General features: G+C 37.9%; 13 protein-coding genes across 21 annotated transcripts; 5 read left to right on the forward strand and 8 right to left on the reverse strand.

Moving 5' to 3' along the window:
* Positions 1 to 7963: 7963 nt before the first annotated feature.
* Positions 7964 to 12631, reverse strand: LOC126587523 (phenylalanine--tRNA ligase, chloroplastic/mitochondrial-like). Its single transcript, XM_050252599.1, has 10 exons — positions 12342 to 12631; positions 11625 to 11815; positions 11160 to 11366; positions 10948 to 11065; positions 10619 to 10695; positions 9711 to 9890; positions 9510 to 9554; positions 8918 to 9022; positions 8336 to 8449; positions 7964 to 8249 (listed from the first exon to the last, which is right to left on the reverse strand). The coding sequence occupies exons 1-10, from the start codon at positions 12547 to 12549 to the stop codon at positions 8199 to 8201; spliced, it is 1296 nt and encodes a 431-aa protein (XP_050108556.1). The 5' UTR covers positions 12550 to 12631; the 3' UTR covers positions 7964 to 8198.
* Positions 12632 to 13570: 939 nt separating this feature from the next.
* Positions 13571 to 15008, reverse strand: LOC126587857 (serpin-ZX-like). Its single transcript, XM_050252939.1, has one exon. The coding sequence runs from the start codon at positions 14910 to 14912 to the stop codon at positions 13731 to 13733; it is 1182 nt and encodes a 393-aa protein (XP_050108896.1). The 5' UTR covers positions 14913 to 15008; the 3' UTR covers positions 13571 to 13730.
* A 14930-nt stretch (positions 15009 to 29938) lies between these two features.
* Positions 29939 to 31979, reverse strand: LOC126587856 (serpin-ZX-like). Its single transcript, XM_050252938.1, has one exon. It carries the CDS (start codon positions 31933 to 31935, stop codon positions 30727 to 30729), a length of 1209 nt encoding a protein of 402 aa, XP_050108895.1. The 5' UTR covers positions 31936 to 31979; the 3' UTR covers positions 29939 to 30726.
* A 786-nt stretch (positions 31980 to 32765) lies between these two features.
* On the forward strand, positions 32766 to 33261 carry LOC126584505 (uncharacterized). Its single transcript, XM_050248862.1, has 2 exons — positions 32766 to 33037; positions 33127 to 33261. The coding sequence occupies exons 1-2, from the start codon at positions 32864 to 32866 to the stop codon at positions 33259 to 33261; spliced, it is 309 nt and encodes a 102-aa protein (XP_050104819.1). The 5' UTR covers positions 32766 to 32863.
* Positions 33262 to 43808: 10547 nt separating this feature from the next.
* LOC126585896 (UDP-N-acetylglucosamine diphosphorylase 1-like) lies at positions 43809 to 48885 on the forward strand. Its single transcript, XM_050250474.1, has 15 exons — positions 43809 to 44091; positions 44325 to 44379; positions 44461 to 44612; positions 45696 to 45735; positions 45871 to 45963; positions 46038 to 46150; positions 46270 to 46344; positions 46606 to 46645; positions 46744 to 46826; positions 47045 to 47122; positions 47627 to 47770; positions 47939 to 48006; positions 48137 to 48251; positions 48345 to 48501; positions 48613 to 48885. The coding sequence occupies exons 1-15, from the start codon at positions 43942 to 43944 to the stop codon at positions 48708 to 48710; spliced, it is 1461 nt and encodes a 486-aa protein (XP_050106431.1). The 5' UTR covers positions 43809 to 43941; the 3' UTR covers positions 48711 to 48885.
* A 608-nt stretch (positions 48886 to 49493) lies between these two features.
* On the reverse strand, positions 49494 to 52271 carry LOC126585897 (urease accessory protein D). Of its 4 annotated transcripts, XM_050250475.1 has the most exons (9): positions 52139 to 52271; positions 51955 to 52020; positions 51766 to 51840; positions 51594 to 51665; positions 51468 to 51512; positions 51069 to 51302; positions 50560 to 50642; positions 50241 to 50409; positions 49494 to 49965 (listed from the first exon to the last, which is right to left on the reverse strand). In XM_050250475.1, exons 1-9 carry the CDS (start codon positions 52238 to 52240, stop codon positions 49852 to 49854), a joined length of 960 nt encoding a protein of 319 aa, XP_050106432.1. In that variant the 5' UTR covers positions 52241 to 52271; the 3' UTR covers positions 49494 to 49851. The 4 variants fall into 4 exon arrangements, with proteins under 4 accessions (XP_050106432.1, XP_050106433.1, XP_050106434.1 ...); XM_050250476.1 differs by lacking the exon at positions 51955 to 52020; XM_050250477.1 differs by lacking the exon at positions 51594 to 51665.
* A 95-nt stretch (positions 52272 to 52366) lies between these two features.
* LOC126585899 (uncharacterized) lies at positions 52367 to 54056 on the forward strand. Of its 2 annotated transcripts, none has more exons than XM_050250479.1 (2): positions 52367 to 52504; positions 53063 to 54056. In XM_050250479.1, exon 2 carries the CDS (start codon positions 53162 to 53164, stop codon positions 53804 to 53806), a length of 645 nt encoding a protein of 214 aa, XP_050106436.1. In that variant the 5' UTR covers positions 52367 to 52504; positions 53063 to 53161; the 3' UTR covers positions 53807 to 54056. The 2 variants fall into 2 exon arrangements, with proteins under 2 accessions (XP_050106436.1, XP_050106437.1); XM_050250480.1 differs by having other exon boundaries at positions 52422 to 52499.
* A 14291-nt stretch (positions 54057 to 68347) lies between these two features.
* LOC126585683 (protein CHROMATIN REMODELING 4-like) lies at positions 68348 to 85101 on the reverse strand. Of its 3 annotated transcripts, none has more exons than XM_050250160.1 (12): positions 84846 to 85101; positions 84148 to 84260; positions 83758 to 83985; positions 77412 to 77513; positions 76484 to 77293; positions 76134 to 76241; positions 73134 to 76004; positions 72425 to 72573; positions 72118 to 72232; positions 71669 to 71748; positions 70670 to 71288; positions 68348 to 70517 (listed from the first exon to the last, which is right to left on the reverse strand). In XM_050250160.1, exons 3-12 carry the CDS (start codon positions 83974 to 83976, stop codon positions 68520 to 68522), a joined length of 7071 nt encoding a protein of 2356 aa, XP_050106117.1. In that variant the 5' UTR covers positions 83977 to 83985; positions 84148 to 84260; positions 84846 to 85101; the 3' UTR covers positions 68348 to 68519. The 3 variants fall into 3 exon arrangements, with proteins under 3 accessions (XP_050106117.1, XP_050106115.1, XP_050106116.1); XM_050250158.1 differs by having other exon boundaries at positions 83758 to 83991; XM_050250159.1 differs by having other exon boundaries at positions 83758 to 84060.
* A 5633-nt stretch (positions 85102 to 90734) lies between these two features.
* LOC126585655 (uncharacterized) lies at positions 90735 to 98236 on the forward strand. The gene is made up of 9 exons (XM_050250120.1): positions 90735 to 90925; positions 92002 to 95139; positions 95234 to 95314; positions 96123 to 96275; positions 96631 to 96794; positions 96884 to 97031; positions 97197 to 97319; positions 97451 to 97538; positions 97728 to 98236. Exons 2-9 carry the CDS (start codon positions 92077 to 92079, stop codon positions 97916 to 97918), a joined length of 4011 nt encoding a protein of 1336 aa, XP_050106077.1. The 5' UTR covers positions 90735 to 90925; positions 92002 to 92076; the 3' UTR covers positions 97919 to 98236.
* Positions 98237 to 99295: 1059 nt separating this feature from the next.
* Positions 99296 to 102567, forward strand: LOC126587565 (APO protein 1, chloroplastic-like). 2 transcript variants are annotated; one of them, XM_050252650.1, is made up of 6 exons: positions 99296 to 99459; positions 99614 to 99788; positions 99885 to 99970; positions 100065 to 100138; positions 101118 to 101482; positions 101633 to 102567. In XM_050252650.1, exons 3-6 carry the CDS (start codon positions 99916 to 99918, stop codon positions 102468 to 102470), a joined length of 1332 nt encoding a protein of 443 aa, XP_050108607.1. In that variant the 5' UTR covers positions 99296 to 99459; positions 99614 to 99788; positions 99885 to 99915; the 3' UTR covers positions 102471 to 102567. The 2 variants fall into 2 exon arrangements, with proteins under 2 accessions (XP_050108607.1, XP_050108606.1); XM_050252649.1 differs by lacking the exon at positions 99614 to 99788 and having other exon boundaries at positions 99297 to 99459.
* A 12394-nt stretch (positions 102568 to 114961) lies between these two features.
* On the reverse strand, positions 114962 to 119366 carry LOC126584506 (potassium transporter 10-like). The gene is made up of 9 exons (XM_050248863.1): positions 119241 to 119366; positions 118689 to 118907; positions 118198 to 118423; positions 117699 to 117944; positions 117272 to 117322; positions 116902 to 117162; positions 116643 to 116810; positions 116066 to 116320; positions 114962 to 115776 (listed from the first exon to the last, which is right to left on the reverse strand). The coding sequence occupies exons 2-9, from the start codon at positions 118800 to 118802 to the stop codon at positions 114962 to 114964; spliced, it is 2136 nt and encodes a 711-aa protein (XP_050104820.1). The 5' UTR covers positions 118803 to 118907; positions 119241 to 119366.
* Positions 119367 to 124237: 4871 nt separating this feature from the next.
* On the reverse strand, positions 124238 to 131223 carry LOC126586269 (potassium transporter 11-like). The gene is made up of 8 exons (XM_050251077.1): positions 130868 to 131223; positions 130228 to 130456; positions 127144 to 127389; positions 126555 to 126605; positions 126189 to 126449; positions 125934 to 126101; positions 125539 to 125790; positions 124238 to 125312 (listed from the first exon to the last, which is right to left on the reverse strand). Exons 1-8 carry the CDS (start codon positions 130979 to 130981, stop codon positions 124279 to 124281), a joined length of 2355 nt encoding a protein of 784 aa, XP_050107034.1. The 5' UTR covers positions 130982 to 131223; the 3' UTR covers positions 124238 to 124278.
* Positions 131224 to 131535: 312 nt separating this feature from the next.
* Positions 131536 to 138901, reverse strand: LOC126586268 (potassium transporter 11-like). Of its 2 annotated transcripts, XM_050251075.1 has the most exons (8): positions 137814 to 138901; positions 137217 to 137442; positions 136393 to 136638; positions 135293 to 135343; positions 134902 to 135162; positions 134621 to 134794; positions 133092 to 133346; positions 131536 to 132756 (listed from the first exon to the last, which is right to left on the reverse strand). In XM_050251075.1, exons 1-8 carry the CDS (start codon positions 137973 to 137975, stop codon positions 131714 to 131716), a joined length of 2418 nt encoding a protein of 805 aa, XP_050107032.1. In that variant the 5' UTR covers positions 137976 to 138901; the 3' UTR covers positions 131536 to 131713. The 2 variants fall into 2 exon arrangements, with proteins under 2 accessions (XP_050107032.1, XP_050107033.1); XM_050251076.1 differs by lacking the exons at positions 137217 to 137442; positions 137814 to 138901 and having other exon boundaries at positions 136485 to 136631.
* Between the last annotated feature and the right edge of the window lie 3231 nt (positions 138902 to 142132).

Consider the following 142132-nt stretch of genomic DNA (forward strand, 5'->3'; position numbering starts at 1 on the left):
AACACACATTTGTTTATTTTTGTCCATTGATTTTCTTCAATTCATTCGGTCTGACCGTTAGAAATTAAAAAATGTGTGTAAGAAGTAAAAATGATTGTGTGGATAGCACCACCCACTCATATTAGAGATTCAACACTTCGATATGACCAGTGCATTATGATAATATACACCCCACATTATTGGATTACAATGAAACATAACTACATGTGCTGTAAATTTGTTATAGTCAATGAAACAATAGCATAGGTAAAATGACAAATGCTTGAAACCCTAAGTGTCTTTTCAACACACATGACATTTGATATGCATCTCGTCCTTAAACTGAAAACACAATCATATTGTAAACCTAATTAACGTGATAATCGTGTAGGTTGAGAAAAAAAACTAAGAAATTAAAAAAGTTGGGATGTGCAGATTACGATAGTGAAATGAAATCTGGCAAATAGACTATGAGGCTCGTGAGTCGTGCTGCAGGTTACCGTACCCATTCACAGTGGGGGACCTGAAATCACTTTCGATTTCACTTTTGGAGCGTTCGGGTCAATTTTAGTTAATGAATTTCACTTTTAATTTCTACAATCTGCTGAGAATCAGTTTGCAGAGTGTGACATTCAATTGAAAAGAGTTTCAATTGGGCACGGTTAATTGCCCAATGGAATATAGTAGGAGCTACTTCATCATGCTGTTTGAAACTTTATTGAAAATTGAGGTTACATCGTAAAATTGATTGGTTATATGAGAGTAACTCAATATACTCATAAGCTCATGCAAGGTTCTTCTTTTTCTCAATGTGGATCATACGCTTATAACACATCTCGTCACGTGTGGCCGTTAGGCTTCACACGTGGAAAACTTTCATTGATACCATAAAGAAAGTTGAGGTTTCATCATAAATCCAACTGGCAATATGGGGAATAACCCAACTTACTTAGTTAGAAGCCCATTCAACGTTTCTCATTTCTCTGATGTGAGGTTCATACTCTCAACACTTACAAATTGGTAAAAACTTTGATGCACATGAGATTTTCTAATGTGTTTCAAAGTATTTGATATTTTGGACTTTGTAACCATTAGATCTTTAGTTAAAATTATAAAAATTAAAATCCAAGTTTACAATACTTTAAATATCTTATAGTCCGGAGCATCATAGAACTTTTTATTGTACACACACATTGATAACTATTCATGTAGACAAAAAAATTTCCTTTCAAAATATAGACTTTTTTTAGTATCTATATACAATCACCGTCGACACCTATTTAAGTAAAATTGGCCCTTAATTTAACCGTGTTGACACTTAATGTGAATGCAAATTTCCGTCTTCTTCTTCTTGGACAAAATTGCACCTACAAAACAATTAACACCTTAGGTCAAGGCCGAGAGCCCTCACACGCCCACGATGAATGAGAGGGCTTTGACCAAAGAACCTCTGATGCCAAAGTTAGAATTTAGAAAGAAAAGTATTTTGAGAGTTTTTGGGAGTTTTGCAAGAGTGTGGAACTCCTTTTTTAGAAAAAATAGGGTCATATATATAGGGATTGGAGGTGGCCGGACCTTAGAGGTTTTTGTGTGAAAATGGGTGATTTAATTGATGATTAATGGATTAATTAGGAATTAATCTCCATTTATATGGAATAATTTGTAGGTTATGAAGTAATTACCTAAGATGAGGATGGATGAGATAATTTGGAATTGGTTACTTTTTTTGGACACTCTTGGCTTGATTAAAGAATGATTGTCCATTGTTCGCGCGTAGGATAACCGGTGTGTCTCAGGGGTAACTTTGTCATTTTTACCAAAAATTCACGTGTCATCTTGTGATTATTTTTGGCTTCACACTTAATGCTTGTGATATTTTCAAGTTGATTTATAAAATTTGAGCATGAAAATTATCAAGAGAATGTAACTACTAAAATTTGAGTTAGGGCATGTTATTGGCACCCAAATCTTGAGTTCCTCAAACTACAACCCTTGTTACTAGTTACAGTTAATTACTTATTAACAGTAGAGAGTTAAATAAAATGCATGGCAATAATTGAGTTGCGGGGAAAACTACAGGCTCAATAGCATGGACGATTTCAAGTTTCCAATGATAGGTTTACAAAGAGATGAGGTCGTATGACGGTCCCTATTGATCTCTGCAGAATCTGAGAAGTAGTTGGGACTTATGTAGGATTTTGGGAGACAGATGCATGCATGATCCATTACAACATTTCTATTAACACATCCCTATCATAATTCCACACACTTGTCAGCCTTTACAACGTGCATCTCGCTCTCTCTCTCAGGTTTTTCTTTTGTACTACGTAGCATCAGATGCTAGTAGTTCTTTTCTGGCAAAGCTTTCCCCTTGATGGTCGAGCACAATTTCATTGCTCACGGACGGAAAAATGGCAAAAAATAAAGTATTCATTTCCCTTCTATATATACTATATTGGAACTCCAAGTCTTGACGGTAGGCGAGGCGGTGGTAGTTGTTGGGAGATGCAGATGTTTGTGAAAGGTGGAGAAGAAGAGGAGGAAGAAGAAAGTGAGAGTACAGAGACAAAAGTGGGCCATCTTGCTTCTCTTTTTTCTCAAATGTTGAACCAAATGGGACCGATGTTTACCAGATATTAACAGGTTCACCGGTTTTTCCTCCTCCAATTACCAACTCAATCCAGCCACCCATTTGATGTAGCATGCAATGATTGATACGTATGGGTATGAGTCGTATGGCTAAAGATTTTTCGCTCTCTCTTTATCTTTCTCTGCGCGGCTTATTATGTCCCTTCCATCTGACCTGGGTGAGTTTGTAAAAGGATTTGGATCCTCTCGTGAGCTAATGGAGAGCATCCTCCTGATCAACCATTGTAGACCGTTAGATTTTTATCCAACGACTACAAACATGGAGTTCCTTTAAAGTTATAATAATTATAACCGTTTGATGAAAATTCAATGGCTCACAATGATTGATCAGAAGGATCCTCTCAATTGCCTCATGAAATGATCCAAATCCTTTGTAAAAAGCTAAATCCACTACGCTCTTTCTGAATTCTGATGTGAAAATTCATATTCGATTTAACACGCTCCACAGGAGGTCATGTGGCAGCTCACTCACATGCAGGACAGCAGGAGGCAGGATTGAGATAATACTTTCACACAAATTGCAGGAATATTGCACTTTTCAGGTTGAGATATCTAGTACTTATCTAAGAGCAAGTCTACTCTTAAAAACATAAGCTGGCTCAAAATCTATTTAATTCACCAAACTGAATAGTAATTGACTTGATTCAACAGTAATTAGTCAAGTGCATCTCTATTCTTAAAAAAATGAGCTGGTCCAAAATCTAGTCAATTTTTATTAAAATATTTTTTTTTATAAAATAATAAAAAAATATTTTTACTTTTAATTTCAGGTAGAATTTTTAACCAATCTTGTCACTCATGTGTCATTTTCCGAAAGTACAATTTTTGTAGAAGATTGTTAGGTATTTATATATATATCATTTAATTTTTTTTTTTTTAAACATTTTTTATTACGTTAATTAATATGGACCGTTGGATTTCAAAAATGTTGAAATCCAACAGCCCATAAGTGGATCCGTGGCCCACGGTGAGATTTTGACATTTTTTTATTTAAGTTTGGAACGCGCGCCCACGCTTGCGTGTTTCCCACGCGCTAGCCGCAAAAAAAGAATCAGCCGTGACTGAAGTCAGATAGGTCAATTCTTCACTCAACTCATTTTGGACCAGCCTAAAGACTCTGGTGGACTTTGGGCCGGTTTATTTTGTGGGGTGGAGTGGGTTTTTGGGGTGCCAGCCTATTTTTTTAGACTTTGGACCAGCCTTCAAAGGAGGGGTGGACTTGCTCTAAATTGATGATTAATCGTTCATTTTTTAAATACACACAAGAAGAACTAAATAATTTTCAAATTGAATGAACGCAATGAATTAGATTATTTGTACAGCAAAATGATATCACATCATCATTAAAAGAGAAATTATTTGTTATGGTTATGCAGAAATGTAAAGCATGCATGAGATATTATTTTGGTCATGCATATTCGCGCTCTACAAAGAAAAAAGGGAGGGTTGTGATGATTTTAAATTTTTTTTATACTAAATCTAGTATCATTATGCATGGAGATCCATTCGGTTGTTGTGATCGAACTCTATTATAGATTTCTAACCACATACTCTATACGACCCTCTTATCTCTTCCTTCTTCAAGTTTGGGTTATGAAAGAAAGATAAGAAGGAACCAAGAAGAATGTATCAGCAACAACCGATTTTAATCCGAGACAACTTATGATGTTCATATCAACCTATTATGTATCTATGCATCTAGCATTTGGTAGACCTCATATTATATCTGTCCCCAGGTTGCATGCATTATTGGGGTATCAATGTTGTCGGATTTGTACAAACACAGAGCTTTACCTCCCCTCAATACTACACCAACGGTTCCACCGAGACAATTATCATTTGATGTTACTATTAACACTGTGAAAGAAAATGATTGCTCCACTCTTCTACTGATCTAGATAAGAAAACCTTGTGCATGGCTCCGACCATGTCGCTCATAACGTATAGCTTATAAAAGTATAACTTTATACTTTGTTCGTATTTAACACCATGGTTATTTAACTCGTGTGAGATGAGAGAATTTGGCTTGTAAGCGATTGTATATCTTTCTGTTTTTAATTTCTTCATCATCACACTCAAACTCAACGGAAAAAAAAAATTATTTTTTTAACTGATTATACATCTCTTTGTATTTATATCTTTCATAACAAAATTTTATATTTCAATGTGTCTATTCGTTTCATTATGTAACAGAAACGATGAACCCAAAACGATTGTAAAACAAATTCTTTCTAGCTAGTTGTATCCACCACAACACAGTTGAAGTCTTGAAGATAAACTATAAAACACAGCTATGGAAAATGGATACTCAGATAGAGAGGACCAGGTAGGGGTGGGTTCAAAAAACCGAAAACCGAAAACCAAATCGAACCGAAACCGAAAAAACCGAACCGAACAAAAAAACCGAACTGAATTAAAAAAACCGAATCGAACCGAACCGAACCGAATTCTTTTGGTTCGGTTCGGTTTTAGTGATCTAGAAACCGAACCAAACCAAACCGAACCGAATTAATTAAATTAATTTTTTTATTTAATTATTTGTTTTGGGTATTATTTTCTAAACCCAATTTGTAAGTTAAAATGTGCTAAACCCAATGTGTTGCCAAACTTTAAGCTCAAAATATTAAAAAAAGGCCTATAAAAATTCTAAACCCTAACCTATTATTTATCCCCCATATAAGGTTCCGAAACCAAACATTCTCCTGAAATACCTACATCCATCTCCATAGCACTGTCTACTTCTGCCCCATCTTTCTTTTCCAAATCTACTCTCATATAACATGTAACAGAATCCATAAACATTTATTTCGGGTAGATTACTTGGGTAATTTGTGATGGAAAAGAATCCAACACACACTAAATAAATCCACTCACGCATTACTTTTACTAATCAAGTTGTCAACATGCAGTTACAAGCAAACAACCCTGATCTTTGAACAACATCATACAATTTAACTTTTCTAAGTCATTTGTACGATTTTTGTGTTGTGAGGTTGTTAGTTTGGACTTTGGAAGACTTGATTGATGATTTTAGTTCAACTTTAAATGTTTATTTTCATTGTCTTGATTCTAGTTAGAATGCTTATGTTATGATTGTATTGGATATGTTAAAATTTAAAATTTCAATGTTTTTCATTTTTTGAAAAAAACAAAAAACAAAAAACAAAAAACCGAAACGAAAAAATCGAAAAAAAAATGAACTGAACCGAACCAAACCGAAAACCGAATCCATAAACATTTATTTCGGGTAGATTACTTGGGTAATTTGTGATGGAAAAGAATCCAACACACACTAAATAAATCCACTCACGCATTACTTTTACTAATCAAGTTGTCAACATGCAGTTACAAGCAAACAACCCTGATCTTTGAACAACATCATACAATTTAACTTTTCTAAGTCATTTGTACTATTTTTGTGTTGTGAGGTTGTTAGTTTGGACTTTGGAAGACTTGATTGATGATTTTAGTTCAACTTTAAATGTTTATTTTCATTGTCTTTGATTCTAGTTAGAATGCTTATGTTATGATTGTATTGGATATATTAAAATTTAAAATTTCAATGTTTTTCATTTTTTGAAAAAAACAAAAAACAAAAAACCGAAACCGAACCGAAACTGAACCGGAAAAAACCGAACCGAAAAAAACCGAAAAAAAATGAATCGAACCGAAATTTCGGTTTGGTTTTGGTTTTGGTAAAAAACCGAACCGATTTAAACCGAACTCACCCCAAGGACCAGGAGCATCTCAGTTCTCTTCGGCATCTCTTGTTTTGTGCTTAATCCGCTAAATGTGGTTATATTACTTAAAACAAAATTTGGGGGAAAATGTTGGATGAGCTGGTATTTTACTGAGTCCTTGTCTCCTTGAGAAGAGAGTAGACAATGGTGGAGGTGGAAAGGGACCCAACGTCAGGATATTCGAGAGGCCATCATTGTCCCAGTTGTTTGACTCATGGCACTCTACTTCTGTCTTCCCTTTTGACCCTATACTCCCCTACTCTTTATAGACCTGATGCCATCCTGAAAGATTACCTTCTGGCTCATGGCTACACAATATACTGTCGGCAAAAATGGCACATATTTTACAATTTGTTAAACGTTTTATAGAGAAAAGCAGTATTTCACTACTAATCGCATTCATATTGTCTTAATTTTATTATTCGTGTATTTAATAAGTGTTGAGTATTTACGCAAAAATCTTCAATGTAATTAAAAATGTAACCAATTAACATAAGTAGTATATAAGTTGTAATTATTTTGTAAGATGAACGATGTAGAACTTTTACTTTGTTCAATAAGATTACATTCTTCTCTTATTGTGCAACTTTTGTTTAAGTATAACATTTGGATAGAATAAAGGAAAAAGATTAAAGGGGTTAAAAAATAGAGATGTGAAAAACAGAGTATGCAGAAATCATTAATGTTTTACTTTCCTGCATTAAGAATGTTAGCATTGGTTCTTCAACTAATGTTTGTATTTCTCTTCATATAGCTTCTTTTGCGATTTTCCGAAAATGTTATTTTCCTGTCAAGGAATTTATTGGTTGAATGATTAAGAGCGTTTATCTTTATATATAAGATGTTGTGTTCGATTTCTTGTGAGTTTTCTCTTTCATTGGCAGGAGGATGCGAACAAACCAGTTTACAGGCCGCACAAATCGGTAACGAACTAGATGTGAGCTCCAGAAGCTTGCTAAGTAAGGATTCGTGCAATTTCCAAATAAATTGTGGAGGCCATGCTTCTGCATTGAAGAAACAGGTCTGGGGATATCCTGGGTTGAAACTAGGGTTCCTATTTGGATATAATCAAAGCCCATTTGCATAGAGTTCTTCCCTCTTCAAGCAAAATACCAAAAGGGCATATTTTGTGTGCTGGCTAGGGATTTAGATGTGATATTCATATCCATAAAGGTGCGTTTGTTTGCCATCACCAGATTGGACTACTTATTAGTGTAGTTTCGTGTGTGTTACGCATATGCACCAAGTTTTATGAGATTAAAAGGGACTTGCATCGGTTGATACCACGCTAAAAGGGACTTGCAGCCGAATCGAAATTGGGTTCTTTTGACCTCTATAGAGTAGGGAGGTTGTCTTTGTAAGTTCCCATTATCCTGCTTCTTAGCCCGATAATGCACCAAACGCTTCATTAAATCAGTCCAGCTTAATTCTTGAAGCTAGTCCAGTGCAACAAATGCACCCTAAATGCTTTTAGCCGTGTAACCTTTGATTTACTCAACCAAAAGGTCAAAAGTAAACAAGGGTAAGGGTGTGCATGAAGAGAAAACAGGCGTGCATCTCTCTGAAGCAAATTATCACTGCTGAAATAATAGAGATTGCTTGCCAAAACCACTTTCAATTCTACCACCTTTCTTTTTTCTCAGTAAAAAAATATATTTTCAGTGTCTACCCCTTGAATTCTTGGAGAGTTTGATCTCTTTATCTCTTGCCAAGGCGGGCTTAAAACTCTGTATTCACAGCCACAATGTAGGTAAAAATTCAACCACCTATAAATCAGGTGAAAAGTTTTACAGTTTGAACTGCCACAATAGGCTACTGCACCGAGACCTCTCATCTTAGAACGACGTTCAACTTGCTCTGCACCAACTCTCTTACATTCCACTGCATACACATTTGAAACAGTTATGGAGGTGTGAATGCTCCTATGAAGGAAAGATATGATTACATCTTCTCGCTGTAATACTTACCTGCAACTTATTAATTTCATCATCTGTGAGCGAGCGTTCCATGGATCGATATGCAATTCTGTAGCAGTGACTGGTCATCCCTTTCTTGTTTGTGAAATTGTCTATCAATTGCACCTGGCAATGAGGGAGCAGGTATTTCAGTAAACGCATAACAACACTTCCAATATAGTACTGTCAGGTAATAGCGATCACTTCACCAGACTTGACAGAGTAAGTTGGGGCAGAATACTTGATGAACAAATATCACACAGTGGTGGTAATCATAGATGAGATTTTCCATGAATGCGTACAAAAACTTCCAGACTTGGATTACAAATAACTTTCCAGGTGTAGGAATTATTCCACAGAACCATTTTAGTAAAGGTTGATATAGTTAATAAATATAGCAGTTCAGGTGTGGAGACGTTAAAAACTTTCAAATCTTTCAATTTTAAGCCACTTCAGTAGAAAATCATTTCAGAAAACTAGCTGCACTGAATAAGTCAAGTTAGAGCTGCTCTTTATTTCCAATAAACATCAAGGTTCAACCACAATGTTCAAAATCTACACCTCCAGTAAATTTATCAGTGAAAACAGCCATACCTCCTCTGCAAGATCTCCAGCAACTTCTCTAACAACTTCACATAAATTGTTTTCGGTGAAAGACTCGTTTATCCAAAAACTGACATCTTTGTAACAAGGAGGATACTGAAACGAAAAGAAAGTTTATAAGAATTGTTAGCAAGCAGTAATTTACCCGCAGTAATTTACCCTAAAACCAATAGTTAGATCCACAAGCAACAAAATCTTAAGAAGCCATTTGTTTTTCAAGGCAATAAAAAAAATCCAGTCATACATCATCATTTCTTTGTTCTTTCTTTTACTGAAGAAAGTTGGGGTTCCACCATAAAACCAATTGGCAATATGGGGAGTAGCCCAACCTCTTATAAGCCCATGCAAGGTCCCTCCTCCCATCAATGTGGGACTCATTCTCAACAGCATCATGGTTCAATTTTTGCTTTCTATCTTTTGATACAAGATATAACAAAAGGGCAGCACAAGCTCTAAGCATACGAGGACAGAGGGAGGGAGATCAAATATCTCACAAAACTATATCTTAATTTTACACAATAATACGTGACCAGAAAACTCAGTAACCAGAAAGTAAACATGCTAATTTCCTATGCAACAATACCTTGGAAAATGGCTTGAATTTGATTCCCAGCTGGCCACTTGAAAACTATATCCAAAATTGGATAATTAGATATAATGGATTAGAAAAATGCCAAGGACTTTAATACTTGCTTATTTCACTTGTCAAGACTTAAAATTGAGCAAATGGAACATATCCAAAAAAAGAGAGGGGAAAATCATATTTAACGGATTGAGGAACCACCTGAGAGGTGAATCTCTCATCAGTTGACCAGAAAAGCCGAATATCAGGGATGTCAAATAAAACCATTGCCAGCCGTTCCAGTCCAAGTCCAAAAGCCCAAGCAACGTTGTCTGTTTTGCCACTTCTCCTCAATATTTCTTGTTCTGTCACCCCACAACCCAAAACCTCCAACCATTTTTCCTGGTATTGTATTCAACATTTATAAAATCGATTTAATGCTAAAAATATTCATGCCTCCAAGCATCAATTGAAAGTATGAAAAGGGGTTTCAAAGCATGAATTGTAACAACATAAAACTTTCCTAAACGTAAGAACCACGACTTATAACAGTGGCCACTAATTCAATGTGAGATTTGATTATCAGCAGGTGTCCCAGTTCAAAGCATGTCAAAAGCACTAGTTGGATATGAACAGAAATAATCAACAATGGAAACAGTCAGAATAGAAAGTATCTCCAAGAAATTGCATAGATATATTTTTGATAAATTTTACTTTTATTACTTTTTCATCTACAGAATAGAAAGGGGCTCAAGGGTCACTACATGTAATCTAGGATAGGCATCAAGTTTAATCTAGCGTAAACACCTACTTGCACAACTCCCAGATCTCACAGGCAGCAGATAAAGACAAAATCATACTGGCAACTAATATACTACAAAGAAACACTAAATTTAATCCAACAGTTGGTTCGGATTTGGGTGATTTTGGGTAGACATGATCTTTGAGAGAAGACCTAAAAGATAGAAAGTTAGAATCGTTGAGATACATTACGGAGTGGGCCAAACAAAAATGTGTGTCCCAGGATCCTAACTCATATGTATCAGAAATAGCATGAAGTAGATTCACAATCCACAAAGAAACACGGAATTTTGTTTTGTGTCCCAAAATGATCAGTGTCAGTAGTATACCTGAAAAAATATCTCAAGTTCAAATGATGGGTTGGTAAATGGGAAATATGTATCAACCCAGCGCATTTCCACAGAACCTGAAAATTTCAATCTGATAAACTTAGATGTTCCAAAACAACTGTATCAATCCACCAAAAAAAATAAATTGTATCATATAACAAATAAACAAACAAATTAAATAAAATTAAGAAAACACTTGAGAATTTTTTAAGCAAATAAAACTCCATATGCTTAATAGCTATTTGTTGAATGCTAAAGCACTCAAATGGCACACCAAATTACAGCTTGCCTAGGAGATACGAAACACAGTGGTTCAAGATAGATTTTACCAAATAAGTGGCGTGCCAATCCCTCTAGACATTTCTTTAAATCTCCAGCAGCATAAGATGTGCCATCTGTCCCAGAAGCCTCCCAATCTTGTGGAGAAAAAACACGAACACCTTCCATCTATATGGGCAGGAAATAAATTCATTCGTTCGGGCAGAATTCCAATAAGCTAAGCAGCATTGAAGTCTTATTCTAAGCATTAGAGATAAGAAACCTGATGGAACACAGGGTAATGTGTTGAGTCAATGGAATCCCTACGGTACACATCTCCTGTTACAAGGAAATGAGTATGTCCTCTTCTCAATATTTCTGCCTGATGAGCACTTGTATGACACCTCAAAACGGTTTGAGAGTCAATATAGTACGTATCATTATAACTTCGACTTACATGATCAGCAGGAACCAAAACATCGTCAAAATTCTGAAAGAATTGAAATTTGATTCACTGTCAAGAAGTAAGTCACAGGGTTCTTACAATCTTGGAAGGATAAAAGAGCACTGCAATAACACATATTTACTATTCTTCTTTTATGAAAAATGCATGACTTAATTAATGAGGTTAACAATCCAGAAACGAACCTAGGAGATATGAATGATAAATGCTATAAACTAAAGATTCTTGTCCCCTTCATTTGGTGTATTTCATGGCCCAATTTTTAAAATAAAATCAAGTTCGTACCTCTTTCACAGAGACAATTGGGCAAAGATTATCAAACTTATCGAACTGATTTGAGTAATTGGTGTTGAAATACTCGTATATTGCATTCTTCAAAATCCCAAGTGGGTGCTGATCTCTTCTGTGGAGTTGCAGTCCAAGCTTTGCAAAAATTGTATCCGGTACATTGTTTGTGGGGTCATCCCTCAGCACATCTACAAACCCATAATCCAAAACTATCAAGCCACTAACAAATCCTTCAGAAAACCAAGTCTGAAACTTTCCAATTGCACATATCCGACAGAGCATCAAAAGCAACAGATGATGAGAATTCTAACATGCTTTGAAATGTTTGTTAGACTTAGGCCATCAAACAGACACCCGGAAACAAGTATTCCAGAGTGCAATGGATTTATGTGAGATACAATTCTCTAACAAGTATACAAAACAAAATGCAAAACTTTTCAACCAACCAAATTGCATTACGAACAAAATATACTGCAGAAGGTAATGGATAATAGAATAAATGGACTAACCAAAGTTGTAAAAACTTAAAACCAATTCAAATATTACAATTTCACAAAAAACTACTACTTATGGAACGAAGAAATTCCACAGTTTCAGGTTGTAGAAATGCAAACCAAGTGCAAAAATTTCACCACCACTGCAAACCCAATACAGAAAAACAACAAAAATATCAAAAACGAGAGCAACCCAGATGAGGGAAATGGTCAAAGTTACCATCTTTAGCAATCTTGACGCCGCCCAGCTCGAGCACGGAAGCCACCGGCTGCCTCCATTTCTTGTTGTGAAGCTTATCGGAGGAAAGAGCTGTAGAGGAAGAAGAGAAGGGCAGGCAGAAAGTGAAGCTTCTGAGGCAAGCTGTGCGGAGAGAAGGTGAGGTTTTGGAGAAGAGAGTGGTCTGCGCAAATGAGAAGGCCGTTGCCATTCTCGTCGGGACTGGAGAGAGCCGTGCGTGGCAGAGTCTCCGTACTCTTATCGATGATTTGGGGCTTTGCCTTTGTTTTTGTTTTGGTTTCTTTCTTGAATTTATTTGTCTCGGGTCGGAATTTGGGTTTGAAAAGCCCAACCTCGCAGCTAGGCCCAAATCCACTGATGTAATTTCAAACCTCGATGCTTGTTTTGAATGTTTCTTAGCTAAGTTTATTATGCTGTTGTAAAGTTTGAATTTCAAACTAGCGTGTAAATAGGGTATTTCAAACCCACTGATGTAATCTCTATGATTTTATAAATACAAGCAACCCTTGATTGAAGGGGTGTGCAAAAACTAACTGAAAACCTAGCCGGCTAAAGTTTTACATACTGTTCCACTAATAGTATGTTCACAAAACGATAACTTTTCTCGTTTATTGATAGATATATTTTACATGACTGATTGGTACGATTGTAACTGTGATTTGATACGAACGCAATTGGGATAAATATTTTCTCTTCATCGGCAAAATAATATAGTTCGTAATAATTAGACTCAAGACCTATTTACACACAAGTAGAGATTAAAACGCTAGTAAACCAATTCGTCATTGGCATGGAGTATGCTTTAAATTTGATTAATTCATGAGAATCGTACCTAATATTAATCAAACCAAAATTAATACCGATAGTATTAGTGGCTTCGTTGCCCTCAGCTGGTCTCAGTTGGTATAGATGTTGATTGCATAAAATGTTTTGGTCCAGTTAATAGTAGACTCTCTAGATTTGTACTTTCTGAATAGACTTAGAGAAGAAAGACCACTTTGCTTGATTACGTTTCCAACTAATTGTATAATTATATTGTGTATCATGTCGTGTTTCTGACACACTGAAAAATGCATATGACATTTTCATCATCGTATGCTCATTCATTGGATGTCAAAACAAATACTTCTTTATTTTATTTTAAGTTGGAAATAAACAATCAGTGAACCTCAACACCAAAAAGAACAAACAGTGCAGAAATTAGAGGAGGATTCAACTGCGAAAAACAAAACGATCACTGAACCTCAACTGTTACATTGCAAAGAAAAACAAGAAATTAAAAACCATTCCCGCAGGCAGTCATCCACAATGCAATAGTTAAAAAAACAAAAATAAAGAGTAGATCTTACTTGCATTGTCACGTGCTAAAGCTCATTCTTCTAACGGATTGAGAACATGACCAATGAACAGAACCGTTCCAGTCACTTCCTCTCTGACTATAAACATAAACGGGTGATCAGCCACAAAGTTTATCGTTTTCGGTATAAATGGTTCATCATCACTATCCGCTTCATCGTCAAAGTCGCAAAGAGAAACAGCTGCAGCTTCTGTGCCTTTTTCATCAACTTCAATGAAGGATTTGTGAATTATTTTGGCCTTATCTAGACTTGACTCCACCATCCCTGTCAAATCACCTTCACCATTGAAAGGCAACACCAATCCTACATCCATGAGAACTTTAGAAGCTTCAAAGCCGGAGCTAATCTTAAACCTTGGGATTACAAAGGCACCAACCGCGACTCTAGTTTCAGGGCGATGACGATCTAAGAAATCAGGCTCGGAACAAACTCTCTCAACAAAAGCTGGGAGCCCATCTTTCGCATCAGGAAGTAACAAGTACATACAAAATTGCCTCTCATTGTCTTCGCCTTGTTCGTAAGGAAGCTTCGAGACCTTGAAGCCGTCAAAGGCTTTTACAAACTGGTAATCGTAGCTTCTCATGAAGCGCGCCTCAACAGAAGTACCGTCAAGAAGGTGGAAGTAGTCCTCTTCTAGTGTCTCCGATGTATCAAACGGGTCACTCCAATCTGCTTTAAAGTGTAAAGCATTTGAAAATATAAGCCTGGTATTGGTTTGGACTGTCCCAGGAGCAAGAACCTCAGTGATAAGGCCCTTCGTCGCCTTTTCAGCCCATGAGTTCACTTCGGCTCTCGCTTCCTCAGGGTTGGTTTTAAAGTTAACTTGTTTTATAGCCGCCTTGTGAACTGTGTCCACAACCTCTTTGAAAGAAGGTTTGATGGGGAGAGATTCCTGAACCCAAAGGCCATTGGCAAAGTTCAGGCAAGGACCACCTCCAGCGGATCCGTCTGCGAAGATTAGAGGGACAAGATGGGAGGCGAGGGAGTTGAGTTGGTCGGTGGAGTTGGACTTGAGGAAAGAGAGCAACTGCTCCTTCGTGGGACCTTTCGACCCTGCCGTCAAAAGCCACAACACAACCTGAATGGACAGCGGCGAGTACACCATGTTTTTGTCTTTGCCTTCAGTGGTGAGCAGTTGCTTGGTAATTCTTAGTGCAACATCGGTTAGGTCGCTGATAGAATTTTTGAGATCCATTCTTTGGGCAGGGAGGGAGGTGAAAGTGCTTGATCGATCGTTATTTGGGAGAGGAGAGACACCAGGCAAGTGGGAGAGGAGAGATAAATATTCAACCCTAAAACACTCACGGCTGTGTTGTAAAGTAACCTATTAGGCTTCTTATATAGGAAGAAAATCATGGACCTTGGGAGGTGGAAGTCCATATATCAAGAATATTTAGAGCAATTCCACCGGGGACCAAATGTCCCAGCCTCCAGTCCAAAAACCAAGCCAGGCCTCTGTCAATCAAGTCCACCCCAACAAACTGACTGGTACCCAGCCCGAGCTGGGCAAGAGCCCAGCCCAAAAGAGACTGAGACAGAAGCCGGGGAAGAAGCCTGCGCGTGCACTTCACGCAGCCGTTTGGCGAGTGCCCGACAAGCTTTCAGACGCCGGGGCCCGCGTGCAGGCGCTGTCAGTCCCCCCCCCCCGAGTTGCGACGTGGCTACCTCTCTGCCGTTGGATTTCCAACGGCTAGTTTTCTAGACCGTTGGATTTCCAACGGTAAAAAAATTTTAAATTTTACTTTTAAACTAGACCGTCGGATCAAAGATCAACGGTCCACGTTTTTTTCACAAAAAGTAAATTAAAAAAAAAAAAAAAAGGGCCCAACGGTCAGAAATATGACCGTTGGCCACGTGGCAACTCCCTAGCTCTTGGATTTGAATATTTTTCAAATCCAACGGTCCAGATTAATTAACTATATTAAAATTCATTAAAAATTATTAAAAAATACAGAAAAATTATTAAAAAATACAGAAAATTTTAAAAAAATTACAGAAAATTTTGAAAAATGTTAATTTTTTTTCCTATAAATACCTAACCCTCATCTTCTACCTTTACACCACATTCCAATATTTTCTACACTTTCTATACTATCTACATTTCAATATTTTCTACACTTTAAGAGAAAAAAATGTCTTCGTGGAAGCTCATTGAAGATGTTACGTTGTGTGAATGTTGGGTTCACACTACTCATGATCCGATTACGGGTAATGAGATGGATAAGCGAGAGATGTGGAGTAAAATTACGAAAGCGTTTTGTGATGTACATGGAGAAAACGCCAGAACTAGTCAAGGTCTTCAAGGTCGTTGGAAAAAACTCAACGCATCATTTACTTGTTGGAAAAACGCCATCTCTCATGCTTCCGGTAACCTCCGTAGTGGGACAAGTTTAGCGGATCAGGTGACAATATTTTTATTTATTTATATGCATTCCACTCACATTAATATTTTGATTTATTTAATTTCGTATGTAATTTTTATCTTATTTCTTATGTAATTTTTATTTAATTTCTTATGTAATTTTTATTTAATTTCTTATGTCATTTTTATTTAATTTCTTATGTCATTTTTATGTAATTTATATGCATTCCACCCGTATTAATATTTTGAATTTATTTATTTGTGTTACACCCGCATTTTTTAACACTATGTTATCCCACTTTTTTATGGACACTACAAGCTCAAGCATTCTACAATTCAAAGAACGGGAACAAATCATTCAATAGATTGGAATGTTGGCAAATTGTCAAAGATTGCCCTAAATACAAAATTGTGGCAACTGGTCCAGAAGTTGTCATGCACGGTATGGGTTTACATAGTTCTCCAGAACCAGACATGGCCGAACAAGAAGCCGACACATTTCAAGACACGGAAGGGACGGCTGAACAAGTGCCCGAGACCCAACCGACTCGTCAGTCCCTAAGGCCTCTAGGTAAAAAGGCGTCAAAGAAAAAAGGTAGTTCTTCCAAAAATGACTACACTAAATATATGGAGGAACTTGCTCGCCAAGGTGAACTAAACTTGGCACGAGAAAAGGCTAGAGATGAGGAAAAAGTTGCTGCTATGGCAGCAATATTAGCAGCTACTGAGGCCCGTGATGCGGCGGCTGAAAGACAAAGAGAAGTAGTTAATCGAGAGAACGAGCTGGTTAGAGAAGCACTTCATCGAGAAAATGAATTGCTTCGAGAAGAAAGGATGGCTCAAGCAGATCGTGACACTATGAGCAAGTCTCTAGTAGGACTGTCTCCGAATTCTAAATATTTTTGGACATCGGAAAAAAGAGATGCCATGCGTAGGAGGCGTGCAAGAGATGCGGAAACAAGTCAAGGGGGTTCTAGCTACACAAATCATGGCAACCAAGATCCTAGCACCACATATCCTAACTCGAGAGACTTTATTTAATTTCTTATGTATTTTTATGTATTTTCTTTCTTTTTTCTAGTAGAACTTTATTTAATTTCTTATGTTTTTTCTTTTTTTAGGTTTGAACTTTATTTAATTTCTTATGCAATTTTAATGTAATTATTTATTTAATTTCTTTTGTACTTTATTTAAACACATGAAATAAGATTACATAAACTCACCAAATAAATTTAAAAACAAAACACATTACATAGAATTACATAAACTCACCAAATAAACTTAAAAACAAAACACACTACATAGAATTACATAAACTCACCAAATAAACTTAAAAACAAAACACACTACATAGAATTACTTAAACTTAAAAAAAATACAATTTATTCTTCAACCACAAGCCTCATTCTAATTATCTTCGCCTCCATGCAATCCCCACTGGTGCTCAATCAAGTCATTCTGGCGGGTTACGTGCCAGTATGGCTCTTGCACATTAGTGTACCGCTGAACGATCAATTCATTGTAACGTCCATCACGTTCCAACGGCTCGTGTTGCACTGGATCTTCGGTCCTATCATGAGCACAATAAATACGTGTTCTTGAGTTGTTCATCGGATCTGGCTCATATTCATCGACGGCATCATAATCATACTCATCTTCAACAATCATGTTATGGAGAATAATACACGTCATCATGATGGATCGAAGAGCCTCGACATCAAACATTCTAGCTGCAGCCCTGACAATCGCCCAACGAGCTTGCAGGATACCAAAACAACGCTCGACATCCTTCCTACACCCTTCTTGACATTTTGCAAAGTGTTTTTCCTTTTCAGTCTGTGGATGTGGCACTGTTTTGACAAATGTTGACCACCTTGGGTAAATGCCATCTGCAAGGTAGTATGATCCCTCGTATTGGGTACCATTAACCCAATATGTGCATCTCGGCGAGTTTCCTTGCAGCAGTTCGTCGAACACTGGGGATTGGGCAAGGACATTTAGGTCATTTTGAGCTCCTGGAACACCAAAAAAAGCATGCCAAATCCATGTATCAAATGAAGCCACCGCTTCCAAAATGATGTTTTTGGCTCCTTTTCTGTCGCCATATGCTGCTTGCCACGCACTTGGACAGTTTTTCCAAGTCCAGTGCATGCAGTCGATGCTTCCAATCATGCCAGGGAAGCCTCGCATCTCACCCTTCCTCAGAAGCCTTCGCATGTCCCTTGACGTGGGTGTCCGGAGGTACTCTTTGGTGTAGAGGGCTTCAATTGCAGAGCAAAACCGCATCAGGGACTCCAGAACAGTTGTTTTTCCCATCCTCGCGATCTCATCCACTTGATCTGCAGATGCTCCATATGCAAGCATTCGCAAGGATGCCGTAACTTTTTTGCTCGGGAATAAGACCTAGAACATGAAAAGCATCCTCTTTTTGCACAAAGTATGAATCATGGTTGCAAATATCACTCATGATTTTGTTGAACAAATGTCGTTGCATTCTAAAACGCCGTCTAAAAACATGATCAGGGAATATGCTATTGGGAATAAAATAATCTTCCAATAGATTTTTACCTCGTTTTTCCCTTTTTCTATCGAGGTTTGCAACACGTCTTGGTTTGGCTATCTGACCCACGGCTTCCATGACACGGCAGGAATGTGAGGCCTTCTGCCTTCTATGGTGATCATCCTCATCCTCCTCCATGAAGAAAGCCTCATCTCCACCTCCACCTTCCTCGAGATTGGCCAATTCTGCCTGTTGTGCCAACAACCTTTGTTGTTGCTCTTGCAACTGCTTATACACCCTTCTTGAAGAAGACATTGTAATAAGAACTCAAGATTTGAAAATGATGAACAAGGATTCTGAGCTAAAAAGAAGGATTGAGCTTGGTGTGAGGATGGATGTAGGGATGTAGGGTTTATATGGACAAAAAAAGAAAGGATGAGGTTCTGGACAATGCCACGTGGCACTACGTGATTGGTTGAAAATCTTATTGAAATCTTGGCTAAATTATTGTAAACCGGAAGTGACACGTGGCGTGTCAGGATTGGTCGAGAATATTATCGAAAATCTATCCACAAAATAGTACGTTCGGATAATGACACGTGGCATGACGTGATTGGTTGAAAATCTTATCGAAATCTTGGCTAAATTATTGTACCATGGAAGTGACACGTGGCGTGTCGAGATTGGTTGAAAATAATATCGGAAATCTATTCACAAAATAGTACGTTCAGATAATGACACGTGGCGTGACGAGATTGGTTAAAAATCCTATCCGAAATTAAAACTATTTTATTTTTTTATTCTTTATTTTAAATGGGTTAAAAATCTTATCCGAAATAAACTTAAAAAAAAAACACACCAAATAAATGCGCTGGGTGCCAGCGCATTTTTTTAGGGGTGGAGATGCCTTGGCCTATTACTGTTCACTCCAGTCTATTACTGTTCATTTGAGTGGATAAATGCGCTGGGTGCTGGCGCAAAGTCCACAGGGGTGGAATTGCTCTTAGGACTTAGGAGTTTGTATTCGATTGGAATTCTGAGACATTTTAATTTTTTTTAATAAATTTAGGGGTATTCAATTAGGATTTTAAGTGATTTTTTGAAATTCAATCAGAATTTTATAATAGCTTTTTTTATTTGAACAAATGATATTATCTATACTAATGGGAATGAGAATGGGCTTAGGGGTGGTTTGGGAATGAGGTGCTTAAAAAAAAAGGAAAACTAATGAAAAAAGCTTGAAAACTTTGAGTTTTAATGATAAGGACAAAATAAAGGGTAAAGTGAATAGTACCATGATTGACTTTTTAGTGTAAAAATGTGGTTTTTCGTTAAAGTGAACAGTACTAGGTGCTTTTCGTTAAAGTTCCCTAAAAAAAAAACACCCATGAAAAAAAGCTGTGAGGGTTTTAGGTGTTTGGTAAACTGAAAAAAAAAGGGTTTATTTTGGAAGCTGCTGTGAGAATAAGCTGAAATAAAAGGAAAAAGTTGAAGCTGCTATTTGCAGCTTCGGAAAACTGGCTTTTTTTCAAAGCACACGGAGCTACAGTGCGCCTTTAATGAAAAGACCCACTATCAGACTGCTTTTTTTTTCTTCCAAAAGCACTTTTATAAAAAAAGTTTACCAAACACTTTGCTGATTTATTTCACAGCCGCTTATTCTCACAGCACAACCGCTTATTCTCACAGCAGCTTTTTTTCAAAGCACAGTAATACCAAACCAGCCTTTAGTCTCACAATGGGCTAGCAATAATGTGGTTCAAATTCGCGCGAAAATCGAACATAAGACATCTCACTTACAAGTGAGGAGGAATATCACTAAACCGTTGTACTAAGTGGCTTAAAATAGTTTATTAAAATCCAAGTGTATTCAATTAAGATTTTAAACAAAGTATATAACTGTAGACATCGAAATTGCGGTGAAATAAATGTTCACCAACGCATTAAAATTTTGACGTGTCAGGGCATACATGGCATATGCCACGTGTCATACAAATTGTACACATGGTGTGTGACTCAACAAAATAAGAAGAAATACCCTTGGAGGATTACACAAGTTTTTCTTCTCATTTTGGGCAATGACAAGGCAAACACATTTCAATCCATTGAAGATCAAAACAAGGTTTTCTTCTCATTTTGGGCAATGACAAAGCATGCACATATCAAGTTTAAAATGATATTAAGTGGAAAATTAGGCCATAAAATTACCACTTCAAGTTTAAAATTGTATTAAGTGGGAAATTAGGCAATGGTGCTTGGAAAAGAAAAAAATATTTTGTGGTGGTGATTCATTCTCAAAGCCTATAAATAGGCTTCTACATCAAGGTATCAAAAACCAATTCACAAATACATTTCTCTACTCCCAAAATGGAAGAGAATACTCCCCACACATCCAAAATCCTTGAAGCTTTGAAACTCTAAAGCTTTCAAGCATCCAACCTCCCAAATTCAAGCAAATCCCGAAGGATCAAGAAAGTCATCTTCGTTCTTCGTCAAATCCTCCTTCAAGATCAAGCCCTAACGGCCCTTGAAGAAATTTCTCCTTCAAGATCAAGCCCCAACGGCCCTTGAAGAACTTCCACCAATTCAAGATCAAGCGTCGACGGCCCTTGAAGAAAGTGTTCAACAAATCCACACAACTGTTCATCCTAAGATCAAGCCCCGACGGCCCTTTTGGATCAACAACATCACCAAATCCACATAACTGTTCATCCTAAGATTAAGCCCCAACGGCCCTTTGGATCAACAACATCAACAAATCCACACAATTGTTCATCCTAAGATCAAGCCCCAACGACCATTCGGATCAATAACATCAACAAATCCACACAACTGTTCATCCTAAGATCAAGCTCCGACCGCCCTTTTGGATCAACAACATCACCAAATCCACATAATTGTTCATCCTAAGATCAAGCCTCAACGGCCCTTTGGATTAACAACATCAACAAATCCACACAACTGTTCATCCTAAGATCAAGCCCCAACGGCCCTTTGGATCAACAACATAAATAAATCCACACAACTGTTCATCCCAAGATCAAGCCCTGACGACCCTTGGATCAACAATCATCCATCTTCAAGATCAAGCCCAAAAGCTCTTGAAGATCCGTTCATCATTATTCTTCAAGATCAAGCCCCGACGACCCTCGAAGAAAGTGTTCTTCGTTCTTCGTTCATCGTTCTTCCAAGATCAAGCCCCGACGGCCCTTGGATCAACAATCCACCAATTCAAGATCAAGCCCCAAAGGCCCTTGAAGAACTTCCACCAATTCAAGATCAAGCCCCGACGGCCTTTGAAGAAAGCATCATCGTTCATCATCCGTTCATCCTAAGATCAAGCCCCAACGGCCTTTTGGATCAACAAACGTCGACAAATCCATACATCCAACTGTTCTTCAAGATCAAGCCCAAAAGCCCTTGAAGATCCGTTCATCACTGTTCTTCAAGATCAAGCCCAAAAGCCTTTGAAGATCCGTTCATCACCGTTATTCAAGATTAAGCCTCAACGGCCCTTGAAGAAACACTCATCCTCAAGATCAAGCCCTAACGGCTCCTTGAAGATCCGCTCAAATCCACCTTCAAAGATCAAGCCCACGACCCCTTGAAGAAACTTCCAACAGTTCATCCAAGATCAAGCCTCGACGGCCCTTGGATCAACGAAACATCCACAAATCAACACCTTACGGAGATCGAATCAGATGATCAAATTTGAGAGAGATTGTAACCCAAAATCATCAAACACAAATATTATTTTGTGCACGTTGTTCTTGTCTCTTTCGTTTCAGGAATTTTCCGTGTTCACAATAACATTTTAGGTGTATTCACTTAGGAATTTATTTTAAGGAATTTTAAAACTTTGAGGAATTTATTTAACAAGTGAAGATGAATACTACTAAACCATAGTACTAATTGGTTTATTAAATAGTTTATTAAAATCTTTAGAAATCCGGGTGTATACAATTAGGCTTGTAAACAAGTTTATAATATTCAAGGTGTATTCACTTAGTAATTTATTTAAAAAAATAAAAGTTGAGGAATTTAAGACAATTGGAGAGATTCGAGCAAATTGAATCAAAATTTTACATGCAATATCTACAAATCAATTGAATTATGTTAAATTTTATTTTGTTTGGAAGATTTATTTATTTAAATATATTTTTATTTATTTTTCAAAATCTAGTACTTTGTTGTATATTAATTCATGTTATTACTTTTCCTACAAAAAAAAGCCTTATTTTTCTTTTTAATATCAAAAAGAGTTTTAAGAGCATCTCCAAGGTATGGGAGATATAGGACTCTCCAAGGTAAGGGAGATTTAGGACTCATATCTTTTTTTTTTTGGGGGGGGGCTACGATTTAACGTATGGGCCAAAGCCTTATTTTTCTTTTTAATATCAAAAAGAGTTTTAAGAGCATCTCCAAGGTATGGGAGATATAGGACTCTCCAAGGTAAGGGAGATTTAGGACTCATATCTTATTTGTTGGGGGGGGGGGGGAGGCTACGATTTAACGTATGGGCCAAAATATAAGAATAACATAAAAAATAGAAACAAATCTCAACTAATGTCTTTTTTTTATGTACACTGTGGGAGTGTGCTAATTATATGATTTTGTACCTATTTTATAAATCCTAGTAGATTAAGTATAGAAATTCTTCGAGATATAGAAGATCTTTACTTGTACAACTTAGAGAGTAAGTTTTTTTTCTCCCTTAGTAGTATAAATAAGGAAACCAATTTCTTTAAGGACAAGGAAACCTAAATCTCAACAAAATAAAATCCTTATCAGATCAATCTAATTTTCTTTTCTTTTTCTGTTTTTCCAACATCTCCTCAAAGTCATAGGATTGGCGCTATATAATGCTTACATATAAATCCTAGTAGATTATGTATAGAAATTCTTCGAGATATAGAAGATCTTTACTTGTACAACTTGGAGAGTAAGTTTTTTTTCTCCCTTAATAGTATAAATAAGGAAACCAATTTCTTTAAGGACAAGGAAACCTAAATCTCAACAAAATAAAATCCTTATCAGATCAATCTAATTTTCTTTTCTTTTTCTGTTTTTCCAACATCTCCTCAAAGTCATAGGATTGGCGCTATATAATGCTTACATATATTTTAATACAATCATCATTTCAACAGTTATTGGGTCATGGACAGCATGGGCAAATGGACAAGATAAGATTCTTCATCACGAACCTGCCCATTTTCTGAAAACCAACTGTCGACCACCAACTTCTGAATCATGCATGTTCCTCTTTTCTGAAAAAAGAAAAGCAAAAGTAAGGAATAAACACCACCAGAATGATGTAATTTGTTTTTTATCTTTTTGAAGACATCTGTATAAACCCCATCAGAGGGTAAAAAAATAAAAAATAAAAAAAAAGGGCAAAGCCCATTATTTATGTACTGAGGAGCGAGCCCTTATTCTATAAAAGGGACTCCCACACTTTCATTAGAGAGCACCCATTATTCATATACTAAGGAGCAAGCCCTTGTTCTATAAAAGGGACTCCCTCACCTTCATTAGAGAACATCGCCACCTGCTGAGCAACCGCCTCGCCGCGAGCATCAACTTTAGCCTATCATTTTTGTATTGAGGAGCAAACCCTTATTCTATAAAAGGGACTCCCTCACCTTCAACGCCACAAGCCAAGCCAACCAAGGCAACATAAGCCACAAGCAGAGCAACCTCGTAACATGTACTACTTGAGCATCATTTCTCTTTAAGCACCACCTCATATCAAATATTAGTTCAAGATGACATCTAGTTACTTCGGCCCACACATGGACTGAATTTCAAGTCTCCAGCCAAAAGACTCTCTTGACTAAAGACTTGGGGGACTACTGTTTATACCATACTTAGGGCCTTCGTATTTAGATCTCGTATAAATACTCAGGGGACTTAAAAGTAATTATATAATAAAGGAAGGGGCAAATATGTAATAAGTGAGGAGCCATTATTCTATAAAAGGACCCATCACCCTCACAATTAGAGAGGGCCTCACTCTCACCCTCGAAGGCCAATTCCTAGGCCCTCTCACCCTCAGAAGCTCTCTCTCTCTCCCTCAGAAATACAATAATTAGTGTGGATGTAGCTTAAACATTGGGGTGAACCACGATACATCTTGTGTTATTTACTTTCTTGCAGATTCATGGTCGAATTTACGTTGTTCCAAGACCCTTCCGGTTTTGTGCATCAACAAATGTCAAAGAATATGATGTTTCCCATGAACATTCAAAACGATGTTGCAAAGTGTCTCAATATATGTTACAAATACACATCCTGGCTTTGGCATCTTCGTTTTGGGCATCTTAACTTTGGGGGACTGGAGTTATTATCCAAGAATGAGATGGTAAGAGGCTTACTGTGCATTAGTCGCCCTGATCAAGCTTGTGGAGAATGTTTACTTGGGAAACAGTTCAGGAAAAGCTTTCCAAATGAGTCGACCACAAGAGCCCAGAAGCCACTCGAGCTCATTCACACCGATGTGTGCGATCTAATAAAACCAAGCTCTTTGGGTAAAAAGAATTATTTCCTTCTCTTCATTGATGATTTTTCAAGGAAAACTTGGGTATATTTCTTGAAGCAAAATCAAAAGTCTTTGGAGCATTCAAGAAATTCAAAGCCACTATAGAAAATGAGAGTGGTTGCAAGATCAAAGCCATGAGATCTGATCGAGGAGGAGAATTCACTTCAAAAGAATTTCAAGAATTCTGTGAAGCTAATGGAATTTGTCGACCTTTGACAGTTCCAAGATCCCCTCAACAAAATGGTGTGGCGGAAAGAAAAAATCGAACCATCGTCGACATGGCTCGAAGCATGCTCAAAAGCAAGAGATTGCCTAAGGAGTTATGGGCAGAAGCTGTAGCATGTGCTATCTACCTATCAAATCGGTCTCCAACAAGAAGTGTGTGGGGAAAGACTTCGCAAGAAGCATGGAGTGGAAGAAAACCAGGTACCTCTCATCTAAGAGTTTTTGGAAGCATTGCCCATGTACATGTACCAGACGAGAGGAAGACGAATCTCGACGACAAAAGTGAGAATTTCATCTTCATCGGTTATGACTCAAATTCAAAAGGCTATAAGTTGTATAATCCGAACAATGGGAAGACGGTGATCAATCGAGACGTGACGTTTGATGAAGAAGGAGAATGGGATTTTGGCCCGCATGCATGTGATCTTCATTTCTTTCCTCATTTTGAAGAAGATAATGAACAAGGGATGATGGAGCAAGCAAGAGATGTTCAACAAGAATCCACTACTCCACTTGCTTCACCAACATCAACCAATCATGGTAATTAACCAGCATCAGCATCGCCAAGTGGGAGTCTAAATGAAAGAGAAGTACCACGCACAAGAAGTTTACGAGATCTCTATGAGGTAGCTGAAAGACTCGATAATCCTACATTTTTCTGTTTCTTTGCTGATTGTGAACCAGTTGACTTCCAAGAAGCAATGCAAGATACTAAGTGGAGGAAAGCAATGGATGAAGAAATTGAAGTAATCCATAAGAACGATACATGGGAACTCGTTATTCTTCCGAAATGACACAAAGCCATCGGAGTCAAGTGAGTGTATAAGACAAAGAAGAATGCCAACGGATAGGTTGAAAGATGCAAGGCGAGACTAGTGGCGAAAGGCTATAGTCAAACAGCCGGAATCGACTATGATGAGGTATTTGCACCCGTTGCTCGGTTGGAAACTATATGATTACTAATTTCTTTGGCAGCTTAAAATAAATGAAAGATTCAACAAATGGATGTGAAGTTCGTTTTCCTAAATGAAGTCCTTGAAGAAGAAGTCTACATTCAGCAACCGTCAGGCTATGAAATCAAAGGGCATGAAGACAAAGTTCTAAAGTTGAAGAAAACCCTCTATGGGTTAAAACAAGCGCCACTTCCAAGAAAACAACTTCATCAAGTGCCCTCATGAACATACTCTCTACGTCAAAGTCAAGGATGAAGATATTTTGATTGTGTGCTTATATGTGGATGATCTAATCTTCACCGGAAGTAATCCAAGCATGTATGAAGAGTTCAAGAGAGTGATGACCAAAGAATTAGAGATGACCGACATCGGGCTAATGGCATACTACCTAGGCATTGAAGTAAAGCAGAACGAAGAAGGCATTTTCATCTCCCAAGAAAGCTACACAAAGGAGATACTGAAAAAGTTCAAAATGGACGACTGCAAGCCCATAAGCACGCCAGTGGAGTGTGGAGTCAAACTAACCAAGCAAGACAAAGTTGAAAACGTAGATCCAACATTTTTCAAAAGTCTAGTTGGAAGCTTGCGCTACTTGACTTGCACAAGACCAGACATTCTCTATGTCGTTGGATTAGTCAGTCACTACATGGAGAATCCCACAACTACACATTTGAAGACAGCCAAAAGAATTCTTCGATACCTTAAAGGTACTATTAACTTTGGCTTGTTCTATTCAAGTTCTAGTAACTACAAACTTGTTGGATATAGCGACAGTGATTGGGCAGGAGATTCCGATGACAGAAAAAAGCATTACTGGATTTGTGTTCTTCATGGGAGACACTGCATTCACATGGATGTCGAAGAAACAACCGATTGTCACCCTTTCTACCTGCAAAGCTGAATACGTAGCTACTACCTCAAGTGTTTGTCATGCAATCTGGCTGAGAAACTTGCTGAAAGAATTAAGCATGCCACAAGAAGAGCTAATAGAGATCTATGCCGACAACAAGTCTGCAATAGCTCTAGCAAAGAATCCAGTATTCCATAACATGAGCAAACACATAGATACCCACTATCATTACATAAGAGAGTGTATTGCAAGAAAGGATGTGCAAGTGGAATACGTGAAGTCTCAAGACCAAGTCGCCGACATATTCACCAAGCCACTCAAGCAAGAAGACTTTGTCAGATTAAGAAACTCAATCGGTGTCACAAGACAAGATTAAGGGGGGATGTTGAATTCTAATCTAGTCTTGGGCCGAGTCTAGCCCATGTTGAAAAGGCAATACAAGATTCATACAAATGCTAGATAATTCTAGCAAGAAGCATGTCGGTGAATACACAGGAAATGCTAGAAAATTCTAGCACCAAAGTCGGTGCATCATGCATGCATATTAATATGCTAGACAATTCTAGCATTTTAGCTTATTAAGTCGGCAAGGATGTTTGATGAATTGTTATAGAAAACTCTAGAATAATTAAAACCTGTGGCTAGGAGGAACTTAGTCCAATTGCACCGACTTGTGAGTCGGTTATTGCTTGCCTATAAATATAGTGTGTGTGTGTGTATGTGTGTGTGTGTGTGTGTTGCTACGTAGCAAGAAGAAGTGAGAGCAAGTAAGAGAGCAAGAAGTGCGAGAGTATTTGAGTGTTTCCTCTTGTATTAAGTTTGTGAGTGAATAAAAATCTTGTGTAATACATTGAGTGTTCTTTCTCTTGCTTATCAATTCCGCTGCATTACATTCTTCTTTGTGAGATAAACGTCTTCAAACTAATGAAGTCTTTTTAAGCCCCAGCAATGCCATGCCATAATCTTTCTGTCAATTGTCATAACATGTTAATTTAAAAGTTTTTTTAAACAAAATTTTGCGTAGTGTTAGTAGAGCGATAGCGATAGCGTTGTATGTTAGATAATTTGTTATTAAAAACAACTGTACTTAGTTATCTGAGTTCAAATGTGATTTGGAGGTTTGACTTTGAGATGATGACGGCTAGGATGGTAGTAGGTGTTAAGAATATGTCATCTTTTGTTATTAATACAATTACAAAGAAGGAAAAAAAAGCTTATTTGGAAATGCTTTAAAGAACAAAGAGAGTGTTTAAAAATGCTTTTAAAATGACTGAAAGCATTTTTAGATAAATTGTTATTGGGTTCCAGACCCCACTTAGTGGGAAAAGGCTTTGTTGTTGTTGTTGTTGTTGTTGTTGTTATTGGGTTCCAAAAACACTTGAAGTATGAAGCTTCTTACAGGAAGCACTTCAAGTACATTTTCAAAATTCACTTGCATTTTTATCAAGGATTGGTTCCAAAAACATTCAACAAAAGCATTTCCAACGATTTAAAAACACTTCCCAACGAGCCCAAAATTATTGGTGTATGAACACATATAAGAGTTAGTGTATCAATCGCGCCATTGAGATTCAAAAGGGGTTGCTTGTAAAAGATATTATATCCATTTGAAATGGCAACCAGGTTCATAACAAACTTAACACCAAGCTCATGCCCCGACCCCCTTTCTCCTCCCTGGACTCCCCTACTGACCCTTATCACAAGGTCAACGTTGACGGTTCTTGGAAGGGTTCTGTTGCAGGAGTAGGGTTTATAATCCGCAATTCAAGAATTTCTTTAATTTGTAGCCAGACCAAGTGCTTGACTCGTCAGACGCCGGAAGAAATGGAGGCAGAGGTTGTTTTAACTGGTATGGAATTAGCTTTGGAGCATAATTTGGAACATGTTGATGATTCTAAGTTGGTGATGGATGCTATCAACGATAGAGGAATTACGGGGTCTTGGAGAATTTATCCCATTGTTATTGCTATTCATCGGATTGCGAGTTTGTTTCGTTCAATCACTTGGAAGTGGTCTTCGAGATCTGCCAATCGAGCAGCCCATGCTGGTGCAACTTTAGCCAATTCGAGGGGTGCACTTTATGAGTTGGGCAACTATGCCTCCTCCCTTGCTGGTGATGGTCCTCTCTCGTGACAGAGTACTCTATCCTCCAAATTTGTAATCTTTTAGGGGCTTCTCCCCTCATTTTTTTGGTATGCCTATGGGGTATTTGGTGATGTTTGCTTCTTCTTTCTAGGTTCTTTGATGCTCCTGGTGTGATTAGGCAACACTTTTCTTCCCCATTGCGGGAGTGCAACTCCTGCTTGTATTTCGCTTTGCTGGTTTCAATATGTTACTCTTTTTCCTCAAGAAGAAAAAGAAAAAAGAAAAAAACTAAAAAAAACTTTTAACACCATAAGATGTTGATATCGTTCACAACATTTAGAATGCAGTTTTTACACATTCATCTTTTGTGGAATTTAAATAGAAAATTTTTTAAATTAAGGGATCCCTCTCGCTTGCCCGATTTCTTGTGCTCGAATCAAGTGAATCTTGCTTATATCAAACGAAATAAAACGAGGGATATAATGGAAGCAAATTTCCATTCATCAACTTTACATACCTTTGCTTTTAACATGATATATGTAGCCAACGAACTGCGCAAGGTTGGTATACAAGCTTCTGTATAAAATGTTTAGTCCAGTTAATACCAAACTCTGTAGTTTTGGTATTTTATTCAGCAACTCTTTTAATTTGTTTGCACAATCAATTGAAAATGAAAAAAATAATTAAAAAATAATAAAAAACTAGATATGATTCGATCAACTTGTCTTGGAAATCTGTCTTCATGTGCTATCAAAAGCGAACAAAGATGAACGCAAAGAACTAAGTGAAACCTCAACTTCTGTTTGTTACAAGAAATATGAATCACCCCCAAACGCAATAATCAACAGTGCAGTAGTTATGAAAGAAAACATGCTACTCTAGCATGCAGAGAAGCAAACCAAGAAGAGCGTTGCCCTAATGATAAATCATTCTTCGAGCGGATTGAGAACTTGACCAATGAACATAACCGTTTCAGTCTTTTCCTCTCTGATAAAAAACATGAACGGGTGGTCAGCCACAAAGTCTATCTTTTTGCGAGGACTTAGAGGACCATAAGAGAAATACATATCTACATAACTAGAAACAGCCGCTGCTTCTGTCTCTTCTTCATTAACTTCAATGAAGGATTTATGAAACACGGTGGCCCCATCTGGAGATGATTCCACCATCTCTGTTAAATCACCTTCACCATTGAAAGGCAACACCAATCCTAAATGTCACATCCCGGCCCGGGGCGGACCACTTCCCGGGCCCGCTCCACCACCGTAGCACGATATTGTCCGCTTTGGGCCCCGATCACGCCCTCACGGTTTTGTTTCTGGGAACTCACGAGCAACTTCCCAGTGGTTCACCCATCCTGGGAGTGCTTTGGCCTCCTTCTCGCTTAACTTCGAAGTTCCTACGGAACCCGAAGCCAGTGAGCTCCCAAAAGGCCTCGTGCTAGGTAGGGATGGGAATATACATTTAAGGATCACTCCCCTGGGCGATGTGGGATGTTACACTAAATCCTTGAGGATATCAGATGCTTTAAAGGAAGAGGAAAACTTAAACCTTGGGACTTTGAAGTCACCAACTTCCACTTGTGTTTCGGGGCAATATCGATCTAAGAAATTGGGCTCCGTACAAACTCTCTCAACCAAACTTGGGAGCCCATCTCTTGTATTTGGAAGTCTCTTGTATTTGGAAGCAACAAGTACAGCGTAATGAAGCTTCAAGACTTTGAAGCTGTCAAAGGCTTTTACAAACTGGTCCTCGTCACTCGTCATGAACTGTGCCTTAACAGAAGTACCGTTGATAAGGTGGAAATCGTACTCTTTTGTTTTCGATGCTTTGAACTTGTCCTTCCAAGGGCCTTTGAAGTATAAGGCATTTGAAATTACAAGCATGGTCTTCTTGTCAATCGACTCAGGAGGAAGAGCCTCAGTGATAAGGCCTTTCGTCGCCTTTTCAGCCCATAAGTTCACTTCACGTCTCACTTCTTCAGGATTCTTGAAACTAACTTGTTTTATAGTTGCCTTGTAAGCACTGTCCACAACCTGTTTGAAAGCAGGTTTGATGGGGAGAGACTTCTTAACCCAAAGGCCATTCGCAAAACATAGGCAAGGACCGCCTCTGGCAGATCCGTTTGCGAAGACCAGAGGGACAAGATGGGAGGCCAGGGAGTTCAGTTGGTCGACGGAGTTCGACTTGAGGAAAGAGAGCATCTGATCTTGGGTGGGACCCTTTGACCCGGCCGTTATTAGCCACAACATAACCTGGATGGATAACGGCGAGTAAACAATGTTCTTCGATTTGCCTTCTGTTACGAGCAGATGAGTAGTAATTTTGAGACTGACATCGGTTAGGTTGCTGGCTTCTTTGGGATCCATGGTGAAACTGTCGGGATCACAATCCGAGAAGGGAAATGACTCGTTGGCTTCATCGTTTGCCCCAGCTGTAGCAGGAGTAGCCATACCACCGAAGCCGTCACCAGTTGTATCAACTGCAATAGCATCACCACCACCAGATGGTACGGAGGCCAACTTTTCCCGGCCAGACGCAATAAGCTCTGTGATGTCTTTACTCTCGACTTCGGAAAGAAGAAGTTGAATCCTGTCATCATCAGCCACAGCGCCGACAGAGCCAAGGATGTCCTTGAGATCTTCGGCAGAAGGGGAGGTCTTGCCCCCCAAAACGGCCAACAAGTATGCAGCTTCCACCTTCATCTCTGCTTGAGAGGCTCTTGATTTGCGGAGTCTGGAGAAATATGCAGCCGATCGAATTCGAAGTGGAATACTACAAATGAAAACTAGGGTTTATATTGCCACCAGGTTGGGTTCCCAGTTCTTCGGGTCAGCCCATTGGGTATAGAAGGCCCATTATCCTTATATCCATTACATTTCAGTTGTTTAGCTGGCTAGGTTTCCGTTTCAGTATTTGGCATGAGTTGTATTTAACCTTATATTTAATACTAGAGAGATTAAATTTTTTAAACCAAATATGCAAACCAAATAATGTGGTTGTAGATTATTGAATTATTAATTAAGTGTCAGTTAACGTGCTTGTTTCCTTTTTGTTACACATCATTTAGTTTGTAATTTAGTTTAAAAAATTTAATCATTCTAGCATTACTTTATTCCCATTTGCGAGGTTTATCAATGAATATTAAAGTTTTGTTTAATTTCCTCTCTATTTTTCTTCCTCAATTCTTCTGTCAACGGACAGACCTCATCACACCATGAAATATAAAAGGTAAGTCCTTTATGCATAAAGGAAACAAAAATACCCATATCCACGATCAAACCCTAAAATGCTCACTGCTGTATTCTGACGTACGTACCTATAGGAGCTGTTTGGTACATAGGATGGGACGGAACGGACTGGGACGAGATGTTCCATCTCACATTTAGTGCCCCTAAAATGGGAGGAATGTACTGTTCCACGTGACAAGTTTTGGGTAAATTTTCATTACGCCTCACCCCCTTGGAACGACTCGTTCCACATCCGTGGAACACAAAATTATAACATTTTAAGACAAAAATACCCATCTCCCATTGTCTCTTTCCTCAGATCTCAACCTCTTCGTCTCTTTCTTCTTCCTCCTCGCTTCCATCCGAGCCCTAGTTTTCCACGGCATCTTTCAATATTCAGAAAATGGGGAAGCCATCCAAAGGCAAGAAATCTAAGAATTTGGGGAAGGGAATGGTCACCCCCATCCAAATCGCCTTCATCGTCGACCGATACCTCTGCAACAACAACTACTTGGTAACCCTCTCTCTTTTCAAAACCGAAGCTTCGTCCCTCATTGCCAAATCACCTATTCAAGAGGTACCCACTTGGTTTTACGCGACGATTTATTCGAAATTGGTTTGAAAGATTTCTTATTTGTTTGATTTGGGATTTTCTGTTTTTTGCAGGCGCCGAAGAGTTTGCTAAGCGTGATGAACACTTACAATGCTAGCGGAAGCCCCGCAGTCTCTGCACCTGCCGCTGTGGCTCCACAATCATTCAATCTTTTGGTTTCGTTTTATCCAACGCGTTCCAAACGCTGAACGGAACAACCGTCTTGTTCCGTCTGATGCGTACCAAACATACACGGAACCTCCGTTTCGTCCCGTCCCGTCTGTGTACCATGAAACATAAAAGGTAAGTCCTTTATGCATAAGGGAAACAAAAATACCCATATCCACGATCAAACCTTAAAATGCTCAAAGCTGTATTCTGACGTACGTACCTATAGAGAACATGGTTTAGGGTTTTTCTTTCTCTCTCTCCTTGTCTCTGGAGTTGATGCCACCGCAGGGCGTTTCTTGGCCCTCTTCCTCCGACCTGCTGCCGTCTGAGATTTCATATCAACCAGAAGATCCACCAATTGCAACCGCGACGGATGTGGGCAATATTTTTTTTTTTTGCCAGAATATTATAATTTCTTACAAAGTAATCTGGAGTTATTGATTCATAAATTTAGCACGAGTCTTCATTCAAGGGTGGAGTAATTGTTTTAGTGACGGAGCTTTAACTGGAAGCCATCAAGAACATGCTAATGTCCTCACTCCTCAGGCTGTTAGAATTGTGATGTAAATATAGCAACTGATGATTGTTCTGGTGACGGGGTTTTAACTGTGGAGATAACAAAGTGCGAAGAAAATTTACTCAAACTTTCTTTTTAGCATCTCAACTCAACAGATATTTGTCTCGACTCTCGAACAATAACTTTCGTGAATTTTGATGACTTCACTATGGCTAATTCGCCTGGTATCTAAATATATACTTCAATCTACTTGTAGACCATTAAAGCAAAAATCAAAAACAAAACTAGCCACCACTTTATATAGAACTGTATTATCCAAATACCTGGAGCCCTAACCATTGGTTCTCGCCAAGAATCGCTATTTAGTTTTATACAATAATATATTTACACTATGCATCCACAAGATTCATATTAACAAATGTATGGTGGAGATCGGTTTATAATTGAATGATGAAGATTGGTCTAGAAAGAGTTTGTTAGTGATAGTGTATATGGGTAGACAGGATGTTGACAAGTGTCATTATGTTAGTAGTAATGTCTTAAGGAAGTTATGTGGGTGTAAAAGTATATATACTGAGTTGTAATTATTCTCATTCATTAATTCAATAGAGGAAAAACAGTTATTACAATTCTCTCTCTAGTTTTCTCTGTCTAATATCTCTCTCTCAGTTCTTAAGAGTTACTTACACATTAAGCTTCCTCTGATCGTTATCATGGTATCTTCGCCGGTGGCTACCGCCGTTGAGTGACGTTCTTGGTGCTTCTGCTTGCTTTCTCAATGTCGGTTGTGGATTCTGGTTGTTGTTGCTGCGTTGTGATGTCGGTCGTCGTCGATTGTTGCGCTTCTTCATTCCTTTGATTTGGGAATTTCTGGTACACTCTATCCAATTGTTGTGGGTTGATTTGTTTTTAGTCTGTGCTGTGTGATCTTTCTTTGCCTCGGTTGCATTCTTGGTCTTCGTTAAGAATCTGGTAGTTGATTTCTGCATCTGTGGCGTTTTTTGGATCTAAAACCCTAATTTTGGGAAATTGTGTTTTGTTTTGGAGTATTGAGGTTCAGTTTCTTGTAACATTGTCTTCTTGATTACTGGAGTATTGTGATTGGTGTTCATATTGAAGTTGTTTTCTTGTTCGATTCATCATGGTGACTTCTTTGCAATTAACTCTCACACAATCTCCAATTTCATCTCTGATTCCAAGTGTTGGTAACACGGTCACTGTTAAACTCGATGATTCTAATTACGTGACATGGAATTTTCAAATGGATCTACTTTTAAATGGTAATGGAATTCTGGGGGTTTGTTGATGGTTCCATTGCTTGTCCAGCGAAGTTTGATAGTATTGCTACTGAAGGTGGTACGGTTGTGCATGATACTATCATTTCTGATGCCTACAAAGTTTGAAAGATACATGACAAGGCTTTAATGACTCTTATCACAGCCACTTTGTCACCATCTGCTTTGTCTTGCATCATTGGTTGTATTAGCTCTTGTCATATGTGGGAAACTCTGCGTGAACGATTTGCAAGTATAACCATAACTAATATTGTTCAATTGAAGATTGATATTCAGATATTAAAAAAGGACCAGAAACTATTGATCAATATTTGCAACGCATTAAGGACTCTCGGGATCAATTGGCCACTGTTGGAGTTACAATTTCGGATGAGGATATTTTTATTGTTGCTTTGAGGGGTCTTCCTTTTGAATATAATACTATCAAAACTGTTATCAGGGGTAGAGAAAGTTTGGTTAACCTGAAAGAGTTTCGCTATCAACTTAAAGCTAAGGAATCCATCTTGAATGAAGCTGCTCAACAGCTACCAATTATGTCTGCTATGCTTGCTCACAGATCTAGTTCTACGTCATTTTATGATCATGGTTCTACCTCTGGTGGTCAGTCTTCTTTCTTTCCAGAGTCATCATCTGTATCACTACAGGGTTTCTCTCTATCAATGCCTCAGATGTCTTCGATGCTCCAAATGTCTCATATGTCTCCAATGTCCATGCCAGGTTATTCTCAACCTCTGTTTTCTCCTATATCTGCTGCATATGCTTCTCAATCCACCCAGCAGTTCCGCAACTCTGGTTCATACAATAATTTCCGGAACAACAATTACAAAAGCAAAGGAAAATGGAAGAAATTTTACTCTGGTTATCCATCTGTCTAACAATTTGGCAACTCTGGACCTCAGTCCTTCTATCCTTCATCTGGTCAACAACAACCTTATCCCACTGCTTATAATCCATTGCAAATTTGCCAGATTTGTGATAAAAATGGACATTCGGTACTCAATTGTTTTCAGCATGGATGTCAAATCTGCCACAGGGTTGGACATGTTGCGGCTACTTGTTTTGATAGAAATAATGGTCAATCTCAGGCACATCCATATTATTCCTCATCTGGCATGATTGCTCCGCAACAGTATCATTCTCCTTAACCGTATCCGTCTGCCCAACAGTTTTCATCGCCAAACCAGTACCCGTATTCATCCCAGGTTATGATGTATCCTGTCTCTTCACAGTCTTCTCCTATTGCTATGCCAGCAAGGATCAATCTGTTTCCCTCTACACCTAAACAAGAATATTGGTTAGTGGATTATGGAGCCACTAATCATATGACTTCAGATATCTCCAATCTTCAAGAAGCTACACCTTATCCTTCTTCTGAAACTGTTACTGGAGCTAGTGGTGAAGGTTTAGCTATTGCTCACATTGGCAACACTTATTTAACTACTCAATCTCATCAGTTTCAACTTAAATCTGTGTTACATGTTCCTCAATTGTCTCATCATTTGTTATCTATGAATCAGTTATGTCGAGATAACAAGTGTCTGTGCATTGTTGATGAATTTTCCATTTGTATACAGGACAAGGCCACAGGACAAATGCTTTACCAAGGACTGAGTAACAATGTCGTGTATCCTCTTCCAGTTTAAAAACCTCCCAAGCATCTTCATTTTCATATTGCAACCTTTCTGGGACAAAAAGTATCTACTGAGCTTTGGCATTGCAGGTTAGGACATCCTACTAATCCAGTGGTTAAAGCAGCATTAAGTAGGTCTAAGATTCCTTTCTCTTGTAATTCAAACCCCAAACCTTGTACTGCTTGCTTGCAAGGCAAGTTTACCAAATTACCTTTCCCTGTTGTTGCTTCCAAATATGTTGTTCCGTTTGAAGTAATTAATACCGATGTATGGGGTCCATCTCCTCATGTGTCTTTAGAGGGATTTAGGTATTATGTGTCTTTCATAGACGAGTGTACAAGGTATACATGGATTTTCCCATTAATGAATAAAGCTGGTGTGTTCACTGTGTTTGTTTAATTCTTAGCTTTTGTATCTACTTATTTTGATGCTAAAGTTAAAATTGTACAGAGTGATGGTGGAGTGAGTATATTAGTTCCCAGTTTCAACTGTTTCTTCAAGAAAAAGGTATTGTTCATCAAAAGTCTTGTCCCTATACTCCCAAACAAAATAGGTTAGCTGAGAGGAAGAATAGGCATATAGTTGAGACTGCTATTACTTTACTTCAACAAGCTTCCCTTTCTGCCATCTTTTGGTATCATGCTTACGCCACTGCAACCTACCTTATAAATAGGATGCCTACACCCATTTTGCATATGCAATCACCTTTTGAAGTTTTACATCACTCACCACCTACACTGAATCATTTGCGGATTTTTGGAAGTGCTTGTTATCCATCTATGAAACCTTATAGATCTAATAAATTAGACTCTAAGACCACTGAATGTTTCTTTCTCGGATATGCTGCTCATTATAAGGGATACATTTGTTTTGTTCCAACAAAAAACAAGATCATTTTATCCCGCCATGTTTTTTTTTTATGAAACCAAATTTCCAAGTGTTCATTGGTCTCTTCCCTTACATTATCCGTCTTCTATCTCTTCGCCCCATTCATAGTCCTATGTGGTGCACCCTAATACATTTACTCACAACAACCTTATTTCCATTCCCATCCCCTGTCCTATTGTTCCTAGGGTCTTCAATGTTACTCAGTCTTGTCCTTCACCATCTCCTATAAGTGGTGGCCTTGTCTCCTCTAGTCCTGCAGCTGGTAGTTCATTATGTATTCCAGAAAATAATACTCTGGATCGTTCCGTGTGTTTTTCAGAAGACAATCCTGATACTTCAATCTCTCAGGTTCCTGACATTCAACCTGTCACAGTTAACTCTCATTCTATGCAAACTCGGTCTAAGTCTGGTATTTTCAAAAAAAGAGCTTTTCATACTCATGTTACTTCAGAGTCTCATTCTCTGATTGAACCTCAATCCTTTAAAGTAGCTTCTAAGCTCTCTCACTGGCAAATTGCCATGGAGGAGGAGACGAATGCTCTTCTACAACAACATACTTAGAGTTTGGTTCCTTTGCCTCCTCACAAGAATCTTGTGGGTTATAAGTGGGTTTACAAGATCAAGAAACATCTTGATGGATCTGTTGCCCGATATAAGGCTCGATTAGTGGCCAAAGGGTTCTCTCAAGAAACTGGTTTGGACTATTATGAGACATTTAGTCCGGTTGTGAAACCCACCACTGTTCGATTGGTTTTGTCCTTGGCTGCTACTCATGGTTGGAAGTTAAAACAATTAGATGTCAAGAATGCCTTTCTTCATGGCTTTCTTAATGAAGAAGTATATATGTCCCAACCTCAAGGTTTTGTGGATCCTGATCATCCAGATTATGTTTGCAAATTGGAACGATCTTTGATGGTTTGAAACAGGCTCCTCGTGCCTAGAATGACAGGTTTACCAAGTTTCTTATTCAGTTGGGTTTCACTACTTCTTAAGTTGATCATTCCTTATTTGTCAAGACCATTGATCGTTCGGTTATGATTCTTTTGCTATACGTGGATGATATCATTCTTACTGGTACTAGTGATGATGTTATTCAATCAATGATTTCTCAACTTACTACTGAGTTTGACATGAAGGATTTGGGCATTCTCCATTTTTTTCTCGGGTTGCAGATTGAGTATCAACCTCAAGGCTTATTTGTTCATCAATCCACATATGTGAAGGCATTGTTGCACAAAGCAAATATGTTGGATTGCAAGCCATGTCTTACTCCCTGTCATCCATATCAGAAATTACTTTCACATGGTAGTTCTCCGGTTGTTGATCCTGGTTCCTATCGAAGTCTTGTAGGAGCTTTGCAGTATCTTACTTTTACTCGCCCTGATATTGCTTTCTCAGTCAATCAGGTTTGCCAATTCATGCACTCTCATATTGAGTCGCATTTAGCTGCAGTAAAACGCATCTTAAGATATCTGAAAGGTTCTATACACTTGGGGCTCTGCTTTCGTCCTGGTTCATTTCACTTACGAGCCTATACAGATGCCGATTGGGCCGATGACCCTAATGATCGTCGTTCTACTACTGGTTTTGTGATTTTTCTCGGGTCTAATCCAATTTCCTGGAGCTCCAAGATGCAGCATACTGTGAGTCGGTCCTCTACTGAGGTTGAATATAGGGCCATGGCCACTACTACTGCTGAGATCGTTTGGATTCAACAGTTGTTACAGAATCTTCATATGCCGGTTCTCGACACTCTTTTGCTTCACTGTGATAACATCTCTGCAATGGCTCTTGCTACGAATCCTGTGTTTCACTCCAAGTCCAAGCATATTGAAATAGATTGTCACTTTGTGCGTGAAAGAGTTCAACGTGGCACTATTTTGTTACAGTTTGTTAATTCTGCAGATCAATATGCTGATGTTTTTACTAAAGGCCTTTGTTCTCCTCAGTTTCGTTTTAACTGTTCCAATCTCATGCTTAGTTGTTCTCAGCAAAAGTTTGAGGGAAGATGATAGTGTATATGGGTAGACAGGATGTTGACAAGTGTCATTATGTTAGTAGTAGTGTCTTAAGGAAGTTATGTGGGTGTAAAAGTATATATACTGAGTTGTAATTATTCTCATTCATTAATTCAATAGAGGAAAAACAGTTATTACAATTCTCTCTCTAGTTTTCTCTGTCTAATATCTCTCTCTCAGTTACTTACACATTAAGCTTCCTCTGATCGTTATCAATTAGAAGGTTAGAGTTAGTTACCTTGTAAGCTAGTATAAATTGTAAAAGCTTTTTCATTTTCTGTAATTAGTTCAACTTAGAAGATATCAATACAAGCTTTCATTTTCTTCCAAAGCCTCATCTTCTTCTCCAGTCCATTGTGATGGATAATCTTCATACTTTTTCGACGTAGTTAACAATTCGAATCTAAAATTGCTCATTTACCACTAACCTTTATTATTAAATGGCCATAATAGTTCAACACAAATATGGCAAAATTTCAAGAGGGATCAGAGAGGCCACACAAGATAAAGTAAAGGTGATAAAATTGAACTGTTATTTGTAATTCGTTTTTTATCATCTTCATACTTAAGAATTTGTATGAGTCGACTATAAGATTACTTTCCATCAAACAATTATTATTAAACTAAAAACTAGTTGGTAAGAGATCCTCTTTGGATCTCTCCCACTAAATCTACCTAATCCATTAATTCAGATCTTTGAATTTGATCCAACGGCTACAAATAAGGGGCCTCATAAAAGTTATAATAATTTTAGTTGTTCGATCACATTTCAAGAGCTCGGATTAATGGATTGTGATGGCTTTGGTGGGAGAGATCCGGAGGGATCTCTTCCCCACACTTAGTGCCAATGAAAATTGAAGATTTGTGAATGATGGTATAAGGTCAATTTGAAAGGGCGTATATTCTTGACTTTAAATGAATAAAGTTGAGATTAGATTGGACTAGGCCAATGTCCTTGATTGAAATTTGTTATGATGTCATTTCGTTACATTGCGTGTGTAACCCTTGAGAAGAACCTTGGCCAGTTAAAACTAATGATTGTATTTAAAACTAATGAAAATGATTTGAAAACTTTAAGGACAAAATAAAAGATAAAGTGAATAGTATTATGATTGACTTTTTAGTGTAAAAATATGATTTTTCGTTAAAATAAATAGTACCGGAAGTTTTTCGTTAAAGTTCTCATGATTTTATCACTTAAAAAATACTTAAGGATAGGGCAGTACTACAATATCTTTGAGTTGATTGGTAATAATGTGTTATTATTAAGGTAGGCATTGATGTTCAGTCGCATGTTATTTTCCCAACCACCTACTCACCTTATACTAAACTAGCAAGCAACCTTTGTTGTTGCAGTTGGTTTAGAACTCGATGGAAACTGTTTTTAAAATGATTAAATGCATTTTTGGTGATATTATTTTTAAATTTTAAAAGTACTTGAAGCATTTTCTGAAAAAAAATACTAGTTACTAAAAATTGGTTTCAAAAACACTTTCATCAAAAGTATTTTTAGTAATTTTAAAAACACTTCCAAACGAGCCATAAGTAAAGTGAGCAATCAGATAGTATATCTATGTGATTATTATGGCAATCATCTATTACTAGTTGTAGATCTATTGCAAAAATAAGGTCTCCGTCATCTCTTAGTGTATTTTAAAATAGTAAAATTGACGTTTATTAAAAAAAAAAAAAAACTGTTTATTGCTGTTTTTATTTATTAGTTATTACTATTTAAACTATTTTAATTATTGCTACTATTATTATTATATGATGTATGATTACGTAATAAGAGCCAACGGAGGCAGGATAATCATATTTTTGGTGCATTTTCTTTTTGGGTTGAAAAGTATACGTACTATATTGATTAGTAGTAGACGTGGATCAAATTGTGGCGCACCAAGATGATCCTATTTTTTATCATTTTTTTATTCTTTATGTTATTAAAATTAATAACTCACAACTTAATGTAGTATTACGGTTTTTATTTGTTAGTAACAAATCATAAATTCTAATTTTATAAATGACGAACTCGATATGAATTTATTTTTTTATTATACTAATAATATATTCTTGTAAAAAAGAAAATTACAAGCTTGTACAAATAATACCGAACCCGAATAGTTTATAGTAGTCAAAGAAAAGGTTGTCAAAATACAAAAAGAGAAACGAAATCAGTACACTTGGGGCCTAGGGCATTGGCCACCCCAACAATTATTTGATTGTTACCTCGCATGAAATGTCAACCACAGCTCAACACGATAGGGACAATGGAGATATTTAAATCACAATGTTTGAAAACAAAGGAAGTAATGTGCATGTGTCCAACCTTTCATTACGATCTTGCTAGTAACACTTGATTTGGTTAAACTTTTATGGTATGACGAGTGTACCATCACTTATAGTTACTATTGTACACAACAAGCACTTTTTAATATACGTGCATCTTGATTGCAGATCTACTGTTTTTAATTTGGTGTCTCGTTTTTATGTAGTTTGACACTTGTTCTTTCATTTCATTTTAGAGTTAACACTGTTAGTTTTTCAACAAATCCACTAGACTTTGAGACCTAAGGACAACAAATCCACTAGACTTTGAGACCTAAGGAAGATGGTAATATGTTGAATGAGTCCAACCATTATATATATGACCTATATATATAACAACGATAAATGCTACGAAGACTTTGAAAAGTGTGACTCTTTATGAACTCTTTGTCATCTCATGTTTTTTGCACAATGTTTTAATTATAATGTTGGCACGATAATTAACGTTAAATTATGAGGTGACAGAGACTTCATAAAAAGTCTCACTTTGAGAAAGTTTCCTTAGCATAAGTATATCAACAAATGTAACAAAATGACATTATATTAAGGGATTGAAAACTCACCCATATCGTAGAATTCAACCACCTTTTCTTTTCAACATTGAAATTGAGAATGATCCTTCCTACCAAATTAGAGAATAACTAATGTTATGCGGTGTGACTTGAAATTCTAACCACTAGAGGACTCTCCACTCTAATGTTCCCATTTAGTGCCTAATTCAATGCTTCCATGTTGCGAAAGCCAAATTTTCCCATGTCATTTTCTTTACAAAACTTTTGCAAGATGGCTATGAATGAAATTTTATGTCTGTCCCCCTAACTTTTCCGCCAGAGTTTGGCAGGTTGGTATGCACCTCAAACTTTCTTAATAGACTTGAGATGAGAGGGTTGTATATGTACAAATTACGCTTAAATTTGTTGCGTCAATCTTCTTGCTGCTTATACTTTAGTTTAGTTTAGTGCATCGCTTGTTTATATGAAGAATAGACACATTTAGTCTCAGAAACCTTTTTGCACAATTAAAAATAAGAAAAATGAAAACAATATGAGATTGGATCAACATGTGTCTTGGAGATCGAGAGATTTTCAGTGTATCCGGAACACGGGGTGGTACATCACGTGTCTCTATATAAGCGGTGAGATATTTGTATTGAAAAATTAACAATTTAAAAAATAAAACTTCACTCCAATTACATATGGTGCATCACTCGTATTCTGAATACAATGAAAAATTTCTCTCGAAAATCGACAATTGTCCCCAAGGACTCCTAATTGAATAATGATATTATTGTTTAGATTACAATCCACCATCATCCCGCATTCATTGGCTTATAAAAAACCAAAATTTTCTTTTATAATCCTTGGAAAGACAAATCTCTATTCCATAATTTTAATTTCCATTGGTTATACCAAGAGATTCTTTCTTTCCATAGACCCAACCCATTTCCGGAACGGTTTGGTTCGGATCACACCCACCAGGTCACAGGGGTAAAATCGGTAGAGGGACCATACTGGTAGTTGAAGCTCTATCACTGGGTCCTAGATTTCAAAAAAAATTTAGTTATGACAGGAATACAGATGTTACACCATATATTTTTATGCAAGTTGTAAACATTTTTAATTTTTAATTTATTAACCTTTTAACACACATAATCTACTATTTATTTAGAGACACGTGGTGTACCATCTCATGTGACGATCACATTGAAAAATCTCTAATGGATTTCCAACATAAGAGTGTAAAACTAAACATCAACCAATGGGACCCACCCATCCCGGCCCCACAGCCCAAATCTTGGCAGGGTCGCAAGTACCCAATGGACCATGACCCAACTGGTACTTCCGGAATCGAGGGTATTTTCGTCATTAGAGTGGGTGGTTACTCTGCCCACTGGTAAATGATTCTTGTCTTCCTCGCCACTACTACTGTTAGCTGTCTTCTGACGCTCACTCCCTCGTTTTCTCTGTTAAGCTTGCAGAGAGAGGAGAGAGAGAGATCGAGAGATCGAGTGAGAGAGAGAGATTCAGAATTCTAGAGAGAGAAAATGAGTGAGCCATCGAGCGATGCGTCGTTGGCGCCACCCCCGCCTCAGGCGTTGCTGGAGAGGCTCAAGGATTACGGCCAAGAAGACGCCTTTGCCCTTTGGGACGAGCTCTCCCCCGACGAACGACAGCTTCTCGTCAATGAAATCGAGGTCCTCTATTTCTTTCACCTCCTCTGGTTTTAATTTTCTCGGCAACCAAACAGTTAAGATTCTTAAAACAGAGCTCGGCAGTGATCGAATTCGGGACCACTAACGACAATTCATCTGATTTTTCATAAATTTATAGGATTTCAATGCCAATCTGGTACAGTTGAATTGATTGCATTGTTGATTTTGCTTCTGAATCAAGAGATTGATGCATTTTGTTTTGCATTTTTGTTTAGAGTTTGGATCTTTCGAGAATCGATCGGATCATACGGTGTTCGCTTCGATCTCACGGTCAGTACCTTGCCAATTACACGCAGAAAATATAATCAAAGTATGATTAGTAGTTCTGATGGATTTTGATTGGTTTGACAGGGCTGCCGACGGCGGCGATTGAGCCGGTGCCGGAGAGCAGTGTGTCGGCGGTGGAGGAGCGAACGCTAGAAGACAGAGAGAGGTGGTGGAAGATGGGACTGAAAGCCATCCATGAGGGAAAGTTGGCTGTCCTACTTTTGTCCGGTGGACAGGTGAGGTCCAATTTTTTTCAATCATGTTTTGTAGCTTTTAATAGATATGTTTGCTTAATGTGGCATTGCTTGGCACTCATTGCTTTTGCTCAATGTTTAATTTTATACTGCATCAAAAAGAGAATTATTAGTTTAGTAGTGCTTCTTTATTTGTATGTGGGGTGTTACATTTGGTGCCCCTCTTTCTCTGTCCTTCAAACTATGACTTTCGGGATCGATTCGCTTTTTGGGGTTTTGTGTATATAAAGACAACTTGATTACAGATGGATTTGTACGCTTAATGTTTAAAGCAAACTTTTTTAGTCCATAATGTATTTAATCATCCTCTCCTTCTCTCTCTCTCTCTCTCTAACTATTATTTTGCTATGATGTTGCTTTATGGATTTGTAGGTAGTTTTACGAATAATGTGTTTCTCCCTCTCTCTGGTTGGTAGGATGTTATTTTCTAAATGTTCATTTGGGACAATGTTGATGGCACTTAGTGATGGAAAAAGCATTGGAATATGGTTTTCCCCTTGTTTAAGCATCATGTACAGCAAAATTGCTTTGTAGGATTCCAAAATCTTTATTCTTTCTTTCTTTTATTTTTCTGGTTTTTGTTTTTTGGGGTTATGGGGGATGTATGATACAGAGTGAAAATGTTTTACACTGTATTTCAATCTCTTGTCACATTTGGAACGTGAAATACCGACATGTTCGGGTTCCACGTCTAGGTGAATGCTTTTAAAGAATTTGATGCTCATGTCAGGGGTCCATCTTTCTCAGCTTCCTGGCTCACTTAATCTCATTTGAAGTGTTGTGCACAAGTCATAGTAACAGTAAACTACTCAAACCTAGTAATTTTCTGGATAATAAATGTTGTGGTAATGCAAGCCACTAGAAATTTTTGTCATGAATAAAATGATTATACCCGTTTGAGAATGTTTGTGTTTTGAGGCTATCAAGATGTGACGTGAGGGGATGTAGTCATGAATGAATCTGTTACACTGCTTCTGGTTGAGTTTCTTTCAGGACATTTTCTCCATACTTGAGTTGTTTCAGTTCTGCTCTATCATTTTTTTCAAGTGTAAGCTAATTTTGTAGGGAACTCGGCTTGGAAGTTCAGATCCGAAGGGATGCTTCAGTGAGTAGTAGTCATTTCCTTTTTTTTTTTTTCTTCATATATTCACCTGATTGTGAAGCATTGTGTGTATCATACCTTGATGTTTACATTTACCAGAAAAGTTTACCCTTGTGTGTATTTATACTTATATTTTAGACATTGGGCTTCCATCTGGAAAGTCAGTCTTTCAACTCCAAGCTGAGCGGATTTTGTGTGTCCAAAGACTAGCTGCTCAAGCTACAAATGAGGGTATGTTTCATTGCAAGAGGTTCTTTATGGTCTCAAGTAATTTGGGTTTTCATACTAATTGCTATGTTATTCAGGTAACGCTGCTCCACTGCAAATACATTGGTATATCATGACCAGCCCATTTACTGATGAATCCACACGGAAATTTTTTGAAACTCATAAATACTTTGGTCTCGACACTGACCAGGTAAGAAATTTTATATTCTATTTTCTAATATTTTGTGGATAGCCAAGGTGTTTTTGTTTATTCTGAAGAAAACAGATTTTTTTGCTTACTTTTCTTAAGTTCAAACTCCCTTGATGCAGATAACCTTCTTTCAGCAAGGAACCATACCTTGTGTTTCAAAGGATGGAAGATTTATCATGGAAACTCCATATAGAGTAAGGCTTCTATTTGAACTGTAACTTATTCAGAAACCTCACTTTGTTTTACCTCCTTCTTTTAAGCCTTTATAAATCTCTTACTTACCTTAGATGTACTTAGAATATAACAAAAGGATAATTTTGTTTTACGATATTATATGCGTGTGTGTGTGTGTGTGTAGCACACAGCCACTGTATTTCCCATTCCATAAAGATTGTGATATACTGCCTCCAACAAAAAAGGCCTATGATTAATGCCAGTTTATTCTTCTAAACCAGGTAGCTAAGGCACCAGATGGGAATGGAGGAGTATATTCAGGTATTTTCCCATTAGATTTGGCTGAGCTTAATTTCCTCAATTTTCCTTAACTGCTGATAAGACATTCCTTAATAAATTGGGCACATATATTTTATCAGCTTTAAAATCATCAAGATTATTAGAAGATATGGCTACAAGAGGAATTAAATATGTGGATTGCTATGGAGTTGACAATGCACTGGTGAGATTTCTTCCTTTCTGATTTCGTGTGTAGTCTGCAAGGAGGGGAAAAAGAAGGGCAGACATTGAAATTCCTTCTCTTCCATTATTTGGTTGGTCAAGGAAGAAAATACTCAGCTTTTTCTCCTCTCATATCTGCCTAAATCAACTGGAGTCTAAATGTTCTTTTTTAGAAAGAGTTGAAAGTTTTTCTTATAATGATTAGGTTGTTGAAAGCAGGTTCGAGTAGCTGATCCAACGTTCTTGGGATATTTCATTGATAAAGGTGTTTCAGCTGCTGCAAAAGTTGTTCGTAAGGTAATTGACAAGAATTTAACTCTCTCTCTCTCTCTCTCTCTCTTTCTCTCTGTGACACACACACACATACATTTGCTCCTGCTCTTGTATCTGAAGTGTATGGATTGTGATAGGCTGATAGAACTCAAATGATTTGATACGAGCTATGGTGCTTGCTCGGGTAAAGATATATTACCGTTTTATAGTGGATTTTAATGTATGTGTCAAAGTCTTTCATAGTTCAAAATATCTGTTGTGCGGCCTATGCATCTGTAGGGGAGAACTCATCAGAACTGGCTCATCTTCATCCATATGGGTATGAGTATATTGGTAAAGCCAGAAAAAAGATGGACGATATTTTGGACGAATATACCTTTTTTCTGCATAACTATTTTACTGATATCAGTTTTTCACCTGTGTTTGTTACACATGAGTTCCGAAAGTTTGTATTGTTCCATACATATTGAGTTTTTAGAACTATTCTGATATATCACATTTTGAGTTACTTCGGGTTTTTGGTTACAGGCATACCCACAAGAAAAGGTTGGTGTGTTTGTACGTCGAGGTAAAGGAGGACCTCTTACTGTGGTTGAATACAGTGAGATGGACTCATCTCTGGCATCTGCAATCAATCAAGAAACTGGACGTCTTCGTTTTTGTTGGAGTAATGTAATGTCTATTGTTACCTCTGATCTCATCATCTACTATTTCTTTCTTTTGAAATAACTACTTTGTCTTCTAAGTTCTACGGTTTTTTCTTTAGTGGATTGAATTATGAGTTATGGCAGCTTCGTGCTTTCTAAGTTATGGCAACTCTTGCGACATTGTGTTTTTCAGGTGTGTTTGCACATGTTCACCCTGGATTTTCTAAACCAAGTGGCTAATGGCCTTGAGAAGGATAGCATGTCTCTCTCTCTCTCTCTCTCTCTCTCTCTCTCTCTCTCTCTCTCTCTAATGGCCTTACGTTTGGAATTTCCAATCTTTAGTTTTCGATATTGTAACAATATTATTGTAAACATGCCTTTTTGAATGCAGTTACCATCTCGCTGAGAAGAAAATTCCTTCTATCCATGGACAGTCGATGGGATTCAAACTAGAGCAATTCATATTCGATGCGTTTCCTTATGCACCCTCAACTGCACTTTTTGAGGTGACTTCATTACCCCGTGTTTGCTCTAATCCCAACAATTTCCTTTCTTGACTTTGCAGTGCTAAGGATAGCATTTGTTTGCCAAATATTCAGGTATTGCGTGAAGAAGAGTTTGCACCGGTAAAAAATGCAAACGGGTCAAATTATGACACTCCGGATAGTGCCAGGCTTCTTGTTCTCCGACTCCACGCTCGCTGGGTAGTTGCCGCTGGTGGATTCTTAACACATTCAGTGCCTTTATATGCAACTGGTAACTCACGCACGCACTGTTTCTTATTTGCGTTCTAGTATGTGCATAAACGCAGGGGAAGGAAACAAAAATAAGGGAAAGTTGCACTGACACAGTTGATGTTGAGTGCAGGTGTGGAGGTGTCACCTCTTTGTTCGTATGCCGGAGAAAACCTCGAAGCTATTTGCCGTGGACGAACCTTCCATGCCCCTTGCGAGATTACATTCTAATCAGTTTACAGAATCGTGGTTTTTTTACCCTTAATTTGTGCGGCTGTATTGTACTAAAACCTAGAGTGTGAGTTAGCTCCGCCTGTATCTTTAACGTTTGTGATTGATTAGTGGATGATTTGCTGTGTATAATATGAAGGTCTTTGAGATATGTACGTATTTTTGTTATGCTTCAGTTCTATGTCTCGGCGGCCACCTTTGTTTGCCTTGTCAAGGTGTGAATTGCTACCCACCTATAGGTGGTGGGGTTTCCCTACCAACTAGAGGGCTTAAGTCGTGCTTAATTTGACATTTTTGTGAGGATAATGAATCATTCACCCACTTCTACTCTCTTGCACGTCTAATCATTTTCATGTCTTGCATAGTTACAAGTCTACGCAATCAGGCTTAGCAAAGTCAGTTAAATCAACTTTTTCCCATGTGGGACTCTGGCCTCTTAATTTTTTTCCGATGAATCATGACGCATGAAAATAGTCATCGACAGTACAAATTTCTCTCGTTGAGTTTAGAAAGCTTAGTTAAGACACGTTGAATATATCAAAAGAAAACCAATAACAAAATTAAAAAGGAAGAGTGTGGAAGGTAAAACGGACAGCGCAAAATTTACTCCTCTTTTATTATTTGGTTGTTTTTGTTTTATTTTTGAAAAGCTTGATTGGCCTCAATTGGAAATGATTTTCTAGATAATCCGAATAAGTAGGGTTTTATGAGTTTTAGATCTACGTGGATGCCCTACTAACCGAAGGCTTATGACGTGCTTAATTTGACCTCAACACAACATGATGAGCCCGTCAACTTTAGCTATTCTTGCGTTGCGTAGTTACAAGCGTTCCAATGTGGGATATCTAGCATAACAAATGTTTAGCAAAAAGAGTCAAAGGATAATCAGCCAATATTCACTTTAACGCGCAACGATTGTAACTAGGAATGTAATTTAATCATGGATTGGAAGAACCGTCCAGGTTACAATGCATTTTTCTCCAGCTACTCCGAGAAGCTTATCGTCCAGTTAAACCATCTCCGTCGAGCCACTGAGTCATTGAAAAGGATGGACAAGGAAAGCAAGAGCTAGATTCTGACAAAGGTCGCGGGGTATCAGACCAAAACCAAGTGTTTGAAGTTTCGTATTCTCCACGCAGGTTCAGTGATATGGCGATACCCCAAGTAGTGGCTCCATGCCGGCCAATTGATGCTGCAGGAACTTATAAACTGATTCAGTTGTTGTAGCAGCTACACGAACAACCACCCCGATTCCCTGCAGAAAAAAGAACCATTAACTCGCATTTACCTCAGATGGTTGCGAAATTCAGTAGAGAATCATGCAGCATCGTATGATCACTCCAATGTTCTAAAAATGGAAAACATATTTGAAGCAAGAACATGAAAAGAGAGTTAGATGTGGGTCTTGAACCGTGTCATAGAAATTACTAGATTTATCTTATTGAGGAAATATGAAATGCGCAATATGTGGCAAGCATTGGTTTTACACCAGAACATGAACAGGCCCTTAGCAGCACCTGACCAATATACCTTAGGACCAAAAACACTTGAAGAAGCAATAAAGCTTGGTTTGGCGAAGCGATTATCGGAATGTGTTTTTATTTGGTGACCTGACGCGGTGGAAGGAATGTGTAATTGGTCAGACATGATCCTCTTCACGTTTTCTTGAACTAGGTTCTGAATGTGCTTGATCTTTGGCCTATAATGAAGCAACCGCAAGGTGTAACATTGATTTATTCACGTAATTACTTCCATTCCGTATTAGGATGAGTAAATTAAAACCACTGTAAAACATTTGATAAAGGTTTAGGAGAAGATGCAAATGGTCTATGAATCATGAAATACTCACCCCAAGAGTACAACCATTGCAATTACTTGGTAGTCCTGCATTCGTTCAGCAATTGAAGAGATATTTCCACGCTCGAGGTGCACCTGTCCTAAAAACATTGAACCATCTGAGAAAAAGAGGAAGGGAAGACAACAGGACTCACACAAGCATTCATTTCTCAAAATCCTAGTGCAAGCATAAAAACAAGTTTGATTATTGAACTGGACCAGGAGATACATTTGCATATATGTACATGGGGATGAAACGAAAGACAAGCAATACATATTACATCAATGGGCATGTTCAGGCGTTTAAATTTAGCAAGGTGGTAAAGTTAGAAATATTGTGCTTAGAGGTTGAAACAGGGCATCCCATCTTTAAATCTAGTCCTCAAACATATAGGGAACCTGAAATATGCAGCTCCCAAATTCCAAGAAAACTTATTGGTAGAATTACCATCCCTAAGAACTAAGCGTTTGGATGTTTAGACTGGAAACAAATAAGAAATGAAATGAAAAGAAAAAGATTACCGCGTCCAGAAACAGAGGTTCATCATTTTCCATAAATATGTGGTTGATGCTCTTGTAAAGATCGAAATCCCATTTTTCTCCACTTTCGTGACGCCCACTGGTAATCCAATCCACAATGACCAAACTTGAGTCGGAAACTACCCTAAAGACTTGTTTCTGAGAGTATCTTGCCGTAGAAAAACATGTCACAGGATCAGGAATGACCGCCAAAAGGGCATTGCTCCCAACCCTTGCCTACTGCACAGAAACGTGATTTCCAGGATTCACATGTAATGTAGCCATTGACAGAAAGCATGAACTAATCCGAACAACACATATTTAGCTTCAACTGCGTATTAAAAATGCCCCTAAAATGTGCGGCATCAAACTGCTATATGTTTGATTAGGCTAAATTCTTACCTCCAAGACTTGTTCACAGCACTTGAATCCCACAGACTTGTAAACCTATGCAACAACCAAAATCCATTTGAGAAATCCATATATTCCAGACACAGTACATTTCATTGAAGTCAATCTTCCACATACGAATAAGGGAATGAAGATAGTGAATCCGCGAGATGTTATTGGCACTCCAAAATCGTTATCTTGCACTCCTCCCTAGAGAAAAAAAAGTAAGAACGACGCGCAAAATGACTATTCTGAAGTGCTAATAACAGTTCCCTAAAATCCGAGGAAGAGATTTCGTTTTTTAAGTAACCTTAGTGGAAGCTTGGGTTGTTAAGACAGTGGTGCAGCCATCTCCAATGTCAAACTCACATGAAATAGAATCTCCCTAAAACAAGAGAACAAGTTCAAAAAAAAAAAAATAATAATAATAATAACCCAGAAAACAAAACGGATTACAATTTACAAGCAAATACAGATTGATGAACAAAAAAGCACATACAGAAACAATACCACCACCATAGGTGAGGTTGTAAACCCAAACAGCATCAGTTTTGGAGGGACCCACCTTAGGAAACATCAAAATTAACACCCCAATTGGATCATTTCACATTATTTTCATCAAAACATGAAATTTGATTATCTGAAAATTTTGACAAAAACAGAAGAAGAAAAAAAGATGAGACCTTTCTGGGGATGATGAACTTGAGAGGATACTTTGAGAAGCATCTTGTCACTGTTGACCTTCCTCCCACTTTTTCCACCTCCACCCTTCCCTCTCTCTCCATCTCTCTCTCTCTCTCTCTCTCTCTAGAGCTGTAACCTGTGTACAAAACAACCAAAGGCTGAATAGTGAATAGGAAGCACGTGTTCCAAATTGGGTCGGGTCTTTCGTTCCGGTTTAAACCGGTGGTAAATGGGTTTTTTTTCCCATTTTCTCTTTTCTTTTAAAAATCATAAAACAAAAACCCTTCTTTTGAGTTCTTTCTCGCTAAGTCGCTCAGTCTCTCTAGGGTTCTACCTCAAGCTTCCACAAGCTCAGAACTCGTAAGGTACTCTCTCTCTCTCTCTCTCTCTCTCTCCTCTCTCTGTCTAATGATTGATTTTGGACTTGTGAATCAGAAATGTTGTATATTTGTTTGCCTAATTGAATTTCCATCGAGTTCCGAAATATGGCTCTTCTTTGTTTGTTAGTTTTGTTTACCTTCTGTTTGGTTGCTGAGAAAATGGGATCAGAAAATATCAAACTTTAATGATTTCTTGCTTCCTGTCTGTTCTGCTTTTGATTGTTGAAGACAAAGTCTGAATCTTGTGAATAAACATACCCCTGAAACACAAAACCAATCTCGGAATCATTTGGATGGAATTCGGGGATTCAAATTTCGCTCAACCCTCAGAAACCGAGAAAATTTGGATATCGTTACCTCCCAATGATAGAAATTTACAACGAGTAGGCGGAGATATATTTTTTCGATAGGAAATGATGTGCAAGTAGAGGGATGATGGTTCTTATTTGTTACCGAAAGTGTATTGATTCAAGCCTTCTTGTTTGGCTAGCTTTAACGTTCCTCTATTTACATTAACAAATGCATATGATCGGTTTTGTGCAGATTCCGGATCCAGATAAGCGATTGTGAGAAGTGAAATGGGTTCGTCATAGGTTGATTTCCATTTGTTGGGGAACCGGCTCTTGTGCAAACCTTGAAAAGATGAGTTTGATCTTAAGATTACGGAATCATTTGCCTAATGGGTTCTGCAGAAGACCCCTTATTTCTTCCCTTGGAGCACTGAATTCTGGTAGATTAAATGGGTTTTGTCGAAACTTTGGTCAACCTGCAAGGCAAGAAGAGGAAGAGGAGGAAGAAGTGGAGATTGACCAGAGGAGACTCCCTGCTGATTATGATCCTGCTACATTTGATCCCACAGAGCATCGTAGTCCTCCAACTGATCGGGTTTTTAGGCTCGTAGATGAAATATCATCACTCACATTGGTTGAAGTTGCTGAGCTGGGTTCCATTTTGATGAGAAAAAAGGGAATGACGGAGCCGCCAGTTGTGGGAGTTATGAAGCCAGGAGCTGCTGGACTAGGATTGGCAATGAAGGGACCGTCAGCAGCTAAGGAGGAGAAGAAACCAGAAAAGACTGTATTTGAATTGAAATTGGAGTCATTTGAGGCAGCGTCTAAAATAAAACTGATCAAGGAGGTAAGGAGCTTCACCGACTTAGGACTCAAGGAAGCAAAGGATTTAGTGGAGAAGGCGCCATCGGTGCTAAAGACAGGAGTGTCAAAGGAAGATGGAGAACAACTGGTAGAGAAGCTGAAAGCTCTTGGCGCAAAAGTTTCTCTTGAATGAAATAAAAAAGACAATCCAGATGTACTCCTCTTCGAGATATTGCGAGATTAGTCAATGTTTCCTTGGGAATACCAGGTAACCAGCTTTTCGGAGTTTTATCAATCCTTATGAATCACATCTCAGATTTCCTCCAACTGTTTTATGTTCAGAAATTTGCTCGCGATTGATTTCTTTACTGTATTGATATCTATTCTGGTAAAGCTGAGATTTTGATTAAGAATGGTTCGCAGATGAAGGCCGATTTCCATAATTCTTGGACCTTTGTTTAGTTTCTTCATTATTAATCATTTATATGTTAGCATGTGCCTGCGATTCATAGCGTTTATAATAATGGGAAATTATTTCCCTTGTTCCGTTTTTTTCTTTATGCGCGCCTTGCTCAATCCTCCTTTGATTTGTTCAATTCAACAACTAGATAAAATGATAGGAGTGCATTGGAAGAAAAGTGGAGTGCGGAAATCACTTCCCTCAACTCCTGATAGCGCTTACTCACGTGTTTTGAATATGGATGTACTGGTTTGCTACACATTGCCAAGCTGAAATCAGCAACCTTTTGCTCTTCTAAGTTTCTAATGCTTGATTTATGTTAATGCTTAGAGATTGAAAACTAATTTATTGACCAAAAACAAGATAATTAGAAATCTAAATTATTAAATGGAATTGAGATATACACAAGAAAATGATGAACAAAAAAAAATTGTACTTTGTCTTTCACATGGGGGAGATAATCACCCATACAGAATAGCTGTAGCTAAAAAGTAAGAGAAGAACTGGGTAATATTAGTTCTTGGACTTCAGAGATTTTCACATCTCAACTGGGACAAATACCAACGATGTTTCTGTCTTCATGATCAAGGTCGGATCTCTCACTGTTCTCCGAAAGAATTAACGTTGTTGAGTCCTTCCATTTGGATTTTACCGTTGCTGCAGAGTACGTTGCTTCGTCTCCAGATTCTTTACCTGTGAAATGATAGATTTGCTTTACATTATAATCTTAGTCTGCTCTACGAACTGATGTTGGTATACAATTAAACAATGATGGAATATAGGCCAAGGAAGGTTGGTTTTGAAACGTTTGCGACCAGGCAGCAAATCCCTTGTAACTCACCTTTGGTAGACAGGAGCTAATGCTTCACTAGTCACTACGATGAGACGGGTGCTTTGAATGCAAATGTTAAATAGTTAAATGTTATAAAAAGAGAACCGGTGGAGACATTTTTTTTCGCCACTGCGGTAAACCAAAGTACTATATCTTTATTCACCTCACATATAAACTATAAAAAAATTGTTGAGAGAGTATGAGATATTTCAGATCTTTTAGCTATTCAATTTTAATTTTTTTATTTAAAACAATCTAGCAATTAAAACACTTAAAATATCTCAAAACTATAAGCCCTTATAAACTTTAATATAATATGTTAACCTTTTTTTTTTTTTGGGTCAGACGATAGATTAACTATAAACCCTTATAAACTTTAATAAAATATGTTAACTATTTTTTTTTTTTTGGTCAGACAATAGATTTATTAGATTAGATGTTATCTGAAGGAGCCGACATGGTTCAAATCCACACTATGGTATAAGAGCAACACTCATCTCCACCACTGTAGTAGAAGATCACTTGTTAACTATCTTATGTTTACTTATTGGAACGAGCAAATTTAAACCTTTCCCGAAATTTCTTTTTCACATAATAAGGACTCAAATTAAATTATTTAGCTAATTTCCCTTTGTTGTCTATTCTCCACATGACACATCCCGACCCGGAATGTCCATTAGGACTCCGAATCGAGTTGTGCTGGACCCATTTCACGCGTGATACAAAGCATAGGTATAGTGCAGTAAGGTGATACAATGATCATACCATCACAAGAAAACATTTGTACCGAAAAGTGTCACGAATCCCCGTCGATATGGAACTTTGCTGCTAGAACCTGGAGGGGTACAAAAATAGAAAATGTGAGTGAGTGAAACAAAACTTTTCAAACCAATTCCAACTACCAAAGGTAGTAGCCCCTCAACGTAATACCTGCATAATTTCCCGGAAAATAAAAGGCATGACTATAAATCAATACCATAACCAAAATAATAGTCTCACAGTTATACCGTGTCAAATATCTCAAAAAGAATAAGTACTCAGGTGAAATAAATCAATATGAAATGGCATATTAGCCGGGTCCACCTATAGTGGCATGTACGGTTGAATTAATAGCTCATCAACATGCTAGCCGGAGCCACCTCACGTGACCTGTACGACTTATCCATATCTCATCATATATGCTAGCTCATCATGTATCTCATCATATATGCTAGCTCATCACTTATCTCATCATATATGCTAACTCATAAGTCGAAGTCACCTTTAGTGACCTGTACGACTTATCCATAGCTTAATAAGTATACCTGCACACGAGTCGGAATCACCTAAAGTGGTATATACGACAAGACTGGGTATAAATAAATACGCTCAAGTGAAGACGGTGCGAATAATCGCGAGTTACCTACGAGTCAGAACCACCTATAGTGGTTTGTACTACAGGATTGTGCACCTTAGATCCAAGGTAAACGCAAGGTGTGGGAGGTGAACATCACGTGAAGGATTGTACCCTGGCCACAGGCGAGAGCACTAACACCAGGGTGCAGGTTTATGAGCTCTAACTGTATCTATTGTCACATATACGATTCATGGGCAACTTGTAAGACAGTGTTGGAGTTGCTTATCATTGCAACCTATACGACAAGGTCGGAGTTTCCTAAACATACATGTAGTCATACCATAACCTCATCATTTCAACTAATACCATAAACTCACCTGAACTTACCTGGGTATCCTGCGTTCACATTTGTACTTCAAAACATTCATAATAATTGTGTGCAGGTAATATACATATAGATAAACCACGATGAAATCTAATACTCATCCACGTTATAGCATTTCCAATTACACACACACACACACACACACACACACACACACACACATATATATATATATACATACATATATATATATATACATACATATATATATATATATACATACATATATATATATATAAAGTGGCATAAAAATGCATAAACTAACGCCCTACTCCCGAATTATTTATTTTCGGGAATAATTATCGGTGACAAGCCCAACTACCCAACTAGACACTAGTTTAATTAATTATCATTACTTATGCTTCCTTACTTCAAATTCTTGATTCTTTACACATTGATTTATGACCAACATTTAACCACCAAATCATAAGGTTAAATCTCATATTTTCCACAAATGTCTGTCACGCTGCTCAATTCCCTAAACAAGGCTATTGTCTCAATTATTGTATGGCTGCATCTAACATCTCGTTAGACTGCCTACGTACCCTAAACAGGGATCAAGTCATCCGTAGTTCACATTAGTACTTCACAGCATTCACAGTAATTATATGCAGCAATCAATTTATAACTGTTTGTGGAATTATCAATCATATATGTATATATGTATATGATAGAAGGGAAAAGACCCATTTACCTGAGGTCCGTGCTACGACTCTTTAGCACGCATATCGAGACATCACGAACCATCGTCGCCTAGAACAATTATCAAATCACGTTTCAGAGTTCTTACCAATAAAACACATAATTTACATAAGACACATCCCTACGTAATTCAATTCAAAAGGTCTGCATCACGGATTTCTTATTCGTTACTTCTAAAGACCCACATTATACTCCTAGAACGACATCCTAAAGTTACGATCCAACGGTCGGATCTCCGCCAATCGCTAAAACCAAGTGGCGGTTAACCTTTTATTTTATGAACTTACAAATCCAATTCGGGAATATCCGTATATCGGATTCCCGATCCGTAAGTTCCTATGGTCCTCAAATATTACGAACTATAACATACTAAAGTTTGGTGACGATCCAACGGTCGAATTGTCGATTCATACAATGACCTATTAACGTAACATAGAGAATTTAGATTCTAACAATCAACCTACGTCATACAATTACCAAAAATAAACTCAAGGCATATAGTTAGCCTAAGAATAACATCGACAGCCCCCTGGCCACGCACAGCCACACCACGGCGGTCGGTCGCCCTGACTCGCTAGAAAATCCAACTATTTTCAAAAATTACCAAAATTTACAGGAATAAAGATCTCAATTAGTAGAGTAAACTTTATACCTGCGGACAAGTCTAATTTGGCAGGGAAGAGCTCCAATTTTGCTCAAACCCACCGGAACCCTAAGTGTAGGTGTGCTTCGATTCTTCCTTCTCGATGATCTGCCGCCCCTACAACTGATTGGGCTTTGTTCCAGGGTTCTAGGGGAGCCTAATGGTGGTGGAGATTGACGTGATTACCTTCGAAAATGGCTGATTGCCTACGTGACCCCTTGCACCCATCGGTGCCATTCTTCATGATTTCGAGTCCAATTTCTTCGAATTTGGGGTGGAAGTGATAAAGAGAGGTTCATGGAGTACATCCCAAGTGGTGGTTCAACTTAAACCGACGTAATTTGACCGGCTGAACCCAAGGATTCCATTATTTTCGACCGGGTTAAGACAAAAAGAAACGGGTTAAGGTGGTGACCCGGTTTCTCTCTTCATTTTCTTCTCCCTCCTTTCCCTCCTTTCCCCTTCTCTGGTTGGTCACCTTCTCCTCTCTCCTATCCCCATTCATCACTCTCACTCTCCTTCTTTCCTGATTGGGCAGCGCCCATCATTTTTTTCTCTCCATCTCCTCCACTGCCATCAGGCAGCCTTCCTTCTTTTCTTCCTTTCTTTTCTTCTATTTTCTCCCACAACCCTTTACATAAAAAAAATAATAATCCTTACCAACGTACTTTTGGAATACGGTAAGGTAATAGTTCATACGCGTCATGAACTAACGATCAACAAAAATCAATACCCTCGCCTCTAGGGTATTCTCGTAAATTTCACATTTTAAGATTTATAAAATAATAAAATTTGGGATGGGTTGTCACACCACATTTCGTCTAAATTTTCTCCAAATATAGTCACATGCATAAAATGTGAATGCCTTGAGCATTTTGATAATTATCTTTCTAATTATTAAGGGTTCAATTCACTTGGAAATAGGTTAACCCTTCTACAAACATCCATGCAACTATGCAATGCATATTCATTGATCATTATATTAGTCCAATTCAGTTCAATGAATTTGATTGAATATGATCTTCAAACACAAGGCATTGCTCATGATATCAAATTATTAATCCCAATTAATCAAAGGAAAACTCATGATTCATCACCCTGTTTTACATTGTATTTCTTTGGTTACCTTGAACATGGTGCTATTAATTAACTACTACATGACTCATCTCATTGTCCCCAAAACCATACAAAGTTATATATGGTTAAACATCGTCACTTGATAAAACTAATCCAAATGCTATAAGTGACGAAAGGTTTGGTATCGATATTATATTAAATAAAATAAATTCAAACCAAATGTTGAACAAGCAGTAGGAAAAGGGAAGTTGGATTAAGCAAAACCGCATGATGAGTCATGAGTTTTCCTTTGATTAATTGGGATTAATATCATGATCAATGCATTGTGTTTGAAGATCATATTCAAGCAAATTCATTGAATTGGAGTTATATAATATCATGATCAATGAATATGCATTGCACAGTTGCATGGATGTTTGCAGAAGGTCTAACCTACTTCCAAGTGAATTGAACCCTAAATCATTAACTAATAGTTTCCAGTCAATTAGGGAGATGGGTTGGGGTTCGATTGTTTTGTTTTCACTTTTCAAGGTGCGACTCAAACCAAGACATGTGCATTTGCGTAGCAGCATAGGTTTCAAAGTTTTCCACCGACATCCAATTATACTGAAGAACTTAACCGTTAATTAGGATGATTATCTTTCATAAACATGGTTTACAAACCCTAGAAATAACCCATTAACTAATATTACTGGTCTAGTGCCTAGCAAGATAGATGGCGATGTTCATGTACTGTGTCCTAAAGTGAGATTGTTTAGGTTGAAGAATATATCTCTGTCCCCACTCACATATACATATACTATTCTGCCTCTTATTGTTTTGCTGCTGGGTCTCATCAGTTTTGAACGTTTGATTGATGCATTTTCTATGGGTTTGAAACCTAATACCATGGTCTAGCTAGGCTCTTGCATGGTATTGCCTTTGGAGTGTATCCAGAGTGTTTTAACTGTTATATTTTTGTTTAAATGATGGTGCTATCCACATGGTTATTTTTATCTCTCACACTCTTCTTAATTTTTTACCGTCAGATTGAATGAATTGAAGAAGATAAAAAATTAAAATTAACAAGGATATGTGAAATGTAAAAATAAGTATGTAAATAACATTACCGTGGTTTAAAAATATAAAAATCAAAATATAACGATTAAACTATTCAAAATATCCGATACTATGGAGCACAAAAAATGTCCCTATTATACCATGCTTTTCAGCAACTATCACATTTTAACCGATATGTTTTGGACTAAGATTCTCTCCCCTCCTTTTTCTATCTCCTTCCATCCCCTCTTCTTACAGTCTCTTATTTTGTTTTTCTCTTGCTATAAAAAATTAATATAAGATGTTGACGTGGCTTAACCGTTACCATTCAAATAGGAGGGGAGGGAAGGGGAGGGAAAAAAAGAGGAAAGATAATCCTACTCTGTATGTTTTTGTTTGCATTGTATTTATTCACTTAATTAAAGTGATATAAAACAAATATTCTGTACGGCGAACTGCTCTATTGGGCAACATGATTGTGTAAAGGAGTGTGATATCCACACATCCTATTTTACTTCTCACACACCTTTTTAATTTTCAGCCGTCGGATCGGATGAATTGAATAAGATCAACATACATAAATTATCAAGGAATATGTGAGAAGTAAAATAGGGTGTGTGGATAGCACACCCCTTGTGTAAACTATCAACTTATATACAAAACTGATATCATTATCTTACCTAAAACTTTAAAATTAAAATGCTGCATAACCTTAAGGAAATTCAAAATTTTTAAGTACATCGATATTTTTTATACTAAAGAGAATGAAAGTTCGGCTAAATCACATAATGTCAACCTACTTTTAGTATCGACAATGAACAACCTAATTTGTTTCTTACATTATTTGAATTTCTCCTGGAAGCAGTTGATGGATTGCAAAAATCTATATCGGGAAGGGTCAGTATGGCATGCACGATGCACCTATATACCCTCTCACTGAGGGTCAATATATATTACCCTACACAATAGTGGTCGGTTGGCTTGGAATGTGTTCCATATAGTTTATATAACTAGTATAAGCCCATTTGAATTTGGTACTACCAAATATAAATATAAATATAAATATAAATATAAATATAAATATAAATATATATATATATAGATATGGGTGCGCTCGCGCGGCCACATAAACTTTGTGAAGCCCTAGACATACATATAGCCACTAGAAAAAATCCTTAGTAATAGCATATGATGTTTTACTGTAATGGCGAAAAGCAATAATATATATGTACTTTGGCGCGAGTTTAATTCTTATCTATCCTTCTCCATTCTAAAATTTAATAATTTAACTTATTAATGTTAACCGTTACTGTTCAAATAGGAGGGAAGGGAAGTGGAGGAAAAAAAATGAAAAATAATCCTACTCCATATGTTTTTGTTTGCATTGTATTTATTCACTTAATTAAAGTGATATAAAACAAATATTCTGTACGGAGACTGCTCTATTTGTGTAAACTATCAACTTATATACAAAACTGATATCATTATCTTACCTAAAACTTTACTTTAAAATTAAAATGCTGCATAACCTTAAGGAAATTCAAAAAAATTTAAATACATCGATATTTTTTACACTAAAGAGAATGAGAATTTGATTAAATCAAACAATATCAACCTAATTTTGGTATCAACAATGAGCAACCTAATTTGTTTCTTACATTATTTGAATTTCTCCTGGAAGCAGTTGATGGATTGCAAAAATCTATACCGGGAAGGGTCAGTATGGCATGCACGATGCACCTATATACCCTCTCATTAAGGGTCAATATATATTACCCTACACAATAGTGGTCGGCTGGCTTGGAATGTGAATCTATGAAATTTTCCATATAGTTTATATAACTAGTATACTCCCATTAATTTGATCCTATGAAATTTTCCATATAGTTTATATAACTAGTATACTCCCATTAATTTGATCCTACCAAATACATACATACATACATACATATATATATATATATATATATATATATATATATCAGATTGCTTAAGGGGAGGGATTCCCATTTTTCTAAAAAAATGGGGACACGCTCCCCACCGTTGGATTTAACTTTAATGAAATTGTGTAGTTGAGATTGTGTGGCCTGTGTTTTAATTTCAACCACACAATTTCATTAAAGTTAAATCAAACGGTGGGGAGCGTGTCCCAATTTTTTTGAAAAAATGGGGATCCATCCCCTTAAGCAATCTATATATATATATATATATATGCGCACGCACGTGGCCACATAAACTTTGTGAAGCCCTACACATATATAGCCACTTGAAAAAATCCTTAGTAATAGCATATGATGTTTTACTGTAATGGCGAAAAGTAATAATGCATATGCACTTTGGCGCGAGTTTAATCCTTACCGATCTTTTTTCATTCTAAAATTTAATAATTTAACCTATTAATGTTATCATTCGTCGGAAGGTAAAAAATTCAAAAGAATTGCTGTAAAAGTTAACAAAACAAGAACTTCAGCCGTTGGTAGGTTATTCTACAATAACGACGAGTACGGCCTAGACTTTTATTTCATTGATTGGTGCTTAAGTTTATATATATTGTGTATAGTATTTCTATGATCAGTTAAAATGTAGATATCTCATCGATAGATAGCAAATTTTTGTAGCAGTTGTTGATATTACAAACTTACAATTGTCAATATATTATCAATAATTAATCTTCGAAGGGTACTTAGGTCATCTCTAACCAAAGGTTGACCAGATGGCTCGTTTTAGCCCTCTGGTCTTCCAAGAAATTAATATTTTAATGAACAGTGCATGATCATATTTCTAACCATCTCCAATCGATAGCCAACGGGTCATAGGGCTCGTTTTAGCCAAGTCACAAAAAACCATCTCCAACTGAGGGCCAAATGGCCAAACATAATTTATTATTTAAATTTAAAACTACAACAACTTAACTAAAATTTAAAAAATACAACTTATATATTCCAAGTCAAATGTGAGAGGTTTTATTTAGAGTATATAAGAAGAAAAAAAAAGGGAAGTAGGTGGGAGAGTCCCACATAGGCTGTGGGAGAGTCCCACATAGGCTGTGGGAGAGATTTGAGTAACCAAACATGCCTATAAAAGCCACATCCCAACGGACAGCTTTGAACAAATCACATTTAGGCCTATAATTAAATATTTTTAAAAAAAATTGTGGCCCAAAAAAAAAAGAATTTCAAGTATAATGGCTAGTTGACGTCAGCTAGCGGTTGCATTCAAATTTCTATCCTGGCCCGGGGCTGGCTGGGTTGGGCTAGCCGGTTGGCCCTTTGGCTCTTTTTGTCCAGTGGGGCCCACGAGCCCTTTGACCTAGCCTTCAATTGGAGACGGTTTTCGAGCTATTTTCGGCTCTCTGACCCTTTGTACCTTTCGGTTGGAGATGACCTTAACTGCTACGCAAAATAACTATATATAAAATTTTGTAAGCCATATTTGAGAATGTAAATGTCAAGAACACAAAACTTCGAGTGCAAAAAACCCTAATAAGTTTTCATTAGGACTTGACCTACAAACCCATTGCACAATTCACTACTCTTGCAGTATGATTCTTATTGATCTCAGAATCTTATTAGGTTAAGAAATGCTCAGGACACCACAATGCCCGGGTATTAAGGTCCATAACAGAGGTCAGAAAGTACACTTAGATTTGATACTACACAAATTTTACTGTGCCCTAGTGGCCAAGTGATCAGAGTTCCCTCTCAGATCTCAGAGAAAGGCAGGGAAATAGGGTTGCGTTAAAAAAAGAGCACAACGGCAGGCAAATGTGACCGTGCAATATATGAATGTTCGGCGGAGACCATTAGACCCATAGAAACACACACAGAGTCAGAGGACATATATTATATATATCGTGGTATTATGATTTGGAGATACGTTTTTTTTTACACACATTTTTTATAAAGTTTATTTTGAAACCATATAACCATTTGATTAAATTTGGTGTTTTTTTGTAGAACCGTATTTGTCTATTTTTTCACCACAAATGAATGTCTTATGGTTTTGAATTTGTTTAACTTTTTGTGAGGATGATCTATAAATGGTGTACTAAAATATAAATAGTTCAGATCATTAAAATATGTTACGAAATAGACCTTACAAATTAAATATCACAATATGTGTTAAGAGCGTCATCCTACCTCTATATATATCAATGTTCTAAAAAGAGCTAGACACTAGTTGAACGGCGGGCAAAGACCTTGCACCTAGTCTTTTAAATTTTAATTAAATTTATTATCTATATATAAATAAATATCTACTTATACTTCAAAAAATAGATAATTATATTGTGATATATAAATCGTAAAATAGAATGACATATAGATTATAAAGTAAAGACATATTGAAAACATGAGGAATAAACTTATAATGAGAGTTTATGAGTATTCAACAAATTTCTTATAATTTATTGAAAAAATAAAAAATAAAATAAAAGTTACCTATTTTATATTTAATGACAATTGCTATTTAATTGGGCACCTAAACAAGTCTAATTGGCCTTTTTTAATTTTAAACGTTGAGGAATTAATCGAAACGGTATGAAGCAGCCCAATGCCAAAGTTGAGCCTAAACGGCCGAGAATTTTGAGATATATATAATATCAAAGTACCCCATGAATAAAGGAAGAGGCCATGTGCAGCTTTTGCATGCTCTTAGACTTTTTCCTCTTTTCTTTTTCTGTATAATCCGATAGCCGATCAGGGTCACCACGTGATCGACGACGCCCTGGCTCTTCTCTCTCGTAACCCATCTTCTTTGGTCTTTTAGTCTTTACACACATGCACATTGACGTGCATGCCCTCTGACATGTGGATCTTGGTGTGGAACCGGATCTCCTCAGAATCTAAAGGAACTGAGCTCAAGGATCAAATGATTCGGATCATTAAAATTTGATCTAACAGTTATAATTATTATAATTTTTAAAGGATTCCCTGTTTTGTAATCGTTTGATCAAATTTTAATAGTCTGAATCATTTGATCAGTTCTTTTAGATCCGGAACAGATCCAGTTCCTTTAGGTGTCTTCCCAAAACTAAAAACTAAACACACTTGTAAATGACATGGATTTTTGAGTCATCAACTTTCAACTTCGTAGTAATATTTGAAGAGAGAGATTTGAGTTTAACATTAATTAGGCAATATAATTTGCCATAAACAAAGGTAAAATCAGAGAATCTAATGAATTGGTAACGTATTCTTTTTCATTATTCAATAACAAGAGGTCAAAAAAAGAGAGAAGAGAATGACGAGAGGGCACTCATGAGATGGGAACCACGAGAGGAAAATTTTACATGCAACATCTGCTGCTAAATGCGTATTTTACATACACATCAATAAGTTAATATCTTTTTTTTTTCTGGCTTTCTCCCGATGGGATTGTTGTTAACTATTGAGAGGATGTATAACAGTTTGTTCTACAAAGCCGATAAAGATTGTTCTTATGTGTAAAATCAAACAGATATAATTCTGATAATTATAAATTATTTTTTTCTGCTAACATTATAAAATTACAGATTTAGATCTTTGATCGTTGACGGTTTCGTTGATAGGTGTGGGACATATGCAAAGAATATTATACCAACCGAGGGTGGCCACTTGGGTCTTTTCAGTCAAATTATTTCTCTGGTCTCTGACAAACATTAGATTGGGATGCCACTGCCTTACTGCGTCACTTCCTACACTTGCTTTAATCATTTTTCTCTTAATCATGTGGTTAGTGATCTAATTAAGTTAACCTTGCTTTTACGCTAAAAGAAATTTCTGATTCGTTCCGCCATCTTATTCAATGAATCAATTAGAATTCATTTTCAACAGAATTTTTATGCATTCACAAGTTCTGTCGCTCTCGTCACTGCCAAACCCTTAGTTTCAACATAGGGACGGTAGTTTCTCCTTAATCTCAAAATATAGTTGACACACGTTCTCTACAACACATTTTATATGAGCATGTTGTAGTCATTTGATTGTCGAGTTTACTATCTTTCATGAGAATAAACATTACTCTATATAAATAAATTTGTAATCAATAGATTTAGGCATTCTCTCAATTTAATTGTATTCGTTAAATGAATCTCATACCGGATATACACTTACGAACTTTCCATTTATACTAAAAAAAAAATGTTAACTCTAATTCTTTATTTGAATTCATAAAACATAGAAATTTGGGACTTTCAGTTCGAAGTTTAAATTTCATGTAAATATGCATATTTCTCATTTTTATGAGTGAGAGTTTAAAAATAACAAATTTCCTATTCAAATTTCATTATTTATTTTAAATTAACAAAAAAAGAAAATTCATAAATTTTAGAATAAAAATTTAATTGTGATTTAGATGGTGTAGTGCTCGAGAAATACTGTTTGAAACCAAATTAAAAAGGTTCACATTGGCCTTCTGTTATGTGAATGATACATTTTTTATTAATTGAGAAGTACAAACAAAAGCATTCAAAATTTGGCATTGCGTGCAACTTTTAATCTTAATTTATCTTATTTTTTTACTTTTAAAGGTGAGATAACACCTCCCTCCCTCACCCCTCCACTTCCTATATATACACATTCCAAACTGACTTCCATCGCCAGACCATTTGCTGTAATCATTTTCAATTCACTCACTTCAAATCTCTCCGGGAAAAAAAAGAGAAGTTACATATATATTTCCACGATGTGGCTTATTTCTTGGCCAAAGACCACTTGCCCCACCAAGACCGGTGGTTCTGAAGATGTCACCACCACCACAACCGCCGCCAATAGGTGTATGAATGGTTTATCATCCCACTGTACTTGTCTAACCAAACTGGTGAGGAAGCTAATTAGGAAACATAGGAGAAGGGTAAGGGCTGCAGCTAGTAGGCAAAGTTCATTGCAGTCCCACTATGATCCACTGAGCTATTCTCTCAACTTTGATGCCAGTGGGTGTGGGAACTTGTTGGATGACCAAGATTACTTCAAGTTCTGTGCATTTTCCTCCAGATTTGTGGCCAACCCGTCAGGAAACTCAGCTTCCACTCCCAGGCTAAACACCACCACTCCTCACTAGAAAAGAAAAAAAAAAAAAAAAAAATATATATATATATATATATATATATATATATATATATGTATGTTGAGCTTGTAATCTTTCATTAGGATGCAATGGGTATTTTGTATAGTGGTAGTCTGGTAGAGGTTGGCATCTGAGATTTCTAGAGAGAGAGTGAGAGTGAGAGGTTGTTGATATGATGGGGAAGCAAGCTTAAGCTAATACATTTTTGTACTAGTGGTTAATTATTGTGTTGTGCTGACTAATAGATAATAGTTTGACGATCAATTTTCTTCTTCATAATTTTTTTGGCTTTTTATTCAAAATGGTTTGTTAGATTAATATAACTCTTCAATTTGGTTTTTGAGATTTGAAATCAATAGAAGTGGTCTTTGTCTACCATCAATTATTAATTTTGGTCATTCCGTTAAAAATACTTTCAATTTTTTTCAAATTATTTTGGTCTATTATTTATTAAATTGAAGGGATTTTGTCATTTTGGTATTTATTTAACAAACAAAAATTTTCGCAGAATGACCAAAATAATTGATGATGTACAAATTCAGGATTATTTCTATCGATTTTAAATCTCAAAAATTAAAATGATGAGTTATATCATTTCGTTCTATATTTTTCTTTGATTTCAGATGTATTGGTTATTTTTATGATATATTGCTGATGTCAGAATATCATTTTACAAGGACAAAATATAGCAAGGTTCCAAATTAAATTTGTATCCTGGGACATGAAAATTTTTACCCCCAAAACAAAAATGAGATGACAAAATATGCAGAAACAACGTACCGTCCACAATTAGTCGTGATAAAGAAAGAAAAATGGTAACCGCACATTGTTTTTCTCCTCACATTCCGTGGTTTTCGTTTAATTTATTTCTTTGGATGACCACAAATAAAGAAGTGTGCAAGAGACTCTGCTTTAACTTCTAGTTAGACCAAATTTCATCTGCATCAACCTTAATCACTTAAACAACCAAATCTTGAAGTATCAAAACAAACTTGCACAAAACCAGTCGAGATTTGGTTGCTCAACGCAGAACTCCTCTCAACTGTAAACAAATCAACAGTTCACAAGACCGCCACACGGAAACGGCCACCAGAAAATTCTAAGTCCAAAACCAGCCATTTTTTCAGCAAAACCAACCGGTTCGGCGCCACAAATCGGACCTCATTGATGAGACCACAAGGAGGAAGAAAGCTTCCATGGATACACACATGGAAAAATGGGAAGGCAACAACACTATACTTTCATTCTCTTACATAAGCTTTACACAATATATCCTAACAACCCTAGTTTATCATGCACTACACGAAACCTACAAAAATTCAATCACGTCGGAGCCATGAATAACACGAAAGAATAGCTGTGTTCTAATCTTCGCTCCGCGTATTACACCTACGATTCCTGATCACTCACGGGATGATCCGAGACAGTGCCCTCAGAAGAAATTTCCTCTACATCGGGTCGTTCTGTCCTAGGGGGATCCGACTGTGTCTTGCTGGAATCCCCGCTGACAGTATCACATGTTCTAACAGGCGAGATCGTTCTTACCATAGCAGTTGCAGTTTGCGAGTCCAAGAGTTCAACTTGGTCAACGGAGTTTGGCAATGAGGGCTTTGCGTCACGGAAGCTTGAGCTTGCCATGCCAGAAGCTGCTGACAAATGTGGACCTGGAGCAACGCAGGATGCTACCAATTGAAGCACTTCAGGGGAAGGCGACAATCCCATGGTTGTTTTCTTCTGCTGATTCAGATGTGGCGCTGAGGATGATGGATTTACCATACTCGGAGGCGCACTTAGGCCGGATTCAATCCGTGAAAGGCCTGAAGTTGCAGCCATTGCTTGTGAAAGCAATGGAAATGATGGGGCCATTGGAATGGAGCTTGAAGCATTGTCGCCAGCGTGCCTGCTATGAAAGTCCTGGCCTCTTCCAGCAATGTCTAGTTTAACCCGCCTAAATAGACGTGATTTCTGCTTTCTTTTCTTCTTTAGACTTCGCCTTGGATCCTTTGGTAGCGAAGGAGGTGGACCGGGAATCACAAATGGAGGAATACTTCGCTTCTCCTCCCCATATAACAACCGGACAGATTGAGCTATTGCGGACACTGTGGGTGGCAGGTCAGGTACTGGGGGTTTAGCAGGAACACTTACAGCTTCCCGTAGCCAATGGGGTAGCGTGTCCTTCGAAGAACTACTTCCAGCAACATCTTCTCCCTTTAAAATCCCACTCTTGAGATTAGGCAGCAATCCTGAACTGGAGGGTTCACCTCTTCCCAAATTATTATTCATATCACGTAAAGCATTCAGTGACCTATCGAGCACGCAAGGCAACTTGCCGTACCTATGAGCACCCTGTTCATCTTCCTTCTTCTGTACATCATAGTTGCTAGCGGAATTCAAGCCTAACGAACCCAAGCAACTGGTACCAAAAGAAGTGACAACAAATGGCTGCTCAGTGGGAACACTGGAAGATGTCCCTGCTCTGTCAGAAGCTCCGGCAGCAGAATCTTCAGAAAAATTAGTCCTGAATTTATCATGAAACCAAGATGGAATAGGGGGATATTGCTCATTCTGCAAACCGAGTCTATCAGATGATTCAAAATGTGGAAAGCCAGATGAAAGATCAGTAAAACCCAGCTTTATATCTGTCAAATGGGATTGAAATTTTGGCGGTGTAACAAGTCTACTTCCATGCAGTGCCCGTGCCATCATCCCATCAGATATGCTTGGAAACTGTGAGGATTTGGCAGTCTTTTTTATTGACTTTGACCCTGCAAAAGCTGACCCATCTAAAATCTTGAGTTGCTCCTCCTCCCACCTAGCTGACAGATCTTCTGAAGTTTTAAACTTTGAGAACTTCAACCTCGGGTCTCTCAGCATTGCATCCCAATTGCCCCTTCCATGCCTACGAACACCAATCCATAGAAAATCAAGTTCATCTTCCGTCCACACATCTGCCTTAAATTTCTTTTTGAATAAGTTGCTTGATCCAGGACCAGTCCTCATCATTATGTTTTCGAGCACCTTCCGGTGGTTATCAGGAAAAGATGGAAAATTAGTTGGCATATGTCCCAAACCCAAGGAGGGAGGCACATCTCTATCTTGCTGATTATATCTGGCTGCATCTGGCGGAAATTTTAAATTCGGAAACAATGACATTGTTGGAAGTTCTTGCAAGGAGCCACTAGCAGATTCGAGTCTGCTACCCAATGACAAGTTAGGTAAGAAGTCTAGATGTGGACTCAGCATGTTCTTTGCTCCAAGTGGGAATCTTGGTAGCAATTTCTCATCAAATGGTAAGTTAGGCAATGCCATCTTTTCCTGGAAATCAGAAAAGGAAGCACCGGAACTTTCTGGATGATCATGACCGCTTCCTTGACCAGGCGGAGGATACTGCAAACAGACCAAGCATAGTGATCATGTATCAACAAAATTTTCACACGCAGATATATATATATATATATATATATATATATATATATATATATATATATATAGAGAGAGAGAGAGAGAGAGAGAGAGAGAGAGTGAAAGAGAGTTTTTACCGGCCTAAATGGAAAACCACCATTTGGGATGTTAATCAACTTATTCTTGAGACGTGATACTTCAGCTGGTGCATCTGATAGCTTCATGTCATCACCATTTACTTCTGTCTCATTCACAGTCCCAGACCGAGGATCCAGACTAAATGGAAACTCTGGCCGAGCTCCTTTTTGTCTGCCGTTTGACCTTGAAAATTTCTTATTTGATGATCCTATTTGACTAGCATTGGGAGCACAGAGTCCCAGAACAGGTAATAAATTATTTGAGGGCAGTGAGCTTGTTCCCGGAACCTGGTGACTGGGAAGGAAAATATCAGGTGGCATGTAGTCAAGAGAATTAACAGAAAGATCAAGGTGACTGCTTTTATGCTTCAATAGCCGGCCCAATCGTAAGGGCGAATCAGTCTTGGCCTTAGGGGGATCTAACTTATCGTCCTCCAAGTCAATTACAGAAGGCCTCTCCCTGAAAAACTGAACTAATTCAGTTGCTTGATCCCCATCTTTGGCAGTGTTGGTAGGACCCTGAGGTAGTGACTCAACAGGTAGTCCCTCACTAGGTTGAGGTTCTTCAACTGCATTCCTCTGAGCAAGTCGTTCTTTTTGTCTAGCTCGGAGCTTAGCACTGTTGAGTAAAAATACAAGTAATTAACGACATCCACAATCAAAAATTTAGACAATGCATAAAAACTTATCACTAGTACACTGGAACCATTTATTCAGGACTTCCAACCAAATCTAAATGCCTACAACTCAATAAATTTGTCACTGCCTAAATATCTGAAATATTTTCTACTCCAAAATCCACCAAATTATTTATAGAGATTAGGTTCAAATTTGATAATCCATATATTAAGGCTCCAGTTCTAAAATCAATTAAACTAAAATCAGAAAATGTGAAAGGTACACACGTATATCCCTTTTACAAAACACAACTACGTATGTCGCAAAAATGCTGAACTAAAGCAATTACGGTATAACTACTTGAAGGAAATCTGAACTTACAACTTTTCTTTCAAAGCTCGTCCAGCAGGTGTGTACTCCCTCTCTGGCTCTGGTTCGGGCTCATGCTCCTCGTCAGCACCCTGCTTACATGCAACCGATTAGATTTCTGCCGATAAGCAACTTAACCAAACTAATTATGCAGTAACTTTCTGCCCAGATAGTCCAGGAGCCTAAGGAAAAAAAATTATCTGCACTATATATGAATTCATGCAAGTCAAAAGACAAGTTAGAAGCAAAGGGCCTGAAACAAGTACAGCCAACCTACAACCACATAGAATTCAGTTAAAGGAGTTAAGTAATTTTCAGGAAAGTGTATCTGCAGTTGAAAAAGAAAGCAAAAGTTTTTCTTAGCAACAATTTCAGCAGTACTGTGAAAGTGCAGATACAAAAGAAAGGTAGACTAGAAAAAAGCAACATGCTTCATTCAATCATATGTCTAACTGAAGTACCTCACTCAATGTTTCAGTTGGGTGTGCAGCATATGCTTCTCTGTAAGAAACCGCTTTCCGTTGGCGCTTCCCACGACCAAGAGCTGCTTCCTCCTCGCTTTGGTATTTCTCCCACCTATAAACCCATCAAAATACAAATAAGTCCTTAATAAATCAGGATAACGGGAGACGGAAAGCGAAAGGTACACAGGAAAACCTCATCAGAACACTAATGTTTGAATGTAGATAATATGAATTAGCAGATTAGAAGAGCAGCGGTAATAACACATGGAACACTGAACAAGGGTGATGTAGAAGAATTTGTTACCTAAGGCGCAAAAGTCTGTCCCATTCATTTTCTTCAGTAACCATGTTATCCTCTTTCCCTTCAGTATTTTGTACACCAGTATCATCACTTGCACCTGGAGGTGATTCAGCTCCCTGTTCTTCAGCTGGTTCCTCATTCCATTCGGTGGCCTGATTAAAATTGAAGTTAGAAACTTTATGAGATAAAGAACGAAACAGGCGAATTTGGAATTTTGACTTTGTTGACTATCAGTCCTTATTGGGCAATTTGCATGCAAGATAAAAGCAGCATAAAGTAGGATAACAAGATCAATATGCATGGAACAAAAGATGAAAAGAATGAATGCTTTCTTTTACAACTATGAGAAGCATCAAACCAAAATAGGGTCTCCAAAAAAGGTTCAACAGGACACATAGCATATTGAGAGAAACGAAAAAATTTCGCGGACTAGAGTGATCACATCCAATCTAATCAATTACAAAACTGACACAAAAACTATCAAAAACAAGTCAACTAATTATTAATTTATTACTGACCCGATGAAGGAAGGAAAAATGGACAAATAATATCAATCTGGGTCGAAAAACTGTAGTTTTAGTTTTAATCCGAAAGTGAGCGAGAGGGAGGCTTAACAGTCATGCTTTCAAGTGGCATCAGATATAAAATCACTGTAAAGACTTCTAATCGGGAAAAAAAAAACTCAATGCATTAGATAAGTTTAATAGTTTACCTTTACTGAGCCAAGCATGTCATTTTCCATTTCTCCTTCAGCAATATCAGTTGAACTAGACTGAAGGTCTGAACGGTCAAGCAACTTTGAAATTGCACTTTCATCCCATACAATCTTGTTGCTGCTATCTGTGCACTTATCTGTATAAACGTCTCCCAAGCCACCAGTCCGCTTCCTATGCTTATGTTCTACATCTGCCACTGCCTCATCTTTGTTACTGTTATTTTCATCGGTATCTTTTCCATCAGTGCTAGGAGAATCATTAAAAAGCTCCTCTGTTCCCCATTTTATAATATCCTCCACTTCTTTTTGGGATCCCGACTTATTCACAAAAAGCTGATCAAGCATAAGTTTCTTTTTTGCAAGCTGCAAGATGCGCTCTTCAACACTAGCACGAACTACAAGCCGATATACCAGAAGTCGTTTTGACTGTCCAATTCGATGTGCTCGGTTCATAGCTTGAATATCAGCATGCGGGTTGAAATCAGAATCATAGATAATGACAGTGTCAGCTGTTGCCAAATTGATACCAAGGCCGCAAGAGCGTGTTGATAACAAAAAGACAAATCGGCTTTGATCTTGGTTAAAACGTGCAATTGCAGATTGACGATCAGTCACCGAAACAGAGCCGTCTACTCTCTCATATGTTTTAGGTCCAAATTCTATGGCCAAATAATCCTCGAGGATATCTAGCAGCTTGGTCATCTGTGAAAAGATGAGGACTCTGTGACCCTCTTTGTGCAAAATCTTAAGCATAGAATGCAACAGAGTCAACTTGGCCGAAGCCTTTATCCGCATTTCATGAAGGAACTCTGCAGACCCAGAGTCAGGCTCAGTGCCAGGTATAAGATACGGATGATTGCAGACTTTCCTTAACTGCATTACGATGTTTAGCATGGATTGTTGTGCCACCCCTTTTCCAATATTCCGCAATATCTGATAATTCTTTGTCAGCATTGCACGGTAGTATTCAGCTTGGATAGAGGACAGCTCAACAGGAACCATCCGTTCAGTCTTGGGGGGGATATTTTGCATAGCATCCTTTTTAAGCCTCCGAAGCATATGTGGAGCAACAAGTTTTTTCAATTCATCCACCTTTTCTGCAGTTGTAAGATCATTAAACCTTTCCTCAAATGCAGAAAGGGAAGGGAATGATGCCGGCTGCAAGAAGTTAAGCAAGTTATACATTTCACCAATGTTGTTCTGAAGAGGGGTACCAGTCAACAGTACACGATGCTGGAAAGACAAGGAGTTGAGCAAGCTGAAAAGCTTACTTCCTGAATTTTTCAAACGATGACCTTCATCAACTATGAGAACTTCCCAAGGAACCCCGCGGAGATGTGAGGAATCAGCAAGAACCATTTCATACGTAGTTAAAAGAACATTAAATTTATACGCAGATGTTTTCTTATTCAACGTATTTGGATCACTAGCATGCCATTCTTGCTGGCGAATTATGGTTCGTGCTTTAGCACACCCATGATATTCCACAACATTCAATTCAGGAGCCCATAATGAAAACTCAGCAAGCCAATTAGGCATTGTGGAAAGTGGAACCAAGACTAAACAAGGCAGAGTGGCTTTGAACTCAACGTATAACGATGAAATAAAAGCACAAGCTGACACAGTTTTACCAAGCCCCATCTCATCCGCTAGTATTACATTCTTGGATTTATGCCAGCATTTACGCAACCAATTAAGTGCTTCAAGCTGATGAGGAAACAATATACCCTTCAGTTCCTTAGGCTGCTCTGTCAGAGTAACTATTTCACTTTGCTGACAACTAACCTTCCCCTTTGATGAATCATCCTTAGAAGCATTGTTTTCCAGTGTTTGGCGCTCAAACTGATTAAATTGATCGATCAGATTCTGAGAATTTTTAATGACAGGCTTGTCCAATCTTTCCCAAGTGCATTCAACGTATGGGAGACCAGTCCACTTTATCAGAGCTTCACCTGAACCATTTTCAACACCGCGTAGACCAATCACCCGCTGTGGTTGCTTCCACCGTTCCTCACAGATATTTATAACAGCAGTTCCATACTTAGCCTTGTAATTTTCTAATTTTCTCTTGGCCAAGACTTTTAGCTCAGATTCAGAGATCCAACTATTATGAATATGAGACTTACCCACCCACTTAACTAAAAATTCATACGATACAGTCCCATCACTTCCACCTGCAAGATCAGCCAGTGAGGGCCCCTGAATTTTGGTTTGAGGGCTGCTACTGAGTCCAGTTTCTGTATCTGCATCTTTTTTGTCTTCGGTGTCAAGGGATACATGCATTTCAATTTCACGAACCTCATCATTATCAAGACTTTTCAGACTAACTTCGGTATTCTCCGCAGTCACAATTTTTTTGGGGGTTTTTACTGAATCATCTGCAGCTACAGCAGATTCCTCTTGATCTCTACAAATTCTGTTAGCAGGACTCAAATCCTTAGCACCCATCCTCAACACTTCCATGGAATTAGCTTTTTTACCTTCTTTGTTCACAGATCTTCTGTACACATGTATTTTGTCCACTCTAACATCATCCTTTGTGCTTTCATCCCCATCAACACCGTTGACAACATTTTCGCAACCCTCCACGAGATTATCATCCTTCATGCTTTCATCCCTATCAGCACCACTGACAACATTTTCACAACCCTCGATAAGATTTTCATCCCCATCACCACCATTGACAATTTTGTCAGCAGCTCCGACATCCATGTCGTTATCACAAGCAGAATTTCCATCTGCGAGTCTGTTTTGAGTCTCAGTAACTTGCAAATCATCAGGACACAGGTCAGAAGCAGCTGTCATACGTATATGACGAGAAGATTCAGCATTGTCACCCTGAACTCGACATCCCAAAACCCTATCAACCTGTGACATGGGCATACAAGAAACAAATTAATCTGTATAGCAACGTCAAGTAACCAAAACAAGAGCATATTTTCTATATATCCACATCCAGCAATAAAAACATTCTGACACTCTAGAAGACTCATTTACCTGCAGAGGTTGAGCAGTAAAACTATCTCTACAAATTGGTGTTTCAACTGCATGACTTCCAGCTTTATCTGCATTATGTGATGAGTCGTTTGCTCCCTCAGGAAGCTCCTGAAACAAATCAATGATATTTACTACGTATAAATAAACATAACTAAGGACTTATCCCTATAACACCAGCCTATCGACATTAAGAACAAGAAATTATTTGATGGAAATAACAGTGATAACTGATAACAGTATAAAAAACCAGCAAGATTCGGAAAACTATTAAGAAGTCATTAAAAGCCTATTGATGGTTCCTGCATATGAACATGGGTCCAATTTAAAATAAATAAAAAAATTAATGATACCTTGTCTTTGCTTTGAATATCTGACTTCTTGGTTCCAATTTCTTCTCTTGGCAAAGATGCAGAAACCCCATGGTTAATAGATTTATGCTTACGAGGTGCTTTACCAATCCTCAGTTTTGCAGTATTTGCCTTAGATCCAGATTGTTCAGAAATACTAACAGACTTCCCCTTATCGTTCCTGCGCTTCTTTTTACTCTTATCATTATTTCCTTTGTGTTTTCTCTTTTTAGCCTTGTCAGTTGTAGCACTGATCGCAAGAACAATGGTCTTGCGTGGAGATCCATCAGTACAAGACATATCAGGCTTCACATCAGGAGAGGCAGATACCTCAGGAGCTTCTTCCTTCGTCTCTGATGCTATAACTTTAGAATGAGATGAAACTTCTTTAGCAGGAGAGCTCGACTTTCTGTCTGTGGAATTCTCTTCTGGGACAATGCTGGATCTCTTTTCATCATCAACATTCACACAAGATGAAATACCGTCTGCAGAACCACCAACTGTTGAATGAGTCGGCTTGGTGCTACATATATCTATCTGGGAGTTCTTCTCTAAGGATTTGACTCCATGGGTTAAAACAGCTTTTCCTTTGCTTGAGGATCTTTTCTTTGCAACAATGGAGTTTCCAAAGTTATGTGATACTTTCTCCCCGTCAGATGACTTCATTCCAGTTTTGGACTTCGTAGTGACAAGTTTTGTTCTTGCTCGTTTTGAAATGGTATCCGTCAAAAAGTTTCTGGGTTCAAGCAGATTACTTTTCTGATCACTTTTCTGACAGCAAGTTGGACATTGCCACTTCCCATTGGGAATGCGCTTCACGCAATGAATATAACAATTAAAGATCTTACAACAAAGGAAAAAACCATAATTGCAATAAAAAAAAGGGGATCATGAAAAACAAGCGATCATAGTACCGTCAAAATATATCTACCTTAAGAGGTGGATTAAGACACTGGAGATGATAGGTTCGGGGACAGCTATCACAACATAACAAGTTACCGCCAAGGTCACAGACCACGCACTCGTAGAAATACTGGATGAGAGAACATTAGATTAGACAAAAAGTTGCATGAAGTAAGAGAACTAAAAAGAAACTAATATTACAGAGTAGGCACAAAACATAAGTATCTACTTATCGCTCTAAAGCTAACATCAGACTGCTAACATGCAAAATATTATGTTCCATGCAGATACGATAAACTGCAGTACAAATGCTGTTACTGTATCTGACAATATGTTGTGCCAACAAACTCAAAAGGAATACTAAACCCAAAAAAATATGAGCCCATTCTTTATGTTTTTCTAACCCTTCAGCAGACCAGGAACTGTTTCCGTCAGAATTTAACTTTGACCCTTGAGTCCATCAAATCTCATATGATTATCATCAACATACCATCTTCCCAGGAATCAATTTAACTGTAGATACCTATCTCTAGTTTTCAATTGAACAGACTCGAGTATATTGAAATTTTAAGCCTTCCACTTAAAAGCTTCGTGTGTGTAACAAGTACAGCGTTTCAAATCACAAAGAACTTAGGTAGGCTGCAGAATAACTTTTGTATGAAGAACTAGAAACCACAGGTTGAAAACGTTTGAATCAAAACATCAGCACCACCATCGCAAACAAAGCTCATGCTAGAGTGACTAAAGAATAATATACAACAACAACAACAACAACAAAGCCTTTTCCCACTAAGTGGGGTCGGCTATATGAATCCTAGAACGCCATTGCGCTCGGTTTTGTGTCATGTCCTCCGTTAGATCCAAGTACTCTAAGTCTTTTCTTAGAGTCTCTTCCAAAGTTTTCCTAGGTCTTCCTCTACCCCTTCGGCCCTGAACCTCTGTCCCGTAGTCACATCTTCGAACCGGAGCGTCATTCGGCCTTCTTTGCACATGTCCAAATCACCGGAGCCGATTTTCTCTCATCTTTCCTACAATTTCGGCTACTCCTACTTTACCTCGGATATCCTCATTCCCAATCTTATCCTTTCTCGTGTGCCCACACATCCCACGAAGCATCCTCATCTCCGCTACACCCATTTTGTGTACGTGTTGATGCTTCACCGCCCAACATTCTGTGCCATACAACATCGCTGGCCTTATTGCCGTCCTATAAAATTTTCCCTTGAGCTTCAGTGGCCTACGACGGTCACACAACACGCCGGATGCATTCTAACACTTCATCCATCCAGCTCGTATTCTATGGTTGAGATCTCCATCTAATTCTCCGTTCTCTTGCAAGATAGATCCTAGGTAGCGAAAACGGTCGCTTTTTGTGATCTTCGCTAGATTGCTCCGGTCATTAGTGTGGATAAGTATATAAATGGATAGAGATAGGAAAGCAAACACAAGATGTACGTGGTTCACCCATATTGGCTACGTCCACGGAATAGAAGAGTTCTTATTAATTGTGAAGGGTTTACACAAGTACATAGGTTCAAGCTCTCCTTTAGTGAGTACAAGTGAATGATTTAGTACAAATGACATTAAGAAATATTGTGGGAGAATGATCTCGTAATCACGAAACTTCTAAGTATCGGAGTGTGGAGTCGTCTTGACTTGCCTTATCTGTCTCATAGGTAGATGTGGCATCTTCTCTGGAAGTACTCTTCCTCCATCCAGGGGTGGTATCTTTAACTGGTGGAGATGCACAAGGTAATGTATCAATTTCACTTGAAGCTTACTTGTAGTTTCAGGCTTGGTCAAGCGCGATACAAACCATGTAGTAGGAGTCCCCCAAGTCGCCGAGCTAGGGGGTCTGCTGAAAGAGGTGACAGACAAGGTAAGCAATCAGAGCTCCGACTGATTGTTCACCTTCTCCCCATCTTGCAGCAGCATGAAGGATAAAGAGAAGAAAAATGAGAAGAGATGATATGAGATACTTTTGCTTTTGAAGAAGTAACTTTCCACAGGCTTATTCTTGAACTGAGCTGGAGGGTTTTCTGGTTTCCTCCAGAGTATAAGGCCGACTGAAGAATTTGAGGGTCAAAACAAGTCCATCAAATCTAGAGTACGTTCCACCCTGCTGATATGGGATACTTTTGCTTTTGACAGAGTAATGGATGTATCGGCACGTGTGCTGTTACGCTTGTCTCCACATGCTTCCTTGTATCCTTCGCACTTGCCCTATCTGTTCCTCAAGCAGATGCAGAATCTTCCCTGGAAACATAAGATGTTGAAGATGAGTACTCGAGAGCAATGCCAGGTAAGTAATCAGGTAAGGGGTTCCAGGCAGTCAGTTCTTGGCTGGAAGCTTGATTCCAAGTGCTGACTGATTGCTCTCTTTCTCCTTGTCTTGCAGGTAAAAACAAGGCCAAAGGAAAAGACAGGGAAAAAGCATGATATGGGATACTCTTGCTTTTAACCCTGATGATATGAGATATTCTTGCTCTAGTATAGCTTGTTTGCAGAGGTATTATCGGGGGGAAAGAAAGCTGAATATTTCGAAAGGCTTCGTTGGGAGTGCCCTCTCAGATATGATGAAGGGTTGAGCATTTTTGCAGGTCTGCCTGTCCGTTGGGGATGGAGGTTGACATATATAGGAGTCTCCCTAACAAGTAGTAATGCTATTCCTTTACCCTGCTTGGTCATAGCACGGTAGTGGGAGCTGTCAGTTTCACATGTTTTAACTCTGTCAGAGCACTTTGAAAAAGTGGTCTGTGGTATCTGGCTCTCGAGATTCGGAGAACGATGCCTCTTCGATTTTTGAGAAAGCAATCATGCTGGGGGTCTGGCTCTCGAGATTCGGAGAGCAGTGTCTCTTCGATTTTTGAGGAAGTAATCATGTTGGGAGTCTGGCTCTCGAGATTCGGAGGGCGGTGCCTCTTCGATTTTGGAGCAAGTAATCTTGTTGGGAGTGTTGTCTCGAATGTGAGTAAAGGTTGGGCATGTTTGCTAGTCTACCTTGCCACGAAGCACAAAGGTTGATACACAGGGACTTTCCAATTATCCAGCAATGGTACTGTTCCTTTACCCTCTCTTCGATTTTGAGAAAGTAGTCATGTTGGGAGTCTGGCTCTCGAGATTCGGAGGACGGTGCCTCTTCGATTTTGGAGCAAGCAATCTTGTTGGGAGTGTTTTCTCGAATGTGAGTAAAGGTTGGGCATGTTTGCTAGTCTACCTTGCCACGAAGCACAGAGGTTGACACACAGGGAGTTTCCAATTATCCAGCAGTGGTACTGTTCCTTTACCCTTGTGGGTAATAATATGGTAGCTAGACCTTCAAAATTTATGTGTCTAAACTTTGTTAGTGTTGTTTCTTTGCTATTCTTTTACCTTTCTTGGTCAGAGCGATGTAGTGGGAGCTGCAAGCTTCACGTGCTCAACTTTGGCAGAGAACTTTGGCAAAGTTATCTGTGGTACCCATGAGCTATTGTTGCGTGTGGGAAGTGGGTGATTGAACAGTAAGATTCATGTGCTTTCTACTTCACCAGAAGTCTTCGACAGAATGCCCATAATTTCTGCAAAGCTGAGTGTGCGTGTGACAGGTGCTGACAAGGCTAGAAAAGTAGGTGCCTCTTCGATTTCTGAGATCGGCCCTCGTGGTCTCTGAGCAGCCCAGCTTTTGAGAAAGCGAGCGCCTCTTCGATTGATTCGAAGAACGATGCCTCATCGATTTTTGAGAAAGCAGTCACGCTGGGGGTCTGGCTCTCGAAGATTCGGGGAGCAGTGTCTCTTCGATTTTTTAGAAAGTAATCATGTTGGGAGTCTGGCTCTCGAGATTCGGAGGGCGGTGCCTCTTCGATTTTGGAGCAAGCAATCTTGTTGGGAGTGTTTTCTCGAATGTGAGTAAAGGTTGGGCATGTTTGCTAGTCTACCTTGCCACGAAGCACAGAGGTTGACACACAGGGACTTTCCAATTATCCAGCAATGGTACTGTTCCTTTACCCTCTCTTCGATTTTTAAGAAAGTAGTCATGTTGGGAGTCTGGCTCTCGAGATTCGGAGGACGGTGCCTCTTCGATTTTGGAGCAAGCAATCTTATTGGGAGTGTTTTCTCGAATGTGAGTAAAGGTTGGGCATGTTTGCTAGTCTACCTTGCCACGAAGCACAGAGGTTGACACACAGGGACTGTCCAATTATCCAGCAGTGGTACTGTTCCTTTACCCTTGTGGGTAATAATATGGTAGCTAGACCTTCAAAATTTATGGGTCTAAACTTTGTTAGTGCTGTTTCTTTGCTATTCTTTTACCCTTCTTGGTCAGAGCGATGTAGTGGGAGCTGCAAGCTTCACGTGCTCGACTTTGGCAGAGAACTTTGGCAAAGTTTTCTGTGGTACCCATGAGCTATTGTTGCGTGTGGGAAGTGGGTGATTGAACAGTAAGATTCATGTGTTTTCTACTTCCCCAGAAGTCTTCGACAGAATGCCCATAATTTCCGCAAAGCTGAGTGTGCGCGTGACAGGTGCTGACAAGGCTGGAAAAGTAGGTGCCTCTTCGATTTCTGAGATCGGCCCTCGTGGTCTCTGGGGAGCCCAGCTTTTGAGAAAGCGAGCGCCTCTTCAATTTCTGAGACCAGCCTTCGTGGTCTTTGAGCAGCCCAACTTTTGAGAAAGCAAACGCCTCTTAGATTTCTGAGATCAACCCTCGTGATCTCTAAGCAGCCCAGCTTTTGAGAAAGCAAACGCCTCTTCGATTTCTGAGCAGGCGCCTCTTCGATTTCTGAAGCTCCGTCGAGTGCAGATTTTTATAAGGGCTGACATTAAGTTCCAAAGCACACTTGAATCTCCACCAGTAGAAGCTTCATTCTTGCACTTCTAAGATCTTGATTTGTCCGACCTCTTCTCTCTTCAACACCTTTGAAAATGTCTGGCCCCTCCGACCGTCGTTTTGACTTGAACCTTGTTGAAGAGGCAGCCCCGCCTTCTCCAGACAACATATGGCGCCCATCCTTCGTCTCCCCTACTGGTCCTCTTACCGTTGGGGATTCCGTGATGAAGAATGATATGACCGCTGCGGTGGTGGCCAGGAACCTTCTCACTCCCAAAGATAACAGACTACTTTCCAAACGGTCTGATGAGTTAGCTGTTAAGGATTCGCTGGCTCTCAGTGTTCAGTGTGCAGGTTCTGTGTCTAATATGGCCCAACGCCTATTTGCTCGAACCCGCCAAGTTGAATCATTGGCGGCTGAAGTGATGAGTCTCAAACAGGAGATTAGAGGGCTCAAGCATGAGAATAAACAGTTGCACCGGCTCGCACATGACTATGCTACAAACATGAAGAGGAAGCTTGACCAGATGAAGGAAACTGATGGTCAGGTTTTACTTGATCATCAGAGATTTGTAGGTTTGTTCCAAAGGCATTTATTGCCTTCGTCTTCTGGGGCTGTACCGCGTAATGAAGCTCCAAATGATCAACCTCTGATGCCTCCTCCTTCTAGGGTTCTGTCCAGTACTGAGGCTCCAAATGATCCCCCTCCGGTGCCTTCTCTTTCTGGGGCTCTACCGACTGCTGAGACTTCTCCTAAGCAACCTTTGTGAAGGCTCCCTCTTGTGTGTTTATTTTGACTCATGTATATGTACATATTTGTAGCTTATCGGGGATATCAATAAATAAGCTTTCCTTCATTTCAACGTATTGTGTTAAATACACCAAAGCCTTCTTCGCTAAGTTCTTTGAATTTTCTTTTGTTGAAGCTTGTATGTTGAAGCTTTCTGAGTGGAGCATGTAGGTTGGGGTAGTGTTCCCTTAATTTTCCGAGTGAGGAAAACTTCTCGGTTGGAGACTTGGAAAATCCAAGTCACTGAGTGGGATCGGCTATATGAATCTTAGAACGCCATTGTGCTCGATCCTGTGTCATGTCCTTCGTTAGATCCAAGTACTCTAAGTCTTTTCTTAGAGTCTCTTCCAAAGTTTTCCTAGGTCTTCCTCTACCCCTTCGGCCCTGAACCTCTGTCCCATCGTCGCATCTTCTAATCGGAGCGTCAGTAGGCCTTCTTTGCACATGTCCAAACCACCGTAACCGATTTTCTCTCATCTTTCCTTCAATTTCGGCTACTCCTACTTTACCCCGGATATCCTCATTCCTAATCTTATCCTTTCTTGTGTGCCCACACATCCAACGAAGCATCCTCATCTCCGCTACACCCATTTTGTGTACGTGTTGATGTTTCACCGCCCAACATTCTGTGCCATACAGCATCGCCGACCTTATTGCCGTCCTATAAAATTTTCCCTTAAGCTTCAGTGGCATGATAAAATTATTCCAATGACGTTTTTCTTCATGAACTTTTCAGGTTAAAGAAATCAGTTGAGTAATTTCAATTATGCAAAAACTAACCCCGTCATTTCCCTTCTTCTTGGATTGAAACCGCTCAGAAATTAATTCATTTTTCAGCTTGCGCTTAGATGAAGAAGTCTTCCCTGGAGATTCTGAGGCCACTGAAGCGTCTTCTTTGCCATTAGATTGATCAGGTCCATGAGGAAGCTTTCTACGTTTTCGTTTCAAGACCCAATTCCTGTTTATCATTTTACTAGGTGACGAACTGCCTTCCTTCATCTTTTAGACCTGGGTCTTACATACGTAGTCAAGAGTGAGAGCAAGCACGTCAGGAACCATGAATTAGTCAATACATCAGAGGTTCTACATGCAAAAACGTCATACAACTTATTAATTAGGTGTTTGAAGCAAACGCAAAATTATCAAGGATAATGGATGCAAGTGACTTACCAGAATAATAGTTAGATTTGGTAGGGCTAAGCAAATTGGAATTCCTAAAAATGAAATCTTTATCAGCTACCACGGTCCACAGTGACGGCTCTCAAATAACTCAACCTCAGCACCTGATACAAAAGCATAAGTCACTTGAATATGATAATGGATTAACAGTTATAAGGTACATTGCCGAACACCAACTCCGTAGCAGCATGAGATAAGAAGATACTCTTAACACGCCGAGAAAACTAGCATATATACTGCAACATTACTGCAAAACCGACACACTACAGACCCGACAATCGAACAATTTAACCATCTTTTCCAATCTACCACTTTCAAATGCCCAATGCAATCTACCAAAACAATGATAAAATTAACAATCCAATCAACTAAAACTTAAACATGCAAACACATTCAGCTGCAGCTAAACGCAAAACCCCATTTCAACACCTATTAATAATTTATTACACAATCTAGATTCTACAAAAACCAAGATTCCACTAAACAAGAACACCCCGCCATTTTCCACCGCAATCAAAGCTCAAAATACACAATCTTTCAACAATCAAACAAAACCCACATCAAAACCACCAAAAAAACACACATGGGCAAGTTTCAACTCACACAAATTCAAAAAACCCAGAACAAACAACCAAAAAATGAGCAAAAACAGAGAAATAAAGACTGCCCAGGTAAATTAAGAAGCTTACCAATCAAGTAATGGATCAAAAACCCAAGAAACAGAGCAGCAGCATGAGGCAGCTGAATTGGGAGGAAGAGCTGGGGAGGTGGAGGGGGAAGGGGTTTAGGGCATGGAAGGCAGGCTGTGGGGAGATACGAGGAGGAGAGAGAAAGCGAATGGGAGACAGAGGAAATAAATAGGGAGAGAGGAAAGAGAGAGTTTTTGGTTTTTCCCATCTTACTCATTTATCCTTTTTTAAATATTTTTTCTAGAGAGAGAAAGCATACAAATACGGATTCGCCGGGGTCATAGGAACGGGGTTACACTCTGACATGGCAGGAGAGAGATAGAGAGAGATAGAAGTGGGTACTTTCTCTCTCCTCCTCTCAACTTGTTCTTGCTTTTTGGTTTCGTGACGTTGTTGTAGCTTATTTGATGCGGTTGAAAGCTCAACACCAATCAGAACGCGCCACGTGTCGGTCCAGAGGCTCTTCAGCACTTTCTCTCACTGCCCATATTCCTCCCTTTTTCTCTCTCTTTCCCTCATCATCTCTCTCCGCTTTTTTCCTTCTCTTCCATCCCACCTCCACAACTAACTCTCTCTTCTGTGTTATGTAACATTTTTAGAGAGAGAGAGAGAGAGAGTGCTTACAGAGAGAGAGAGGGAGAGGGAGAGGATGTGTCTGTGTTTCTTTGTCTCTCCTTCCTTTATCTTCCTCCATTTGCAGCTTTCTGCTTCATACTTTTTCTTTTTTGCTCAGCTTTTGTTTCTGTTTTTTCCAATCCACTCCATAGCATGTTTCAATTAGCTAGGATTTGGTTATGCTTGTTTGAACCAAAAGAGACAGAAGTTTTAGGGATGAATATTTATATTTATGTGCAATGGAATTGAACTTTGAAATATATTTAGGCAGGTGGTTTACTTATTTGGGTGCAAATCCAACTATAGATTCTATCCCTTTCTGTTTTCAAATCACAGCTCACAGTTTTCAAATTACTTTTGAGATTCAGTGTGAAACTGTGGTTATGTTAGGTGTCGGGTCATATTTATGATCTGTATCGCTTGTATTTGCTTCGGAGCGCGGGAATATACTAAAAAACGCGAATAATTTAAAACTTACAGTTAATGAGACTTATCATTATTGTCATTTGTCGAACATTTATCTTCTTTTTCCCTTTTATGATGACAAGAGAAACATTTATAGCGTCAAACACATCATAATAACTAAAATTTAAATACATTATATTTATCATTCATTCTCATTCTACTATTTTCTTTCACAAATTAATTTGAACGAGCCTGATGATTAATTATTAAATAAACCAAGATTTTACCATGATTGCAATTTTAGGGAGAAGTGAAAGCAAAAACCTATGGGGTCGCTTTTGTAACTGGATAACCAACATTGAAAACTGTCTTTACATTGGATAGCTTGGTGTTTTGATGATCCTTTACTAAATATGTATCACTACTTTCTTAAGCTACAATAGATCATTGGAAAGGAGCAATGGCTTCCACCACGACGCTTCCCTCATGCACAGCCAAGGGGTCGTCCACTTAAGAATATTGTTTTCACATCCATTTGATACAGAAAACAAGTTAAAATGAGCTCTGTTTAGTCACATCCGCAAATGATGCTATTGAAAAAACAATAAAGATGAGTACTCAAAATATCAAAAGCTTATTGGATGTTAAAAGTACATAATTTATTCTATCATATTTAAATACTCTCCAACAAATTACATATTTATGAATTAAATGTCACGCACTTTTTGCTATGACAAAGAAAAAAAGACGAAACCAAAGGAAAACAGGTTTTGGGTTTTCTCATTTTTTTATACCCAGTTCGCGTCATTTATCTTAAACATTTGTGTCTCTCTGTTAAAAACTCAAACATAGGTAGAATTCAAAGACAATTTGATTTATTAAAATTCGTCTTCACCAAACCATTGTCATTTTTATAGAAAATCACTAAACTACTTTTCCTTATTGTTTCAATTAAAATTTAATTTGTTAAAATTTTGAAGGACATTATAAGGATTAGACAAGTGGTGAGGGATATATCAACTAAAAATAGACAAGTTTAGGGATGAATATTGTGTCCAATGGTATTGGACTATCAAATGTTATGCTGGTGGTTGTTTACTGATCTGGATACAAATCCAATTATAGATACTTTCCTGTTTGGTTTTCAAATCACATATCTCACAGTTAAGTGTTTGTGAGACACTCGTTTCGTTGTCTAACTATTTTTGAGATTCGGTATAGAATTGCATTTACGTTATACATTGGATCGTATTTATGATGTATGTTGTTTATATCTGTTTTGAAGTGTGGGAGTACACTGAAAGAGTATGAATAATACAAAAACTTAATGTGAACAAGACTTGTCGTGATTGTAGAGTTAAGTATCTTTTTTTTCTTTTTGTAACGACAAGAGTGATTGTTATAGCGTAACATAAATGTATAGTATTACCAGAAACTAACTAAATTTGTACTCCACTATTTTTTTAAAGCTAATCATATCTAATTCTTGTCATTATCTTAAACATGTCTATCTTTCTTTCAAACCTCAAACATAAATAGAATTCAACAACTATTTTTCCTTATTTTTCCAGTTGAAAATTTTCTCATCAAACATTAGTTGGTAATAAGCCCAATTTAATTAGAAATAACTCATCTCATCCTACCCGGGGCCTTAAGGATGAAATGTTGCGTCCAATAGAATTGGACTTTCAAATATGCTATGCAGGTGTTCGTTTACTGATATGGATACAAATCCAATTATAGATATTTTTCTTTTTTCAAACCTTCTCTCACAATTAAGTGTTTGTGAAATACTTGTTACGTTGTTCAACTAATTTCGAAATTTGGTGTGAAATCGCATTTAAAGTATGTGTTAGATTGCATTTATATTAAGCACGGCTTATATCTTTCATCTTATACAATAAAAAAAGCGCAGATAACTCCAAACTTAATGTGAAACAAGATTTGTAGTTATTGTCATTTGTTGAGACTTGTCATCTTTTTCCTTTCTATAATGAGAAGAGTGAACGTTATAGCGTAATAACAATGCATAAGAATAACAAAAACTACTTACTAAACTTTTATTCCACTGTTTTTTCTTAAGCTACAACAGTTCATTTCGCACCCAATTTTGTTAATCATAAACAATTTTGGCTCTCTTTCTTTAACCTCAAAGGTAGAATTCAATGACAATTTGATTTACACAAAAAAAAAAAAATCTTCACTAAACCATTATCGTCTATACAGAAATCAGCAAACCATTTCTTCCATTCTTTTTTCCAATTGAAATTTTAAAATTTCACAAGCTTGAATGACCTTGTAAGGATCTAGGGGGCCATATCAACCAAAGAAAAAAAGATATCTCACCATTAAGTGTTTGTGAGACACTTGTTAGTAATACTTTTTTTCAGGTATTACTGCCTTCAAAATTTTCAATTTTGTTTACATTTGGTTTAAAGATTTGATTTTAGTCAGTTTATGAACCACCCTTTTGCTTGATGTTTGAGATTAGTGGGAGAATTCCATGTCCACATCCAGTCGCATATGGTTGCAGAGGCCGCTGTATTGGCACTTCGAAGCTCGGGTTGTTTTGGACCTTCAAGAATTTCCTAACTCGGTGAGCGTGTCTAGCTAAATTGAAACCCAGCTGTTTCTTTTACTGCTTAACATTTGGTTCAGTTTATCTCATTGTAAGTTTCGATGGTGGTGTTGTTTCTTTTCATGTTTGCATCTTTTGTTTTGTGCACTTTGTAATTTGAAGCCTCCACTTTCCCATGGTTGACGGGGACTCGAAAAAGTTTGAAGGCAAATGGAACGTTAGATGCGGGAGAGGGTGAGAATAAAAGTACTCAGTTTGTAATCTTAACATGGTTGTATTTGATCATATGAACTTAATGTGATACCAAGATTCAACTTTCCTGCCATTTTCATGGAGAGAATGATCAGATCAGATCTTCCCGTGAATCTTCGGGCCTTGGCTTGTCGATTTGAAAAGAATTCTCTAGGGGATCAGAAGAATTTTAAGGTAGCGTACGAGATTACGTAGGAAAGAGGGAGCCGGCACACTCGTTTAAAACATCTGATGAAAAATAAATAGGGAGGAAGAAGCCTCTTCATGTAGCACTGGCCATGACGATGAAAGTTGTACAACGGTTGACCGGATTTCTGAATACCGATGCTCAAAGCTCATCTAGGCAGAGGCCGAGAGTCCCAGGCCTGCAGAGGGATATCGAAGTTTTGAAAGCTGAGCTCCTGAAATTTATTTCATAATGTTTCACGTCTTATGTCGAGGTGAGGCACCCTAATACATACACTTCAAATACAAAAACTGTGTACTTTTGACACAAATTAAGCTTTTGATCTTTTGAGTACGCATTCTTAATGTTTTAGTAGCGTACTATATGTGTTTATTTGCTTAAGTTCCAAAGGATGTCAAACGCACGCACATTTTATCTCATAAATGCTTAAAAAAATGTAAATACATTACGAATAGAAAAACTATGTACTCTTGCCACAAATTAAGCTTTTGATATTTTGAGTACGCATTCTTAAGATCTTAGTAGCGTACTATATATGTTTATTTGCTTAAGTTTCAAGAAATGTCAAACACACGCTCGATTTATCCCATTAATACTTAAAACCACTTGTTATGCAAACGTTTCTGAAAAAAGGAGAAGGGTGAGAAGGAACAATTTGACAAGATGGCAGTTGCTTGGCAATTAACTATTTACCTTATTAAAGTTTTGGGACCCCTCCAAGCATAAGTCCATGGAATTTTTAGAAACAATTATTAAAAAGTCGACAATTCAAAGTCGCCTCTAATATGTGGGTTTTAAAAATGTTTTAAAAATAGTCAAAAGTATTTTTTGTGAAAATATTTTAAAATTAATATTTAATAAAAATATAAGGGAATTATAAAAAAGCACTTAAGTACTTTTTATAAAAAACGCATAAAGCTTGTTTTGATATGCTTTTAAAATGACTGAAAGCGCTTTTGGTAAAAATGCTTTTAGAACCAATTCTTAGTAAAAATGCAAGTAAATCCTGAAAAATCATTTAAAGTGCTTTCTGGAAGAAGCACATAATTGGTGCTTCTTGCAGAAATCACTTTAAATGCTTTTGAAATTCAAAAATATTTTCTCTAAAAGCACTTTTAGTCATTTTAAAAACACATCCAAATGAGCTCATAATTTATCTAAAAGCGTTGTCAGTCATTTTAAAACAAAAATCTCTCTAACTATGATAAAACCAATAATTATAAGTAGTGACTAGCATACAGCGCACACAAAGTGTGTGAATTTTTTATTTTATTTTTGTTTTTGAAATAGAAGGAGAGAGGAAAAGAGTGATAGAGTATGTGAGAGTGAGAATTTTTTATTTTTTTTATTTTTTAATTTTTAATTAGAGATATGTTAGAATTACATGTAAGTGAGGTTAAAAAAAACAGCAAAATTTGGTTGTATGAAATTACATTTATGCCTCATATTTCTTATTCATATTTTGTTTTAATTAGAGAGTTAAACTGATAATTTCATAGGATTGAAATTGACAATAATTGTTTTATTAATTAGTAGAGATATTTGGTATTTACTTGAAAGTAAATCTCTCCTATTCGATTTACTTAGACGACAAATTAGGTGAAACAAAACATCTTGATTAGAATATTTGGCAAAAGAGAGAGAATCCAATTTTAATCCACCCAATTTTGGGTCATATGTGACAGATCACCTCCACCTCCAACTGGACAGTGTGAGACACGCGGCCATAAATCGCGTGGGATATCCTTTCCAATGCCTTCTAAACACAGCATTTTTTAATGTTTTTTTTAATTTATTTTTAAATTTCTTAATTAATTTTTTTTTCCTTTTCTGCCTTGAAAATTAAAAAATGGTTACCGTGCTGAAAAAGCCGAAAATTCAGAGACTCCCAAAATCTTCTTGAAAAAACAAACAAAAAGAAGAAAAAAAGTAAAAAAATGTTGGAGTCTTTGAGCTCACAGAGAGTTCAACTATCATCAGAGAGAGAGGTCATCACAGTGAGTGTTCATGCTCTTGATTGATCGATTGTTAGTGTTTTCGGAGGTAATCATTATGTTAATCTTTTTTATTTTTTATTTTTCGGATCGTTTATGTGTTTGTTCATCCAATTATTGTGCTGATTTCAGCTGGATCTCTGACAAGATTTTGTCTTTTTTTGTTGATTTGGGGATTAGATGTTCAATTTTGAGCTAATTTTGTGTGAGGTTGACTGAGTCGGAGTTCGTTTGCTGAATCTTGCGTTTTTGTTGTGAATTTTGGTATTTTTTTAGTGTTTATGTGTACTCGATTAGGGTTTTTTTTGGGATTGATTTTTTTGGTTTAGGATCTTGAGTCTGAGTTGTATGCCGGCACCCTTCAAGTCTATCTGAAGTCTCCTCTAGTCCTTTCTACTCCAATAATTTTCTGATTTAATCACTTTCACAAATTGTTTAATTTTTCATGGATTGTCTAATTTTATTAAGATTGTGTTACTGGCATTGATTGTAGTGAAACCGAGCTGTTTTAGCTGTGTGCTTGTTGGACATCTATATACTGTTTGGATGATGAGAAAATGACTGAAAAAGATGAGGAGACGGATACAGACCACGTTGATCATTGATGATGCAGTCTCAAGTTGATCGAAACAATGTGAATTGTAGGATGTCATTAGGGATGTTGATTTATTGCCTGTTTGGTCAATGAGAATAGGAAGGAAAATAGGACTTAAAGCTAATATTTTTGTGATTTTAAATAATTGAGCAATTCGGAAATCCTATAAGCGACTTTTTCCAACTTTTGTATTGTTTATAGAGAAGCCTGTTTCGAAGCGTATGAAGGTGCTTCAAGTATGTATGTGCATATCATTGCATTTCTGAAAAATGGATAATTATGAGAGGTTGTTAGGTTAAAATATTTGATTATGTAGTTTGCACTTTAGACTTGGATTATCTATGTATGGATTTACTCCTTTTGTTTCACAAATCATAGATGCATTTGATTTCAAATTTGTAATTTGTTTAAGGTGCTTCAAGTTTCTGACTGCTGTCTTGTTGGAGAAGGTTGTTTTTTTATATGTTGCTCATGCTTAGAAATTATCCTTACGGCTAACTGATCTAGTGATGCCTCATTTACTCCCTTAGGTTACTAGTTAAGGATTGCTTTGTTGGAAGAATGTTTGCTGTTGGCAAAGATTGCAGTTGGCTACCCATGGGAACATGCTCACGTGTCATATTTACTGTTTTTTTGCTTGGATGTTTATCCATGTGAATTTAGACTCTATGGATATAAATCTGGGTAAAGGTACAATGGATCAACATAAAAACTATGAGCGTGTACGCTACAATAATGTTGAAGCTAGAAACGACGGAAATGGGTCATCCAATCAAAGGTACTTCCAGGATCCATCAAGTAATGCCAATACTAACATGCGACCTCCAGATTACAATGTTGCTGTTGGAGCCAGGCCTGTGTTGAATTACTCCATTCAGACTGGTGAGGAATTTGCTCTTGAATTCATGAGGGAAAGGGTGAACCCAAGGCAACATTTAGCTTCTGGGGATCCTAATAGTGCTCCTAACTATATGGATCTAAAAGGCATACTGGGAATTAGCCATACAGGTTCAGAAAGTGGGTCTGATCCTTCGTTACTGAACTCGGTAGATAAGGGGCGTGCCCAGGAATCCGAAAGAAAGCCATCTTATGCACATGAAGATAAGAGTTACTATGATTCGGTACAATTACCACAAACCTCATCAAGGAATGACAGCAATCGAGGACTTCATTATGCTTCTTCAGGAATGTCTGATAGCTCAGTGAGGAAAGTAAAGTTTCTCTGCAGCTTTGGTGGTAGAATTTTGCCGCGTCCGAGTGATGGAAGGCTTAGATACGTTGGAGGTGAAACGCGTATTGTACGGTTAAACAAGGATATCTTTTGGCAGGATCTGATGCAGAAAATGTTGACAATTTATGACGGAACTCGTGCAATAAAGTATCAGCTTCCTGGTGAGGATCTTGATGCACTTGTTTCTGTTTCATGTGATGAAGATCTGCAAAACATGATGGATGAATGCAATGTGCAACAAGACGGGGGATCACAGAAACCTAGGATGTTCCTGTTTTCTCATGTTGATTTGGAGGACTCTCAGTATGGTGTAGAAAGCATGGACGGTGATTCTGAGGTTCAGTATGTAGTTGCTGTAAACGGTATTGACATAGGTTCAAGAAAGAATTCTATTGCTTTGGCAAGTTCTTCAGGCAACAACTTGGAAGAGTTGCTCAGTCTAAATGTTGTAAGGGAGAGCACTCGAGCAGTGCCTGATACAGCTAGTTCTGGCGCAGCACGCTCTGCACCAAATGTGCCTTCTGCAACTAATCAATCTTCTCAACCAGTACTTCCAGGTTCTTCAAGGGCTTATGAATCCAATTCACAACCATACCAGGGGCAGAAGGTGCATAGTGTGGAAGCCAGACAGCATCCAGTATCAACTTTCCACCCTGTCCCTGGGAAAGATGGTCTGACTCATGTGCCTTCATCGGTTCCATTGCAATATGATTCTGGTTCTCACCCTTCTCAATATGCAACACCTGGAGGAAATATAGATTCAGTGCTTGTATACAGTCAATCCACTCAACAGGGGGGATTGATTGAAGAGCAGCTATATGGTGGCATGCATGGGCAAGGTTCAGAATTGCCCATAAAGGAGATGAAATTGAAAAGAAACAGCTCTGCACAAAAGATAAATGAACCTGAGAAAATTCGATCCTCAGAGAAGGAGGCTCCACCAAAGGAGGCAAGAATGAAGAGAGAGAGCTCTCTCCATAAGATAAATGAAAGCGATAAGCCTAGGAATTTAGTAAATGACAACACCGTTTCTCTACCTCCATCTGACAGTTCAGTTCCCAATCATATTTCTAGGGATGAAGTTTCAGTTGCCAATTCAGCTGCAGAGACAGGGTCACCTTTGTTGGCTACAAGAAGCAGCAAAAAGCTCCAGGAACCTCGACAAAATCCAATGACCTCTGAAGATGTAAATGATGGGAAAAAGATCAATGAAGATGACCGATTCGACACAGCCAGTGGACTGTCTAATCCTGGATACGGTGGCTCTGAGGTTGATTCTAGATATGGTGGCTCTGAGGTTGATTCTATGGACTTTAGCTACCTTGACCCGCCTGTGGCTCCTCAGCGTGTCTATCATTCTGAGCGGATCCCCAGGGAACAAGCAGAATTGAACCGTTTATCAAAATCTGGTGATTCTTTTGGTTCCCAGTTTATGGTAACTCAAGCACAGTCAGATCACTCACTACCAATTGCGGACTCTTTGGATAAATTGCATGGTGAGAATGTCCCCTTGCAGTCTGTGCAGCCTGGCTTACCTTCAAAACTATTGCACGTTGAAGATGGACTGGCACAATTTGGAAAGTATAAAGAATTTGCTGAAAATATTAGTAAAATGAGTTCTGATACTTATCATGAGGGGCTTGAGTCAAAGGTACAAAAATCGGATCAGGAAATGGGCCGGCCAAAAGATAACTACAAAGACCCAAGTAACAATGATAAAGAAGCGGCAGTGCTAACTCAACAAACTGCTGATCCGGAAACATTTGGGAAGCTTACACATGATTCTGCTTCAGTTCCACCAGAATTTAAATGGTCTGAGATTGCTGGCAGTAAGGACAATGAGAATAATGCCAAAGGTCATGGACAACCATTGGCTAGGGCAGAGAACCCCAGAGGTGTTGCTCATGGGGAGTCTGCTACTGGTGATGGCACTCCAGAGCAGGGAGACATTCTCATTGATATTAATGACCGCTTTCCGCGTGATTTCCTGTCTGATATATTTTCCAAAGCTACAATCTCAGGGGATCTTTCTGACCTTCCTCCACTTCCTGGCGATGGTACTGGCTTGAGCTTGAACATGGAGAATCCTGAGCCTAAGCATTGGTCATATTTCCGAAATTTGGCTCAGAATGAATTTGTAAGAAAAGATGTTTCCCTTATGGATCAGGACCATCTGGGTTTCTCATCCCCACCGACCGATATTGGAGCAGAGACTCCAGTAGATTACAGCTTTCCACCTTTGAAGTCTGGTGGAGTTGTTTTTGGTCACACTGACTCCCAAATAAATTTTGATGAAGATATTCAGCAAGGGTTGCCCGGTGTAGCTGGACCAAACGCCATGAATATAGGTTCAGATTACAATCATACGCCACTCAAGGGAATTGAAAGTGAGCAGCTGGATGGGGTACATCATGGAGTAAGAGAATCAGAGTATGAGGTATTTCTGCTGTATCTTTTACTGGTAAATCACACTGTTCTCAACTTATCTTATTGATTGCCTCTGACCAATTTTCGATTGCTCTTTCTTGCAGAATGCTGAGCTAAATGTTCAGAACACAGGTGTACCTCTTGTCGATCTTTCTCTGGAAGAATTTGATATTTCTACTTTGCAGGTATGATAGTTTATGATAGTTTACTTATTACAATTTCTATCTGCATTACGGAGGCGTTAACTAGTGCTCTTCTCTGTAACCTATCAATAAACTATATGGATCTGTTTTTCTTTTCTTTCTGTTCTTCCAAGCATAAGATTTTTTGGTATTCTTGTTCAATTAAAGTCAAGGAATTATTTGAGTAAAACCAATAGTACTTGGGTTGCATTTGGAAGCAAAATTTTACCTTTCCATCATAGAATTCTGCCTGCACAGCCTGCTTATTAGCGGTGTTGCCACTCCCACCATGTTCCTTTTCTGTAATTCTGTTTTATGGAAACCACCAATCACTCAAACATCAGAATATATGGTATTATACTTCCCTAACTACCATGGCACTGCCATTACTAACTTACAGTTTAATCTCTTCATACCATTTCTGGCATCTTGCCAACTCTTATTTTACAACTGTTAAACCTAAATGACTTCCTAATAGAATATCTTGCATCCAAACTCTGCCTTGTGTGTATGCTACAAGAATCCTGGTTATTTTTTTACTATGATTTGTTTAGTAGAAGCTTCATTGTGATGCTAATATCAAACATCCCAACTTTTGCACAGCAAAATTTGTTGATGGAACATCTTGCCGTGTTCATTATGTAGTGTCAGACATACGTTTATTCCTTATTGTTATCATCCGTACCTTGTTCAGTTGATGCAAATTGGAGATGTTTGAATTCTGTTGATTCTCTTGTTGGCCATGTATGTATTTTGGAGATGTTTGAATTCTGTTGATTCTCTTGTTGGCCATGTATGTATTTCATTGCAGATCATTGAGAATGAAGATCTTGAAGAGCTTAAGGAATTGGGTTCTGGCACTTTTGGAACTGTTTATCATGGAAAGTGGAGGGGAACAGATGTGGCCATTAAACGAATAAAAAAGAGCTGTTTCACAGGGCGTTCATCAGAGCAAGAAAGACTGGTGAGTAGAACAGAGTTTTCTTGTTCAATAGTTCACTAAGCTAGAGGTCAGAGTGAATAATGTCAGGTGAATATGGTTTTCCAGTCAAAGGTGAAGAATATTTATATTGTGATACTATACAAATTGGAATGGAAGGCTATAAACAATCCATCGATTCAAATTTAGATGACTGTGATCCCTCCATCTTCTAGTCTGGTAGTGATCGTTATTTCAGATATTTACGGTAACCCCTCGTTGCTGGTGGAGGGTAGCATTCACCTACAGCATTGTGCTCATTAACTTGTCATCATGTGACATATCAATAACAATAACCATTGATCCTCTTCTTCCCCCCCCCCCCCTCCCCTTTGTTCAGACTAATGAGTTCTGGCGCGAAGCTGAAATTCTTTCGAAGCTTCACCATCCAAATGTGGTGGCGTTTTATGGCGTTGTTCAGAATGGACCAGGAGGAACACTAGCCACGGTGACAGAGTTCATGGTGAATGGCTCTCTGAGGCATGTTTTACTTAGCAAGGAAAGGTAACATCGCTCTCTTTAGTTATGTCAATGATGTAATCCTTAGCAGTGTACCAGGCACTCCAACTTATGTTGGTTTTATGAACTCCCAGACATCTTGATCGTCGTAAGCGGCTCATTATTGCGATGGATGCAGCATTTGGAATGGAATACCTACATTCAAAAAACATAGTGCACTTTGATTTGAAATGCGACAATTTGCTTGTAAATTTGAAAGACCCTCAACGACCCATTTGCAAGGTATTTGTATAATTCTTGTTGTCTATATAAGATTTTATAATTGAGCAGGAATTCATGTTAGAATCTTGCTTTTATAAGGGCCTTTTTTATTGTCCTTTCTTCATTGCCAAACAGTTATGTTCCAAATCAAACATTGTATTTAGCAGAGAATTATGTAATTTGCAGGTAGGAGATTTTGGCTTGTCAAAAATCAAAAGAAATACCTTGGTTACTGGTGGTGTTAGGGGAACCCTACCATGGATGGCTCCTGAGCTTCTTAATGGTAGCAGCAGTAAGGTTTCTGAAAAGGTATGATGCTACAATTCATATCTAATGCTTACCGGCAGAAAAAGAATGTTACTGCCGCACAGTTTCTGCTGATTATTTTTTTCCCCACACGTTGATGCAATGTCATAGAGCCACTTCATGCCTGTTGACAGGTTGATGTATTCTCCTTCGGTATTGTCTTATGGGAGATTCTAACTGGTGAGGAGCCTTATGCCAATATGCATTACGGAGCAATCATAGGTGCGTACTAAGCTCTCTCTTCACGATGTCTAACTGGGATTCGGTCCGATATTCAAGCACATCTAATATCTTGTTAATTAGTCCTGCTGGCTTTGCATGTGTCATTTTGCTCATCTGCTGACTTCTCGTGTATGGAGTCGAGAATAGAGACAGAAACCGGAAATTGTACTGACACTTTGTTGCTTGCAGGAGGCATTGTGAACAACACATTGAGGCCACATGTGCCACCCTATTGTGATCCCGAATGGGAGTTGCTAATGGAGCAATGCTGGGCCGCCGATCCTGTTGCTCGCCCATCGTTTACGGAAATAACCAAACGCTTGCAGGTGATGACTGCAGCTTGCCGGCCTACTAAACCACAGAACCAGGTCCCCAAGTAGCAGGGTTCCACGATCATCCCCTCGTTCAATCTTGGCTTTGCACGAGAGCCGATTACAAGAAATTATTTATACTCCGTATAGGTTGTGTGTATTATATGACGACTGGGGAGAAGAAGGGCTCCCATTGTAATTGTGAATCGAACTATTTTACAGAACGGAATGATTGTGTATTTAGGTGCATAAAAGGGAAGAACTGGGTTTATATGTAAATCTTTTATTTGTGTTCATAGTGATGCACGAACTTTTATTTTTCAAATTTCAATGAAATAAATGAAAAAAAAAAAAAAGAAGCTGTGAAAGCCAATTGTTTCATGATCATTTGCTCGTCTATTTTATTACATTCTGAAACGTTTACCAAACAAAAACGCGTGTTAAAATATATGTTAAAAGCGTGTCTCTAGTTGAAGAGAGAAAATAGTGAATTCTCACATTTACATTTTTATAGGAGCGGAACTAATATATACATCTCCTGAAGTTATAAGGTGAGATTTAAACGTGGTTGTTACATCTTAAATTTGCATCTTAATCAGACCATATTTGTGTTGTAAAGTATATTCTCAACCATACAAAAAAAAAGAGTGAAAATTTCCTACTCCCAACATTTTAACATGTTAAAGTTGCGTACTCGAGATTTTATGTTCTAATTCACCTTTCTAAAAATCATATGAGAATTTAAATCATCTTTTCTGAAAATCGTTTGTATGAAAAACATAAAAAGCAAATCACTTTAATTTCATCAATAAATACAAGTGGACTTGGGGACATTAGGCAAGCGTTGTGTGAAGCTATTGTCTCCATGTTAGGATTAGGGTTTTGAAGGATATGCTAGGTCACGACATCCCTTGGCGCCACGCCAACCAAATTTAAACTTGAATCATCATTTGTTTTAGAGTAATCCATCTCTTAATTCTTTCTTTTCTTTTTTTGAGGTTAAACTCGAGTAGGGTTTCCTTGTTGAGAACCAAGTTAAAAAAACTTATACGTGAGCGTAGAAAAAAGAAAGACCAACCAGCTTCTGATTTCTCAATAGTTATCTTTATTTGATTGAAGGAGATATCAAGTTCAATTCACCGAATGCAATGACGATATACATATTTCTTTAATTTAATAACTAAATACGGCTAATCCTATTGTGATGACGTAACTTTGTTATGAGTGCGTTATGTCGTCGTTATATGTCGACACTTTCTAACTAGTGTTTCAATAGGATGTTAATCATGTTTAAACATGTTGGATGAAGTTTGAGATGTACTTTTTTTTTTGTAGCCAACGAAGTTGACACCTTATGTTTTTGCCAACAAAATTGAGACTGCATAGCAAACGTGACGAAAACGGAACTTGGCTCGATCTACGAGGAACAAAATCATACTTTTTATTTCATATTTTTGCCCTTGTATAAATGTGCTATTGCCAACCATGTCCATTCATCAAGAGATAATGAAGCTCTTGACAGTAGCAGACTAGCGGTTGTGTCTTCTCCTTCACAAAATTGCTAAGAAGCTAACGAACTATCAAGCTACCAAGTTACTTAACGGCCAAAGGTAAGCTCTTTCTCTCACGTACGCATGCCTATATCCTAACTGTGAATTGGGTTGGTATTTTCCAGCCTTTGTTTTGCCTGTGCACGCCGAGTGTTTGAGGAAAAGCTTCAGAGAACACATCAAATTTCAAATATCCGTTTGATGGTTTCTGTAGATTCAACAGTCCCAAAGAAATCTACCACCGAGTGAGATTGGGCTGAAATTTGGGATTTGGGGTGTGAAAGTAACAACATTTGCAGTAACTTTGGCCTCGAACCAAGAATAAGAAAGCATTGTATTCGGGTGGGGAATTGGGATGTTGTTCCAACCCGGAAACGATTTTCCTTTCGGTAGAATACCCATGTTCTTTCTTTAGCAATTTTTCTCAAGTGTTATATATTGGCTTTGTAATGGAATCATGATTATTGGGTAATTGGTTTTACCAGGAGACTGCAGAATCGTATTAAAATTAGTGAGATGTTCCAGAATCCTCCAACAGTATCCTCTGCTTTGTGGGAGCCATATCCGAAAGGTGATCGAGTTCTTCTTTCATTTTCGATCTTCAAGTTTGAATTTTAAGAAACAAGTTACGAATAACATGTATTGGTTTTGCTTAACTTTTGTAGGTGCTTGCCTCTGTATCGATGAGTTCAAGTTGCCTCAGTTATCAGCTGCAAGATCGTACAGTCTTGGGTTGAAGGTTTGATTCTCTCTTTTATCTTCCCTTCGGTCTTGTTTGTTTGCTGATTTTTGTGGAACTGTACTACAAATATGCATAATAGATCTGGCGAATTATTATGCAAAAATTCTTATCCAGCCAGTTCCTTAACCATGCCATCACCTTTTTTGTTGGAGCTTGCTGTGTACAAGTTCAAACGAGAGCAAGCAAACCACTCCTAATCATAATTATGAAAAATTTGAGGGCTATTATTAATATATTATATTATTAGACCTCTCCTAGACCCTGCGTAAAACGGGAGCCTTGTGCACTGGGTACGACCTTTTTATTAGACCTACACAATGTTGGTTCCGATTTATCGGTCATCTATGTGGTATTGCATCTGCAGGCAGCCATTGATAAATTCATCCAAAAGTCTTAAAAATTCATTGTGGACTATGGAAATACCTTGAAACCTCTGAGTAGTAAATTACTAATTTGATTTTAGGAGATTAGCATATGTCCTTCACCATGATGTGGTGCACTGTAGCAAAAACTGGAGTGTAGTGTATGATCATGTGTAACTCCTGGAAATGGTTAAAAATGTTTGTGTACTGTACATTTTTCGTGGAATTTTCTTGGGGTTCACAACTTCATGATTCTCATTTATAGTAGTTGGTAACCCATAACCGAGTTATAATTGTTTCCTTGTGAGTCAGCAAGTGAAATTTACAACAAAGTAGATACCTATAAAGTATAAGGGATCAAAAAGTTCCAATAATGTTGCTCCTGGAGTAGCTGGAGCGGTTGAGAAACATTGTGCTTGTCGCAACTAATTAATTAGTTTCTTACATGTGTCCTAGTGGTGTTACTGTGATTTGAGAATATCTGAGGCTAATGTTACTGTAATTGATGACAGTACAGGTGCTTTGAGAATATCTTCTTATTTGTAACTACATATTGTACTCATGAGTTCGAGTCTCATCCTTAAATCTCACACTGAACTTTTATTCAAATGCAGTTTGAGCATGGAAAACTTCATAAAGGCGGAAGTATATTGGGGACTATCTTTGCTGCCAGTAGGAAGACCAGAGTAGAACCAACTTCTAGGAAGCGAGAAGCATATCCCCAGAATGTGGATCTTCCACCTGTGCTACCTAAGAATAAGAAGAAACCGTATCCTATTCCCTTAAAGAAGATCAAGCAGTTCGCAAAGGATGACAAGAAACTTGAAGAATTGGGTATAGAGAAGCCCCTTGAACCTCCAAAAAATGGATTACTTGCCACTGATCTGATTCCTGTTGCTCACCAAGTACTAGATTCCTGGAAAGTTTTAATTAAAGGCATGGCGCAGCTGTTGCACGTCATTCCTGTATACGGATGCACGTAAGTATGCTTTATTTATATGGGTGTCCATCTTTCAGGTTGTATATAGCTTTGTACTAACCTTTTAGCAATCTGCTTGTCAAAAAAAAAAAAACTTTTAGCAGTCTAGGTTTTAAATTGGAATATTAAATTGGTTTTGTTCTTTTACAGTGAATGCTCTGAGGTTCATGTAAGCCACTCTGGTCATCACATACAGGACTGTCTTGGTTCAACTAGTGCTAAACGCCGAAGCTTCCACTCCTGGATCAAGGGTTCCATCAATGACGTACTTGTACCCATCGAGGCATATCATCTCTTTGACCCTTTTGGTCGACGCATTAAGCATGAAACTAGATTTCAATACGACAGGATTCCAGCTGTTGTGGAGCTGTGCATCCAAGCTGGTGTTGAGATCCCCGAGTACCCTTCACGTCGAAGGACCAAACCCATCCGGATGATTGGAAGGAAAGTGATAGATCGAGGTGGATTGCTAGAGGAGCCTCAACCAGGGTGCTCTGCAGATCCATCTTCCCTTGTTGATCTCGACACACATGGGGCTGGTGAGCGGTTTCCACCTCCACTGCCAGCGGATATTCCCAGGATTGCACAGGATACAATGGATGCATATGAAACTGTTAGGTTGGGGGTGACAAAGCTGATGAAGAAATACACTGTGAAGGCATGCGGGTATTGCTCCGAGGTTCATGTGGGACCTTGGGGTCACAATGCAAAGCTTTGTGGGGAATTCAAGCACCAATGGAGGGATGGGAAGCATGGCTGGCAGGATGCTACCGTGGACGAGGTTTTATCTCCAAATTATGTATGGCACGTCGAAGACCCCAAAGGGCCTCCACTGAAGGGCGGTGCACTCAAGAAGTTCTACGGGAAGGCTCCTGCAGTGGTAGAGGTTTGCTTGCAGGCAGGTGCACGGATCCCTGAGAAATATAAACCCATGATGAGGCTTGACATTGTAGTCCCTAAAAGTGAGGAGGCACAATTAGTTGCCTGAGGATTAAGTTTCTAATGAGTTATATACTTACCTTGAGTTCTAAATATGCTAAAACGTGTATATAAACTTTTTTTTGTTACATTTGGATGGTTTCGAACCCTGGACCTGTTCTAGACCTATCACATCACCCCCTCCTTCATCACTTTGGGCATATTAGTTCTTTCAATATTAAATTTTGAAAGGTCTAGTCAGCCAAAATCCTCGTATTGCATCCATGGCACAACAAAGTGATTTTTTGGTACCGTTTGGCACTGGGATGAGACGGAATGCATTTGTCATACGTTTGGTGCGTCAAAGACAGTAGAACGCGCTATCCCACGGAATGAAATTTGGTTAAATTTTCGTTCCACTCCTGTGGAACACAAAATTATAAAATTATAAGACAAAAATGACCCTTATCTTTTTTAGTATTTAAACCTCCAAATCATAAAACAAACCCTCAATTGGGATATTTGGAAATATAACCATTTTTGAAATCACTTGTTGAAATATAACCTACATTTTCTAATTGGCTTTTTATATTAACACCTCACAAAATGTTGAATGCACCATATATTAAAATTTAATATTAATGACTTATTTACTCTACTATGTAATGACAATTTTGACCTTGTTAGGTTTAAATAATAATAATTTTTTTATAAATACACTACAAATCTCTTTTAATGTATTATTTATTTATTTCAACTATCAAAGTCCCTCTCATTCTCCATTGTTGAATAGAACCTTAAGCAATGAAAATATAAACATGTTGATTGAGAAAAATTATTTTTGACAAATGGAACACGAAATCGGTGTTTCGAAAGCTTTGAAATCATTATTATTGTTATTGAAAAATGTTCAAATGAGTCTAAACATTTTTTTTTTTTAAAATCATTCAATTTGAAATCATTCGGCAAACTAAAGTTCATATAGTTTGAAATCATTCGGCAAAATTAAAAATGAGTGTTATAAGATTTGAGAAATGTGGGATGTATAAAAAATGTGGGGTGTGTGTATAAAATGTAAGATGTATATTAAGAATGTGGGGTGTGAGGGTATTATGGGGAAGGAAGTGAGGTGTATTAAGTACGTGAGGTTTATTCAACAATTTGTGAGGTGCTAATATAATAAGCCTTTCTCATTTAATAAAACTAACCAAAAATAGAATTAAAAAGGCTTTAATTACCCTTAACCTTCTCTTAACACTCCTATGCTGTCTCTAGACTCCTCATCTCCATTTAAACACCACCACCAAACTTCCCTTTACCCAAATGTAATTGAACCAAGTGATCACCAAGCAGTAACTACTATACTAGATGAAGAAACAATCAAAACTAACAAAAGTGTTCTGAAAACTTATTCGTGGTGTGGCTATGAACCCAGTCGAGCATCCTCACGAAGGAGGTAATCATCACATATTGGACCGGCTACAAGAGTATGGCGTAACGCTTCTCCTGGTAAGAAGGTTGGTTTCATTGCTGCTAGGGGGACTGGTGGTCTCAGAGGACAAGTTGCTGCAAACGTCTTTAAGGCAGACAAGTGATGAGATTACACTTTCGACTTTATCTATATTTGCCGTGTTTGGACTGTTTATATTTTATTCAAGACTAATTTGGTGCGTTTTATGGAGGAAAGTTCGTTTAAAAAAAAAAAAAAACAATGGGGACGAAGATTTAGAAAAGAAACACCACGGTTTTGGAAGCGGGGAAGGTTTTAAACTTAAGGCAATATGTCTTAGTTTTATAAAAAATGAAAAATGAAGGTTATATTTCAATAGGTGATCTCTAAAATGGCTATATTTCCAAGTATCCCAATCCAATCCATGTTCTCGCCGCTGCGTTTGTTTTCCCGGAGCCTTCCTCCTCATCCTCATCCTCTCCTGTAGCCGCCGATTGCACCCAGCCAGCAGGCAGCAGCATGGAGCCACTTCTGTCGCGCTGCAGATTGACCCAGGTATCTTAATGCGATTGTTAGCTTGTTGAATCTCAGTTTTTGACTTTAATCAATGGATAAAAGCTGCTTCTTGTGTAGTACGTGCAGCAGATAATAGATAGGAAAAAATCTTTACTACCAAATATTGCTCAGGCTTTAGATGTATAGGATCTTTTCTGATTCAATTTTTTTTTGTGCTCGTTTTGTTTCTTTGTTTTGCGTTTCTGTTGAAAGTTTTCTGGGTTTTAATTAATTGGGGTTTTCTTTTTTATGTGTGGGAAATGATAAAATTAGGAATGAGGATATCTGAGGTAAAGTAGGAGTAGCTGAAATTGAAGGAAAGCTAAGAGAAAATCGGTTACGGTGGTTTGGACATGTGCAAAGAACGCCTACTGACGCTTCGGTTAGAAGATGTGACTACGGGACAAAGGTTCAAGGCCGAAGGGGTAGAGGAAGACATAGGAAAACTTTGGAAGATACTCTAAGAAAAGACTTGGAGTACTTGGATCTAACGGAGGACATGACACAGAACCGAAGGCAATGACGTTCTATGATTCATATAGCCAATCTCACTTAGTGGGAAAAGACTTTGTTGTTATTGTTGTATTGAACAATAAAAAATAAATCTTTTAGATGTACTCTCTACCGCATGAATCTGAGGACATAAATGTGTACAGTAGAACCCGAACAGTGGAGAAACAACCGACAATGTAATGTGAAATAACTGATACAAGTGTTGGTACATATTTTTGGCCAGATCTTTCTTAAAAATGCTGTAAATTCTTAGGCTTATGTTTTGGGTTTTAGTCAAATTAGGATTCAGTAAGCTCATATTTTCTCAGTAGCTGTTTGCTCAGCTATTCCAAAGGTTTATGCAGTTCGGGTTTGATATCTTAGCCAGGGTGAGTTTGTCCATCTTTTTGAATTATTCTTGGTCCAAACATATGGTTGGCTTGGAAAAACTTGGTCTAATATTGGATTAATGGATAAATATTGAAAATCCAGCAGTGACTTGATACGAGTTGTATCCTAAATCTTTTTTACTCTCTTGCATCTAGTCTTGTGTTCATCTCTCTGTGATCATCACTCAATGTTCAGTCCTAAATTCCGACTTAGAAAATTACTGATTGAAACATTTGAATCTTGTTTCTTGATTAGCCTACCACCCGTGATCAGCAAGTAAATTACAACCTTGCTGCAGTAGCAGGTAGTATACAAATAAAATAAAAAAAACCAGAAAAGGCAAAATCGTTAAAAAATTCGCCAATTTAGGCCAATTTTAAACGTTGAGTCAATGCTGTATAATATGAAAACCCTTTAGTTGTAGCTACCTCTCGAAACTTGTAGAAGAAAAATTCAAGCATACAAAGCGTACAAGTGAAAAAAGGAAAACCATAATACCTATTTGCCATTTGACAATACTCAAGAAACATGAATGTTTCCTGCCTCCTTTCTTCCGCGTCCTCTTGTTTGAATGTTGCCTCTTCACATCATTGATCCGAGAAGCTTCAACCATGTTGAAACTAATCATGGTATTGTTATAAAAGATGACGGAATGGTTGGACTAAATGAATTCCGCCCATATCAGCTGCGAGGTTGAACACATGGTCAACATTCTTAGTAACCTTCAAGCAATTACCCATGACCCTGAGGTCAGCAAGATGGAATTCATGGCATAACATATCTTCAGTCATGTGCTAGTGTAAAAAATATATCATAGATAAGCATATAAGTGTTCAAATATGAACAAGTTCAACAATAAAAAATAAAAAAAAATAATTGCCCACGCATAAACATTGGACTAAACAACACACGGAACAAGGGTAAGTTAGTTATTTAATGTTTTGGTTCCATTCCATCATGCGCTTATCAAATGCAGAACGGGACAACTATCCCGTTCCGTCCTGTGCGTACCAAACATAATACAAAATCTCATTTCCGTCCCATTCCGTTCCGTCCCGTTTTGTTCCGTCACATTTGCGTACCAAACGATACCTTAGTTCTTACCAAAATCATTGACCTTTGCTGTGCCTATCCACCAATCTCCCTGCTTGAGACCAAAATCCTAAATTACCTCTAACATCTCTGTTGCACCTAGAACGTTTGTCGTTGTTTAGAGATCTCAAAACTCAAAAGGGAAATCAGCTTTTGCATACAAACCTCCCTTCGCTTAAATTTCTCACTCCCATCCATTTATGTGTCATCTTAGACTTTAGAACTTAAAAATTAGGTTCTAAACTTCCCCTTCTTCCAACTTGCTCCAACCCTTGGGGTCATTAAAATTGATTTTTGGGACAAATTTAACCAAAGAAACCAGCCTAGGTAAATGGCTGGCCCTCCTATGCGCGTACACCAGCCCAACAAAGGGGGAGACGCAGGACGACGATGCGCCCCACGTGCCAAACGCGTGAGACATTGACAGAGCAGTTGCCTTACCCACGTCGGTTTGTCGGCCACGTTAATGAGCCCAATGACTCTTTGCTCGATTAGACGGCTAGAATTAATGGACCGTTGGTTGATCTAACGGTTTAGATTCAAATTTATTTAATTTTTAGTTTTATATAAATTCATTAAATTCAGTGTTTGAGGTTTAATATGATCAAATCTAACTGTAAAATTGTTTCTTGGGCAAAAAGTTTAACCCATAAAGATGGAGCAGAAAAACTATTTTTGGGGTAGAAATTTTAGAATTTAATCTAAGAGTATGTGTTATATTAAACAGATGTAGCTTAGGGATGTGTTATAAGTTCAACCGTTTAGATTTTTCCAACGACTGACTAGGATGAAACGTGAATGCACATTCAGACGCACTAGATAAGCCCCTCTCACGACAAAGCCTTCCTAACCCAAGCTTAAAACTAAGGCCATCTCCAATTGAAAGGGCTAAACATAGCCCTGTCCAGAATTATAGTTCTGCAAAAAATTATTTTTTAATGAATAGGCCATACTCATGTTCCATCTCCAACTGAAAGGGCTAAATATAGCCCCTTGTTGGGTTTTTACTGCTCAAAATTAGGATGATGCAAAGAATTAGGTTTGTGTTACCTATTTGGTTTTGGTGTCCTATTTGGGTTTGAATTTTGACTTCTTAGTTGGTTTCCTTGGTGGAGAGATTTTGTTAATTACCTATTTGATTAGGATTTGGATTTACTTCCTATTAGGATTCTTATTGTAACCTAAGTCCTATGCACTATAAATAGGACCTTAGGGTTATTGTATTTAGTTTGCCTCATCATAGTTTAGAGAGCTTTTCTCTATTTTGGTTTTGGGTGGAGGTCACCGTTTGGAGTCATGAGTGTGTGGCAGATTCGTGGCTCATTCGTGTGGCAATTTGATGAGAGTCAATTTGTGAGTTTGTGAGTTAGAGAGCAATTCGGGAGAATCTTATCCGTTAGTTTTGGGTTTTGTACTCATTTGGTTTAAGGTTTGTAATTTGTGGGATTTGGGTTGTGAGAGTTTAAACTCTTTTGTAATCTTCGTGCTTCGCTCGTGGATGTAGGCTTTTCGCCGAACCACATAAATCTCTTGTGTTAGTTTGAGATTGTTTGTTTTAGCTTTCACCTATGACGTTGATATTGAAATTTTGTTAGAATTCGCTTCCGTTTGCACATACAAGTACAACACCCATCTCAATAATTTATTAGTTTCAAGTTTATACTTTAAAATTATTGGTAATTTAGTCAAACTATAGTTGGATTTTTTTTCAAATATAGCCGTTGAATTTCAATCAATTATTGTAACTGAGGAGTTGAGTCCCAAAAAAGGGATAATAGATGAGCTACATTTGGCTAGCTTGATGGCCCATTTGGCCAAATAATGACCTGGTGAGCTCCACAGAATTATAACCTAGCCATCGGTTGAAGATGAATTTTTTTAACAAATCAAGCCATTTTTCGGCTTTTGGACCTTAGGCCATCTCCAATTGAAGGGTCCAGAGGGTCAGAGGGCCGAAAATAGCCCTAAAACCATCTCCAACCGAGGGCTAGGCCAGAGGGCTCGGGAATCTAGGAGGGCCCCACGGAATTTCAAAGGGCTGGCTGCTTCCGGCCGGCCAGCCAGCCCCGGGCTGGCTATTCTTTTTTTATAGTTTTCCTATTGCTGTCGGTTATAACCGATAACATTAAAGAATGATTTTTTAATACTGTCGGTTATAATCAAAAGTAATAGGTATTCATAGGCAAAATTTTTTTTATTTACTATTAGTGTCGGTTATAACTGACACTAATTGTTTGAAATTTTTTTGAATATAACGGCTAGCTGAGTCAGCTAGCCGTTGGGGTTTGTTTTTTTTTTTTTAATTTAAACATTTCTTTTCTTCTATAAATATGGTGAAGTTCTTTCAATTCTTCACTTCATTTGCAATATTTCCTTCAATATATTTCTCAATATTTCCTTCAATATTTCCTTCAATATATTTTCCAATATTTCCTTCATCTATAATATTTGTTTCAATTTTTCAATAATTTCCTTCAATATTTTTTCAATAATTTCCTTCAATATTTCCTTCAATATATTTCTCAATATTTCCTTCAATATATTTCTCAATATTTCCTTCAATATTTCCTTCAATATATTTTCCAATATTTCCTTCATCTATAATATTTGTTTCAATTTTTTCAATAATTTCCTTCAATATTTTTTCAATAATTTCCTTCAATATTTCCTTCATTTTTTTTCAAAAAAAATGGCCTCATCTGCAATAAAGGGTACGGCTTGGACCCGAAAATAAGATGAAGCTCTTTGCAAGGCTTATATATAGGTCTCAGAAGATAGTGTGAGGGGGATTTCTCAAACAAGTGAAGGTGTTTGGACTCGTGTGTCTAAAAAATACTTAGAGTTCTACGAAGGCACCATTCCACCGAATACCCGAAACCACGAAAGTTGTTCTTCAAGATGGAAGAAACATCTTCATCCAAGTTTGAATAAATGACATCAAGCACTATTAGCAGCCGCAAGTAGACATGAAAGCGACGCCAATTACTATGACGAAGTTAGTGTTTTCACAGTTTATTTTAAATGTTTAATTATATTATATTTAATTTCATGAATTAATTTCCTAAAATTTTTGTAATTATATTTTCTAGGTACGCCAAGCAGAAGAATTGTATATGGAGGGCAGCTCAAAACCCTTTCAGTTTCACGGTTGTTGGGAAATTTGTAAAGGATGGGTGTTATTTGAAGATCCACCTCAACATAGAGTGGATTCTTTGGGAGCTGCATCCCCATCTGTAGATATGAATGAAGATGGATCTCCTACCATTCAACAAACAAGGGTAGAAAATCCGACTCTGTCCGAAAGTTCTTTACCTAGGGTTATGAGACTAAACAAGGCCCAAAGGTTGAGGGAAAAGGGCAAGGCAAATGCTGATTACGCCGCTCAACATGAAGTGGCGGCCTCATTGCGATTATTGGCGGAGCAAAATGCCCTTGAGGCGGAAGAAAGGAACTGTAGGCATGAAGAACAGGCCAAGCAAATACAAGAAGAGATGGATGATAAGAAATGGAAAGGAACACTTCGAATTACACTCCAATGAGTAAGGCCTATTTTGATAGGAAAAAAAAAGAAATTATGAGCCGACGGCAGTTATTTGTGACAGACTATACTCCTACGATGGCGGATGATGAAGATAATAATGATTATGGATATTAAATTTAAGTTGTTGTAGTTTTTAAATTTAATTTGTCATTTTTAAATTTTAGTTGTAGTTTTTAAATTTAAATAATAAATTATGTTTAGCCCTTTGGCCCTCGGTTGGAGACGGTTTTTTGTGAGAGGGCTAAAACGAGCCATCTGGCCCTCGGTTGGAGATAGAGGCAAATATGGCAATGTACTGTTCATTAAAATATTAATATCTTGGAGAATCTTGGAAGGCCAGAGGGCTAAAACGAGCCATCTGGCCAGCCATCGGTTGGAGATGGCCTTAGCCATCTCTATTGGAGATAGTCTAATGATCCACAAAGTCCGACTCCAAAACGGCGCATGTCAAAGAACAAAACGACTTCAATATTAATAAGCACCTGGGCATGGGGCACCTGCCGAATGCCTTCTTGTAGCATAGCTCACACCAATAGTAAACTCATCTCTCTCAGTCTCTTGATGTTAATGGCGGAAATCACCAGAAACCTGCATCCACTATGGAGTTTTCACGATGGTCTCCTTTCTAGATTCACCCTCGTCTCCAGCCTCTAAGGTAAGACTACATTTCTGTTCATGTCAGCAGCTGTTTCCCATCAATTTTTTTATTATTTTTTATTATGTAATTGGAAGATCTCATGTGGATTATCTCAAAATCCTATCGCTTAGCTGTTTCTCTCCGTTGATTTTTAAATCTGTAATTTTGATGGGTTTCATTTGATAGGGTTCATGTAGTTTAGAAATTGGGTTTTGTGGTATGATTTGAGCTTTAGTAAGTAGGGGATGTATTGTGGTGGTGGCATTCACATTTCAGTTTATAAATTAAATCAAGTTTCGTTTAGAGAGAAATTACTAGAAAATATGATGTTGAATCTCAGTGGCGGAGCTAGGATTTCGCATTTGGAGGGGCCTCCCTCGAAATATAAAAACTTTTGCTTTGAATTCATAGCCTATACAAAGACATCCTATTCCTCTCAAAAAAAAAAAAACATCATATTTATTGATATATTGTTTAACCTGATAGATGGTAATTGTGTTAAACGAATTTTCATATTTTGAGATGTAATAATAATCTCATCATCTATGTATATGATTCTGAGCTCCCTCCATTTGTTCCTGTTCGACTCTATAAATTGGATTTACTCTCCCATTAGGATCAACAACGGAGAGAGAGATGAGCGATAGAGACGAGAGAGGACAGCAAGAGAGAGAGATGAGCGGCAAGAGTTTGGGTCATGAGCAAGGTATTAAATATCGGTAATATCGGAAATATCGGTAGTCCGAAAACATGGAAATATCGGGATAATATCGATATCGATAAAAATTACATGGAAACCACGGAAATTGTAAGAAAAACTTGGAAATTTTTATTGAAACTTTGCAGGATGTTTATTTAGTCAATTATCTATTAGTTTGTCACAAAAAATTGGAAGGAAATGCATTGCATGATGGATTTAACATTATCAAGTTGATTATATAGCGAGCTGACAAACATTGTGAGTGTAGAAAATATGTAGTAATTAATTAAAGAAGTCTAAACACACCATAATCATTTATATATAATGAATTAGTACAATATTTTACACTTTATACATTGCATGGTAAGATACATGAGTGACTTAGTACCGCATAGAGTTCCTATGAGGTTCAAAATTTTCACTATCTTCATCATCTTTATGTGTAGAGTAGGTGTATTTTAGCATATTTTTCACAAAAACATAAGTGATATAGTGGTCAAGGTGTTGAAGGAGTAAATAAGGAAGGGTTCGCGTTAGTGTTTTAAAGACAAAATTATATTAGTTTCCAAAAAAAAAAAAACACAATTATATTAGTATTTTATTACTTCTCAAAGACTTATGCCATGGAAGAAATTGCATGGTGTACATATATCAACCATGGAAGGTGACCTCACCCCCAATATCAAAACTGACGGTCCAATAAATATGGCACCTCACCCCCAATATCAAATTCGAATAATAATGCAGTTCGAAAAAAAGTTGAAAACAATTTTTTTTGTTAACCGGCGGCACTAAAAAGATGAATGTATTAATTACGAGTTGCTTTACCGTTGAAAACAAAAGCACGGGACATCCACACTCATCTTTCTCTCTTCCCTAAACGCACCCACACCACACAAATTTCTATCATCTACCCGTGTGTCTCTCTCTCTCTCTTGCCCACATCACTCTCTTTCTCAGCCAAACAAAATCATATATGTTCATCTATCCCTACCTCTCTCTCACTCCTCTCAGATCTAGGCTTTACCTTCGTTTTTTTCTTTGAAACAAAAACAGCTGGGGATGGAGCCGGGGCGGAGATGGGAACAGCGGCGGTGGCGGCGCAGGAACGGGAGGAAACATCGGGGGATGGAGCCGGGGCGAAGATGGGAACTCCGACGACTCGTCTTCGTCGTCGTCGTCGGTTTCGGGATTCGGAGTTCTGGGTATGTTTCTTAATGGGTGGAGATCCCGAGTCGCCACCGATCCGCAGTTCCCCTTCAAGGTTCTGATGGAGGAGGTCTTTTACAGTCGGCCGGAGCTGTAGAAGCTCCGGCGTTCGTCTCCGACTTGCACAATTCCAGAATTTCGCGATAATATAAAAAATATCGCGATATTATCGATATTATCGCGATATTTTGACGAAAACCCCTTAGATACCACTTAAAATATCAGTTGGAGGAAAAACCGATAATATCGGCGATATATCGCTGATATTATCGATATTTTCTTCCTTGGTCATGAGAGAGAGTCCACAATTTAGGGTTTTTAGTTTTTATTTTTTTAATTTTTAATTTTACATGTATTAAAATGGTTAAACGAATACCCGTTCATAACTGCTAGTAATACCTTTAAATTTCACTGGTAAACAGTTATACTCATAACCGTTTCTTTATCTAAATGGTTACCCATAACCGTATCGTGAGTTTTAAATGAGCGAATAACTACGGTTACCCATATCCATGGATATTTTGCCTATCCCTATCACCTACTGTGGCAGCAACAAGACTTGATTCCAGTCGTCATTCCAAAACCTGCCGCCACTGGCGCGGTCCTGCAATTCCAGAAATTAAAGAAGGATGAAGTTTCAGATGTAGACAAGTTAAAAAGCTATATATGCTTTCAAGGATGACAAAGCTTTGAAATTGGGTGAAAAGGGATGAAATACCAAAATTTGAGAGAAAAGAGTAGTTGATATCAGCATCACATCCCTTGTATTTTCTCCGACGTACCCAACCCAACCATGACGATTGGCGACACGTTCTCTCTTTATCAATGAGGAAGGGGAGTTCAAACTTTAAATCTGGTCCAACATTAATTTACTAATTAGCAAGTCAAATGAACATCAGATTGATTTTGACATTAATTTTCAATTCCGATTGTCACATTACAATAGTTAAATACTAGAAAATGTGCCCGTGCTTTGCTGCGAATTTTGAAACCATGATCTATAAAATGCATGAATAATTTCCATAGAAAGTAACTAAAAAAGACGGTCAAGTACCTAAAAACCAATGAAGTGAAACTTTACTTGCTATATATGGATATGCATGCCATAAGAAACCATTTATTTGTAGATTGTGTTGTGTCATCAGTATTATACTCTTAGTTTCAAGTAATCAACCTACTACATGGGAAAAAAACACAGAAAATGAAAAGTAGAAAAGTAGAAGACACAATACACGAGCATCCCACCAAGGATCCTACCTCTATTAGAGTGATGATACAAACATATAGTAAGAATAGTATTTTTGGATATGAAAATGGTGATTAACTTTGTTCGAATTAATGGACACTGAAAAAGAAACATGCATGCATGCATGGCACACTATTATTGGTCCGATGATGAGTTTGCGTACGTACGAGTACTCTCACGTACCTATATATAGACACATTGTGTGTGTGTGTGTGTGTGTGTAGCATGCAGTGGGTACTCTTGACTACGTACATACTCTAGTGCTGGACTACATCAGCAACTGCGTACAAACAATACTTTCAATATGCGCCTTCTTCACTCGCGATGTCTATTTGTTTTGAATATATTTGGCTTCACTGAGTTCACTGTGTATTCTCTCTGATTTTTTCAGTCGACGAAGATGACTGCGTTGTTGTTGAGCGTGGCTGCGATTGCTGGCAAGGGCGGAGCCAAGATTTTTTTCTTGGATGGGCTGGTTGAAAATAGTACCATAAAATCATATGTTTATTTTTTTGCTTATATAAAATATATAATAATCAATATAAAAGAACAACAATATAATATAAACTATTCTCAAAATTATAACCCTAACCGATAAATTCAAGGATCATATAAATAATTAACCTACTAATTAAATCAAGAATAAGTAAATAAAGAGATTAAGAAAGTACCAAAGGTGACATTCATTGAAAAATTACAACGGAAAGTTAGGAATTGCGGAGATAGGGATTTAATTGTGTATTTAAAGAACTTATTAATATTTTCTTGAGTAAGAAGCACATAGGCTAAATTACATAGGATAAATGGTCTTTTTAGGGGGACTGGAGATAGAACTAATTTATAATTTTTAGCATAAAAGTATTATTTACTACCTCTCCTCTACTAAATGTACATTAAATAATAATATGTATTAAAATTGAGTAGGCTATAAACACGAGTTTACAAAAGAATAGATCTATTCACAAACCCATTTTTACTTCCAACACAGCCTTATTAATATTTTGTTAGTGATCATTTCATATTCTTATTGCTTTTTATTTTATTATCTCTATAAAAAAAATTAATATAAAATATTGACGTGGCTTAATCATGACCGCACAAAATAGGAGGAGATGGGAATGACACCCAAACAGGAGGGTAGACATTCTGCCTCTGATAATACTACCCTTACAGAAAACTTCCCTGAGCTACAACCCACCTTAGCCTTGTGGGTGGCTACGCCTGCAATGATGCTTCCGTATCTCTCATTCTATGAGGATCCGGAACCGGGGCCATCAGCATTCTCCATCAGAGATCTCATCAAACAATTAATCAGGGAAATTAAGGAAACTGACAGGTCTACTTGATTGAAGTGATGTATATTACAGTTATTACTCAACTGGCCATCTCCTGATTGATTAGTTTGTTGGCCACGGAAACTAGGTACATCGGAGTTCGGTGACGCCTCCATCAGGGACTCAAGCTGGACAAACATGAAAAGGTTGTGAAAGAGCTTGTTCTCGAAATCATCATCTTTTTTATGGTAGTCTTTATACCCATACCTTACAACGCAACGAAACATATGGAAATTCTTGGGTCCAATCCGCTTTACAAGGAACCGCTCATCTTCTGGGACTGTGAAGACAGGAAGGTACTTCACGCAGACAAAGACAACAACAGAATGGATGGCGGGTAGGTTGGTGATAAAGTGAGAGAAGATCCGGGGAACTCCACTTGCTAGCTCAGTGTACACAAGGCCAATCCCAGGTAAGCGAACCAGTCCTAAACTTGGACCAAGTCCAAGAATCCATGCCATTGAAACCTTACTGTGCATCTCAGTCTCGTAGCGTTTAACTGTACCATAATGCCAAACATACTTGATGATAAAGAAGGCTGCTGCGATCACCAGAGGAACCCAGCCGCCTTGATTGACCTTGAGGAGTACAGCAGAAGAGTAAGTGCCCTCCACAACCAATGATAAGCCAGTGAAGATCAGGACAAGTATCCAATGGCAGCGCCACACTAATATCATAACAAAAATCATAAGCAATGTGGTTACCAACATTACTACACAAACTGCCGTCCCTGTTGCAACACGTAAGATTATGTTAGTTGGTGCAATCTTAAGCTCAACCAAGAAGCCTGGAATGAGATACGACAAGTAACAGTCAAGACAGAAGTTTGAGGAGAGAAAATTTTACCCTGTAATCCTTACTGCCATCATAGATTACCTAATGCTATACAAAAGTTTCATAGAATTTGAAGATGGCATATAATATGGAGGAAAATTCTTTATTCACTAATGCTATGAAGTTATGTTTTAACATAGGAAGATACGTGCACAGTAAAACAAGCGACATCTGGTTTAACTTACCAGTGGCATTCCCTAGGCGGTTTTGATCTTTTAACCCAGCTGTGACGGCAATGCACAGGATCATAACAATCCAATTAATTTCTGGAATATATATCTGGTGACGGTATTTCCTTGATGTATGCACAATTTTGACTCTTGGGAAGCAGCCTAATGCAACTGCCTGCTTGATTAGCGAAAAAGTTGCAGTTATAGTGGTTTGACTTGCAATGATAGCAGCTCCAGTTGCAACAATAAACACGGGCCAGTATATGCTGTCTGCAAGAACATTGAATCAGAATCCTTCGGCAATGCATTACCATAAATGCAGGGCATTCATGCCACTGTAACAATATATGTAAAGTTTAAAGGGTTTCCTTGAACAATAGACTTCTACTTCACGTGAAATTTGAGTATCATAGCACGTTCACGTTTCGAAGAAAATACCGTACACTAGTTTTTCAAATGCGACATACTATCTTGTATCAGTATTCTGACCATACAAGTATTTACTTGGTATCAGTTTCAGCAACATGGAAACAATAAACACCTAAACCTAAATGTTTATGTTATATTTTATAGTTCAAGCAATTAAACAAACCTGGAATGGAATGATAAAAAGCACCAAACACGTTATTTGGATTTTTCATGAGGTATGCTGCTTGACCACAGTAAGCTAATAGAAGGCAAGGAAATACAACCACTGTGAAAGCAAGTTGTATGGATGGGACTGAGAAATGGGATAGGTCAGCAAAAAGTGCTTCAGTACCTGTAAGTGTTCACAACCAGTCTTCAGGGACTAAGTCACAAACTTGCTTGAATTTCATAAATAAAAGAAGGATGGAATATCAAACTTTTACCTGTTATAGTTAGCATAAGACCTCCAAGGGATGTCCACCCATTTTTTCCTCCCCTCTTAAAAAATCGATATACATATATAGGTGAAAAGGCTTTTAAAATCCTTCTATCATACTTCCAAATATTGAACATGCCAATTCCTCCAGTTACGAGAAACCAAAGGAGTACGATTGGTGCAAACAGGAAACAAAGTTTATCCGTACCATAAGGTTGCATACTAAACAAAAGTACCAGTATAACAACAGCAACAAGCACGACTACCTCTGTATAACAAAAGAGTAGCTATGATTAGATTTGGCATAAATGATAGACGAGTAACAAACAAGATGAAACAAATGAAACAGTATCTTTATGTCAAGCATATGGAGATACCATTACTAATCTCAGAGTGGCGTATGTTGATCCCCCCAACTGCTGACAGAACTGCAAAATATAGCATCGATAAGTGTTGCATGTACTTATTAAACAGAATATATATGGTTAAGCAGCTTCCAATAAATCTGAGAAAGAATATCAAAGAACGTGTGTAGAATATTTCAATGTTCTTACTTGGTCAAAATGTGTTCATAGAAGTACCCTTCACCATTAGAAAGAAGAAGATAATAGTTTCATAATTAAGATTGGTCAGGGTGCAAGGGATTGCAATACGCTCCCTTACAAGTTACTTCTTTAGGAACTAATTACGAATGTTGAATGTGTTAGGATACCCATAAAACAAAACTAGATAATTATGCAAATTACCAATGAGGATAGTTAGGCAGAAGAATGATACTACAACATCAACAATGAAGATGGTTACCTGATATGGCTGGAGTCAGAATCCCATCCCCAATCACAGCGGAAGAGCCAACTAGGACAAGAATAAGAAGTCTGCTCTGCATAAATGCATTTCCCTCCAACCATCTCCGGGTTCTTGCAGCAAATGATTTCTCACCAAATGTAGAACGACTATATGTTGTGAGTGCCTCATCCGTCTGGTCTTGGTTAGGAATAGCCTTTATTTTTGCATATCGACAGAGTAATGAATAGAGAGCAAACGTTCCACCTGCAACCATGAGGAGGATAAGTTTACATGAACTGAAAATCGCAGAATCAAATAGAGAAATTTACCTCATTTGGCACTACATTAGAACAAAGCATAACAGCATCTATAGCTCTCGATGTTATTGTCTCAACAATCAAACATAGATGCTTTAGCTTAATGATCTGAGCATAGCATTCAAGTCCTATGCTAAGATTAGAAAGGTAAGGGAGGGGAGGAGGAGCTTATATAAGTATGATAGATTGAGATCAATTACCTTGACCATTGTCATTTTCTCTACAGACAATAAAAACGTACTTCAGGAGTGCAACAAGAGTAAGGGAATAGATAATAACAGATAAAGCTTCAACCAAATCCTCCGGGTCACCAATTCCATCAGGAAACGTATTGTAGAAAACATACAAAGGAGATGTGCCTAAATCTCCATATACAACGCCAAGGCTTTGAAATGCTACCTGCACGAGCGCTAATGCTGAAAATTTCTGGAAGGGCATAAAAAAAAGTGATCAGCAACGGGAGCAAAGATAGTTCAGAAATAGCACAAAAGCTTCAAGATATGTTACATCCATGTCGGATATAAGACAGATACATTCGCTAGTACATGTAATGAAATCTTTTCAACCATATAGGACGAGAAGTGAAAATCAATAACAGATGTAAATCAATCGACTGCCTATTTCAAAAAATAAAACCCTTCAGGACTGACATTTGCGCTGTTTCAATAGGGGTGAGGGAGTCAGATAATACCTTTTCCTCGTGCATGTTCCTCAGCCTTTTAGCCTCTTCATCCATGGGCTGATCAAACTGCTGATCCAAAACCCGAACGCTGCTGTTCTCATCGGTACTTTCATCAGCAGCCATTCGAAACCCGATAATTCAAGCGATTCTACTTCCTTTCCACCAATTCACGTCTCCACTAAATTTTTTTTTTCAATCTTTCCTTCTATATTGAAACTTAAGTCCTAACTGAACAAAATCCAGATCCGATATCAGTAAGAGTCTGAAGATTCCGGTTTCGAATTACTAACAAATGACCAAGGAAAAATCCCAGAAATAACTAAACATCAACCTGCATTCCTCAATCAAAAAGCTTATGATCAAGTATAAAACAGTAAAAAAATCATTCACGCGAAACAAATGTGCACTGCCCACAAATCCAACACAGAAGAAGACCAAATGTGAACAAATACCCAGAACTCCATTGAATCCATGGCAGTCCAAGAACCCCCAGCACATAAATTTTACACAGAAAATGCAAAACAAAATAGGAAAAGATGGAAAATTTATTAGTGTTATTACCTGGTTGCAACTTGCAGATGATCTTCCCAGGTGGGTTTTGCCTCATAGGCTTCGAGTAGCCATTTGAGCTTTGAAACGAGGATGAGAGAGATGAGCACGCGCCATTTTTTAAGAGCAACAGAGGAGTTAAAAAGCACTGTTCTAAAAATTCCGCAGGCAGCTGATCATCACTCTAATTAATGCTTATACGTTTGAAAATTAAGAAATGACGTCTGTAACTCACTTAGATAGAAAATAGATAATTTTCCTTTTACATTTTATTATTTTTAATAAATTGTAAAGAGATTTATTGAATACTTAATTAAACACACACATTATATGTTTGCTTCCCATATTTTCAGTATGTTCTAATACTTCATTATATATATATATCATTATATTTTATAGTTTCTGATGAAATTACATATATTTTAAATATAAACAAACACTTATTTATTCAAAATACAATGAATTTACTTAAATTTGTCCAATCCATCTAGCGTCTTTTAAAAACTTGGTTAAAAAGACTTCACGCTCATATTGACCAAATATTAAAAGACTTCAGTTTATGGAGAACTATATTAATAGCGTGAAGAATGAATAATACCGGGATCAGAAACCGTTCACCAGATAACGTTATTTTATGGAAGATTCTAAACCGCTCATAAGCACGATGTTTGTGTCAATTTTATTAAACAGCTGAGAGAATAAACAAATCAAGGGTGGGTGTTGACTTATTAGTTCTATAATTTTTTGTTTTTATTTTGTTGAGTACGTCGATATTTTCACATTAAAAGGAGAGAGAGTTAAGCGAAGCCACACAAAGAATAGTGTAATTTGATATCGAATTCGCCACCCACAAGATTCGAATATAAAACCTCACTTCCAAGTAAAGAGTAAACCGACCACGAGATTCGAATTAGTTTTATAATTAAGCACAATAAAATATTTTAAAGCAACTGCAGGAAAAACAAATCAAGGGGGAAGAAAACACAAATCAAGGGTGGGTAAGAAAAAACAAATCAAGGGGTGGGGATCAAGGGTAGGTGAGGTCATTTTATTTTAAGAAAAATAAATTAAATATTATTAATTTTCAAGTCTAACACGTAGACAATATCAATAAAATGACTTGGAATATGTATGGTTGTTGAGCTTCACACTTAAGATAACTTGTTATGTACTAGCAATATGAAAGTAGACCAACTTATCTAAAAACCAAGATCCCTCCTCTCTTCGAAGTGGAATTTATTCTCAACACTTTTTCACAACCATCGAATGAAGACACAAGCACAAGTTTGTGAATTGACAAAATTAAAAAGGTAAGTTATCTTCAATCCATTCTATATTGAAGAAAATAGTAGCAATGTTTATTTTAACCTAATTGGCAATGATACTTTAATTAAAAATTTATGACCATTGGTCCTCTAACTCATCAAATATGTAGCTATGGTTCTTTTTGTCAACCCTGGTCAAAATTCTGTCAAAATGAGTTATGTTGGAAGGACCATTGCTACAATTGGGTTAAAGTTGAGGGATCACTTCTCCGATTAGGTTAAATTAATGGATCATAGCTACAATTTTCTCATTTAGTTTTTCATATTTGGCCCTTGATTCAGCCTTACACGTGTGACACGTGACTCATTTTGAAGGAAGTTCTAACGAAATTGACAAAAAAGACCATAGCTGCAAGTTTTGATGAGTTAAGGGACCGATGGTTACAGATTTTCAGTTGAGAGACCATTGTTTCAATTAGGTTAAAGTTAAGAGAACATTGCTACTCTTTTATATTGTGATGTTTGGTTCTAAAATAAGAGTGAAATTACTTCATTCATCAAGTCCTCAGAACCTACACTTACTTTCAAATCTTATTTTTTGTGATCAGAGTGTCGAAAAGAAAAGGTAGTCTTGTTTGAGTGAGCCTGTGTTTTTCTAGAGCAATCATCGTGCTTCTTTTAGCAAATTTCGAAGTGAAAATGTTCTTGGCCCGAGAGTGCTACATGAACGCAAAAATATACGCCCCATTGCATGCAAGTTTTTTCTTGAAGTTGAGGTTGAGGATCCGCCGGCTGAAAAATCCACACTCTAGTAGTCTAGTTCCGAACGTTGAATCCTTTGTCTAATGGAGAAGGCAGAAGATTATTTACAGATTACCAATTGTTAATTATTGACACGCCCGACCTTGATATTCCCCAAACACCAGGGTAGGCACGTGCTGGCCGACACCCGAAGGTGACGAAGCCATGTTAGGATGCATGAGACTAACAAATATAAATAAATACTTATAAATTAAATGTAATTAATATGCAATTGAGGAACGTGTTCAGAGCATACAACTAATTCGAGACACTAAAAGAAATCATATAAAATTGAATGAGCAAAGGAATGGGTCCTACACCGAGATGACTCGAAGATGGCTGATGCGGAAATGCCTTGACGCCGAGATTGTAGGCCTCGATTCAGTCCTAAGGGGGCACAAAACAAAGATAAGTGGACCAAGTTGATATATATATATATATATATATATATATATAATACTGAAACCGTTATCAACATATTAACCCTCAAAGTTTTATAAAAACTCAATAGCATAATATGTAATAAGTTTTTCCGAAAACCCTAGCATGCCATAAAACATTCGTAAAACATATATCGTATAATGTGCTAACTAGTGGTATTATAGTCACTCGTAGTACTAACATCTTCTGGCCCGAAGCCAATAATATATCTCCTAGCCCGAAGCTAATATACAAGTATCTTTGCCCGTAGGCAGAACAGTGACCACTCGATAAGCATAAAAACATTGAATATACTAGTTCCAACATAAATCCATATATCTCAAAAACATCTTCATAGCGTGTAGTCATCCATCATATATACTCTAATTGAACAAAAATCCAGATCCAATATCAGTAAGAGTCTGAAGTTCCGGTTTCGAATTACTAACAAATGACCAAGGAAAAATCCCCGAAATAACTAAACATCAACCTGCGTTCCCCAATCAAAAAGCTTATGATCATCAAGTATTAAAAACAGTAAAAAAATCATTCAAGTGAAACAAATGTGCACTGCCCACAAATCCAACACAGAAGAAGAACAAGCTGACCAAATTTGAACAAATAGCCAGAACTCCATTGAATGCATGGCAGTCCAAGAACCCCCAGCACATAAATTTTACACAGAAAATACAAAACAAAATTGGAAAAGATGAAAAATTTGTTAGTGTTATTACCTGGTTGCAACTTGTAGATGATCTTCCCAGGTGGGTTTTTCCTCATAGGCTTCGAGTAGGCCATTTGAGCATTGAAAAGAGGGTGAGAGAGATGAGCACGCGCCATTTTTAAAGAGCAAAACAGGAGCTAAAGACTTCACGCTCAAGTTGACCAATATCAAAAGACTTGAGTTCATGGAGAATTATATTAATAGCGTGACCAGAAACCGTTCACCAGATAACGTTATTTTTTCCAAGTCTCATTTTTTTCAATAATATTATGGAAGATTCTAAACGTATGCAACTATAAGAACGATGTTTGTGTCTATTTTATTAAGCAGCTGAAAGAATAAACAAATCAAGGGTGGGTGTTGACTAATTCGTTTTATAATTTTTTGTTTTTGTTTTGTATTGAGTACATCAATATTTTTACATTAAGGAGAGAAAGTTCGGCGAAGTCACATAATGGGCAGCCTAATTTAATTTCGAATTCGCTATCCACAAGATTCGAACATAATACTTCTTACTTCAAAATGAAGAAGAATACCACCACGAGATTCAAATTAGTTTTGTAATTAAGCACAGTAAAATATTCTAGAGCAACCGCAGGAAAAACAAATCAAGGGTGGGTAAGAAAAAACAAATCAAGGGGTGGGATCAAGGGTAGGTGAGGTCATTTTATTTTAAGAAAAACAAATTAAGTGTAACGAATTTTCAAATCTAATACGTAGACTACATAAACAAAGTGACTTAGAACATGTGTGGTCGTTGGGCTTCACACGTGAGATAACCTACTTTGATACCATCAAGAAGTTGGGGTTTCACCATAAAATCAACTGGCAATATAAAAGTAGTCCAACTTATTTAAAAATTCATGCAAGATCTCTCCTTTCTTCGACATGGAATTTATTTTCAACACTTTTTCACAATCATCGAACGAAAACTTTGTGAATTGACAACATTAAAAAGGTAAGTTATCTTCAATCCATTCTATATTGAAGAAAATAGTAGCAATGTTAATTTTAACTAATTGGAGTAATACACTTTAATTAAAAATTTATAATCATTGGTCCCCTAACTCATGAAATATGTAGCTATAGTTCTTTTCATCAATCCCGTCAAAATTTTGTCAAAATAAGTCATGTTGGAAGAACCATTGCTACAATTGGGTTAAAAACAATTATTTCAATTGGGTTAAAGTCGAGGGACAACTTCTCCGATTGGGTTAAATGAAGGGATCATTGCTACAATTTTTCTCATTTAGTTTTTCATATTTGCCATTTGATTCAGCCTTACATTTGTGACACGTAACTCATTTTAAAGGAAGTTCTAACGAAGTTGACAAAAAAGACCATAGCTGCAAGTTTTGATGAGTTTAGGGACTGATGGTTACGGATTTTCAATTGAGAGACTATTGTTCCAATTAGATTAAAGCTAAGAGAACATATATTTGGTTCTAAAATAAAAGTGAAATCACTTCATTTGTCAAGTCCTCAGAACCTGCACTTGAGTTCAAATCTCATTTACTATGATCAGAGTATTTTGGAATATCGGCTTGTCGAAAAAAAAAGGGGTAGTCTTGTTCGAGTGAGCTTGTGTTTTTCTAGAGCAATCATTATGCTTCTTTTAGCAAATTTTGGAGTGAAAATGTTCTTGGCCCGATACTGCTACATGAACGCAAAATATAAGATGCAATAATGTAAGTTTTTCTCGAAGTTGAGGTTGAGGATCCGCAGGCAGGAAAATCCACACTCTAGTAGTCCAGTTCCGAACGTTGAATCCTTTGTCTAATAGAGAAGGCAGAAGATGATTTACCGATTACCAATTGTTAATTATACTATCAAAAAGGTTTCACACATAGAAAATCTGTCCAACGCTCAAGAGACTCTCATGAGGAACATTGAACAACACACTGTTCCCTCTGCAAATCTTCCTAAGAAATGCATACAGGTAATCAATCGCCACCTTCCTAAAAAAATTTGATCCCCCCCTAGCGTGTACGACAGTGTTCCCAAGTATGTGCACCACTCCTGCATCTCTACACCGGTTCAAGAACTCTATCCCGTCGAGCTCCACCAGCTGCTTGCTCGGCGGGACAGAGGAGTAGGCCAAACTCTGGCCGATATGCACCGGAGAATCATCAGGTTCGATGGAGTCTACAGATGCAATCGACAGGTCTGCATTCGAGTAAGGTATGCTGCTGCAGTGGTTGTTCCACATGGCGTCCTGGTTGAGTATACTAGATACATCAGATCCTGGAGATCCTTCCATCAGGGACTCAAGACGGACGAATGTGAAGAGATTGTCAAAGAGCTTTTTCTCAAATTCGTCGTCCCTATTGTGGTCGTCCTTGTAGCCATATCTTACAACACAACGGAACATGTGGAAGTTTTCGGGTCCAATCCGCTTAACAAGGAACCGTTCTTCTTCTGGGACCGTGCAGACAGGAAGGTACTTCACGCAGACAAACACGACAACAGAATGGATGGCGGGCAGGTTGGTGATAAAGTGAGAGAAGATGCGGGGGACTCCATTCGCTATCTCAGAGTACACGAGGCCTATCCCAGGTACCCGAACCAGTCCTAAACTGGGACCAAGTCCAAGAAGCCATGCCATCGACACCTTGCTGTGCATCTCAATGTCATAGCGTATTTCTGTACCGTAATGCCAACCATACATGACGACAAAGAAGGCTAGTGTAAGCACAAGAGGAACCCAGCCTCCTTGATTGACCTTGGGGAGTACAGCCGAAAGGTAAGTGCCCTCCACCACAAATGTTAAGACACTGAAGATAAGTACGAGAGTCCAATGGCAGCGCCAAACTAATATCATCACTAACATCATCAGAAATGTGGTTACCAACATGACTATAACAACCGCCGTCCCTGTCGCAACACATAAGATTACATTAGCTGATGCAATCTTCATTTCAACCGGTGAGCTTGAAATGGGGAATTTGAACACTTAGAGAAGTTGTAGATATGAAAGAAAGTAATCGAAAAGGATGAAATTTATCGGTTCATTCAGTACGTTATAGCTTATTACATGTTATTATAGGACATTCCGCAGGATGAGAAGCTGTAGTACGTGGAAACAAGAGGAAGAACTTACCGGCAGCGTTCCCAATTTCAGCTTGATTTCTAAATCGAACTGTTATTAAGATGCAGAGAATCATAAGAATCCAATTAATCTCTGGAATATATATTTGGTGACGGTTCCTTGATGTATATACAACTTTGACTCTTGGGAAACAGCCAAGCGCAAGGGCCTGCTTGACTAATGAAAAAGTGGCGGTTATGATGGCCTGACTTGCAACAATAGCAGCAGCAGTTGCAACAGCAAACACAGGCCAATATATGTGCTCTGCAGAAACGATTAACCGGAATCTTTCAGTGATAAATAAAAAATTACCATAAAAACACGGCTTAAACATATGATGTATATTTACATTCAAATTGTACTTCGTATTAGTTTGACACGGAACAAAAAACACCCAGAACACGAACCTGGAATAGAGTAATGAAAGGCATCTATTACGTGATCTCGGTTTTTCATGAGGTAGGCAGCTTGACCAGAATAGGCTAAAAGAAGGCAAGGAAATACAACGACAGTGAAAGCAATCTGTATGGACAGGACTGGGAAATGCGATACATCGGCAAAAAGTGTTTCGGTTCCTGTAAATGGTTCAAAAGCGGTAGTCAAACTATTGATCAGAATAAAGAAGATGGATCAACTGCCATAACAGCATAAAGAATTTTTACCGTTTATACAAAGCACGATACCACCAAGCGATGCCCACCCAGTTATACCTCCCTTCTTAAAGTATACATACACATACATGGGTGAAAAAGCTTTCAAAACGCTAGTATCATATTTCCAGATGTTGAAGATGCCGATTCCTCCAATTACGAGAAACCAAAGGAGCACAACTGGTGCAAACAGCCAACCAACTTTCTCCGGACCAAATTGTTGCACGATAAACAAAAGTACCAGTATACCAACAGAAACAAGTACAACTACGTCTGTATATAAAAATATGTAATCAGATTTGGAACATTGATAGATTCAATAACAGAAAGGATGAAGCAAATAAAAGACGGACTTTACATCCAGGAGCATGAAGATACCATTACTAATCTGGGACCGTCCCGCATTGATCCCACCGACCGCTGACAGAACTGTTAAAGATAGTATGGTTAAGCATTACATATACTGATCAAATAGAATTTGGTTTAGCAGCTTTCAATGGAACTGAGAAAGAAAGTTCCTGCTGAATTTAGACAAATAAAGCTCCTGCTGAATTTAGACAAATAAAGCTCCTGCTGAATTTAGACAAATTGATCGCTAAGGGATACCCCTGAAGATGTCCCTAGAAAAGTTTGAAATTTCATCCGTATAACTCGCTTTCATATTGGTTTTTATGCAACGAAAATGTGATTGGCAGAAGTTGTGCAGATAGTTACAGAAAGTGAATAACATATTCAACTTAGGAGCATAAGCTCAATATAATGGCAACATGAACATCGTTGGAGACAAGAAGTTCTCGGCTGTTGACCTGGCTTATCCCATCACTTGTTCATTTTATACTTGCCTGATCTCATTTATTTTCTTTTGTAACCTACTCACTTTCAATATGTCGAAAAAGATCTGAATCTGTAAGCAGATTAAAAACATACTTAGACAGAAGATTGATCCAACTACATGAAGATAGTATACCTGATATGGCTGGAGTAAGAATCCCATCCCCTATCACAGCGCAAGAGCCAACCAGGACAAGAATAAGAAGTATGTTCCGCATGACTGCATGTCCTTCCAACCATCGCTTGGTGCATTCAGAAAATGATTTCTCACCAAATGTAGAACGGCTAAATGTTGTTAGCTCCTCATCACTTTGGTCTTGGTTAGGAACGGTCTTTATTTTTGCATGTCGACAGAGTAATGAATAAAGAGCAAATGTTCCACCTGCAACCACGAGGAGGATAAGCTTACAGGAACTAAATGCTGGTGGAATCAAACAGAGGAATTTGCCTCACTCGGAAGGAATGTATATCGGAAAACTGCATGTTTCAGTATACTAGTATCAGATCAGAAGTATATGTAGCAGAGAATGCATAATATTGGTCAAACGTTTCTATTATGTAGGTGCGTTGTACACATTTACGTAATGTTTCTACACTAAACTTTGGTCTGCTCCCTCTCCCCCACCAACTTTACCCCTCCCCCTTTCTAATTCACCAAATCTTCGGGACGAAAACCTTCCATCAATTCCTCCCAAAGGAAACAAAAATAAGAACCACCAATCAACCCTAAGAGGACGAAGAGAAAACGAGTAAATGAACTGCACGGTTGAGGCAACATTATACAACTGAACAAGGTCGAAAAACCATCCATAATCTTTTATATAAATCAGCATAGTTAGATTTAGATCAATTATCTGAGCACTTCTTCAAGTATTACCTGTTGTGTTTGACTCATACATTTGTGAGTAATTATGAGTCATGTGTTAACAACAATGAAGTGACCTGTGTTTGCTTTCGGTGGAAATATCACATGGTGTGGGTTGCATGAAAATTGCAGACAAAGTAAAAGCAAAAGTTTGGTGGACATCATCATGAGTAAAAACATAATGATGATGATTGATTTTACTTTAATGATGATGTTTGTGGAAAAAGGGAAAGTTGATTCCTTTTTCTTTTGCTATTTATTTTGCTAAGAACCGAAGGGAGAGAGAGAGAGATTTGGCTCTCTCCTGAGAAGACATCAGAGAGCATCCAAAGGGGGAGAGCATTCGGCTCTCCCATGGGAAAGCATGGGCACGGGTGAGAGAAAATCAAGAGAGCTAGAATGAAAAGTATTCTAGTGAAAGAACTCTTGGGGTAGAGTGAGACTCTTGGGAAAATTCTATGAGTGAGTGTACAGGGGATTCGGGATTGGGTTATGTTGATTTAACTCATGTGTACTTGTACTATTATTCTCATAGTGAAGAGCAACATCTCTCCGGGGATGTAGGCAGGTTTTTGCCGAACCTCGTAAATTTCTCGGTGTCTTTATTTCTTGTAATTTATTATGTTCAACTGAGTGTGTTTTTGGTGAGGTTGTAATCTGAATCTCGTTTCCGCACTGATAAACGGGCCAAGGCACAACAATTGGTATCAGAGCTCGTTGGAAGCTTGGTTCGTTGGAGGTCCAGATTTGTTGTTCACCATGGAATTTTCAGTTGAGCAGTTTAAAGGGAGAGGCGATTTTACTCTTGGTAATGGAGAGTAATGGAAGCCTGAAGAAATGGAAGCCGTGTTCAGGGATGCTTAGATCAACTACGAAAGTTGATGTTGAGGAAGAAGACAAAGGCCTCTTTCTTCTTACCTCACTTTCAGATTTGTCTTAGAACCTTGTGAAACTTTACTGCATGGAAAGTTACAGTAAGTTTGGAGCAGGTGCAAGCTTCTTTGGTGTGGAATGATACACAAAGGAGACCATGGATAATGGTGGGCACAAGACTGCTTAAAGGTTGGAATTGTGGAAGAAAATTGGAAAGAGGATCTGAGAGAGACAGCAGGTTCAGATCCGGTTCCGGAGGCAATGGTCCACAGTGCTACAGGTGCTAGACCGAGTTGTAGCAAGTTTATGGTGGAAGACTTCGAGTATGCCCTCTAGGTACTCAGAAGCAACACTTCTCCTGGTGATGTGTAGTCTCAAGTGTTGCAGGGGTTTTGCAGCAGGTGGAACTATAGGATTCACAGGTGATCAGATGGTCCTGAGGTAGGAGGAAGTGTGGGAATTTTGTCTGGCTCGATGGGTTGTTGCTGGAAACGGGCGCGCTGACGAGTTTCCAGGTTGCAGACAATGAAGAGGAGAAAAACCTGTTGGAGGAGACGAGGATGTGTCGAGACCCTGTCTAAAGCTAAATTGTGATTTTTAGCTTGCAGCAGCTGCACATGCATTGGCAGTGACTGAATCGGAACAGGACCAATGAGGTGGATTCAGATTGTGCATGCTGGTACTTAAGGCCAATGGACTTTGGTGATGGGTGCAAGGATTTTTGCATGGTGTATTCGCCAAGGTGGATATTGTTGTGTTTGACTCATACATTTGTGAGTAATTATAAGTCATGTGTTAACAACAATGAAGTGACATGTGTTTGCTTTCGGTGGAAATATCACATGGTGTGGGTTGCATGAAAATTGCAGACAAAGTAAAAGCAAAAGTTTGGTGAACATCATCATGAGTAAAAACATAATGATGATGCTTGCTTTTACTTTAATGATGATGTTTGTGGAAAAAGGGAAAGTTGATTCCTTTTTTTTTTGCTATTTATTTTGCTAAGAACCGAAGGGAGAGAAAGAGAGATTTGGCTCTCTCCTGAGAAGACATCAGAGAGCATCCAAAGGGGGAGAGCATTCGGCTCTCCCATGGGAAAGCATGGGCACGGGTGAGAGAAAATCAAGAGAGCTAGAGTGAAAAGTATTCTAGTGAAAGAACTTATGGGGTAGAGTGAGGCTCTTGGGAAAATTCTATGAGTGAGTGTACAAAGGATTCGGGATTGGGTTATGTTGATTTAACTCATGTGTACTTGTACTGTTATTCTCATAGTGAAGAGCAACATCTCTTCGGGGACGTAGGCAGGTTTTTGCCGAACCTCGTAAATTTTTCGGTGTCTTTATTTCTTGTAATTTATTCTGTTCAACTGAGTGTGTTTTTGGTGAGGTTGTAATCTGAATCTCGTTTCCGTCCTGATAAACGGGCCAAGGCACAACATTACCAACTAGTATAAAGTGAATTTATCGGTTGCGATCAGTTTACCTTGACCGTTGTCATTCGCTCTACAGACAATAAGAACATACTTCACGAGTACGATAAGAGTGAGGGAATATATGATGACCGATAAAGCTCCGAGTAAATCTTCCGGGGCATCGATTCCTGCAGGAAATATATTTTTGAAAACATACAAAGGGGATGTGCCCAAATCTCCATAGACCACACCAAGGCTTTGAAATGCAAGCTGTAGAACCGTTCCCACTGAACAATACGTCTGAAGTAAACAAAGAGCAATCAGAAACAGGACCAAAGCTAGTCCTAAAAAACACACATTTAACCTTAAATATATGTTAAGGTAGCACATTGAGAACATGCCCGGCATGAAAGAGTTTACAATCAATAACAAAATTCTGACTAAATCTAGTTGAAAAGAAAAAATTTGATAGGACATCCCGACCATATCATTCGTAGGACACAAATATGCATGGGACCTATATTTTGGACTCACCCGACCCTTGTTACTTCATTCCAACCAATGTGGCGGTATTAACGAAGTTTCTCTCCTAATTGAAAATGAAATCCTTTGGACCAATTTCATTTCACTTATCCCTATCTCAACAACTTATACAAATTAAAGACTTGAGCTTTGACATTTCTGGGTTTTGGAGAGAGAAAGAGAGAGAACCTGGTCCCCGCACACATTTCTGACCGTTTTAGCCTCCTCGTCCATTGGCTGGTCAAGCTGCTTATCCAAATCCCAGACCCCACCTTTTTTCTCAGGGTCTCCATTGTCAGACATTGTTTGCAGTGATCTGCAACTCACTGATTCAAATGGGTTCCTCTTCTCCTGCTCAAATTTCACCTTTCCAGCAACATTTTTTCAATTTCTTCACCAATTTTTGTTTTTCCTCTTTGTTTTTCTTGTTGTTTTCTTCTGGTACCCCAGAATTTGCTTGGTGCTTGGGACAACAGTTTGTGGAGGATTAGGGGCAGGAATTTGTACTCATCTCATGTTTTTCGGGAGGGCAATGCAATAGGATGGCTTGCTGTCTCGCCTATTTATAGATTTTGCATTGCTTACATGTAATGACGTAACACTTGTGAAAGACAAGACCTTTGGAGAAAATTCAGTGACACGATGCAACAAGCACGTAACTTTGCCATGCAATGCAACGAGTTTGTCGCTCAGTTTGTTAAGAAAATTCAACTTTTTTTCTTAATGTTCGGAGTTCAAAACATCAATTGTATTATGACAATAAAAAAAAAACTTGGCATTTGACACGCTTTTTGTTAAAAAAAAAAATACTCCTTTCGAATTGTTTTCTTATAAACAAAAAAAAATTACAAAGAAGATTCTCAACCAATGTCAAATACCAGAATTTATATTTCCCGTGTCCAAGCTATAAACAAGTACCAAGTTTAACAATACTAGCAAAAAACAGATACTAATTTTTTTTTGTGCAACATTCTGTACTGTTTAACTTCATTCCTAATATTATACTACGTAATTGCAGTTGCAATAATAAAAAAATTACACGTAGAAAATCTGTCCAACATTCAGTAGACTCTCATGAGGAACATTGAAGATCACACTATTCTCCCGGCAAATTTTCCTGAGAAATGCATAAATGTAATCAACAGCTATCTTTTTGTAAAACCTGGAATCCCTCCTTGCTCTCACTACTGTATTCCCAAGTATATGCACCACCCCGGAGTCTCGACACTCATTCAAAAATTCTAGCTCATCAATATCATTCTGGCTGCTCATCTGCCCGGATGAACTCACGGTAATGTTCACGTGCGATGGAGATTTGGCCGGCACAATTGAGTCCACTGATGAGATGCTGAGGTCTACTGTAGATGTGATCGTGTTGCCATTATTAATTAAGAGGCCGTCCCTTGACCTCTCAGTTTGCTGGCCATAGATGCTGTACTCGTCTGAGTCTGAACACCCTTCCATCATGGAATCGAGCCGGACAAACAAGAAAAGGTTTTCAAAGAGCTTCTTCTCAAAGTCATCATCTTTCTTGTGGAGGTCTTTATAACCGTATCTTGCAACACAACGAAACATGTGGAAGTTCTTGGGGCCAATCCGCTTGACGAGGAATCTTTCTTCTTCTGGTACGGTGTATACGGGGAGGTACTTCACACAGACAAGGACAACAACCTGGTGGATTGCGGGCAGGTTGGTGATGAAGTGGGAAAAGATGTGGGGCACCCCGCTTGCAAGCTCGGTGTACACAAGGCCTATCCCAGGGACCCGGACCAGTCCTAAACTGGGGCCAAGCCCAAGAAGCCATGCCATTGAAACCTTACTGTGCATCTCAAACTCATAACGTTTCAACGTACCATAATGCCAAACATACATGATGAGAAGAAAAGCAGCTGCAATCACAAGAGGAACCCATCCACCTTGATCAACCTTGAAGAGTACAGCAGAAAAGTAAGTGCATTCCACAAGCAGTGACAAGCCAGTGAATATCGCGACAAGAATCCAGTGGCAGCGCCACACTAATATCATGATTAGAGTCATAAGCAATGTAGTTGCCAGCATGACTACTACAACTGCCGTCCCTGTTGCAACAAAAAATATAACTCAATTGAGTGCAAGCTTATTTTGGAAGGATGAGCTTATACTAGTATAAAATTCGTCAAAAATTAACTTCACAACAGCAGGTCAGTAACTATTTCTCTACATTGTCTCAAAATAGTTCACCAACTCCCTACTACTTCACCTCCTAGTTTATCTCAAATACTTCTCCCGTCTCTCATTTTATTTGAAGTTATCAACCATTTTTTTTTTTAAAGAAGTTTTTGCAATTACATTGCTTGTTCTTCGAGTCCAGTTTCACAAAGTAGAGAATATGGCTTACCTAAGCTTCACTAGATTTAGCAGAGGATGAACTTACCATAAGCATTTCCAATTTGGCTTTGATTTTTGAACCCCGCAGTCACAGCAATGCAAAGAATCATAAGGATCCAATTAATATCTGGAATATATATTTGGCCGAGGAACTTCTTTGATGTATGTACAACTTTGACTCTAGGAAAACAGCCAAGTGCAAGAGCCTGCTTGATTATTGAAAAAGTTGCTGATATTGTCGCTTGACTCGCAACTATAGCAGCTAAGGTCGCAACAATGAAGACCGGCCAGTATATTTTTTCTGCAGTAAGAGAAACAGTAAGCATCTTTGGAACAACACACTGCCTACTTATAAGACACTGTATAACTCGTTTCCGGCTTTTTCTTAGATTACGTTAGAGATCGAATAGAGAAATGGGGCAGTGAAAATTCTATACAAAAAATATTAAATACCCACTCCAAAGACTATGAAATGAATTTTGTGTCGTATCACTCTAATGATTGTGGAATTTAAAGGTCTTCGCCTAAGCCGATCAAAGACAGAATATATGGAGTGCAAGTTCAGTGCAAATGGAGGACAAAATGAGTTAGGGGTGAGGATCGGAGATCATGAAGTACCAAAGAGCGACCGCTTTCGCTACCTAGGATCTATCTTGCAAAAGAACGGAGAATTAGATGGAGACCTCAACCATAGAATACAAGCTGGATGGATGAAGTGGAAGAGTGCATCCGGCTTGTTGTGTGACCGCCGTATGCCACTGAAGCTCAAGGGAAAATTTTATAGGACGGCAATAAGGCTGGCGATGTTGTATGGCACGGAATGTTAGGCGGTGAAGCATCAATACGTACATAAAATGGGTGTAGCAGAGATGAGGATGCTTCGTTAGATGTGTGGATACACAAGAAAGGATAAGATTAGGAATGAGGATATCCGAGGTAAAGTAAGAGTAGCCGAAATTGAAGAAAAGATGAGAGAAAATCGGTTATGGTGGTTTGGATATGTGCAAAGAAGGCCTATTGACGCTCCGGTTAGAAGATGCGACTACAGGACAGAGGTCCAGGGCCGAAAGGGTAGAGGAAGACCTAGGAAAATTTTGGAAGAGACTCTAAGAAAAGACTTAGAGTACTTGGATCTAACAGAGGACATGACACAGAACCGAGCGCAATGGCGTTCTAGAATTCATATAGCCAACCCCACTTAGTAAGAAAATGCTTTGTTGTTGTTGTTGTATCATTCTAATGATTTCTTTAAAGCAATCACATTAGTTTTGATCGAGTAATCTCTCAAAAAGAAAAGTGGGGACTTATAGCTCGACTGGTAGAAAATATTTAGTATTTATCCTAACATCCAAAGTTGAAGATTGAGTGTGCCCATCCCCCTTTGACCTCCATTATTAAAAAAAAAAAAAAAAAGACCCAACAAGAAAGATACTGAAGAGTGAAGAGCATGTTCTTTAAATTCTATCAAAAATTATATTTTAAAATGTTATGCCTCAATTTCGAGAAAATCGTTTATGTGTACTACCATTTACGACATGGGCATCCTTTAAATGCAAAATAAAGATTAGAACAAACCTGGAATAGAACGATAAAATGCTTGAAGCAGGATTTCGTCTGAATGATTTTTCACAAGGAAGGCAGCCTGTCCGCAATAGGCTAAAAGAAGGCAAGGAAACACGACTGTAGTAAACGCAATCTGTACTGCTGAAACTGGAAAATGGGCAAGGTCGGCAAAGAGTGCTTCTGTCCCTGTAATCATTCAGAATTTGCCATCAGAATCCAACATAGCAGATGTGCTAAGAGTTCGGTGAAACTTAAAGAGTTGGAAAGTGAAATTAGGATACTTAAAACTTTACCTGTTATGCTAAGCATAATACCCCCAAGGGAAATCCAACCCTCTCTCCCGTTCCTTTTAAAATACCGATATATATACACAGGGGAAAAAGCTCTCAAAACAGTACTATCATGTTTCCAGATGTTGAATATGCCAATACCTCCAATTAAGAGAAACCAAAGCAGCACAATGGGAGCAAACAGCCAACCAACTTTATCAGTACCATAGTGCTGCATGCTAAACAGACCTACTAATATTACAACAGCAACGAGTATGACATAATCTGTACCACAACAGAGAAAGTATAAGTTAAGAAATAGTTCACAGTAGTGACTGAGAAAGATGCAAAGGCAGCAATAATAAAAAATTTAAAAAAAAAAAACAAACTTTAGCTCCAAGGAATTTACGGGTACCATTTTTCATGCCAGGGCTGCTTACTTTGATCCCACCAGCAGCTGATAAAACTGCCAAAAGCAAAGCATAGTTAGTCATTTTCTAATGGACCTGAGGAAAATAACACAATTTTAACTTAAAATTGTATTGATGTGTCACTGTTTGATCAAATTAAGTAGCAAAAAAGACAACTCCGTGTTGTTTGGGAAAGATAACTAACGTAGCCAACCACAATACTTGGGAATGATGGATGAGTCGAGACAAAAGAAAATGCAATACAGTTGTACTTTCCTAATTGTGTAAATTAAGTTGAGTAGGTGTGTTAAGGTAAACAGTTAAACGAGTAGAAAATCTTAAGCAGAGAATTTTTTCCCATTTCAATCTTTTTCTGCTTCCAAAATCAAGAGAATAACATAGAAGATGTTGATCAATTATGTGGTGCCTAAATCTATGGATAAAATACTCCTCTATCATGTCCGGTAGTACTAAGTACAGGATTATGTGACGTTAACCAACTTCCACTTATTTCAATCCATGAAACCAGAATTTTATTTTTTCAATTAAACCCGCAAGCCAGATACCCAGACTAATGGAATTCACTCTTTTGAGAACGGAGAAGATATTGACTCTTTAAAATGAGGACACTGATGGATTACTAAGGAAATCATTGAAGTACTTAGAGAAACATGGAAAACATAAGACTCTGTAAGCATGCAGCACATCAGTAAATCATTTCCTGATACACTGTCATGTGATTTGTCGGTCTTTGTGATTTTGTTATTTATGGATCATGGGTGCTTCCGAGAACATTCTTCAGCACTTGCTTCTTGGCATGGTCCTTAAATATGATGAGGAAACTAATTTTCTGTTTGGAAATGTATGCTAGATCTTTCCTCACCCCTAGAACCCATTATCTACTTCTAGCTTTCCTCCGTTTCTAGATTACCCCTTGTGCATATACTTCTTATGCACATCGGTTGTGCACCATTGGGCCTCTCCTTAATTAAAATCTTTTAAATCATGGTTCCAAAAAACTGCAGATAGAAAAATAAAGGATGAACAGGTAGATGGATTATTAGGAGACAGATCAGGAGAACATCTACTGTGGAGGGATGTGTACCAGATATAGCTGGAGTAAGAATCCCATCTCCAATCACCATACAAGTGCCTACGAGGACCAGAATAAGAAGGGAATTCTTCCTTGATGCATACCTCTCCAACCACTTCTTGGTTTTTGCAGCATATGATTGTTCATGGAAAGTAGAGCGACTATATGTCGTTAGGTCCTTATCAGTCCGGTGTTGGTTGGGAATAGTTTTTACATTTGCATGTCGACAAAGCAATGAATAAAGAGCAAATGTGCCACCTGAAACACAGAAATCACAAGTTTCATAAGACATTATGGCGACTCATTACCACAAAATGTAACATACAACTCTTGGAGACATGCAGTTCCAGAGCATTGAATACAAAGCAGAGACAGTATCGTGTTTAATCAATTTCTGAAAAAACAACTATATTGGGAACCTTGTTCAACACCTCCTCTACTCTAAATCAAGAAGTGTATATGTACCAATTGTCGCCAAAATAAACAGTTCATTTGTAAATGTAGCATCACACATTGCTGCGAATGATAACCAGTGACATGAGCTTGGGATTAAATTGGTAAGTAAAACAAGTTAAAGGCGTGCATTATTAATGTTAGCCGAACACTAGACACCAGTATATGCTACTTTTGTAAACAACTCCGCCAAGAGAATTATGTTCCTTAGGAACTAGTGTAACATACTTCTCTGCCAAAGATTACTTTATACTTCAAGCGTAAATTTTAAAAGCATATTGGAACTGTAATAGTAAACATGTGCTTTGTCCAATTTACAATCCCATAAAACACCAGAGCATTTGAATTTGATGGAGCAAATCTACAGGTAGAGTTTGGTTTACCTTGACCATTGTCATTCGCCCGACAAACAACAAATACATACTTGAGGAGCGGGACCAGAGTAAGAGAGTATATAATCAACGAAAGAGCCCCAACCACATCCTCCGGATCGTTAATTCCATGGGGAAAGGTATTGTAGAAAACATACAAGGGAGAAGTACCCAAATCTCCATAAACCACTCCAAGACTTTGGAATGCAAGCCGCATAAGCAACAGCGAGGAGAATTTCTGGACAATTGAAGATTGGATCAGGAAACACAATCAAGAATATACATTATCCTCAGAATCCACTAATATCGGGCAATTACTCAACCTTTTAAGCATATACCACTTTGCAGTTGTTTTAATAACAGTTGAATTATGTCCAACAAATACTACACAAGAATTCCAGATAATTACTTACTAACAGTGTGTTCCCAGAAGGTATAAATTCATTGACAGGAGTAAAAACTGTTTTACTTCATTGAATTACTTCTAAAATCTTACATATTGGCATAAACATATGTGTAAGGGAGAAGTGGGAGGATGACAGAAAAAGAGGGGGAGAGAAGGTGAGAGAGAGAGAGAGAGAGAGAGAGAGAGAGAGAGAGAGAGAGAACCTTTTCCCTGTACATGGTTCTAAGCCTGCCAGCCTCCTCATCCATGGGTTGGTCAAGCTTCTGATCCAAAACCCACATACTGCCTTTGTTGGTGTTATCACTGTCTCCATCAACCTCCACTTTTGAAGCTTTTGAAATTTCAAATGATTCTACAGCTTCCATAATTTTATTCCTTCTGATATCCCCTCTCACTCCTCAAAATCCAAATCCCACAAAAGGAAAACTCGAACAAAACCAATATCAAACTACTAAAAACTGACTTTAAAGCTTGATCCAGATCTTCAATTCTTTATAAAAATCCACTCCCAATACAACTTCGAATAAAAACCCAGCAACAAAAAAGCAACACAATCTGGCCACCCAAGAAGCAAACAGCAAACAAAACAGATGACTAGGATGATATGTCCACTTCAAAAACCTTATCTTTTAAAACAACAAATGACAATCCAAAGGCACTATGTAGAAATTGACAGACCTCATAAGATTAGCACCCCCCAAAAGTTTGAAAGAACAAAAACCAAAGTTTTAGTATTTGATAAGAACCCACCAAGAAAATGAATTAAAAGTAAAGTTTGATACTTCAACTCAGTGGTCTTCTCAAAAAAATACTTCAACTCAGTGGCAAATAAACCCAAAATTCAGAAGTTGACAAAACCCATTAAAACCCAGAAACCAAATTTACAACTGAGGACAGAAGAGGTGAAAGAACACCTCACACAGAAAAGGAAATGGCAGAAGAGACAAGGAAGTGATAATTATTACTTTCTACCACTGGAATTCCCAGGTGATGTTAGCTGGTGGAGAGGGTCAGTATCAGCCACTTGATCTAGAAGTATCCCATGATGCACTAAAGCAGGGAAGATGAACACAGAGAGAGAGAGAGAGAGAGAGAGAGAGAGAGAGTCGGTTTTCTGCAGGAAAAAAACGAAAGGGGAAGTTCTTTTGCTCTGCAGGTTTTACAGCGGCCGTTTTGGCTGTTTATTTGTTAAAGGCACAAGCTTTGCAGCCAAATAACAGAAAGAATTAAAAACACAGCTTCTTTAACGAAAAGAGTTTACTCACAAAGCATCTATCTGCCAATTAATGAGAGAGAATCTAGAAAAAGACGCAGACAAGAAAGAGAGAGACAAATAATTTGTTGATATAATTAACAGATAAAAAAAAGGTCGTACCCAGTGCACAAGGCTCCCGCTTTAGGCAAGATCTGGGAGAGGTAAATGTCGGCTAGCCTTACCCTCATTTTGACAGATATTCTATTAAAAATTTAAGATGTCAATTTGTATAATTTTTTGGCCTGCATTTTGACATAGTTAAGTTAGTTATAATAGTGTTTTTCTATCGTTGAACTCTGGTTTGAATATCTTGTAATTTATCTATTACATTAAAACAATTAACAAAATAGTTAGAACACTGTGTTCACTGTCATTTTAATTAGAATTCTCCTCTTATAGTTTAGAATCTTTAAGTTATTTTAAAAAGAGTTTTAACGAAAATCTTCCGTTATTATTCACTTTTAACGATAACAACATTTTTACTCTAAAAAGTCACTTATGATATTATTTACTTACAACAAATTTTTATCATTTTAATTAAAACTCAAAATTTTCAAACTATTTTCATTATTTTTCATTATTTTAAAATATTGACGGTAAAAGAAGAAAACTTCTTCATTAAATTGAGGAAAACTAAGAAACAGTTAAATGAGAAGGTTAAAAATGAAATAAAATTAAAATTTTGTAGTATTTGATATGTGAATCTCTTTTCAAATATGTGTTATTTATGACGTGAGCAGGGTGTCACTTGTCAGTAAAAATTAATAGTGTAAGACTAGTGTAAAGTTTTTTAATGTCAATAGTGGGCCCACGAAACTGATTGGTAGATTGGGTGTGTCTAATCTGGTGGAACCTCCACCTCCCTCCTTTCTTTAATACATTCGCACTGATTACCATATGCCGTCAATTATCCGAACTTTCCACCCGCAAATATACTAAGTAGAAATATTAAGGCGATTGTCTTGAAAAATAAATTCTTTATGAATTATTTGTTATTTTATATTTTAATAGAGTAAAATTAACGTTAAATTATGAAATGATAAAAAGTCAGTAAAGGATCTTCTTAACATTCACATACATAATACTTGGGCATTTTCCTTTTCGGGTAAAAGCACTTGGTTAACTATTTTTGAGAAGTAATTAATTAACCAAGTGAAAGACAAAATTTAATTTAAACTAGTGGAAAAAAAAACGTGAGGGCCGAAAGCAAAAAACTCTAAGCCGCCTTCTTGTGGCCCACTCTCATTTTTGGATGGAGTTCGTGGCATCTGCGTTTACTAGTCAATTCAAGCTACTTCGTCCTCGTCCTGTTTGGCCACTGCATATCCTTTTCTTTTGATCTTTAAGTGGTTCAATTGAGCTTTCCTCCTTAAGCTTGTCTCAGATTTGGGCTTTTATGCCCCTTTTTCCTTTCGATGTTTCTCTCCGTCGTTAGTCCTCCACCACCAATCTCAACTCCTCGGCCCATTACGTGTATCTTCTCCACGGCACACTTTAGTGTTGGGTGGTTATTAAAGTGCTTTTAGCACTATTTAGTAGACTATGAGAGCAGTTTTTGCCTGGGTAGCTCACGCACCCTCATTTTTTGTGCATCTAGTTTGTTCGTGGGTTCTTTCTCTTGGTGGTGGCGGATCAACAATGGCGGCACAACTGGAGTGGTGGAGTCCGAGTTTTCCAAATCTGAGGTTTTTGTTGTGGGCTTTCTCATTTTAGGCTTTTCTGTAGTATTTAGGTTTGGGTATGTAAAACATCGGTTAGGATGGAATTGATCGTTGATAGTGAATTCACTATGGAAGGGCGGTAGATTTTTCATGGAGGCTCATAAAAAATTTTCTGAAGGGAACAAGCAAAGGAGAAATCATATGATCTCTGCTATGATACCATGCTAATTTAGAGCTTCTTAGGCTTTCAATTCTTGATATTATTCTTCTCATCAAGGAGGCAAATATATATATATATATATATATATATATATATATATATATATTATAGACTCAAACACAAAAATGCTTATTCTACACCTAACTTTTAGATAAAATATGAGCCTTGTCACTTTCTTTTGGTTTAATTGATTCACAATATGAACTTCTCGTACAAGAAGGAATGCCGATAATAAGACAAACTATTTGAATCAAGATATACATTACTTTTTAGTTTAACATGTGGTGAATTGTTTTGGTGATCATAGTTTCCTTATTAATTTAATTGTGTATGTGTTCGAGCTCTTCTCTGTCACATCCCGGCCTAGGCCCCCACCACATCCCGAGATCGACTTCACCGTAGCACGATATTGTCCGCTTTGGGCCCCGATCACGCTCTCATGGTTTTGTTTCTGGAAACTCACATAAGAACTTCTCAGTGGGTCACCCATCCTGGGATTGTTCTCACGTGAACTCGCTTAACTTCGGAGTTCCTACGGAACCCGAAGCCAGTGAACTCCTAAAAGACCTCGTTCTAGGTAGAGATGAGAATATACATATAAGGTTTACAGGATCCACTCCCCTAGGTGATATAGGATGTCACAATCCACCCCCTTAAGGCCCCGACATCCTCGTCGGCACACTTCCGGCCAGGAATTGGCTCTGATACCAAATTGTCACATCTCGGCCCGAACCCCCACCACATCCCGGGCTTGACTCCGCCGTAGCACGATATCGTCCGCTTTGGGCCCCGATTACGCCCTCACAATTTTGTTTCTGGGAACTCACACGAGAACTTCCCAGTGGGTCACCCATCCTGGGATTGCTCTCACACGAACTCGTTTAACTTCGGAGTTCCTACAGAATCCGAAGCCAGTGAGCTCCCAATATACATATAAGGCTTACAAGATCCACTCTCCTAAGCGATGTGGAACGTCACATTCTCCCTTTTTATTCATTTTATAATATATATCGCTTATAACAATAGAAAATTTTGCAGTTTTCTCGGAGGAAGAGTTTTAATATTTTCATACTTATTTTAATTACATCCAAGGTTGTTTATTTCATTTTATAATTAGCATTTTATGTAAAAAAGAAAAAAAAATCCTTCTCTTCTATCTTCTTGCATTGCGCTTAAGAGATGAGTTACTAATGTAAAGTTGTGTTGTTTCTTTTAACATAAATGACATAGTAATTACGTTTGATACATTTGTCTTATGTATATTTTAATCATATTTTAAAAGTATAATATATAATATGAGCACACTAATTATGTGTTAGAAAATGTTGCACAATAAAACAAAAGTTAGATGTCTATAAATTGCCGCTTTGGAGAAGTCAACTTATT

This window comes from Malus sylvestris, chromosome 10, assembly GCF_916048215.2.
Source record: "Malus sylvestris chromosome 10, drMalSylv7.2, whole genome shotgun sequence".
NCBI lineage: Eukaryota > Viridiplantae > Streptophyta > Magnoliopsida > Rosales > Rosaceae > Malus > Malus sylvestris.

Coding starts and splice junctions, on each gene's coding strand:
- LOC126586269 (XM_050251077.1), bottom strand. CDS start 130,981: ATGTCTGACAATGGAGACCCTGAGAAAAAAGGTGGGGTCTGGGATTTG. Junction 126,606..127,143: donor TCTTACTCCAGCCATATCAG/GTATACTATCTT, acceptor TATCTTTAACAG/TTCTGTCAGCGGTCGGTGGG. Junction 126,450..126,554: donor ACGGTCCCAGATTAGTAATG/GTATCTTCATGC, acceptor TTTTATATACAG/ACGTAGTTGTACTTGTTTCT.
- LOC126587565 (XM_050252650.1), top strand. CDS start 99,916: ATGTTCCAGAATCCTCCAACAGTATCCTCTGCTTTGTGGGAGCCATAT. Junction 99,971..100,064: donor GTGGGAGCCATATCCGAAAG/GTGATCGAGTTC, acceptor TAACTTTTGTAG/GTGCTTGCCTCTGTATCGAT. Junction 101,483..101,632: donor ATTCCTGTATACGGATGCAC/GTAAGTATGCTT, acceptor GTTCTTTTACAG/TGAATGCTCTGAGGTTCATG.
- LOC126585897 (XM_050250475.1), bottom strand. CDS start 52,240: ATGGAGAGAGAGGGAAGGGTGGAGGTGGAAAAAGTGGGAGGAAGGTCA. Junction 51,666..51,765: donor CAACCCAAGCTTCCACTAAG/GTTACTTAAAAA, acceptor TTTTTTCTCTAG/GGAGGAGTGCAAGATAACGA. Junction 51,303..51,467: donor GCTGTGAACAAGTCTTGGAG/GTAAGAATTTAG, acceptor TCTGTGCAGTAG/GCAAGGGTTGGGAGCAATGC.
- LOC126587856 (XM_050252938.1), bottom strand. CDS start 31,935: ATGAAGGTGGAAGCTGCATACTTGTTGGCCGTTTTGGGGGGCAAGACC.
- LOC126585896 (XM_050250474.1), top strand. CDS start 43,942: ATGAGTGAGCCATCGAGCGATGCGTCGTTGGCGCCACCCCCGCCTCAG. Junction 46,646..46,743: donor GAATGGAGGAGTATATTCAG/GTATTTTCCCAT, acceptor ATATTTTATCAG/CTTTAAAATCATCAAGATTA. Junction 48,502..48,612: donor AGTGCCTTTATATGCAACTG/GTAACTCACGCA, acceptor TGTTGAGTGCAG/GTGTGGAGGTGTCACCTCTT.
- LOC126584505 (XM_050248862.1), top strand. CDS start 32,864: ATGGGGAAGCCATCCAAAGGCAAGAAATCTAAGAATTTGGGGAAGGGA. Junction 33,038..33,126: donor CCAAATCACCTATTCAAGAG/GTACCCACTTGG, acceptor TGTTTTTTGCAG/GCGCCGAAGAGTTTGCTAAG.
- LOC126587857 (XM_050252939.1), bottom strand. CDS start 14,912: ATGGATCTCAAAAATTCTATCAGCGACCTAACCGATGTTGCACTAAGA.
- LOC126584506 (XM_050248863.1), bottom strand. CDS start 118,802: ATGGCTGCTGATGAAAGTACCGATGAGAACAGCAGCGTTCGGGTTTTG. Junction 117,163..117,271: donor CCACTCTGAGATTAGTAATG/GTATCTCCATAT, acceptor TTTGTTATACAG/AGGTAGTCGTGCTTGTTGCT. Junction 116,811..116,901: donor TCTTATGCTAACTATAACAG/GTAAAAGTTTGA, acceptor GAACACTTACAG/GTACTGAAGCACTTTTTGCT.
- LOC126587523 (XM_050252599.1), bottom strand. CDS start 12,549: ATGGCAACGGCCTTCTCATTTGCGCAGACCACTCTCTTCTCCAAAACC. Junction 9,555..9,710: donor ATGAGAGATTCACCTCTCAG/GTGGTTCCTCAA, acceptor TTTTGGATATAG/TTTTCAAGTGGCCAGCTGGG. Junction 9,023..9,509: donor AATTCAAGCCATTTTCCAAG/GTATTGTTGCAT, acceptor TTTTCGTTTCAG/TATCCTCCTTGTTACAAAGA.
- LOC126585683 (XM_050250160.1), bottom strand. CDS start 83,976: ATGAAGGAAGGCAGTTCGTCACCTAGTAAAATGATAAACAGGAATTGG. Junction 77,294..77,411: donor GTCTTAATCCACCTCTTAAG/GTAGATATATTT, acceptor CATTGCGTGAAG/CGCATTCCCAATGGGAAGTG. Junction 76,242..76,483: donor ATATTCAAAGCAAAGACAAG/GTATCATTAATT, acceptor GATTTGTTTCAG/GAGCTTCCTGAGGGAGCAAA.
- LOC126586268 (XM_050251075.1), bottom strand. CDS start 137,975: ATGGAAGCTGTAGAATCATTTGAAATTTCAAAAGCTTCAAAAGTGGAG. Junction 134,795..134,901: donor TATTATGCTTAGCATAACAG/GTAAAGTTTTAA, acceptor GAATGATTACAG/GGACAGAAGCACTCTTTGCC. Junction 132,757..133,091: donor CCAAATTGGAAATGCTTATG/GTAAGTTCATCC, acceptor TTGTTGCAACAG/GGACGGCAGTTGTAGTAGTC.
- LOC126585655 (XM_050250120.1), top strand. CDS start 92,077: ATGCTCACGTGTCATATTTACTGTTTTTTTGCTTGGATGTTTATCCAT. Junction 96,276..96,630: donor CATCAGAGCAAGAAAGACTG/GTGAGTAGAACA, acceptor CCCTTTGTTCAG/ACTAATGAGTTCTGGCGCGA. Junction 97,032..97,196: donor CTCAACGACCCATTTGCAAG/GTATTTGTATAA, acceptor TGTAATTTGCAG/GTAGGAGATTTTGGCTTGTC.
- LOC126585899 (XM_050250479.1), top strand. CDS start 53,162: ATGAGTTTGATCTTAAGATTACGGAATCATTTGCCTAATGGGTTCTGC.